This window comes from Giraffa tippelskirchi, chromosome 3 (genome assembly GCF_054371585.1).
Source record: "Giraffa tippelskirchi isolate mGirTip1 chromosome 3, T2T-mGirTip1v1.2.pri, whole genome shotgun sequence".
Lineage (NCBI taxonomy): Eukaryota > Metazoa > Chordata > Mammalia > Artiodactyla > Giraffidae > Giraffa > Giraffa tippelskirchi.
Window position 1 is genome coordinate 184,083,244 of NC_137277.1, and position 144,179 is coordinate 184,227,422.

A 144,179-nucleotide genomic window follows, 5' to 3' on the forward strand; every position below is an offset into this window, starting at 1 on the left:
CCAGTATTCTTGCTTGGAAAATCCCATGGACAGAGGAGCCTGGTGGGCTACAGTCCATGGGGTCGCAAAGAGTCGGACACGATTGAGCATGCACGCACTCTGGGTTCAAAGGGAGGTTAGTGGAGGTCAGAAAAGTGTTAAAGACGGACAGCAGCCACCCGAGACTCTCGTTCCTCCTCAGAAATGGAATCACTTTCTCCCTCCGTGAGTCCATATTTCGTGTGCCCACACACCCCATCTCATGCATGTGTCCTCTCCTTGTGATAAACTGTTCCCAGGGGTCCTGAACATAAGATGGCAAGAGTGACCTCTCCTAGTTGGGGTCAGGGGAGCTGAGGTCCCTGGCTCTGGGGACAGGCTGGACAGTGAGCTGCACCCCTAGTCTCAGCCAGGCTACTACTGTCTCAAGTGAGTCTTGGACAAGCTAGTGTTGATGCCCTTTAACCTCAGCATGTGGTATGGGAGCTGGCACACAGTAGGTGCTCAATAAATGCATGAGTACAGAGCCCTTGGAAGAGAGGATGGGTCCAACCTCAGTGAACCTGTGGGCCCAACTGCAGCAATGGATCCCTGTGGGCTGGTTTGTCTCAGGGTCCAGTCTCATCCCTGCCATGGCGGCCCACTTCTGTGGGCCTGAAGGGAGACGCAGTCCCAGAGAGAGGTCGCTGGGATGGGAGGGCACAGGCGGAGGGAAGCCAGTGGGTTTGGTGCTGTGGTTTTGTGGCGGCAACTGTCTCTTATGACTAGAGTAATAATAAAAACAGGAAGTACTGAGCGACCAGGACCTTCTCCGCCTGACTTCAGCCTTCCCTGATCCCACCAGCCCGCTGGCCCCTCCATATCCTTGTACAACAGGCTGGTCACTTGTCCGGTGGGAGGGGCTCCGAGAAGCCCAGGATCTCTCAGCACTTGCCCGGCCCCACGGCCCGCCCTCTGACCCGCCACCATCGCCAGGGGTCAGGGTCGGGGGACACTGGGCTGGCTGTGGGGTGCCTGGAGGCTTGGTCCAGCTTTGCTGCCACGTCACCCTGTGACACTGGGCAAGGCTTCCTTTCATGGACCAGCTTCCTTATGACCAAATAGAAGGGGCTGGAAGGCTGACTAACAGCTCTTCCCTCCCAGGCAGGCACCCCTCCAGGATGCTGGTGGCAGCAGGAGAAGGGCGCGGGAAGCAGCCCCTGCCACAGGAGCTGGTGTACGAACAGCTCTAAGGACCAAGCTGTGTGTGCACATGTGCACACACACACATGCACACACACGCGCACACATGCGTGCACAAGCTATGTGCACACATGTGCACACACAGGGAATGAGCACAGCTTTGTGAGTGAGCAAACAGTTTCTACACCTGATCCTACCTTCCTGGAGCAGGGGCCACTGCCGAGAGGAACAAAAATAGCCAGGCTCCACCACCGCTGTGAAGGATTCCTGGGCTAGGGGAGACTGGCCAGTCCACAGACATGACAGCATAAAGATAAGGATTACAAGGGTGGGGCTCACAGTTCGGCGTGGGGGTGAACAACGCAACTCTGTAGAGGGAGGGGAGTATTTCTTATCCTTCACTTATTAATTATTATTAGTACTTATTTTCATGTTTTATACTATTAATATTTTACATTATCTAATATTATTTATATCGTTCATGTTTTATATTATTTCATTTTATATTTCATTCTTTATGTATAATTCACATGGCATAAACTTCATTTTCAAGTGGGTTGCAGTATAGTCACATTGTTGTGCGACCACCCCCACTGTCTAATTCTAGAACATTCCCAACAGCCCAAAGTGAAACCTTGCACCCATTGGCAGTTGCTCCTAATTCCTTCCTACCCCCAGCCCCTGGCAACCACTAGGCTACTTTCAGTCTCTATGAATCTGCCTATTCTGGACACTTCATATCAATAGAATCATATACTATAAGACCTTTCATGACTGTCTTTTTCACTTGGCCTAAGTGTTTTTTGTTTGTTGTCAGGGTTTTTTTTTGGGGGGGGGCATGCCACACAGCATGTGGGATCTTAGTTCCTGACCAGGGATTGAACCTGTGCCCCTTGCAGTGGGAGTATGGAGTATTCCCCAGACCGCCAGGGAAGTTCCTAGCTTAAGTGGATTTTTTTTTTAGCCTAAGTGTTTTTAAGGTTCATCTGTGTTGTAACCTGTATTAAGACTTCATTCCTTTTTATGACTGAATAGCATCCCATTGCAAATGTTTGCTTATCCATTCATCTGTTGATGGACAGGTGGGCTGTTTCCACTATTTGGCCATTATAACCCATCATTTACGGAGTTCTGTCTCCATCCTATGCCAACAATTCCGCAGTATCATGTCAGGTAGCCCCTCTCACCAATTATCTAAGTACTGTTATTCTCTTTATGCAAATGGGGAAAGATATAGGTTGATGGGTTTGCCTCAGCGAGGAGCACTTTATTGTATTGCCTGAATAAAACTTTGCAGAGTCCTCTGCTCTCTGGGCACAGGGAACAGCAGCAGTTGGGTTGGCAGCTGCTCCTTTAGCCACGTGCCTCAGTGCCTACCAGGAGGAGAGTCCCAGCCGAGCCATGATGCACACACAGAATGACCGAAAGCAGGCTCCGTAGTTCTAAGCTGCGGGGTGTTTGTTACTGCCCTGACTGACACGGCCCTCCCGTGGCCTGAGACCACGTAGCCTCAGGGCACAGAATCAAAGCCCAGGCTCGCACAGGCGCACACACAACTTGGGTATGTTTTTGAAGCAAATAGTTGTGCACCCAGTTGGATAAAAACCAAGATCAAGTTGTGCTGCTTGAGTTCCCGAGGGCTCTGCAGGTGCACTTTGGGAGCTGATTTTCATGAAAGAGCCACACAGTGACGGAAACTTAAGCTGGTGGAGGCTCTCTTCTGGATTAGCCTCAGCCTGGAGGTTGTTTATAGATGCCCCTCATGCTCCTTGAGAACAACCACTCACCTCGGCAGATAACCAGAGCCAACAACAAGTATTTATTGAGAATTTATCAGATGCTGAGCTGAGCATTTTTGATACATTTTCTCCCCCTAACCTAGGGGATGGATACTTTTATCATCCCCATTTTCCAGGTGAGGAGACCAAAGCTCAGAAAGGTAGAAAGACTTGTCCAAGATCCTCAAACAAGCAGGTGGAAGAGGTAGAATTTGAACCGAGGTCTGCTTACCTCTAGAGTTCACGTTCAACTCGAAGGTCATCTTGATAACCCATGACAGATTCAGCATCAACCAGTGTCTTATGCTGGAGTTTATGGTCATGCTTTCTTGATGAGTAACAGCATGGTGTGTAGACAGCCCAGGATTAAAAGTCAGGAGCTCTGGATCTGAGTTGCAGATCCAGCTCTAACTTATTCCAAGGCTTAGGGCAAATTCCCACCCCCACGTTCTGGGCCTCAGTGTCCACATCCATGAAATGGGGCCTTTGGACAGTGGTATCAATGTTAGTTGCACCTCTGGACTACCTAACGGTCTGGTTAAAAATACTGATTGCTAGGCTCTTCCCCAGACCTATAATATCAAGCCTGGGAACCATAAATCTATAGGTGATTCATACCTGAAGCAAGCATTGGGAAACCTGCTTCTAGGGACCTTCCACAGCTCGGCCTCTGTGAGTCTATGGAGTCAGAGAAGACCAACCCAGTAACCATGCCTGCCAGTCTGAGTCAAAGACCAAAGAAAACAATTTCTGGACAGTATGTTCTGGGAGAATCTAGAAAAGAAAGCAGTTGGTTGGACTGTGGAAGTTGGGGAAGTAGAAGCAGAAGCTGGCTGGATTTTGTTTTTGTGGTTTCCTTTTCTCCTTGTAAGAAAATCACATTTCCAGTTAAGCCATGCTTCTTGGGCCCTTGCAGTCCAGAGGGAGAGTTCTGGCCAACAAAATGTGTAGAAGTGACGAGCACCAGTTCCACGGCTGGCCATAAAACTCTTGTGGGATCCTTTCTGCTCTCTCCCTGTTCTGTGGCGAATTTGGACACAAAGTGTTGATGGTGGTAGCATTTTAAAATGGAAGTAATCTGGGTTCCAGGCTGAGAAGAACCTCTCCTGGCCTACAGGACAAAGGGACAATATATTCAGATTGTGTAAAATTGGTGATTTTACACACTAAGATTATGGGGCTGTTTGTTACAGCAGCTAATGGTACTTATCCTGACTAATACAAACTAGAGGAGGTGGGACCAGAGCAGGCTCTTAAAAGAGCAATAAGATTTTGAAACATGGAGAGAAAGAACAAGGCATTCCAGAGGGAAGGAAGAGTAGGAACAGAGAGGTGGGAGCTAGAACAAGTGTGATGTGTTTGTACCCTTGAGAGAAATTCAGTTTGCTCAGTACTGAGAGCTATGCTGGTTGGAGACGAGACCAAAAATATTCCAACAGTGATGTGCTGGAGCTAGTTCATACCAGCTTTTAAGAGCCAATTGTTAGCATCTTTTCCCAACTCTGTATTCAGTGACAGACATCACTTTGGTAGCTTGAAATTGGGCATGGTGGGTGTATTTATACCATGGCAACCAGTAAACACTATAAGCCAGGGCTTTTTTTCTCCCGTGTTTAAACATTTAGCAGCACACTGCTGACTGCAACCCACATACAAAAGAGTCCTGCCAATTTGAGAGGCAGTGGAAAGACCAAAGACCTTGCAGCCCATTCTAATCCTTACTTCTTTACTTCTGAGCTGTGTGGTCTTGGGCAACTGAAAGTTACCTCTCTGAGCCTCATATTCCTCACCTGCAAAATGGGGCTAATAAATAGAATCTCTCTTATAGGGTTGAGGGGTAAATAAATGAGGTGGTTCATGTGGAGCCCTGTGTACATCTCGTCAGCATCACCATTCCTAGGCATACGACAGCCTCCTACGTAAGTACCTGCAACTCTCCCAGGACTCTCTCTGCCCAGAGGGCCTGCTTGGCCCCCTCACAGGCTGGTCTAGAAGTGCTTGGAAGCAATGAAGTGTCTTAGGGAGCAATCCTCAACCAAAGGTGGATGAGAGCTGGTGTATAATAACCCAGCTGCTCACCTCTTGATTAGGACAAATCTGAGGCCCATGCTGCCCTATCTTGCAGAAGTCTCTAGAAGGGCTAATCCCCTATAGCCGGTTCCCCTGTAGCCTGCCAACTAGCATAACCTGAACTGGATTCTCCCTTCCCCACCTCCCTTCCCCGCTTCCCCACCAGGGCATCACTGCCCAAGAAATTCCAAGGGACTTCTCTCATCCTTGACTCAGGGACTACTTCCAGGGAGACCCAACCCAGAGAGCAGCCAAAGATATCAATAACCAGAATCACATTTTATGTGTGCATGGAGATTCACAAAGCAAGAATACATCTGCTACTGGCTCAGCCCCACGGCAACCCCGGGGATTATCCACTGCATTTTGTAGATGGAGAAAGTAAGGGTCTGAGAATAGCAATGATTTGCTCCAAGTCATCCCACCAATAGGAAGAAGGGCTAAAACTGGGGGATCCAAATCCCGGGTTTTCAGCTTTGAGCTGCTCTGGACTCCTGAAGAGCCCTGAGCAGGCTGGAAGGGTGATCTCCACCTCTCTGACTTCTCTCCCTGACGGATGAGGCTGACTCAGGCCCCTGTTGTGGGCCTGGGACAGTGGAGGGCAAATGGGCTGGAGGTAGGAATAGCTGGTTATTAAATCTATCTATCACCCAGCAGGTCTGACCCCATTCTGTCCTGGGAAAGCCGGGCTTTGCCTGGGGGTGGCTGGGAGGGGAGGGTGGGGTGAGAGGCTGACCCAGCAGGAAGGGGTAGGTGGGGGCTGTGAAGGCCAGAGAGTAACCAGGGCAGGGTGAGGTCAGAGGCAGCTCCTGGCTGTCTGTGTCCCCACAGCATGAGGACAGCCAGGGCCCCGGGGACAGGTAGGGCCACTGTGGTGCAGTGACCTAAAGAGGGGCCTGCTCATTCGCCCATCCCTGCCTGAGCCGTGTTCGTTCTAAACCCACCAGACCTGGTACCCAAGCTCCAGAAGACAGCGGTCAGGGGCAGTACAGTGGCTATGACATGAAACCTGGATGTGCCCATGACTGCCCACTATCTAATGAGTACTAACCATGTGCCACACACTAATAAGCTTGGGTACTCAATCCATGTTTCATTTCACCATCCTCAGGCTGTATAGGGAGGGAGTGGTTAGACGCAAAGACTGACAGACCTGGCTCACAATCCAGGCCCCACTCCATGGGTGCTCTGTGTGCCTCAGTGAGTTGTTTCACCTTGCTAACCTCAGTTTCCAGATCTGCAAAATGGGCTTAACGATAGCAACCATCTCATGGGAGGAACATAGTGAAGATCCACTGCAAGATCACATGTAACTTGCTCAACTCAGGGTCGGTCCACAGGGCACAGCACAGCAGGATGTCAGACCTATCATGTGCAGGTGCCATGCTAAGCACTTGCCATGGGTTATCTTGTTTAAACTTCACAACCACCCCGAAGGGAAGGGACTACTGGCAGCCCCCTCTCTTATAGGTAGGGAAGCCAAAGCTCAGAGGGGTGAAGACCCAGGCCCAAGGTCACCATAGCTACTGGCAGTGGAGGGGGAATCTGAATCCAGGTGTTCTCTCTGCCTTGGAGGCCTGATCAGCCAAAAACTCCCTGGCCTTCCCCACCACCCTCCACCCCAAACTTGAGGTTAACAACCCACAGGCTCATCTATCTGTTTGATCTTTTTTTTTTTTTAAGCTGGATTTTAAATTATATTTATTTATTTATTATTTTTGGTCTTTGTTGCTGCCCATTTGCTTAAAGTGGGGGCTACTTGCAGCAAATGGGGGTTCCTCTCTAGTTGCAGCGTGCGGGCTTCTCCCTGCAGTGCCTTCTCATGCTGTGGAACATGGGCTCTAGAGTACACAGGTCTCAGTTGTGACGCTCGGGCTTAGTCGTCCCGCAGCATGTGGGATCTTCCTGGACCAGGGGTCGAACCTGTGTCCCCTGCATTGGCAAGTGGACTCTCCACCACTGGACCACCAAGGAAGTCCCATCTAGTTGCTCTTGGAAGAGATACTGCTGAGTGAAGGGTGACTGGAGGCCCAGGGCGGGCAAGGCACCGACCAGGAGCCACAGACAAGATGGTGTTAGAGCCGGGACTAAATCCAGGGCATCTGGCTCGGGGCCAGGCCTCCTGCGGGACCCGGATGTCATTGCCCACTCGGGCCTCTCCTCTGCTCTGCCCTGCCCCCTGCTCACCCTCTCTTGGTGAAGGAGAGCTCCTGGGTTCCCCAGGCCACCAGGGTGTGCCACTGACACCTCAATCTTTTCTCTTCCACTGAGAGGTGATTTGCCCGGAACATGTTGAACACTTTAAAAATTTGGTCACATTGTAACCATTTGGGTTACCATGGTGACCTCATTTTGAATTCGCTTCCCAAGGGGGAGTTGGTAATATTTAATACAGCTCTTAGTGCTGGCTGCCTGCCCACAGTGAGCGTGGGGAAGATCACAGAGTCCCCTGGGACCAACTTCCCCAGGGGAAGCAGGGCTTCCTCCCTCCTCTGAGCAGGGTCCTGGGGTTCCCCAAGAAGGCAGGGGAAGGGAGAGGACGCCTCCACTCTGCCCCCACTTTTGCAACCCCAGCAGCCATGTTGCTGGGGCTGAACCAAATTGGGGAGTTCCCTTTTATGGATGGGGAATATGAGGTTCAAATGAGTAAGTGACTTATACAGGGCCACATGACAAGATCCAGGCAGCATCACTATTGGGCCAGAAGATGGGTTTCCTGTGCTTCAGTACAGGGCTCTGGGGGTTGCCAAGTTTGGGGGAAGCCCCGTTCTGAAACTTCTCCCCTTCTTAAGTGCCTGCGAGAGATAGGGAGGAGGAGCTGGTTGGCTTGTCTGCTGGGAAACTGGAGTAGATGTGGCTCAGCCAAAAAGCTGGGAACTTGGGAACATCAACTATAGAAGCTGGGTTTTAGTAAAGGGGTGGGGAGAAGGAGAGTTGGGGGGAATGGCTTTGATATCTCTGGTCATACCCCTGAAATGGCAATCCACTCCAGTATTCTTGCCTGGAGAATCCCATGGACAGAGGCGCCTGGCAGGCTACAGTCCATGGGGTTGCAAGAGTCGGACACGACTTAGCGACTAAACCACCATCACCCCTCCCCAAAATTGAGCTTGTAGTCTTGTTCATCTCAAACAAAATAAAACAAACCCGTGACTTTAGTATGCTGCCACCAGGTGGCGGTATAATGGGGCTGTTCCTATCAGATATGAAACCCCTAAAATAAAAGATTTCACTCATTTTTCAAAACAGACAAAAGTCTAAAGAATTAGATTTATACATTATTTCACATAATTTTAAAAAACTGAGATAGTATTTTAGAAGAAAGATGCTTGCGATATAAGTTGGCTAGCTCTTCCCTGACTGTTAATTATATTTATCTTCCAGGTCTAAACTTTGGGTTCTCTGGTAGTCTAACCTCATTTTCTGTCTCGTTCATGACTGGAGCCTATCCCAAATGTTTTCAAGCCAACTCAACATCCTGGAAAGAGCAGGGGATACGGATTCAGTCCCATCTCTCACCTCAATTAGTCCAGTTTTGGAGGCAGCTTCTTATTACCCCAGGTCACCCCACATCTGTACAGCAGACTTTCGAAATGCCCTGACATTTCCCCCACTGGGTTTTAACTCTGACTGCCTGCCACACCAGAAGGTTAATTCCTTCAGACATAGACTTTGGCCCATTCATCTCTGTAACTGCCCCAGATCTTAACAACAATGCCTGGCACATGGATGATGATCAGTAGTTTGCTGAAGGAACAGATGAATTCCCATTTCACAGATGAGAAAACTGAGACTCCTAGAGGGAAATGATAATGCTAATCTTAACAAAAATAACTGACAGTTGTAATGTACCTACTAGCGCTTCCCAGGTGGCGCTAGTGACAAAGAATCTGCCTGCCAAGACAAGAGATGTAAGAAACACAGGTTCAATCCCTGGGTTGGGAAGATCCCTTGGAGTAGGAAATGGCAACCCACTCCAGTATTCTTGCCTGGAAAATCCCATGGACAGAGGAGTCTAGTGGGCTGCAGTGCATGGGGCCACAAAGGGTCAGACAGGACAGAGTGACGGAGCACACCCACATGTATCTACTGTGTGCCGTATGTATTAAACTCATTTAGTTCCCACAATAACTCTAGGAAGTAGATACTATTATTACACTCACTATACAGATTAGGGAGCTGAGACTAGAGACATTTGGGATGGGAGAACAACTGAAGGAGAGAGAAAAAAAAGTCCAGTTCAGCAGTTCGTGTGGGGATAGGGAGCTGAGGGCAGGCATCATCCATCCATCCGTTCATTTATTCAGGAAAAGTTTATTATTGCCAGTTGCCTGGTATCTAAGGGGATCCCTAGGGCATGGTGGGCCCTATGGTCTGCCTGTTCTCCCTTCTTCACCCAAATTAGCCTGTGAATGAGGCTCTTTACCCAGCACCTCATGGACAACCCACGACAGGCCACCTTGAAGGCCACATCCTCATACTGCCTGGCAGTTTGTGTGGGAGAGGAGGGAAGCCCTCTTGAGGAAGGCAAGTGAGGTCTCCTCGCATCTCATTGGTCCTCATGGGGTTACATTCCTGAGCCAATCAGAGTGTCCGACTCCACCCCCAAAAGAGAGTGTCATCAATTCCAGCCAAGTCCAAGTTAGGATGGTGAGAGAACTGAACCTGCTAAAGAAAAAGGCAGGGTTGGGGTGGAAAAAGGTGAAGTGCCCTAAAGTGGCCACACTTGCTGCTGTCGCCTGAAGCTGAGAGGGCACAGACAAACCCTCACCTCACTGGAGGAGCTGCTGGCCACCATGCCGCCCCAAATCAAGGAGGCCAGCCTCCTTGCCCACCCTTGGTCTGGTTGACTGTGTGGGCTTGGACAGGGCCTGTCTGCTCACCCACATAGAGCCCTGGTCCTGACCTGGGCAGGGCCCATGAAAGCACTTGCCCACTAGACCTTGTTTGATTCTGTGTGATGTCCTGACTGGGCTGAATTCCTGTCTCTCTCTCTCTGCAAACCCCAGCCACAAAGCCCCTCCCTCAAAGCCTCGCACACTGTTGGTGGAAATGTAAGGTGGTCCAGCCCCTATGGAGAACATCATGGAGGTTCCTCAAAAAACTAAAAATAGAGTTGTCTATGATCCAGCAATCCCACTCCTGGGCATATATCCCAAGAATACTGTCATTTGAAATGATTCATGCAGCCCTAGGTTCATAGCAGCACTATTGACAATAGCCAAGGCATGGAAGCCACCTAAATGTCCATGGGTAGACGAATGGATAAAGACGATGTGAACATACATACAATGGACTACTACTCAGCCGTAAAAAGAATGAAATAATGCCATTTGCAGCAACATGGGTAGACCTGCAGATTATCACGCTAAGAGCAGTAAGGACGAGAAAGACAAATATCGTATAACTTACGTGTAGAATCTAAAATATGACACAAATGAACTTATCTACAAAACAGAAAAAGGCTCACAGGCATAGAGAACAGACTTGCGGTTGTCAAGGGGGAGGGGGGAGGGGAGGGATAGATCCGGGGTTTGGGATTAGCAGATGCAATCTTCTTATCCATTATATATAGAACGGATAAACAGCAAAGTCCTCCTGTACAGCACAGGGAACTATATTCAGTATCCCACGATAAGCCATCACGGAGAAGAGAGCCCTCCCTCTAACTGCTAGAGGAATCCCAGGCTGCAGGAGACATGTGTCTCAGGCAGACTGGTCTTGGGCAGGCCAAAAATTTCGTTCGGTTTCCAGTAAAACCAGAAGGCACATTTTTTTTCATTTTCACCAAGAACTTTATTGAACACCTTATTCATTAACCAGATGAAACTTTTGGCCAACCCAACAGACTAAAGGAGGCCAGAGGCTTCATTCCCCGCCTGTGTGACGCTGCCTTTCTGAGCCTCAGTTTCCTCACCTGTGAGGACAAGACAACAACCAGCCCCTTGGGGTTGGAATACATGAGTGTAGGTGGACCCAGGGCCCATAGGAGGGAAGCGCTCAGAGAGATTTTTCTCTTGTTTCCTGGCGGCAAGGGAGTGCAGAATATGGATAGCAAGGGGACCCAGTGGCTTACAGTCGGATTCCAGGGCTCCTTCTCTCATCCAGCAGACATTTACGGAGCATCTTTTACTATGTGCCAGGCATGCTACTGAGTGCCAGGGATACAGCAGTGAGCCAAACAGACAAAAATCCCTGGCTTAATGGAACCGACATTTTCCATCAGGGGAGACAGACAAACAGATAAATAAAAACTTTTAAATGTGATAGATAGTAATTAATACTGAGAAGAAGAAAGCCGCGAAGAGGGATAGAGACTGTTCGGTTTTAGCGGGTCAGCATGAACCAGACATCTGAAAAAGAAGGAACAGAACTGTCACAGCCAAGAGGAGCCTAAGAGATATGATGGCTAAATGTGATGCGATGTCCTGATGGGATCCTCAAACAGAAAAGGGACATTAGGGAAAAAGTGAGGAAATCTGAATGAAGTGTGGAGTCTAGTAAATAACAGTGTATCCATATTGGTTCATTAATTATAACAAAGGTACCAAGTTAACATAAGATGCTAATAATATGGGGAAGTTGGGTGATGAGTACAGGAATTTCTGTACTATCTTATCATTTCTTTCTAAAATTAATTTACACCTAAAACTGTTCTAAAATAAAATGCTTATCAACAATGAGGGAGACAGCAAGTGCAAAGGTCCTGAGGCAGGAGCATTCTTGGCAGGCTTAGCAATACCTGGCACTGCTTGATGGAGATTGGGAGGAGAAGCGATCAGAGAGCTACGGGGAAGATGAATTCTGTACAGGCTGGCAGGACATTATAAGGACTCTTTTCTTTGCTCCAAGGAGTATGTAGATTCACTGGAAGTCTGACATCACCTGATTTGTGATCTAACAGCATCTCTCTGGTTGCTTTGTTGGAACCAGACCATGTGGGGCAAGGGCTAAAGTAGGAAGGCCAGTGAGGAGGTTCCTGCAGATGTCCAGGTGAGAGAGGATGGTCGGTCAGACCAGAATGATAGCCGTGGAGGAGGGGAGAACGGGTCAAGTTCTGGAAATATGTTGTATTTCCAGGGGTAGAGCTCACTGGATCTGCAGATGGATGAGATGTGCAGCGTGAGAGAAGGGGAGGATCCAGGGGCCGCCTGAGCCGCTGGAAGGATGGAGGAAGACAGGTTTGGGAGGAAATTAGGTACTCAGTTTAAAAAGACTGAGTCAGAGGGCCCGTGAGACACCCCAGAGGAGTTGCCAAGTGGCATCTGGAAATACAAGTCTGGAGTTGAGGAGCGAGACCTAAACCGAAGACTATGAAAAGACTATGAACGTGGGAGTCAGCAGCAAAGAAAATTGCAAATTCTCAAAGCTGGGGAGGCAAGATCCCCTCGGGGGAGGGAGGGTGAATGCTGAGGTGTGGATACACACACACACACACACACACACGATTTATGAGCACAGCTGTTTAAATGAGCTTATGTAAAGCAATTATACTTCAGTAAAAAAATAAATTAAAAAAAAAAGAGCTTAGAGGGATTTCCCTAGTGGTCCAGAGGTTAAGATTCTGTGCTCCCAATGCAGGGGGCACAGGTTGGATTCCTGGTCAGGGGACTACATCCCACATGCCGCAACTCAGACCTGGTGCAGCCAAGTAAAAATTTTTAAAAAATACTTACAATAAGTTAAATAAATGAGTTTAGAGGCTTCCATGCTTTAGCTCATATCATCCTGGCAACAAACTCTCCAGCCCACTTCTTGTATGTTCCTCCTAAAACAGCCGAGAGGATTAGTGACCTGATACGTGAAGTGAAGTGCAAATAAGCCCAGTGCCTGGGAGGTGCTGATTCACTGAATTCTCACAGCAACAGTGTGACCTGGGGACCATTTTCATCATCCCCATTGACAGATGTCCTAAGTGAGGCACAGAGAGTTTAGGGGACTTGGTGCAAGCTCTGTCTGACAGTGAAAACCATCCTGGGATGTGGGGGTCCTATCGCTCTCTGCCTTCCCAAGGGGTTCAGTTGATTCCGAGTCAGGGCTGATCAGTGGGCAGACAGACAGGGCCTCCCCGACAAAGGCCCAGGGTATCTGGTATCTGCTACAGCTCATGAGGGTCGCGAACAGATTGAGCACAGCACAGCGTAACTGCTGCACCACCTGCCACGAGTGCCGCCTGCTGGGCGAATTCCTCTGGTTCTCAGGACATTTTTGGCTTCTGGTGCAGCTGCTGGAATGACAATGTTCTCAGGACAATGAGCACGTTAAGTTGTCAGTTCCCCCCAGGGGCCCAGCTTTATAGAGGCCTGGGAAGCTGTTAAACGTGTGCTCTCAAAGCTACTTTTGATGTTTCAGAGAGGCTGCACAGGTGACTTGAAAGGTAGAATTCTCTGGCTTTTCAGCTCCACTGGCCGCTGCGGTGGATCAGAAGTTCTCTGAGCAGTTACCTCCTGGACTGATACAATATTGGTGCCGTGCCAAGTCACTTCAGTTGTGTTCGACTCTGTGCAACCCCATGGACTGTAGCCCCCACCAGGCTCCTGTGTCCATGGGATTCTCCAGGCAAGAATACTGGAGTGGGTTGCCATGCCCTCCTCCAGGGCATCTTCCCGACCCAGGGATTGGACCCGAGTCTCCTTCATCTCTTGCATTGGCAAACGGACTCTTTACCACTGAGCCACCTGGGACGCCCCGGACAGCTGTTTGGCCAGCTAAAAGCCCCTTCGGTCCTGGCCCAAACCCAGACACACAAATGCCCATAAAACCTGTCTGAGGCCCCAGGCCCCAGCCATTACCCTCTAGTTCTCAGCCCTGGTTGTACATTAGAAACCACTGTGGAGTTAAAACAAAACAAAGCCCAGGTTCCTCCCAGCCTGGTGAGATCCTGCTCTTCGGGGGTGGGCCCTGGGGATGAGCATTTTTAAGAGCTCCCCCTGGTGGTTCTAACGAGTGAGGGACGGACTCCTGAGGCCTGCCTCCCACTCCCTCCCCAACCCCCTGCCGCCAGACTCTGCAGTGCCTAGAGAGGAACGCCAGCACCACCCCCCCGCCCCCCGGGACGCCAGATCTGCAGATTTTCGAAAAAAACAAACAAAAATCTGGATAGTGTGAAATCTCTCAATTCTCAAATGTTGAGCTGTTGTTTTGGCTTTTAATTCCCTTGAAAGTGTGTTTTAAAAAACATTTTATTATAAAAGTAATATTAGATTTATTGTGGAAAATTGGGAATATATATATATAGTGAGATACAAAGAAGAAAGGGCTTCCCAGGCAGGACCATGGTAAAGACAACCCCCCTCGCCCCCTCGGCCAATGCAGGAGACATAAGAGACAAGGGTTTGATCCCTGGGTCAGGAAGATTCCCCTGGAGAAAAGAATGGCAACCCACTCCAGTATTCTTGCCTGGGAAATCCCATGGACAGAGGAGCTGGGGGGCTATGGTCCATGGGTTGCAAAGAGTCAGACACGACTGAAGCAACTTAACACACACACATAAGGACGAAAATGAAAGTCACTTACAATCTTAAGCGCCTCTTAGGTTCTGAATAGGGAGTGATTCAGAACATTCTGAAAGAGAGTCCCTATGTCAGCGTGTTGGGGGCCCCCAGAAGGCTTTTCCTGTGGAAACGGAGTTCCATTTCTTGAAAGCCTGGGGGTTCAACACCTTCAAAAGTTCCCTCAGACCTTTGCAGCTTGTCAGAGACAGACTTGGAGAACCTTTAGATCCATATTTCTTCTTCTTGATACATAATAACAAAAAATACATTTAGAAAGAAAGAAATTTTTAGGGCGGAACTGCTGTCCAGTGGAGCTGGCTCTGGAGGGGAAAGAAGCCCTCTCGCTAGGCTCGCATGTGCCCTCTGGTGGCAGCTGGAGGGATGGCGTCACAGGGCTGGGTTCCAGGGCCAGCCCTCGCTGCTCTCAAGTCAGTGGTTCTCCAAGTCGGGTCCCGGGACCCAGGGTCACCTGGGAACTTGTTAGAAACACAAATTTTCAGGCCCTAAACCTCAGTTCTTCTGCATAGAAACTCTTGGGGGTGGGGCACAGCAATCTGTTTTAACAAGCCATTTAGGCACTTCTGATGAAACTTCAAGTTTGAGAACTACGGTTCTACATAAGTTCAGGCCTGGTACCAGGTACTGCGTCGAAACAGCCCAGATTCTGAGAACAAAAGACAATGACTGTGCCGAAGGTGCTGGTGCTGGGTCAACACACCTCCTCAGCCCCACCTCCCTCTCAGGTGTCTGGAGGCTGCAGAGCTGGGGAACAGGGGCAGAATGGCCCACTGCCCAGAGTAAACCCATCCTGGCTTCTTGAACATGGCTCAAAAGACCACACCATGTTGTGTGACGCTAAGCCTGGGATTCTTAGGACAGAGATCAGAGGTATAAGGGCAGGATGATTCCAGAACCCTAGCAAGCCCTTCCTGAGGGGATGGAAGGTTTAAACTTCAGGCAGAGGAGTGAAAAGATACATTGAGGTAGGAATAAAGCAGAGACGAGCTAAGCCCAAGAGAGGAGGAGACCAAGACAAGGGTGGTCCCCTTGGGCAGATGGATCAGTCTGTAACCAGATACCTTCCAGAAGAAATGCTTCATAATTCGATTACTGTCAAAATGAAAAAGCCCCACATTGACTCAAGATGCAGCTGAACCGGCACTTGGGGAAATTTGATCTAGGTGAAAAACACCCAGGCCCCCAGCAGGTTCCCTGCAGCAAGGCCTTCCTGACAGAGAAGTGACTGTTTGCAGGGCATCCAGCAGTTTAGGAAATCTTGGCACCTGGCAAATTCAAGCAGGAGTTTGTAGAGAAAATCTGACAAGGAAAACAAGGTTTCAGCAAAAACCAGAGACAGGCAGATGGAAGAAGTCAAGGTAAATATGCCACTTCCAATCTTCCCCTCTCCTAGAAACAGTTGTTTATACTATCATTCTAATAGTAAATACTATTACAGAGATGTTCTGATTCAGTTAAGACATCATATTTCAGGTTACATGTCTCATCTAATAGTTAGCTTTATTCAGTAAGTATTCACTGAGCACCTGCTGCGTGGTAGTCATTGTTCTAGGTGCTGGGGTTAGAGGGGTAAACAGACAAAAATCCTTGCCCTCAGAGTTTGCATTCTAATGAAGAGCGGGGAAAGGCAACACAAGAAATAAGCGAAATGTGTAACACTTTGGGTCCTTCCTCTCCAGCTTGCCCCTCATCGATTAAGCTCTCATTCTGAATCTTCAAAGATGAAACAGAAGAGTGACGGGTGTTGAGGCTTCGGGTTGAAAGCCGGCTCAGGCAGGGCTTCTTAACAATTCATAAGCAACGGAATCACCCGGAGATGTTGTTCAAATGCAGGTTTAACTGGAGGCCTGGAGAAGAGCTGCCGGGTGCTGACGCTGCAGGGCCGCAGGGCCGGGGTGCAGACCATGTGCTAAGGAGCTCCCTTGGAAGTCAGGCTGTGGGGACAGAGTCCCCAGCATGCCCAGTCGGCCCAGTATGCCGACTCCCCGCCAGGCCAGCCTCACGGCCACTCCCTGCAGCAGCTCCAGCTCCGGACCTCGTCGCAGGCCCTGGCTAGTTTACGAAGCGCTCTTCTTCCTGATTCCCACAGCGTCTCCTTCTGGGCAGCTGGGCGGTCAGGAATAACGCCGCTGCTGCTGTTTAGTCAATCTTCTTAAAGGTGAGGGAACAGCACCTCCCCCAGAGAGATTGTGCTGGTGGCAAAGCTGAGAGCAGACTGCCCTCCCCATCTAGAGGGCTCTGCCCAGCCCAGAGCAGACGAGGGCCTTCAGAGAGGGAGATGTTGCAGGCCTGTGAAGAAGCCAGCTCAGCGCGAAAACACCACTGAGTCACAGAAAACCAGGTGTTTATGGGGCTCCAGGGCCTTTAACCTAAACAATTCTAGCTGCTGCGGGCCACAGTTGACTAGTTTTGGCCTTCATTGAATTGGCTCTGGGGTGGGTTTCCAGTTTCCTGGTTTTGTCTTCCTCTGGGATGATGTGAATTTTGCAGGAAGCAGTCTGAGAGCAGCTGTTAGAAATGTTCAGCCTTCCAGGTGGCTTGCAACAGCCCCGTGGATACAGCCATGTGAACCTGGGCAACTGGGATGGCAGGAGAAAGGACTATCCCCTTCCTTTTAGCCTGGGAGGCACGAGGAACTGTTCATTCTCATTTTGTAGGGTGTCTTGGAAAGATGATCGGAGAGGGAATGGGCACACTACAGCTGTTTCCTGATGTCAAGTTGGGAGACATCAGTAAAGAGAGGTTATCCAGCCAGTCAAAAGGCATGCAGGCCACTTTTTCTGTAAATAATCATCCAGAATGGCAAATGTTGTTCTGTGGCCTATGATAAATGATAAATGATAAGACGGAACCATTTCATGATGGCCCTAGAATAACGAAAACAACAACTGGAGATCTCCTTGGTGGGAAAGAACACGATAATGAGAGGCTCTGGGCAGACACATTCCTTCAGGGAGGGTGAAGGCAAAAGCCAAGCGGAGGGGTCTCCCCTGGGGAACCCGGCTTGCGGTGTTAAGTGTGGTATGTTTGCAGGAGCCTAAGTGGCCGAGACTCAGGAAGGCTGTCCAGCCATAGGGACAGGGCTGAGGTGCCAAGAGCAGAATTTTCCAAAACTGGAGCCAAGGTCAATTGTAACAATGGCCGAGAGAGGAAAAGAGCAGCCCAGAGGGGCAGGCAGCTGGCTTCTCAGAGGATGAAAACAGGCAAAGCCTCTAGAAACAAGGCAGCACTACAGACGTGGTTACCCTGGAGATCAGTTCAGGATGCACAGCAGAAAGGAAACCCGATAGGGTATTGGTCACAAAGTGGCCCAGCAAGACTCTGGAAAATGGAAAGGGAATTTGCTCTTAAAAATTTCTCACCAGCTACCTTCCGACTCCACCCCTAACTTGTTTTTTTAGGAAAGGAGGGTTGTACCAGAAAACAAGTCAACTTTGTTTCTAATGCCACAGAGAAAGGAAAAGGCAGGGAGGGAGAAGGAGGGCAGGAAGAGGGAGGGTGAGGAGATAAGAATGGATACATCCTAAGTAAGGCTAGAAGGAAAACCACCTGAGAGCTGGGATGGATTCCTCCCAAATCCTGTACCTGAGCCCCGCTACATGGGACACGTGCCACTGTCAAGGCGCAGAATCGAGGACAGAAGGAGAGTGAAAATCTAAGGTCCATTCAGAACAATCTACCTTGTGTGCCCTCCTGAAAAGTTAAAAAGGCAGAAAACTAGTTTTTATCTGTAAGAAAATGTTTATTCTTTTGAACCCCACAGGAAAAAAAAATAAAAATGCAGCCAAGACCAAGTATTTAACCAAAGTAGTGTCCCAAAAGGCAGCAAAATGGGGGAAACCTCAACACAAAGTCAGTAACAATTTTCCATGTTTTTGCACAAAGATGAAAAAAATCTATGACAATTCCAAGTAACACTTTCATGGTGACAATTACACAAGATGATTCAAAAATGCAAAATGGCAGCAACATGCACACCTGGCTAAAGCTAGAAGTTTTTAATCCCAAAATAAGACCTGTGATTAAAAGGATGATTCTTTTTAATACTTCTATTTTGCTGACTTGCTTGTCTTACTTAATTTGCTTTAAATGAGATGTACATGCCAATTAACAGGAAATTGTAGAACTATGTCCTTCCAGAATCCATGGCAAAGAAGCCAAGCCAATCTGTTTGGTTTCTGAATTTTCCTAGTTTCCAAATACAGTTTTGCTTTGCCCCTCCCTCTCCCAGACCCCCCCTCCACCCCCACCCTGATTCTTAAAACACTTCCAAAGGTTGCCAGTGCAAACACTTTTCTACCAATGTATAATACACACTTGAAACCGAAATCTTTGTGCAGAATTTTGAGTTTTAAACTCTTAAAAAAAATTTAAATAAAACCCTCCTTGGCACAAGAGCTGAGGAATTGTCAAGTTTCTTTTAAATCGTCAAACACAAGATGACGAAGACTGGAAAGCACAGTTAAAGGAAATTAAAACAAAAACAAAACCTAGAACTGCAGCTTTTATTAGCCGGCGTTGCAGTCTCTCGAACACAACCACCACCCAGCTCCCCCTCCCAGGGTGCCTGCCTCGAGACCAGTTCCGAACACTGCGGTGCTTTCCACGAAAGGGAACAGAAGGTGTGGCTGTGGTGGTAACAAACAGCCCAGCTTCCCACCAGTTTTACAGCAGGATCCGTAGTGAGCTTGATAGAGAGAGAAGATAGATGATGGTAAAAGGGGAAATTGTTTAAAATCAAGTTTCCTCTTGAATGTCTTTTCCCAAGGCACTGTGAACAAGACTGCTGCTAGCTATTTTCCAGGACTGAACATGCCGATGGGGATATACACATTTGAGACACAACCCCTGTGACATTCTCACAGCTGGTCTCATCACCTGAGTCTCTCCCCTCGGCTGAAATGACACTCCTTGAATTTGTTTGGTCCTTGGAGGGGTCATCAATTTTTGTTTTCTGTAATATCTTCAATGCAGCTATAGGATCAAAGCTGTGTTAGGTTATTGAAACTTTCCACACTAAAAACTAAAATTTTTCATTATCATCCCATGTGAAGCCAATGTGCAGGTTTTGCTTGCTGATTTAAGAACAAAATAAAAATAAAGGGTTGAGAAGCAAAAACTCTGCTTTTTTTTTTTCTTCAAGAGGAAACTGTAAGAATACATAAAAGGCAAAATTGGCTACTTGAAATCCAAGAATGGTTTTAATGTGTTGGCCGAGAAAAATAAACTGCAAAGTTCTGTGAGGTCTTCTAAAAATTTACAAGAAAAACTGATGGGCAGTTCTAATCAGACTTGGATGTTATCTTCCCCCCCTTTTCAAAAACGACAACATATACAGTCCCACAAAATACAATATCAACTTTTTTTTTTTTTATCTTGACTGCCAGAGACGCTCCTTTGTGATGCCTTTTGATAACCAAATGGCTGAACAAAACACACTGCTGGCCTTCATTTCTTCAGGGGCTGGTAAACAGACGCATTGGGATCGAGTCCAGAGGGGCTGGTCTCCACAAATTTGGAAGAGTAGTGGGGGGAAACGGGGCTCAGGGGGCTGGTGGCAGCACTGTATGTTATGCTGGGCATGACGGCCATGACTTCAGCTATCTTCTGTTTTAGGTCCTTGATTTCCTGGTCTTTCTGAAGAATTTGTCCTGGAAGATCAAAGACCCGCCATTAGTGAGAAGGAAGGGCTCACCCAACACAGTGCCCTTTTGGGCCCATCAATCCCAAGTGGGTTCAACTCCAGCTTTGATGGTTTGCAAGGGGAGACACTTTTCCCGTGATGGGCCAGTAAATATTTTAAACACTGTGAGCCACATACTGTTCTTGTCATTTTTTTCAAGACCACAGTAAAATGTAAAAACTTTTCGCAGCCCACCGGTGGTACAAGAAAAGCTGGCAGGCCAGATGTGGCCATGGGCCGTGGTGTGTGAGTGGAAGCAGCTGTGTTGAGGCAGGTGTGATGGAGCCGCGTGTTGAGCTCAGCAGCAGCGGGGCGGCCTGAGAGGGTGCTGCTCCCCCTGCGCTTCTCGTGTGCTCTGTGTTGTTAACTCGGGAGGTTTCTCTCTCTACTTCCTCACAAAGCCGTCCCTGCGCCTTCCATCCAAATCAGACCCTACCCCAGCCCCCAACTCCTCGATTTTCAACACACCCTGAACTTCCCTTTCTGTCACTTTCTTCTTTGTAACAATGCTAATAATCACTATAGCTAACGCATATGTGCCAGGCACTGTTCTAAGTGCTTACACAGACGAATTCATTTACTTATCAAAACAACCCTCTAAGGTGGGAATTATTATCTTCATCCATTTTACAGATGAGGAAACCGGAGCACAGATAGGTGGAGTGACAGAGCTGGGACTGAACACGAGGCAGTCTGGCTCCAGAGTCTGCAATTCTGTCTCCCATGAGTGTTGAAACGGGTGATGGTTAGTGCCCCTCATCTCTCCCCTGGCCCACGAGCTCTTGAGTGCCAAGACTGTCTCCCCTTTTTCGTCTTTGCCAAAACCTTACTGCCTGGCCCAGTGGAAAGCTGAGGCCTTGCAAAGTACATATCCTACCAAAGTCATTCAGTTATCAATGGCTGAGCAGGATTTAAACCTAGGACTACTTGGTTCCAAAGCCCATGCAATCTCCATCATGCTTTGATGCTCCCTGGTTCACTAGGGGAAGAACACTTAGGAGGAGCCCTTTTGAAATTTAAATGCTGAAAAAAGTAAGAGGTTGCATTTGAGTTGCACTCACTTTGAGTCCTACAGAAGACGGTAATGGTAATGTATTTGAAATGTAAGAGAGCGTGGTGGCAGATTTTAAAAAATGATATAGTACAGATGAAAGCCATTTTGGAACCAGGATGAATCAAATGATCGAGAAAGCAGAAGGAGAAAGGCAACAAGGGGTTTGATTTAAATTACAAAGTTGGGATCCTATTAGAATATTCCGAGCCTGACAGAAGAGAGAAGTAGCTGGGAAGGCAGAGCCAAAGAGCCGCAGAAAGGAACTGCTCCCTCCGGCTTCCCTCACCTCCCCTCAGCTTCAAGTGAGCATCAAATACCCTTCTTCTCTTTGAACAAAGAAAGCCTCAGACAAATAAAATACCTAATGGCATCTGATATATGAGCCACTGTATCTTCTTTTCCATGCAGATTTAAGTTTGGTTTCTTTAATCAGTAACGTACAAACATTCTTAGAGCTTTGGAAAAGACAGTTCTCTTTGCTTCTCTGTGGCTTTACACGAATTTCTGGGCCAACAAGAAGTACAATCCGTGCTGAGAAGCCAAGCTCCCCTCGCTACTCTGAGACCAGGTGCTGCTTCCCTCCAGGAGGCAACCTCTTTGGAATCTGCAAATCCAAGCAAACGGGAGGAGGCAGAGAGAGGGTGGCCACTTCTCAGGGAGCTGAGCCAGGCAGGCAGAAAAATACAGTGTGTGCTCAGAAGTCTGGCTCTAAAGCAGGATTCCCAGGAAGCTTCTTTTTAAATGTCTTTCCTTGAGTCTGCAGATTTATAAGCTTGATTCTCAACCCCCTTCTCTTCCTGCTCTGTCTCTGCCACCCAAGCCACTCCTATGGCTTCACTGACTTTTCACAACCTCTGTATTCCACCAAACGCCAAGGGTTCTGGCCTTCTCTCTGGGCATAGGCCCCAAATTCCCCCTGACTGATGAAGATCTTCAGCTCAGTGTCTGGGAGGCAACTCCAGATCAAAGCATCCCAAACCAAACTCACTTTCTCTTCTCATCCCTTAAAGCTGTTCCGCTTTTCTTCCAAGGTTTTAGCAGCCCTGTTGGAATATGTCACACTCTTCCCTCCTGAAAATCCAGGAGTTACATCCTCTAGTATTGTTCCATTCATGGTCCCCCTAATCCAATCTCTTCTTCCACATTCCCCAGCTAGAGGCCACAGGACTGCTCCCCTGGACATTCTCAGCACTTTCTTCCTTTGCTTACGCTGTTCCCTCAGGTAACAATGGTCTTCCCTGCCATTCTCTGCTTTCTGAATTCACCCTTCAAGGTCATGTACCCACTGCTATATTCAAAATGGATAACCAACAAGGACTCACTGTATAGCATGTGGAACTCTACTCAATGTTATGTGTCAGCCTGGATGGGAGGAGGGTTTGGGGGAGAATGGATATATATATATGTATGACTGAGTCCCTTCACTGTTCACCTGAAACTACCACAACATTATTAATTGGCTATATCCCAATACAAGATAAAAAATTTAAAGTATAAAAAAAAAAGAATTCACCCTTCAAAGTCCATTCACCAGCCCCTCCCTTAGGAAGCCACCTTGAGCGCTCCTCTGGTCTTTCAAGCCGCCTGCCTCTACCGTGTGGTGGCAGGCCTTACGTGTGGCTTTCCCTGCTGTGGCCCTTCTCACCGCGTCCACGCTATCCTCACCCTAGTACTAAGACATTATCTGCCTTCTTCACGCGCAGTCCCTCATGAAACTGAGTGAAGTCTTCCAGAAGCAACATGGCAAATGAAAGCACAACAGACTGAATGTAGAAACACACACTTGAAAACACCTCCCTGGAACACTCAGTTTTAACACTTTATTGACTGGAGACATAGTAACACCACAGGCGTTAGCTCCTGCAAAAATCCCCTGGTCAATAATGTGTCAAGAGTGTAAAGAGGTCCCTAAGACCAAACAGTCTGAGTGCCACTACCCTAGTGGAAACTCAACCAGAGCGTGTCTTACTTATCTCGCCTCCTTCTCCCGTCTGGTAAAATGGTTCACGGAGACCAAGTGTGAACGCTCTGCAAGCACCTGCTGAGATATTCTTTCCCTTCTACTAAGGCAGCTGCTTGAAAAAATGCTTCTTCAGTCATCTATTTGTGGCTTATCAACTTCTTGAACAAAATCTAAATTTCTTTTCATTAGGTCATGTTAGGTCTCTATTTCGAAGCCTTCCAACACTTCCCATGTCATTCAGAGTAGAGTTCTTTCCACAGGCGGCAAAGCTTGGCAGAACGTGGCTCCTGCTACTTTTGATCCTAAAAACTCTCCCCGTCACTCAGGCTGCAGCCCCACTGGCCATGACGCAAGTTCCCTCGAGACACTTACCGGCTCCCTCACTCTCTTCCACCCCATCTCTGCCCACACGCTACCTATTCAAAGGCTCTTCATGTCCTCCACATCAAATCGGCAGCACCCTCTCCCCCTCCCCAGCACAGGCTCCCTTGCCATTGCTTTATTTTCTTCACTGCACCCATCCATGTTACACATTTGCCTGTTACCGTCTGTCCCCTCAGGGATGCTCACAGTGTTTGGTACATAATCAGTCTGCGTAACATCTGCTGAGGAACAGCCTGCCCTCCAGACCCTCCTACTCTCTCCCCTCCCTCATCTGCAACCTTTGCTCCAGTCAAACAGAGCCAGCAGCCGCCTTGCTCAAGCTGTTTCTTCTGTTTAGACGCCTTTTCCCCTCCCTCTCACTACCCCATTTCTTTGCTGGGCTAACCCCTTGTCATCACTCAAGACCCAGGTCAGACATCAGGTCCCCTGAGAAACGGCCCTAACTCTCCAGACTGGCTGAGTACCTGGTATGTTCCCAGGGAACCCATACATCCTGTTCCATTGGTACCTTTTGGTGACTCTGCAGTTCTCTACTTACTTCTACAACACTCTGAGCCCCTTGAGCACAGAAACTCACACTCTTCCCTGTGTGCCCTGCACTGGATATGTTCTCATCTCAAAATACGTCTGCAGAATGAATTAATGTGAAGATTCCCAGATGTTCACGGTGGGCACTTATCAAACCACTTGAAGTGGAAGTGCAAATGCCTCTGGTTAGAGCTCTAAGGAAGCTCTGCTGTGTCCCCAGGCAGAGCTGTGCCCGCTGCTCGCCTACCTTGGGCAATCTCGAGCTGTCGCTTTGCGTCCCCCAGGGCGGAAAACAGGTCCAGCTTGACTCTCGTCTCTGCACTCAGGCTGTTCTCCAGGTGCTGCGTTTTATCTTGCATGGCCGAGAGGGCTGACATTAACACCTCAGTATCCTTCTCATTTTCCTTATACTTCCGAAGCTCCTATCAATATCATCAAAGCAGCAATGTTACAAGACAGTTTTGGCATCGATGTCTACAAATTAGCCTGAAATCACAAATAAAATCCCACCATTACTGACCTGGCCCCTAGAACACAGAATCCTGCCGCTTCATTGGTTTACACCTTACCCCTTAGAGGGAGTGCAAAATGTATTTATACAGTGATGTGCACATACAAAAACACTGACTGTGTTGGGTTATTTCGAGGTTAACAGTGGACTCTGTCTCCAAATAAAACACTTTCTTAAAATCCTAACTCAGAACCACGAAGACCCTGCTGCCAGTTGCAAATGGTGCTATAACGCTCCAGTCACATTAGCCAAAACTCTGCTCTCAACTTCAACTAAAAACTGTAAAAATCTTAAATTATTTTGACAGGGCATACTCCAACATAAACCCACTTAAAACATCTGATGCGCACACACACACACATACACACTGATATTTTAATATTTTCATTTTAAGAGAAATAGAAACTTATTATAGTGAATTAAAAAATACTTAAAAGTTCAAAGAAGAAAATAAAAATCACCCAAAATCCCAATGCTGCAAAAAATTTGATATATCTTCTTCTAGTCTTTTTTAAGCCTATGTATCTTTTAGCATAACTGAAACCACACTAAATGTACAATTTTTTAAAACCTTATATAATTACAGTTTTTTTAAATATAATTTTTATTCACTATATAATATTCCTAAATGTATCAGTTCAGTTCAGCCACTCAGTTGTGTCTGACTCTTTGCAACTCCATGGACTGTAGCACATCAGGCTTCCCTGTCCATCACCAACTCCCAGAACTTGCTCAAATTCATGTCCATTGAGTTGGTGATGCCATCCAACCATCTCATCCTCTGTCATCCCTTTCTCCTGCCTTCAATCTTTCCCAGCATCAGGGTCTTTTACAATGAGCTAGTTCTTCGTATCAGGTGGCCAAAGTACTGGAGCTTCAGCTTCGCATCAGTCCTTCCAATGAGTATTCAGGACTGATGTCCTTTAGGATGGACTGGTTGGATCTCCTCGCAGTCCAAAGGACTCTCAAGAGTCTTCTCCAACACCACATTTCACAAGCATCAATTCTTTGGCACTCAGCTCTCTTTATGGTCCAACTCTCATATCCATATATGATTACTGGAATAAACCATAGCTTTGACTAGACAGACCTTTATCAGCAAAGTAATGTCTGCACTTTTTTATATGCTGTCTAGGTTGGTCATAGCTTTTCTTCCAAGGAGCAAGCATCTTTTAATTTCATGGCTGCAGTCACCATCTGCAGTGATTTTGGTGCCCCCCAAAATAAAGTCTGTCACTGTTTCCACTGTATTCCCATCAATTTGCCATGAGGTGATGGGACTGGATGCCATAACCTTCGTTTTTTGAATGTTGAGTTTTAAGGCAGCTTTTTCACTCTCCTCTTTCACTTTTATCAAAAAGCTCTTCAGTTCCTCTATGCTTTCTGCCATAAGGGTGGTGTCATCTGCATATCTGAGATTATTGATATTTCTCCCAGCAATCTTGATTCCAGCTTATGCTTCATCCAGCCTGGCATTTCACAAGATGTACTCTGCATATAAGTTAAATAAACAGGGTGACAATATACAGCCTTGACATACTTCTTTCCCAATTTGGAACCAGTCTGTTGTTCAATGTCCAGTTCTAACTGTTGCTTCTTGACCTGCATACAGATTTCTCAGGAGACAGATAAGGTGATCTGGTATTCTCATCTCTTTAAGAATTTTCCACAGTTTGTTGTGATCCACAAACAACTGAGACTTGCCTGTGAGTGTCCACAAGTCTCTGGCGGAGGTGTGGGTCGACAGTGGCCTGCTGCAGGGTCAGGGGCACTGAATACAACACTGCCTGCACAAGTCCTTTTGAAGGCCAAACAACAGGGAGGGAACACAGCCCTGCCCATTGATAGAAAATTGGATTAAAGATTTACTGAGCATGGTCCCACCCTTCAGAACAAACCCAGTGTCCTTCCCCAACCAGTCAGTCTCTTCAGTCAGGAGGCTTCCATAAGCCTCTTATCCTTCTCCATCAGAGGGCAGACAGAATGGAAACCATAATCACAGAAAACTAACCAAACTGATCACATGGACCACAGCCTTGTCTAATTCAATGAAACTATGAGCCATGCCGTGTAGGGCCACCCAAGATGGACGGGTCATGGTGGAGAGTTCTGATAAAAAGTGGTCCCCTGGAGAAGGGAATGGCAAACCACTTCAGTATTCTTGCCTTGAGAACCCCATGAACAGTATGAAAAGGCAAAAAGATAAGACACTGAAAGATGAACTCCCCAGGTAGGTAGGTGCCCAATATGCTACTGGAGAAATAACTCCAGAAAGAATGAAGAGACAGAGCCAAAGCAAAAACAATGTCCAGTTGTGGATGTGACTGGTGATAGAAGTAAAGTCTGATGCTGTAAAGAACAACATTGCATAGGAACCTGGAAATGTTAGGTCTATGAATCAAGGCAAGTGGACAAAGAGGAGATGGCAAGAGTGAACATTGACATTTTAGGAATCGGTGAACCAAAATGGACTGGAATAGGCGAATTTAATTCAGGTGACCATTATATCTACTACTGTGGGCAAGAATCCCTTAGAAGAAATGGAGCAGCCCTCAGAGTCAACAAAAGAGTCTGAAATGCAGTATTTAGGTGCAATCTCAAAAATGACAGAATGATCTCTGTTCATTTCCAAGGCAAACCATTCAATATCATAGTAATTCAAGTCTATGCCCCAACCACTAATGCCGAAGAAGTTGAATAGTTCTATGAAGACCTACAAGACCTTCTAGAACTAACACCAAAAAATGATGTCCTTTTCATCACAGGGAACTGGAATACAAAAAGTAGGAAGTCACGAAATACCTGGAGTAACAGGCAAGTTTGGCCATTGAGTACAAAATGAAGCAGGGCAAAGACTAACAGAGTTTTGCCTAGAGAACACACTGGTCATAGCAAACATACTCTTTCAATAATACAAGAGACGACTCTGCACATGGATATCACCAGATGGTCAATACCAAAATCAGACTGATTATATTCTTTGCAGGTGAAGATGAAGAAGCTCTATACAGTCAGCAAAAACAAAATCAGGAGCTGACTACAGCTCAGATCATGAACTCCTTATTGCAAAATTCAGACTTAACGATTATACAGTAGAAGTGACAAACAGATTCAAGGGATTACATCTGATAGAGTGCCTGAAGAACTATGGATGGAGGTTCATGACATTGTATAGGAGGCAGTGATCAAGACCATCCCCAAGAAAAAGAAATGCAAAAAGGCAAAACGGCTGTCTGAGGAGGCCTTACAAAGAGCTGAGAAACGAAGCAAAGTGAAAAGCAAAGGAGAAAAGGAAAGATATACCCACCTGAATGCAGAGTTTCAAAGAACAGCAAGGAAAGATAAGAAAGCCTTCCTTACTGATCAATGCAAAGAAATAGAGGAAAACAATAGAATGGGAAAGACTAGAGATCTCTTCAAGAAAATCAGAGATACCAAGGGAATGTTTCATGCAAAGATGAGCACAATAAAGGACAGAAACGGTATGGACCTAAATGTATATGTACCATAATTTATTAAATCTCCACTGTTGAGATTATTTTCAATTTTTTTGCATTTATTAATATATACCACTGTGATGTACATCTTTGTGTATCAATCATTGGTGAGACTTTAAAATGTTTACCTTAGGCTGGAGTCTGAGGAAAATATTTTTAGAAAATACGTGGTCTTTCCAGAATGTTATCCTTCCACCAGCAACATACAAGGCCTATTTCACTGCACCCTTACCCAGGCTGCTATCACTTTTTAAAAATTGTTTGCTAATTTCACAGAAGATACATGATACCTAATTTTAATCTGTCTTTGGTGACAGATAAGCACATATTCTTACATTGTTATCAGTCATTTGTATTTTTTTCGTGAATTATTCATTCATATCCTTTGCCTATCATTTGTATATTTGAGCTTTTTTTAGCAATATTTATGAGATATTTACATATTGAGAATATTAATCCCTTATTTATAATATTTGTTGCAATATCTGTATCTGCCCCAGTTGATTTTTTTCATTTTTTTTTTTTTAATTTTTTAAATAAATTTATTTATTTTAGTTGGGGGCTAATTACTTTACAATATTGTAATAGTTTTTGCCATACATTGACATGAATCAGCCATGGGTTTACATGTGTTCCCCTTCCTGGACCCCCCACCCACCTCCCTCCCCATCCCATCCCTCTGGGTCATCCCATTGCCCCGGCCCTGAGCCCTTGTCTCATGCATCGAACATGGAATGGTGTTCTGTTTCACATAGGATAATATACATGTTTCAATGCTATTCTCCCAGAACATCCCACCCTCACCTTCTCCCTCAGAGTCCATAAAATTGTTCCATGCATCTGTGTCTCTTATTCTGACTCGCATATAGGGTTATCGTTACCATCTTTCAAATTCCATATATATGCATTAGTATACTGTATTGTTGTTTTTCTTTCTGGCTTACTTCACTCTGTATAATGGGCTCCAGTTTCATCCATCTCAGTAGAACCGATTCAAATGTATTTTTTTTAATGGCTGAGTAATATTCCATTGTGTATATGTACCACAGCTTCCTTATCCATTCGTCTGCTGATGGACATCTTGGTTGCTTCCATGTCCTGGCTATTGTAAACAGTGCTGCGATGAACATTGGGGTACACGTGTCTCTTTCAATTCTGGTTTCCTCGGTGTATATGCCCAGCAGTGGGATTGCTGGGTCATATGGCAGTTCTATTCCCAGTTTTTTAAGGAATCTCCACACTGTTCTCCATAGTGGCTGTACTAGTTTGCATTCCCACCAACAGTGTAAGAGGGTTCCCTTTTCTCCACACCCTCTCCAGCATTTATTGCTTGTAGACTTTTGGATAGCAGCCATTCTGACTGGTGTGAAATGATACCTCATTGAGGTATCATTTTTTTCTACTTTATGATGTAAAACAAGACACGCTTTTTTTCCTGTGGAATTTCGATTCTTCCTCTGGAATTTCTTTTTTTGTGGTATCAGATGAGCGTCTAATTTTCTTTTTTCCCATTGTCTAGTTGTTCCGCAGCTTTCACTGACTAACCCTTGCTGTTTTATCCATTTCTGATGCCATCTTCACTGTACACTTTAGGCTTTGTCTCTGGGTCATCTATTCTATCTGCCACTGATTTTTTTATGGGTCCCCTATAACTCAAATTACTGTAACTTTACAACTTAAGACATTAGTTTTAAATGTCCCTTTAAAGACCCAACATCAAAGACTTCATCAAGGTATACACAATCCCAAAACTGGCACTGTCCAAAGAACCGGCAGTTTTCCTCCACTCCACGCCTCGAGTGGCCATCTGTGAGGCTCAGAGCCATCCAGAATGGTCAATTCCCTGGCAATAGATACAGAGTTAGGGCTAAGAAGAGGTATATCAGTTCCAAAGTACACTAATTTGGCCTGTAACCTGAAAAAGTGAAATAAATCTCCATAAACCAAATTCTGGTATAAAACATGTCAGGGATCAATATTTCTGGCTTGTCTTAGAACCCAGTTAAATTAAATATAGCTTGAATGAGCTGAATAAGACGAGAGCTTCTTTTGGTCATATAGAAAGTTTCAAATGCAATGGGGTTTGGCTTGTATTAGCAGGGATCATTTCCTCATGGCAGCACAGAGCACAAATCTAACACAGCAGAGGAATTCAAGTGCAGTGAAGTTGGCTGTTCCTCCCTTACCTGAACTTTCAGCTCTAATTCTCTGATCTGGTCTTCTTTAACCTTCATGTCCATTGTGAGCTTCTTGCCCTCTGCTTCTAATTCTCTGATCCGATTCCGTAAGGTTTCGGTGCACTCTCCCCTTTTAAAAAAGAAGAGAAAGGAAACAGAATTTAAACAAGTATAAGTTTAATCATATTTCAGGGTTGATATTTTTCCTCTACTCATAGAGTCAGATTTCAGCCTTTGGCTCAGTCTGCTTCTTCTTTCTGTACTTTTTTATAATTTCAAAAATGATCTAAAATGATTACTAACTGGTTGTCTTAGATGAGCCAGATCCCAAACTAGTACTTTTACCCATACCGCCTTCTCTACTGGAGTTGGGTTTATTATTCCATTTTCCAGAGAAGAAAACTGAAGCTATTTAGATATAATATAATACTGAAAAAGTGAATATAGTCCCAAGGTTGTAGGTCACAGAATGGGATAAGAACTGAGGTTTATCCACTTTGCAAATCCACCAAGCTTGCCATCAGGCAACGTGACCTGAGACAATGCACACAAACTGAACAAGACAGAACCAGATGTGTTCTGTCTCCAGCAGAGGGCAGTGAGCTAATAACATTTTCACTTTTGAGGGTCTATGTACTGCAAACGTCACCTTTCTTTAGGCATGACATTTTGACAAGCCTGAAGTAAACAGATGGCACCCCACTCCAGTACTCTTTCCTGGAAAATCCCATGGACAGAGAAGCCTGGTGGGCTACAGTCCATGGGGTCGCTAAGAGTCGGACATGACTGAGCGACTTCACTTTCACTTTTCCCTTTCATGCACTGGAGAAGGAAATGGCAACCCACTCCAGTATTCTTGCCTGGAGAATCCCAGGGACAGTGGAGCCTGATGGACTGCTGTCTATGGGGTTGCACAGAGTCAGACATGACTGAAGCGACTTGGCAGAAGTAAACAGAAAGAGAAGGGAGCAGCATTCGAGTTGCTTCTCAGGGCTATAATAAGGACAAACTTAAAAAGATGATGGTAATAGCCAGTTCAAAGCTGATGAACCGTTTAGGTTTCAGAAATAGCCTGGTGGAGAAAGTAGGTACCCTTTGCCCACAAAAAGGAAGGTCCAGAGAGACACTTAAGCTTTGAGATTTATTTAAGAATAAAAACAGCCTCTACATGAATGAGGGCTTCCCTGTTGGCTCAGCTGGTAAAGAATCCGCCTGCAATGTGGGAGACCTGGGTTTGACTCCTGGGTTGGGAAGATGCCCTGGAGAAGGGAAAGGTTACCCACTCCAGTATTCTGGCCTGGAGAATTCCACGGACTGTATAGTCCATGGGGTTGCAAAGAGTCGGACATGACTGAGCTACTTTCACTTCACTGTATGAATGATGGCAAACAAGAACCATTCAAGGGTAAGAGACCAAAGGCAATAAGCTTAACTGAAAGCAGAAGAGATTAAGGGTAGAGATTGAAACCGATGTACTGATTCTCAGGCATAAGAGACACTAAACAATATGGTTAAGAAACAGTTATATCCACCTCAAGGATTTTTTTAAAAAAGAGTAATTGCTAGATGAATTAAGGAGAGCACAAGCCACACCAGATGACTGTTCAGGAAAATCTCCTGCAATGTAAGTGCTTCAGAAATGCTTACAAATCTTTAAATGATGGACAAACAAAACTCGTCACATCCTAGGCAAGTCAGTAAAGGATCTTATGAATTTGTAAAGATGCTGATAGGCCAAGTACAGTCCAGAGTCTGCTGGGGGAAGGCAGGATCACATAGGAGAAAGACTTCTCCATCCCACTGATACTTCTTAGAAGAGGAAATGATGGTTTACCAAGTATTCTACAAATGCCAGAACTGAAGAGAAGGCTATTAACGTGCCAAATACAAAAGAGCAAAAAGCAGAACTATGTCACATAGACACAAATTTGGGGATAGACATTTAAATGAAATAAATAATAATTTATCCTCATGCTGCATCTGTAAACCCCTAACTGACCCTCGCCATGCAGAAGAGCTTCACCATTCGAAAAAATGAAGAAAAAGTGAAGTAGAAGCTAAAGAGAAAGAGGGAGAAAAAGAGGCTTAACTCTTTCCCCATCTTTTTTAAGGTCATTTGACAGTTTGCTGACGTCCAACAAAGACATGAGCAGTCAGGACACAGTGCCTGGGGAACCAGAGATTTTATCTTTCTTGCATTTTAAGATAAAAACTCCAGAAACACACAACTAAGAGTAGAGAGTAATGACAGTTCTGCAAGGGAACCAAAGTCCAGATCGGCTCTCTCAAAGTATGTAGTAATTATCAGTCTTACAGAAAGTGACTGGAACCCCTTTCTGAGCAGCATTTTGCCTTCCAGGTGTGGAAGGCACAGTGATTCCTTCATCCTGCTTTATAGAGGAGGTCACTGAGGGATGAAGTGGTCATGAGAGCTTGAGCTTGCACAGACGGAGTTTAAACCAGTTAACATAATGGTACTTAAAAGCAATTCATCCGTGCATGATTGTGTATTTCCAGACCTGCCCAAGGCATCAAATTCCCATTCTCAGTCCAAGGAAAGCCACACAGGTGGCATGGACCTACCTTGATGCAGCAGCAAATGCGACAGCCCGGGCAGCAGTAGCTTCTTCTAACTTCTTCCTTTTTTTCTCCTCCATTAACTGCTTTTCTACAAAACTTCGGGCTTCCTGCTCAGCTTTTAGTTTTTTCTCCAACTGGCTGATATTCTGCTTATCTTTCTGCTTCATTTGCACAGCATTATGTAATCTGTATGGAAATGATTGTCATACAGTTTTACAATTAGAAGTGCTCACCATAAACCCTGGAAAAACATGGCTCCTCTTTATCATTTTAAGGCCAAACAGGGGATTTGAATAGCAAATCATAGATGTCAATTCCCAGAGGGCCCAGGGAAAATACACTGTCATTATTATTTAACAATTCCTAAAAACAAATAAACAAGCTACTTTACAAGATACAGAATTGGACCTAGCCTCTGCTTTATTGGGCTTCCCTGGTGGCTCAGATGGTCAAGAATTCACCTGCAATGCAGGAGACCTGCATTTGATCCCTGAGTTGGGAAGATCCCCTGGAGGAAGGAATGGCTACCCACTTCAGTATTTTGGCCTGGAGAATTCCATGGATACAGTCCATGGGGTCACAACTAGCTGGACACGACTGAGTGACTTTCACTTCACTTCTGCTTTATTAATGTAAGTGATCCACAGAAGGTAATCCAAAAAACAGGACAAGTTTCTAAGAGAGGCAAAGATAACTGGAGAACTAATTCTACTGCCCCATAGAACTTCAGTCTGAGACCAAGGAAGAGCAGATGGAACCAGCCCCACTGAAACGGAGGGAAAGGGTGGGAGGGGAAGGTCTTTCTTTGCTTGAATACAATATGCTACAGCCTACTGCAGCCTTTCCTTTCCAGCTGGGAGATGTTTTCTCCGAGTATCCCAAAATAGAAATTGTAGTTAGAATCACAGGATGCTTAATTTCAGATAGAAATTTCAGCCACATTCTCTGCCTTGCTGCTACTACTAGCTTTATATATCAATATAAGGTGAGTTTTTCTCACTATATCAATATATTAACAATGCTAGAGCCATCACACACATACATGGGTCAGAAACAATGGAAAGGCTATTGGTCTATAATGCTCTAGCCTTTGAGCTACATTCCCTGAAAATGAAGGAATCCTCTTTCAAGGGAAGGCCAGACAGCTCAGCACCTACAGTAGCAATCACTACCCCAGACACCCACTGCTTAGAGATTAAAAAAAAAAAAAAGATAGACCCACATCGAGTCAAGAAGTTTTAATTCCAGAATGAATTAATGGAAAGCATAAAAGAAGAGCAGGCTTTTGGTCTGCCTCTTCAAATAAAATCAAAGTTCAATGCCACTTTTAGTTCCACAAATCAAAGTACAGAGAGTCTAATCCTCTGGAAACTTTCACTCAAAGGAGTAAGAGTTCCAAATTGTGGCAGAAATACTTCTGGTTAATTTTACTCAGATTGTCACAAAAGCTCAATGACTATTTTAAACTAAGAGCAGAAGTTATTAAATGAGAGAAGACAAATAGTATTATTAAACTGTTTTGTTGCCACAAAATGTTTTTATAGATATTACAACATATTGAATATCTCATCCTAAATACTTTAAACATCTTATTTTTAAAAACCCCTCTGCTAGATTCTTTTGTCATCATGAACCTTGTACTCCAGTCCCCGAAAACAAAGGTGATACGAGGCTGCTTGGCTCAGCGCAAAAGGCCCACAGGGTACACGTACTTGTTCTGCAGCAGCTCATTCTCCTGCCGGAGCTGGCCCATTTCTGAGCGGATTCCTCGCTCGGTGCTTGAGAGAGAGCTGATCTGACTGCGGAGCTCCTGTTCCACTTGCCTGCTGGCCTGCAGGTCGGCCTTTAACTTTTTAATGTCTTGTTCCAGCCTAGGAGAAGGAAAAGAGCAGCATCTTCATCACTGAAGGGGCACCCCTGGGGCTCTGTGGGAGACCCTAGCTGAAGTCCTTGAGGGCTGGCTGGACGGCGGAGCACCCCACCATCACTGCAACTTCCGTCTGCAATCAGCCTTTGAATGAGCGCTTCGGCCTGGGTCCCCACGCCTTCCCACCAGAAGGTAACTTCTGTTTCTCCTCAAACATTTGTGAACACCAACAGGTGAAGATGGTGACTTGTATCTGAGCTGCTAATAAAGGAAGAGTGGAAGGCAGAGGGAGGGTGACTGAAGGGGAAGGTCCCCTCCCCACCGGTGAATTCCCCATGCTCCTCAGCACGGGAGATATGCTCGTAACAACCAGCTCAGGACCCACCTGCTTTGAGACATCCTGACAGGTCAGAATCTCCTCTCTTGAGGTTCCCTCCCACTGAGGTTCCCTCCCACCGTGGGCCAAGAAGACAAGTGTCTGAGACAACCTCCTGAAACTGCTGTCAACCTTGCTAAATGATGCTCACACTTGTGGTGACTGTGACAGAAGAGCTCATTAGACTCAACAATGAAAAAAGGAACAAAGTACATGATCTACGAATCATAAGAAAACTCCACCTGCGAAATGAAGCTTATCTTTTTGATTCCTCGCTCCTGTTTGTCTACTTTCTCTCACACAGCCACAGTTCCATTCTAAGTGCTGTGCACTGGGGAACCATTGTGTGCACATGCAGGACTGAAAAGGGTCAACAAGAAATACAACGTCAAGCCCCTTTCTTCATGAGAGGACTTTATAATTTCACTAGAGGCCAATAAATAGACATCTGAAATGATTAAACCATAATACAGGGAGGCCACGGTTAAATACATGCTAAAAGGAATAACTAATATTTAATGAGAACTTATGTGTCAGGCGCTGTTCTGTAGATTTTAATTGCACAAATTCATTTAATCTGTACAACTATCAGCTAAGTTGAATTACCTTGGCAATTATTAGTCCATTTTTAAAGATGAAGAAACCTAGATTCAGAAAAGTCTTCAGCCTAAGGCCCCACAGGCAACCTGGCTCCACAGTCCACTCTCTCCTCCCACTGGCCAGCTGTGGCTCTATCAGCCATAGCATGGTGTGGGGAGAGCTGCCACATGAGTTCCGAGCAGAGAAGATGGGAAATGAGCTGGGCCTCGAAGGTTGGGCAGGATTTGGAGAAGCAGAAGGTGAGGACAAGGCATTCTAAATAAGGTGAAACATGCTCAAAAGCACCAACAGCCACAGATATCTGGGGACAGAGCAATCAGTCTAGCCTCTGAGGAAGGGATATACTCTGGGAATAGAGGGAGAAAGGATAGAAGGGGTTTGGAAATTGGACTGTGGAGACCAGCACTGAAGGTCAGGCCAAGGATGACTGCCAGGAGAGACTCAGAAGACACTTGTTCCTATAAACCTACAGGTAGGCAGATGTCAGTTTGCTCTGACAAGACTCGTGTGCATTTCACTAATCCAACATAGCAACAGAACCAAGATTTTTGGAGGGCAATGGTGATTGCTCCTTAGAACTGCCAGCTCCACAGGGTAGGTCCTTACAGATATGTTTCCTGAAACACTAAATCCCCAGGGCCCATCAATCACTGTGATCAACACTTACTAAATACATATATCTGTTGCCAGGTATTCCTTAGAAAACCAAAGAGCAGCTTTATTTACTTGTCTCCCTTCAGCCACCTGAAACAAAACCTCAAAACCAAAAAGTCATGCAACATCTACTGTTATCTCCAGGCGCTGGAGCCCGGAGAGCACAGACTAGAGACCCTGTGTTCCAGAGGCACTGCCCAGTCTCCTGACACAGCTTGGTCCCCAGGGAAGGGTCACAAACGGACATCATGCCACACTTTCCCTATTGCCAAGGTTATTCCAGTTGAATGTACTCCTGAAACGGCTCTAAACAATCACCAACTGGCATTCATACCATCCCCACACCATCCCTTGTTCACCCAAAGTAACCCAAGGGATATTTTCCAAAACACATCGATGCTGTCAGGTTATCCCCATTAAGAAGTCTGGGTGAAAAACGTGTTAGGTAATTTATCTTTTTGAAAAGTCAGTTTCACTGCCTGAGGAGTACATTTTTAGTCAAGAAAGGATGAGCTTTATTTAAGAAGAGACTAGGGACTTAGCATGGTTTAGAAATGGGATAGAGGATCAGGATTCTAGACTCAGCCATGGTGCCAACTCTGTGACCCTGAGCAAGGCGTGTAACCTTTCAGGACTCAGTTTCTCCATTTGAGGCAAAATGATCTCTAAAGCTCCTCTCAACTTGGTCTAGGATTTCTAGGCCTGACACACTTACCACTGGCTGCTGATCTGCTCCTTCAGATTAACAACCTAAGCTGTATCATATGTAGGGCCCAGGAACCAAGTTCCACACAACCTGTTACTGGGGCAAAGCACGTGCCGCAGTTGGGAACGAGAGAAAGATTAAATACACAAAGGCTCTGGGTGTGTGTGTGCGCGTGCACTCTCAGTCCTGTCTGACTCTTCGCGACCCCACAGACTGTAGACTGCCAGGCTCATCTATTCATGGAGTTTTCCAGACAAGAACACTGGAGTGGGTTGCCATTTCCTCCTGCACAGGATCTTCCCGACCCAGGGATCAAACCCATGTCTCTTGTGTCTCCTGCACTGGCAGGCATATTCCTTGCCACTGCGCCACCTGGGAAGCCCCCAAAGTAAATGTCAGATGTCGATAATTTTGAAGTTATTACTTTTTTGCAGTTTTTATCTACAAAAGCCAAACTTTCCTACCATCAACTAAGAATAACAATATTTTGAATGAAACTTTCAGAGTTCCTTGAAAAATGTAAAAAAAAACAAGTGAGTTAGTGAAGTTATGAGAGCAAATCATGCAGAAATATCAAGAGTGTAACTTCTGGAGATCACAGAACGCTAAACAATATCTTCTGTGTGGAGAGCTGCAAAAATTTTGTCCAAGACATATAGCAGTACAACACAAGCAATAAAGTGACATGGTTACAGGGGTATGTTTACTTCGTGAAAATTCATAAGCTGTACAATTAAGATTTGTGCATTTCTGTGGATGTGTGTTATACTTCAATAAAAGACTTATTTTCAAAAATTAGATAACTTAAGTTCACAAGGTATAGAATTAAAATGTTTCAGGATTTTCATAACTGCTGCCATTAGTTCTGTAAAACTATGAATGACTGTTTTCCAAATCTGTTATTTAACACCAGCATTCCCCAGTTTAAGAAACACTGGTCTATAGGAAACTATAACAACATGTAAGATAACTTAATGTGCTAAATGGTAAATTCTCAGTAATTTTTTAAATTTATGAGGGGAAATTTTTCATTGTCTCTCTGCAGAAAGCATTAATTTAATGGTGAACATTCACTATATTTTAAATCTTTACTGAGATAGGGGGTAAAATGATTTATAATCCCTTACTGGATTTACTGGAAAAGTGATACTCAGTCAAAATAAAAAACTGCCTACAACAGAAAAGAATAAAAATGTAAATAACTCATAATTCTTTCATTCAGACAGAACCACTATTTGGTTTACTTCATTTCTGTATGTCTTTCTTTACTTTCTCTTTCTTAACATACATAAATATTAATATTGCTGAGAGAGTACCACATATATAGTTTATTTATCTTAAGTACCTTTCCACACTATTAGAAACTTTTCACAAACAATTGCTGCATAATATTACATTGCACAGATGTACTGTACAATCCTGTTTTTAAAAATATACCTCAGTCCCTGCATATGCTCGATAAAAAATGTAAACATGAGTTTTTAAAGAATTACGTGCATCAGTAAATTGAACTGGATTGAGCCAGTCAAATGCCAGGGGCGTTTATTAGAAAGATAACTACCTGTTGTAATGGTATATTTAACCCTTTTGTGTTGAAGATCAGTACTTACCAGGTAAAATGCAGATATACAATTTATTGGTGTGAAGCATAATTAAATGGTGTTAAGAGGTTAATGCAAAATCTTCAAATGTATTCATGGGACTGTATTAAAATGTCAATAGCTGCAACGTAAATTTTAAGCAAGTAGTCAGGAAGAAAATGAGACAGAAGTAACAGTTTATAAACCTTAAAACTAATTTCAGTAAATAGGAATCAAAAGAAAGGAGGGTGCATGCTCTGCAGCCCATGAGCCACAGCTGCAGAAGCCCATGCTAGAGGCTGAGCTCAGCAGAAGAAGCCACCGCGGTGAGTACGCCACGACTAGAGAGCAGCCCCCACTTGCCACAACTAGAGAAAGCCCGCGCGCAGTGACGAAGACCCGGCGCGGCCAAAGATAAACACATGTGTGAACAAAAAAAAAGGAGGAAAAAACATCCATCTCCAAGCTTAAACCCATTTACCAGAGCTAAATCTTATTCTCCTCCCTACACAGCAGAAGATTAAGGGATAAAAGAGAACCTTCCTCCAGCAGAGCTACAAACTCATCCAAAAAAGAGAAATAAAGGATCATACAGATCTTAACCACACTTTGGAAAGGCTTAGGCAGTGAATAAATGCACTCCCTCCTTGCCCAATTCCTGTGGCACTAGTCACCCTTACAAAGGCTGCCACTTGGGACAGAGACAGGGCACAGGGCAGAGCTGGAGTCGGCGTGTCCAGTAAAGACATCCACTTGTGCCCCGTCGGACAAGCCAGGGGTCTAACCAACTCAAAACACTTCTTATTAGGTCCAGGCGCCTTTCCGAGCCAGTTTATTCGTAAATTTAAACTCAACTTCTAAACTTGTGAAGCTACCTCTGAACTTCAGCACACCACCTAACTCACAAACAAGAGATGGGGTCCCTGGGGCAGCCCTTCCACTTACTGGCCCAGCTGACTTAAGGGCAAAACTGACACTCCAAACCTCAACTCTAGCTCCTCTTCTCCCTTAGCCCACTCAACTGAGGTAAGTTATAATGTAAATGGTTAACAATTATTTAATTTTAAGGGGAGATTTTACACTTTAATAAGGGGTAATTTCCTAGCTGACCAATAAGTATGAAGCTCAAACCTGAGTCTTTCAAGGCAAGCTAGGTAGGAAAAATATCTGTGAGTATCTTGAAGCAACCTGCTGGTAAAACAAAGTACAGTATTCAGGTGTCAGCCTTCAGTTGAAAGAAGTATTGTTTTTAAGTATCTGAAAAGGTAGGGAGATATCTATGTCTAAATGTTTGTAACCCTCATCGTTTGTGAATCACTCGAATTACAGCCACAGTACTGACTTCACTGAAAGTATAAAAGTCACCAATGTGTACAGCCAGTACCTTCACATTTTAATAAAGCCTGAGGCGTTATGAGGCCTCATTGGGAATACACAAGAACTTTAACACTCTGGGGTGGTAAATTTCTCCAGGAAGTGTGCGTGTGTGCTAAGTCACTTCAGTCGTGTCCAATTCTTTGCAACCCCGTGAACTGTAGCCCACCAGGCTCCTCTGTCCATGGGATTCTCCAGGCAAGAATACTGGAGTGGGTTGCCATGCCCTCCTCCAGGGAATCTTCCTGACTTAGGGATCGAAGCTGAGTCTCATGTCTCCTGCATTGGCAGGCAGGTTCTTTACCACTAGCACCACCTAGGAAGCAAGTCCTGCAAAAAAGAGGGAGACCTTTTCTTAGCCAGGACTTCACTTGGGGAGGACAAGGTTCCCCAATTACTCTGAGTCACACTCCATACCCACTCCAGAAAACAACCTAAGTGTTTATTTCTATATACATGCTGGAATGACCCCATGAGGCCATTAGGAAGATAAGGAGCCTTGGCTCTGATGGTTATCTCTGAATTCTAAGAAGCTCTGACAGAGATGCTGTAGGCCCTGCAAGAAAACACAGAATTTACAATGCTGCTTGCTCTGTAAGAAAAGGGGCTTCAAATCTCATATCCAAATTACACAGCCAAATGACCAAAAGATGAGTTTTTTACACACACCCACCATACCAGCCAAAACGACCCACTCATTTCCAGACATATCTTGTCTTTAATTATACCATCCCTCCTGGAGGAAAGGCCTCTAATTTTCAAGCCTCACTCATTTAAGGCCCAGTTAAAAAATAAAAACAAAAATGGCAATAGGAAAATATATATCAAAAATTACTTTAAATGTAAATGGATTAAATGCTCCAACCAAAAGACACAGACTGGCTGAATGGATACAAAAACAAGGCCCATATATATGCTGTCTACAAGAAACCCACTTCAGACCTCAAGACACATATAGACTGAAAGTGAGAGGATGGAAAAATATATTCCATGCAAATGGGAAGCAAAAGAAAGCTGGAGTAGCAGTCCTCATATCAGACAAAATAGACCTTAAAATAAAGAAGATTACGAGAGCTAACGAAGGGCACTACATAATGATCAAGGGATCAATCCAAGAGGAAGCCGTAACAATTGTAAATATCTGTGCACCTAACACAGGAGCCCCTCAATACATCCGACAAACACCAGCAGACACAACAGGAGACATTGACAGTAACCCAGTAACAGTAGGAGGCTTTAACATCCCACTCACACCAAGGGACAGATCATCAAACAGAAAATTAATAAGGAAACACAAGTCTTAAATGATACATTGGATGAGATGGATCTCATTGACACCTTCAGGACATTCCACCCAAATGCAGAGGAATACACCCTCTTCTCAAGTGCACATGGAACATTCTCTAGTATAGACCACATCTTGGGTCACAAATCAAATCTCAGTAAATTTAAGAAAACTGAAATCACTTCATGGCAAATAGATGGGGAAACAGTAGAAACAGTGGCTGACTACTTTTCTGGGCTCCAAAATCACTGCAGATGGTGACTGCAGCCATGAAATTAAAAGACTCTTACTCCTTGGAAGGAAAGTTATGACCAACCTAGACAGCATATTAAAAAGTAGAGACATTACTTTGCCAACAAAGGTCCGTCTAGTCAAGGCTATGGTTTTTCCAGTAGTCATGTACGGATGTGCGAGTTGGACTCTAAAGAAAGCTGAGCACCAAAGAATTGATGCTTTTGAACTGTGGTGTTGGAGAAGACTCTTGAGAGTCCCTTGGACTGCAAGGAGATCCAACCAGTCCATCCTAAGGGAGATCAGTCCTGAGTGTTTATTGGAAGGACTGATGTTGAAGCTGAAACTCCCAATACTTTGGCCACCTCATGCGAAGAGCTGACTCACTGGAAAAGACCCTGATGCTGGGAAAGATTGAAGGCGGGAGAAGGGGACGACAGAGGATGAAGTGGTTGGATGGTATCATCGACTCAATGGACACTGAGTTCGGGTAAACTCTGAGAGCTGGTGATGGACAGGAAGGCCTGGCGTGCTGCAGTCCATGGGGTTGCAAAGAGTCAGACATGACTGAGCAACTGAATTGAACTGAAGGAAACAAAAGAACTGTACATAGAAAATTATAAGACACTAATGAAAGAAATCAAGGATGACATAAACAGATGGAGAGATATTCCATGTTCCTGGGTAGGAAGAGTCAATATTGTGAAAATACCAAACACAATCTATAGATTCAATGCGATCCCTATCAAATTACCAAGGTAATTTGCGATCGCAAGGTAATTTGATTGGCATTTTTCACAAAACTAGAACAAAAAATTTCACAGTTCATATGGAAACACAAAGGACCCCAAATAGCCAAAGCAGTCTTGAGAAAGAAGAATGGAGCTGGAGGAATTAACCTTCCTGACTTCAGATTACACTACAAAGCTACAGTCATCAAGACAGTATGGTACTGGCACAAAAACAGAAATACAGACCAATGGAACAAGATAGAAAGCCCAGAAATAAACCCATGCACCCACGGGTGCCTTATTTTTGACAAAGGAGGCAAGAATATACTATGGTCAAAGACAGCCTCTTCAATAAATGGTGCTGGGAATACTGGACAGCTAAATGTAAAAGAAAGAAATTAGAACACTTCCTAACACCATACACAAAGATAAACTCAAAATGGATTAAGAACCTAAATGTAAGACCATAAACTATAAAACTCTTAGAGGAAAACACGTGCAGAACACTCAATGACATAAATCAAAACAAGATGCTCTATGACCCACCTCCAGGAGTAATAGAAATAAAAACAAAAGTAAGCTAGGTGAAAAGACAGACCTCAGAATGGGAGAAAAATCACAGTAAATGAAACAACTGACAAAGGATTAATTTCCAAAATATACAAGCAGCTCATACAACTCGGTAACAGAAAAACAAACATCCCAATCAAAAAGTGGGAAAAAGACCTAAACAGACATTTCTCCAAAGAAGACATACAGATGGCTAACAAACACATGAAAAGATGCTCAATATTACTCATTATTAGAGAAATGCAAATCAAAACTACAATGGGATATCACCTCACACCGGTCAGAATGGCCATCATCAAAAAGCCTATAAACAATAAATGCTGGAGAAGGTGTGGAGAAAAGGGAACGCTTTTGCACTGTTGCTGCTGCTGCTAAGTTGTTTCAGTTGTGCCTGACTCTGTGCAACCCCATAGACAGCAGCCCACCAGGCTCTGCCATCCCTGGGATTCTCCAGGCAAGAACACTGGAGTGGGTTGCCATTTCCTTCTCCAATGCATGAAAGTGAAAAGTGAAAGTGAAGTCGCTCAGTCATGTCCGACTCTTTGCGACCCCATGGACTGCAGCCCACCAGGCTCCTCCGTCCATGGGACTTTCCAGGCAAGAGTACTGGAGTGGGGTGCCATTGCCTTCTCCTTTGCACTGTTGGTGGGAATGTAAATTGATACAGCCACTATGGAAGATGATATAGAGATTCCTGAAAAAAACTAGGAATAAAACCACCATACGACCCAACAATCCTACTCCTAGGCATATACCCTGAGGAAACCAAAACTGAAAGAAACACACGGATTCCATTGTTCATTGCAGCACTATTTACAATAGCTAGAACATGGAAGCAACCTAGATGTCCACTGACAAATGAATGGATAAAGAAGTTGTGATACATGTACACAATAGAATATTACTCAGCCATAAAAACAAACACACTTGAGTCAGTTGTAATGAGGTGGATGAACCTAGAACCTATTATACAGAGTGAAGTAAGTCAGAAAGAAAAAGATAAATATTGTATTCTAACACATATATACGGAATCTAGAAAAATGGTACTGAAGAATTTATTCACAGGGCAGCAGTGGAGAAACAGACAGAGAATAGACTTATGGACATGGGGATAGGGGAGGTGGGGGCGAGATGTATGGAAAGAGTAACATGGAAACTTACATTACCATATGTGAAATAGATAGCCAACGGGAATTTGCTGTATGGCTCAGGAAACTCAAATAGGGGTTCTGTATCAACCTAGAGGGGTGGGATGGGGAGGGAGATGGGAGGGAGGTTCCAAAGGGAGGGGATATATGTATACCTATGGCTGATTCATGTTGAGGTTTGACAGAGAAACAACAAAATTCTGAAAAACAGTTATCCTTCAATAAAAAAAAAAAATTTTTAATTAAAAAAAAAAACAACCCAAAAGCCAACTCTCCAGTATGAGGTGCTGACTTCTAAGTGCCCAATGTTTTCCATCCTTCTGAAATCTGAAAACCCTTACTGTTGGTGTTTCTCACTTGGCACTAAACCCCTGCTCTGTGCTGTGTTTAAATTTGTTTTGGTTTTTAATCTTTTCCTGTGCATGTTATCTTATTTCTAAAAAGCACATAAATTCTCTGAAGCCAGGCACTGACGGTACTCTAAAATTAGAGGCTGGAAGTGTGTTTCCAAAGTTTTTTTCAATCTTTCCAAGACCATGTCTCAAACCCTCCCTCTGTGTCTACCTCCTCAGTGCTTAGACTAGAACAGGGTCAGTGTTATGATATATGAGGCTATGGAAACAACCTATCTGGATCAGGCTGTCAGATTTTTAGTTTAAACAGTGGCTGATGGAGACAGGGGTAAAGGGGCGTTTGCTTATCAGGAAGGCAGGTGCACATGAAAAGAATGAGTGAAGAGCAACTGCTTCATCTCGGGAAATACCTAATTCCATTAGGAGATCCCCAGCATACATTAATCATACAAGACAAGACTTGTTTAGGGACCACACAGCTGTCTCTGCAGGAAACTGAGCTCATAAATCAAAGCTCTGTCCCCAGAAGAAATACTGTTTGCCCTCTTCACCAACTCCTTCCTTTCCCCCCTTTTCAGGTCATTCACCCTGATAGGATAGGGAATGTGGGCCATTCACATTAAGACACGAATGTCTCTCAACTTAAATGAGGCCTACACTGAACAAGTGACGCTGTTTCAGTGCATCCAGTTAACAACTTTGGAAATCAGGAAATGAAGCTGCCTCAGGTTTCACTGTGATTACTACAATTGCTTACCAGGCACAAGTATCAAAAATAAGTAATAACCTGATCACCTGACTGCTAGGTAAAATCGTATTACAGAGTACCTTAGGTCTCTGCTCCCTAAGCTGTCCTTTTCATTAAGGAACAAAAAGAGACAGGAAAGGAAATCGAGAGGATTCCACTGGCCACTCAAGAAAACAGGAAACTGACTTCTTGAAGCCCCTCAAGCATAACGCTAGGGGTGCCATGGACTAGTATTTTTAATAAGGTCCTTAAAGGATGTGGTCAGATATGACAGTTTGCATCAAAAGTCTTCAAAATGTTCATATCTGCTGATACAGCATCCCATTCCCAGGTTGGAGATACACACAAACATTTGTGTGAAAGTGTGTTTGTTGCAATAGTATTTATACTAAGAAAAAAATCAGTATTCAACAGAAAATTGACTAAATAAATTGGCTAAATAAATATTCAACAGATAATTGGCTAAATAAATTGTACATTCATGTGTCTGACTGACACGCAACTATTAAAAAACCGCTGAGGAAGAATATTCAATGACATGGGAGAATACTCATGACAGCACCAGTGGGAAAACATAATTATAAAACACTATACATAGTATATGAGCTCCATTTTGTGAAAAGAGTTAAGTATGTATGCAAAAGAAAAAAGACTGAGAGGATGTATATGTAAAATAGTGGCCATCTCTATTTTCAAAGCTGGAAGTAATCAACATCTGTAACTTATTTTTAATATTTTAATTATTATTTTACGATTGGGAGAAAAGTTGGGGTTTTTTTTTTAAAGGATGCTGTTTATTTGCTCTGCATGGTTTTTCAACATGCAGTTACTCTCAGATTTGCCCACATCACAGGCCAGTTTCAGAATAATCTGAAAGCCTTAGGGAAAACCCAACTGTTTTACGTCTTAAACTTTTCAGGTCACTCCAAAAAAGGGGAACTTAACTTTTTGAAGTAGAAAATGCCTCAGTTCCTAAATCTGCATCAACTATTACTTCCCATCCATCAGTCCCTATCAAAGAAATAGTCTGTCCAAGTCCAGATTCAAACCCAGCTAGTCTGTGAAATCTGTGAATAACCAGTCTCATGTCCCCTGTTTTTGTGTCTGCTCCAAAAATATGGCAGAAAAACACCCTGATGTGGAAGAAGTCACCATCCTTAGGCACAGGAGGCCTCTATACTGTATCATTTGAGGAACGCCTCTGCTAGCTCAGTTGGTAAAGGATCCGCCTGCAATGCAGGAGACCCTGGTTCAATTCCTAGGTCAGGAAGATCCCCTGGAGAAGGGATAGGCTACCCACTCCTGTATTCTTGGGCTTCCCTTGTGGCTCAGCTGGTAAAGAATCCACCTGCAATGCGGGAGACCTGGGTTCGATCCCTGGGTTGGGAAGGTCCCCTGGAGAAGGGCAAGGCTACCCACTCCAGTATTCTGGCCTAGAGAATTCCACGGACTCTATAGTCCATGGGGTCACAAAGAATCAGACATGACTGAGCGACTAGCACAGAGACTCAAAGCACCCTTCTTATCACAACATTGCTCCCTCTCCTGCTGCTGCTGCTAAGTCGCGTCAGTTGTGTCCGACTCTGTGTGACCAAATAGACGGCAGCCCACCCGTCCCTGGAATTCTCCAGGCAAGAACACTGGAGTGGGCTGCCATTTCCTCCTCCAGTGCATGAAAGGGAAAAGTGAAAGTGAAGTCGCTCAGTTGTGTCCGACTCTTCGCGACCCCACGGGCTGCAGCCCACCAGGCTCCCCCGTCCCTGGGTTTCCCAGGCGAGAGCGCTGGAGTGGGGTACCATGGCCTTCTCTGCCTCTCCTGCTAAGTGCTCCTGGCCTCACGGCCGGGTGTTGAAGCCGCAACAGAAAAGCAATCAGCCTGTTGATTCTGGAGTGGGCTGCCTTCGCCTTCTCCGCCTCTCCTGTTAAGCGGTCTGAAAGCCACATGGCCAGGTGTTGAGGTCTCAACAGAAAAGCCATCAGCCTGTCGATTCTGGAGTGGGCTGCCATCGCCTTCTCCGCCTCTTCTGCTAAGTGTTCCTGCTCCTGGCCACACGGCCGGGTGTGGAGGATCCCAACAGAAAAGCCATCAGCCTGTCGATTCTGGAGTGGGGTGCCATCGCCCTCTCCGCCTCTCCTGCTAAGCGGTCTGCAAGCCTCACGGCCAGGTATGGAGGATCCCAACAGAAAAGCCATCAGTCTGCTGATTCTGGAGTGGGCTGCCATCGCCTTCTCCGCCTCTCCCGCTCAGCGCTCCTGCTCCTGGCCACACGGCCGGGTGTGGAGGCCCCAACAGAAAAGCCTCAGCTGCCGATTCTGGAGGGGCGCTGTCAGCAGGTGTGCTTGTCCCAGGAGCACGAGGAGCCTCAGGGCAGGATGAGGCAAAAAGCCCCATTAATACACGGCAGGTCAGCCCATGGGACTGCCAGACAGTCCCTGATTACAAGCCCTTTCTGCAGAAGTCCGGTCTTGATTAATGCGCTCAGTGGGGGATGAAACAAAATACAAGAATAACAGGAAGGGTCAGGTGCAGAGGTTATAAACCGGTGAACCAATCTGGCCCATAAACATGTTTTGTTTGACCTCTTCTACGTGAAGTAAAAAAAAAAAATTTAACTGTGACATTTCACATAAAGGTATCTATTTTTGGCATCTCTTCTAAATATCAGAAGATTTAGCAACACTGGGCCTACAATCCCCCAGAGCAACAACTGGCTGTCCTGTCTGGAAGGGCATGTACTTTCAAACTCCCGGGTGCCAGGTACAGTACTGACTGTGAATGATGCCAGCCCTGGACCCCAGCTCATGCCTATGCCCTGCCTCGTTCCTATACGTGTCTGAGTCTGCTATACCCTCCCTAGAGCCAGGGGAGAGGAAGGACAAGGGCCCTTCTCAGTTCGCTGTACTGTATTTCTGTTTCAAACCTGTTTCAACACTCTACCAAGAAAGGAGAAATGCGCCTGAGAGTAAGGAGCTGTCATTCTTCTCACAAAAAAGAAACTAAAACTTGTTTTAGTTCTGAGAGTCCCAGCTGGCTAGCAAAAAGGTTTCAGAGATCCCCGAGAGATTTGCACAGACTGAAGTATACTCACACTGGCTGTCAAAGTATTCAAATAGCTAGTTTCTAAATGAGAGCGTGAGTAACATTTAAAGACCACAGTTCCTTTTCATTGGAGTTCCTCCCCTTCAGGGAATCCACCCCTAATCCTTAGCTGGTAATCTCAATTCATTATGTGCCAATGGGGCATACTGACTCAGAATTGAACACAAAATTTTAGAGCAGTTCCTTCTGAATTCTAGGGAGGAAACTTTCTAATTGTCTAATCAGAAATTCCTGTTGTTGGAATAAAATCTCAGTACTCAACATAAAAGTGTTTCTAATGTGGACTCACCCTGTCAAATAATTTATGTGTTATTTCATAATTTATCCATGTAACACCGATAATTATTTCCTTTGATCACCTGGATATGGAGACACTAAGTAAACCACTGACTTAAATTCATTAACGCCTAGCTTCTAAAGTGCTGAGTGGTTTTCAAGCTGTAAAATAGGCCTGCTTAAGTCTAAAATTATCACGCTTCTATAACTACATTTATGTCCCAGAATATTAGTTTTAAATCACTGCGATGATTAAAACAAATTCAAACTATATTATGAATTAATATAATAAACAAAGCTAACCGAGTAAAACCTACAGGTGCCTTAAATACTATGAGCATGGCAGAAGATGAAAACAATCAGGTCTGACAACACGTCGGCTCAGAAACAATGTTAGACTAATATAAATCAGAAACATGTTTCCACAGAGACACTAAACTTACTAAATATTAATAGAAAGATATTCTACTACTTATTTTTTCCACTTAATCATTTCCAAATAATTTAGTAATAGCTACATACAAGATATTTAATCGAATAACTAGAACCTCTAAGTATCTAGTTAAAATCTTCTTTCTGAAATGTCACCTATTTTACTGTTACCTCTAGGCTGGAAATGATACTGTTACGAATAAATCATCAAATGCACCTGTGGAAATGGAAAGGCCTACTTTGGCAGCCGTCACTCACGGGGACAGTGTCAGGCACGTCACTGCAGCATAGGTTGTCAGCGCAGGCAACAGGTAGCACACGGAGGGAAAGTAGCCAGGATAAAGTCCAAAGCCCCAGTCACTGTCTCCCAAGGTCAGATTTTCTTTCACAAACTATTCCTGACACAGAGCAAAATGTATTCAAATGAAATGTATTCAGAAGAAAACAAGCCAATGTACCACTTTCTCCCTGGCACCTGAGATGACATACAGGGCAGGCAACACATTTTCTAACCAAGGGGATTTCCTTGGAGGGAGGGTTCTGGAACAGAAACGTGGGATCTGAGTTCTCTCTCTCTAGCTACCACAAAGACAAAGAGAATGGCTAGGACTAAGCGGGGAAGAGAGAACGCAAGAGCCACCAGGAAAGAGGAATAAGACAAGGCAAACAGATTTTCTCTGCGTTCTTGGCTGACTGTGGCTTGTGCCTAGATTCCCTGGCCCTGCAGCATAACCAACCCACTGCCAGAAAAAATGGCTTTTTCAACAGCAGTCCCTTGGAGTTTTCTCCCCTTGCCCTTGTAACTTCCAGAAATTCCTGAACCTCTTGCACAGCAAGGAAGGGGGCTTAAGAGTGAAAACTCTTTTTCTTTTTTAGAAATAAAGTCAGTAACAACTTACTCAAGAACAACAAACAGTTTGACACTGGATAGCAGGTCCTTGGCTTGGTCTAATGTAACACTGAGGTTTTTCCAACTTCAAAAGCCTTTGAATTACATGGCACTGGCACCGCACGGCAATTACTGAGGCCTGTCTTTCCTCCCTTGGCTGCCTATCTATTATTTTCCCTGGACAAAGGTAACATTTGTTCAGTAAGTACTTACTGAGCATCTACCGTGTGCCAATCACCATATACTGTGGCAAAAGAAAAAAAGGGAGACGAGCAAATGTGGTCCCTGGCCTCACTAAGCTTCACTTCAGTTCAGTCACTCAGTCGTGTCTGACTCTTTGCGACCCCATGAACTGCAGCACGCCAGGCCTCCCTATCTATCACCAACTCCTGCAGTTTACCCAAATTCATGTCCATTGAGTCAGTGATGCCATCCAGCCATCTCATCCTCTGTTGTCCCCTTCTCCTCCTGCCCTCAATCTTACCCAGCATCAGGGTCTTTTCAAATGAGTCAGCTCTTTGCATCAGGTGGCCAAAGTATTGGAGTTTCAGCTTCAACATCAGTCCTTCCAATGAACACCCAGGACTGATCTCCTTTAGAATGGACTGGTTGGATCTTCTTGCAGTCCAAGGGACTCTCAAGAGTCTTCTCCAACACCACAGTTCAAAAGCATCAATTCTTCGGTGCTCAGCTTTCTCTATAGTCCAACTCTCACATCCATACACGACTACTGGAAAAACCATAGCCTTGACTAGACGGACCTTTGTTGGCAAAGTAATGTCTCTGCTTTTTAATATGCTGTCTAGGTTGGTCATAACTTTCCTTCCAAGGAGTAAGCGTCTTTTAATCTCATTGAGCTTACATTCTATTATGGGCATAATAAGCCTGTGTAAAAATTCAAAGTATGTAGAAACAGACAATGTAGAAAGTAAACATCTACTATAATCAACTATAATTGACCATTTGGTATAAACTATTTCAAATTATCTTCTGCGTATGTAAAGAACAATACTTACCCATATTTTGTAATGAGGTCATACTATCTGAGCAGTTTTGCTACTTCCTCCCCTTTAACAATCCATCTTGAGGTCTTTCCATTACATTCTTTTTAAGATACGTTTCCACCTTTCAGGGCTTCCCTTGTGGCTCAGCTGGTAAAGAATCCGCCTGCAATGCAGGAGACCTGGTTCGATCCCTGGGTTGGGAAGATCCCCTGGAGAAGGGAAAGGCTACCCACTCCTGTATTCTGGGCTGGAGAATTCCATGGACTGTATAGTCCATGGGATTGCAAAGAGCTGGACACAACTGAGCGACTTTCACTTTCACTTTTCCACCTTTCAAGAGAATCCTCTGTAACATTCCCCACTTAAACTATTGTGATCTCCCATGTAGGACTCTTTAGGGACTTGAGAGAAGGCTGAAAAAGTCCATAGAAGGCCAACTTCCCCCGGGTACCTCCCCAGTGAATGCACAAAGGCTCTACCTCTGGAATTGACTGCACTGTCTCGTTGCTTTCCCAGAGTCGGGTCTCAGCTTTGGATTCTATCCTTGCTTTGTGCCTACAATCTCTCAGATGACAAAACAGAGGCTTCTTGGATTCTCTCTTTATTATGCTCTTTCTTCACAGCTATTCACACCAAAATCATACTGAATCCACTGATAATTAAAAATCAGTATCTAAAAATATGGCCCTTTCCTTTCAGCGGATATCTAACTTTAAATTGTCTGTAGATGTCTTAAAATGGGGCTTCCCAGGTGGCCTAGCACTAAAGAATCACCTGCCAATGCAGGAGACTCAGGAGATATGTATTCCATCCCTGGGTCAGAAGATCCCCCGGAGAAGGAAATGGCAACCTGCTCCAGTATTCTTGCTTGGCGGGCTGCATCCCATGGACTTGCAAAGTCGGACACAATTGCGTGCGCATGCACATCTTACAATGTGGGGAAATGAAAAATTGGAAGTAGTGTAAATTGTCTGTTGTTTGTCCCCAAACCAAGACCACACTAAGGAGTCTTCTGTAAGGCAGAGGTTACACAATAATTTAAAACACTGGTATCTGGAGACAAGATTAAATTCAGAAGTACAAAGATTGAGAACTGTTTAGTCAAACCACCTGGGCCATCTGTGCCACCTGCCAAGTCCCATCAAAGAAGAAAGTTGGCTGTTCTTAGCTTTTGCTATCTTTGTCCCTCATAAGAAAAACATAAAATCATAAAACATAAACACAAGATTTATAATAACTATTACAATATTGTAAAGTAATTAGCCCCCAACTAAAATAAATAAATTTATTTAAAAAAAAAAAATAGCTAGAAAGTGGAATGAAGGCCAGTGACATTCTGCTCACCCACCACCTTAAACTAGAAAGAGATGAGTCACAAAAAAAAAAAAAGAGAGAGAGATGAGTCACAAATATTCATATCACAGCCTACTAAAACACAATACTAATCAATATATTCAATGATGGACCAGAACATTATAAAGCCTATTTATCAACTATGTTGTCATCAATATATATGCTCCCAAAATATTTCCCTAAGACCCAGAAGTGGTAATATAAGTTAGTTCCTGGGTATGAATGTAAGTTAAACACTCCTCTGTGTAAGTGAATGGGTTAGAATTTCTTAGCGAGCTTTGCTACCCCTTCAAAACCCCTACCCCCCCACCCCCACCCCGACCTTTGCTGAGGCAGGGCCACAATACTTGCTTAGTGATTACTGGAAAAATCCTAATAAACATTCTCTACTTTTCCCCCAAGGCTCTTAAGTCTCCAACTATGCAGAACTGTATGAACAAACTAAGTTATAAGTAATAACATTTTGGTGTGCCTGAAATCGCCAAATGAATTTAGAGAAGAAAAAAAAAGAGTGACTATTCAATAAATTACAGCATTCCCTAGATTTCCATTTTCCCCTGAAGAAAAGCTACCCCCACCTCTGCCCTCAGAACTTACCACCATGGCCATGCCCATGCCTCAGACCTTTCAAGCAGTCACTGGTGGCCTTTCCCCAGGATAAGTTGATGTTTACATCCCCTATCTTAAGTTCCCCAATTTGAGGCTCTTGGGTCTGCTGCTGTCAACACAGGCCTATTCCAGGTTTATTCCTAAAGAGTAAATTCCCTGCTAGGGGGCTCTAGGGTGTCTGAACCAGACTAACTCCCATGGAGTCCTAACGAGGGTTGCATTCTTAGGAGATCCTATAAACTTTCAAGGGTACCAGCAGATGGCCACCTTCTGTTCAGAAATAAATACACTCCTGTGTCTTTGGTAAAAGCAAGAATTTTTAAAACTCTTAAAACAGCATCTCTCTAGAAGAAAGGAAAATTAAATTCTGAAATTATAAGCATTTATTCTATAGATTTTAGCCAAAAGAGCACAAAATTTAGCTCCGGTGCCAATCCTTGTGCCAACTTTAAATGTATATATATTTGAAACAAACAAAAACACAAGAATATGTAAAAAAATTAAAAAACCAGAACAATAAAGCAGGTTGATATAACTTTTTTTTAAGCAGCACACTATTAACAGCAAAGGCAGAAGTCAAGAAACTTTGGTTCTGGTCCTTGTAACTGTCCCTCCAGCTGGTTACCAGGACTAGTGATTGAGTCTTCCACGGCTTGGTTACTCACTGATGAAATGACAGGGCTGGAAGGCTGGTCTAAGTATCTCTGCATCGTTCTAAACTTGACTCAGTTTCGTTAAATGCATCTCTACTCAGCAAAGTGTGGGTACATTTCCTTTATGACTCTTCACACCAAACATTCAACTACGTTAAGGAGCTGATCTCTTACTAAGAGTAAGCATGAGAAACAACAAAGACTAATCTGTCTTGAACACAAAAACAAAGAAGAAAAAGTGGGATGGAAATAAAACAAAGAAGAGACTTCTGCTTCAACATTTCTGCAAAATATGGATCACTCTACAGTTTGTACTCAGTTTTAAATTCTCTCCCTTAACCAGGAAACTGAAACAAGTAACAAATCCCAAATAAGAAACCCCACAGTCTTGGGTTGTGTTTGAAAGGGAGCACTGTGCCAAGTACAAACAAAAGTGCTGGCTCTTCTGCTTGCAGGCCCTGAAACTACAGGAAGGCAGCTCAGGTGTTCACCCTGACCTACTGGATCTCAGACAGATCAATGACTGATCACACAGAACTGCCATGGAATATTCCACATCAAGTGAAAACCAGGGTTAGGCTAAGTTAGGAAAATGGTATCAATATAATTTAGGTGAAAAATCAGGACACAAAAACTACACAAACACTTATGGCCACATCTATATAAATTCAGTTGATGAAAATACAACAAAAATTTAAGTGATTTGTGTCATGCATCTCCTTTTTTCCCACACTTAAAATATTTAAAAACTGACCACTGGAGAAAAAAATTGAGCAAACCTCATTCTAATTTACACGATTCCTTTCTAACTCAGCACTTAGTTAAAATAACTGATCTTCTTCATTGCTCTTTTGTTTATATATAGAATTTTTTCCATGTCAAAATTAAAAATATTTTGACTACCAACATTATAAGTCTGTTTCTAAATAACTTGGGTAAAGAATTCAGATATCAAGCTGGCAGAAATTGGATCATTTTGTAAGATACTTATTTCTCAAACCAAAAGATGCTTTAGCAAGTTTCCAAACTTTTCCTGGAAAGTGGCCTACAGGCAATGCTTACTGCCAAGTTCCCCACCTTCCCCAACCTTAGCAATCCACCAGCATACTTTTTAGTTTCTGGCTAGGAACATCTTTGGCTTTGTAGGCAAAAGAGTTTCTGTCACAACTACTCAACTCTGCCACCATAAACCAGCCACAGACACTACACAAATGGATGAGTGTGGCTACGTTTCAGTAAAACTTATTTTACAGGCAGTGGGCCAGCTTTGGCCTGTGTGCAGTCATTTGTTAGTCTGTGGTATACAGCACACTAGAGAACATCCTTGTAGCATGGAGAGACAATGAAAAGACCCAAAGGACTGACTGCTCCTTCACAGGGAACGACCATCAGCCCTTACTTTGACAGCCATACCAATCTTCAAGACTTCTCTTTGAAAGTGGAATATTAATGAATTCCCCCCCACCAAAGTCAATGAATTGGTTCCTCAAATAAAGCAGTTTTCAACCATGATATTGAGACACAACATAGCTATGTGGAACGTGCTGCATTTACTACTAATGATACAACACTGGTTTTAAAGTGATTTTTAAAAAACTTATAAAAGGGACAATCAGTCTTATCTCTCTAGCCAGCCTGGACCTGTACACCGCCCTGGATGTACTTCCAAGAGCGAAGAACTCATGTACAGACTGTTGAAGAGACTTCAAGCCCAGCCTTTTCCATCTGAAGATAACAAATCCACTCTCTCACTAACAGCTCAAACATGTCAGGTTTGGATCCGTTAGAATCTTAATATTCATCAAAACATATATGAAGTCAAGGAAGATATATTTTCCTTTCATGAGCTTTCACTGTTATCACAGAAAAACTTGAAACTGCATGAAAGATGAAAGAAAGAGAACTATCAAGGAGAAATAACTACTGTTATCATTTTGGCTCCTTTCCCGTCAAATCCTTTCTCTGTGTATATCAGAAAAACAAAATGCTTTCAGTAAGATTCCTCTCTACTTTCTTCATGAAATATTATATTATAAGCACTATCCTATATTATTAACTGTCTCAAAATATGATTTTTAGTGTCTGTATTAAAAATCCATCAAACAGATGGACTATAAGTATTTCAGTTTCTCCCCTATTGTTGGATATTTATATCATCTATTTTTTATAATATTACATGAAAAGTTGAAAATAATCCCATGGAAGCTTATGAAACTATTTAATACTTTATATTTATGTATTTGACAGCAGGTGTTCCCTAAAACAGAGCAATATTCTGGAGCCCTTAAGATCAAGGCACATCAGAATACACATCAGTGACCACAGGAAGAGGTATACACCCCAGGAGCACCGGACCCATGACTAGAAAACAGGCCATCTGAGTCCCTGAAATTCTTTACTAAAGGCAGATGAGGTAGTCGAGTTAACCAACATGACAAGTGGGGCCCAAGTGAGATGGTATCACAGAACTGAGCCTTGATTGCTCTCTCTGTAACACCCAACAGAGGAAAACTGTTTTGACTTGACTGCTATTATTAAAATTGTGCAGGAGAGAGGATGTTAAAAAGCTTGTGGCAGATGTTTCATTTATAGCATATAATAAATTTGTGAGATATTCACTTTGACATAGAAGGTCAACTAATTGGTCTTTTTCCCCTGGGCAAATGAAAGACAGCTGTCTGCTGAGTGTTTTGTCTGCAGGGCACGATGGGGCAGAATGTCCAAAAAAACACATGTGAATGTCAGCCTGGTAGCAGCAGCAGCACTGTATGTTTCCAATAGTGGCCAAGGGCTATGAAACCTCTAGAGCCTTAACGAGTAGAATCCACCTGTTTTTCCTTTTATCTAGCTGCCAATCAGAAAACTGAAACAAATTATTAATCTAATTAATATAATTTATAATACTAGAAACTTTCCCTCATAAATTGTCTGCTCTGAAGCAAGCCAAACAGGAACACAAGATAACTTAGTGGAGAAAGGGAGTCACAGAGGCCCTCTTGAGCTATGTATTTTTTAAAAGTTCCATGAAATAATGCCATTTACAACAATATGGATGGATACAGAGATTATTATACTAAGTGAAGTAAGTCAGAGAAAGACAAATACCATATGATTTCAATTATAAGTGGAATCTAAAATATGGCAAAATGAATTTATTTGCAAAACAGAAAGAGACACAGACACAGAAAATAAACTTATGGTAATCAAAGAGGAAAGGGGGTAGGGGGATAAATTAGAAGTTTGGGATTAGCAGATACCAACTACTACATATAAAATAGATAAACAACAAAGTTTTATGGTATAGCACAGAGGACTATATTCAATATCCTATAATAAACCACAATGGAAAAGAATATGAAAAAGAATGTAGAGATATATGTATAACTAAATCACTTTGTTGTACACCAGAACCTAACACAACACTGTAAATCAATTACACTCCAATTTTAAAAAATAATAAACAGAGAAAAAAAATTTAAAAGCTCCAGTTCAGATCTCAGTTTCCAAATTGAAAGATATGAAGTAAAAGACCCTTGAGAGTCCCTTGGACTGCAAGGGGATCAAACCAGTCCATCCTAAAGGAATCAGTCTTGAATATTCATTGGAAGGACTGATGCTGAAGCTTTAATACTCTGGCCACCTGATGTGAAAAACTGACTCATTAGAAAAGACCCTGATGCTGGTAAAGATTGAAGGCGGGAGGAGAAGGGGACAACAGAGGATGAGATGGTTGGATGGCATCACCGACTCAATGGATATGAGTCTAAGCAAGCTCTGGGAGTTGGTGATGGGACAGGGAAGCCTGGTGTGCTGCAGTCTATGTAGTTGCAAAGAGTAGGACATGACTGAGTGACTGAACTGACTGACTGATGAAGTAAAAGGAGTGTATGTGTATTTTATAAAATACATAAACACAGCAAAATTAAGTCTGAGCCAATCAAGGTAATGCAACAATATTAATTTTTAACTTAAACATGGGAAAAGGAACATTTCTAGTTAAAATCTGTATCTGATACTGTACAGTTGACCCTTGAACAATATACAGATTAACCCCAGTGTAATTTATAGTGGAAAAGGTCAGTTTTCGTTCCAATCCCAAAGAAAGGCAACGCCAAAGAATGCTCAAACTACCGCACAATTGCACTCATCTCACGTGCTAGTAAAGTAATGCTCAAAATTCTCCAAGCCAGGCTTCAGCAATACGTGAACCGTGAACTTCCAGATGTTCAAGCTGGTTTTAGAAAAGGCAGAGGAACCACAGATCAAATTGCCAATATCCAATGGATCATCGAAAAAGTAAGAGAGTTCCAGAAAAACATCTATTTCTGCTTTATTGACTATGCCAAAGCCTTTGACTGTGTGGATCACAATAAACTGTGGAAAATTCTGAAAGAGATGGGAATACCAGACCATCTGACCTGTCTCTTGAGAAACCTGTATGCCAGTCAGGAAGCAACAGTTAGAACTGGACATGGAAGAACAGACTGGTTCCAAATAGGAAAAGGAGTACGTCAAGGCTGTATATTGTCACCCTGCTTATTTAACTTCTATGCAGAGTACATCATGAGAAACGCTGGGCTGGAAGAAACACAAGCTGGAATCAAGAGTGCCGGGAGAAATATCAATAACCTCAGATATGCAGATGACACCACCCTTATGGCAGAAAGTGAAGAAGAACTAAAGAGCCTCTTGATGAAAGTGAAAGAGGAGAGTGAAAAAGTTGGCTTAAAGCTCAACGTTCAGAAAACTAAGATCATGGCATCTGGCCCCATCACTTCATGGGAAATAGATGGGGAAACAGTGGAAACAGTGTCAGACTTTATTTTTTTGGGCTCCAGAATCACTGCTGATGGTGACTGCAGCCATGAAATTAAAAGACGCTTACTCCTTGGAAGGAAGGTTATGGCCAACCTAGATAGCATATTTAAAAGCAGAGACATTACTTTGCCAACAAAAGTCCGTCTAGTCAAGGCTATGGTTTTTCCAGTGGTCATGTATGGATGTGAGAGCTGGACGGTGAAGAAAGCTGAGCGCCGAAGAATTGATGCTTTTGAGCTGTGGTGTTGGAGAAGACTCTTGAGAGTCCCTTGGACTGAAAGGAGATTCAATCAATCCATCCTAAAAGAGATCAATCCTGGGTGTTCACTGAAAGGTCTGATGTTGAAGCTGAAACTCCAATACTTTGGCCATCTCATGCGAGGGGTTGACTCATTGGAAAAGACCCTAATGCTGGGTAGGATTGGGGGGCGGGAGGAGAAGGGGACGACAGAGGATGAGATGGTTGGATGGCATCACCGACTCGATGGACATGGGTTTGAGTAGACTCTGGGAGTTGGTGATGGACAGAGAGGCCTGGCGTGCTGCAATCATGGGGTCGCAGAGTCGGACATGACTGAGCGACTGAACTGAACTGAATTTATAGTTGGCCCTCCATATCCATGGTTCCTCCACAAACTCAACCAACTAGAGGCTATGTAGTACTGCCGTATTTCCTACTGAAAAACACGTATAAGTGGTCTCACGCAGTTCAAACCCGTGTTGTTCAAGGATTAACTGCATTTACCTATGGAATTTTTAGAAAGATTATTTTTTGTACCTGTCTGACAAAGATTTGCATGAACAGGCCACAAACTCTTCTTTTCGTGTCTATGCCACGTGATCTTTGGATCTGCAAATACAAAAAAACCTAAAGATATGCCTCTCAAAACCACGAGAAGAATCAAGTTATTTGTAAAATCTGTCAAATGTGGGAAGTAACCACTATCACCTCACACTGAGAACGCTGGAAAGAGCTGGAGTCAGTGCTTCTGGACAATGGCACGGGCGACCAACAGACCCGTGGGAAAGGAGCACTAAACTCCCAACACCACAGAGTTAACTGTCACAGTATCTGACCACAAACAATCCTTACAGGCCTACACAGAAATATGTTTCTCAAGACGCAAGTCAAGTTTATGGGAAGCGCTGGTAAGGACAAAGCACACACACTTACCTTACCAGTGCATCTGGTTTGCTTAGCTGGTTATTAGGAATACAGTTCTCCATTAAGTCCTTGTGTGCACTTGGGCTCTTGCTAGTGCATTTCTGCTTCTTCTCATTTTTACTAGACGAGGAAGGAATGCTCCCATTTGTGGCGCTGTGACTTCGAGGTGAGGAGTTCACAACCCCACTGGCATTTTTGTAGTTTTTTGAGGAAGCAGTGCATGAGTCCTCTTTCAAGAGATTTTCTGTACTTCCCACAAGATCATTATTTAATCTTTTACTATTGATATGGTTTTCCATATACTCAATTTCTTGTATTTTAGAGTCTACAGGTTGTAGAATATTGTTGTTATTTATTCCAAGGTTGTGTTTTTTGGCATCTTTGTCTTTTTCTTTCCCTTTTTCTCGGTATTCTATCTCTGGCAAAGTTGTAGAGAGTTTTTTGTTGGCTGGGATACCTCCATTGTGGTGTATGAGGATTGAGGAATCCATATCAGGTAATCCTTTGGCTGCTACAATACCAAAAACAAACCAACAAGCAAAAAAAAACCCACACTGGAATATTTAGTTGTAAAAAAACAAAATGGATTGATTCAACAAACTGTGTAATCTATACACTTAGAAATGCACTACATTAAGTTGCAAACTCATTCAGAAGCAATAACCACACCACATTACGCTAACTTCAAGAAGCAAGGCCAAATAAATTTGAGAAGCTGCACATTTAGAAAATCACCATCATTTCTAAACACCAAGTTATTAAAGTTGTGACCTTGAAAAGAATATGAGGATTTTACAATTAAGTCATACCTCATTTATCAGTCAAATCAAACTTGTCTATCACTGGGGTGATAGGACATAGGCAGATCATAATCTTAAAGGCCACATTTAAAAAGATGCTTGGATTAAGCAAATTTAATAACTTTACTGAAAAGAAAGACTAAATGAAACAAACAAGTGTGACGTTAGCATACAGGGCATCTATCCTTTGTCTTGCCTCTGTTGTTAAACTAATAAGAAGTCTATCATTTACTAGGCCGCTTTACAATGAATTTTCTGTATAGGTCTACATATTCAAACTCGACAAAGTGTACTTGAAGAGATAATTTTGTACCACACCAGAGAACAAGATTTTGTCACGTGTCAACTAAAAACAAAAACCAAAGAAAACTGGTATTGCTGTCTGTTCACTTATTGAATTGGTTACATATTCATTAGAGAGGTTGTATTAGAAAAAGGTCTTTCTAAGATCCATGTTGCATTATACAAACGGTTTAAAATAAGACCTAGCCATGTTTGCTCTATTCAGAAGAATTCTGATTTGTGAAACAATTCTGTGTTTACATCTCTATCTGGCTTTTACTTGGCTTGCTTCAATTACAAATGCACATAGTTACATATACTACTATCACTGAGAATAAATATTTTAAAATCTTCATAACAAATAAAATATTAAAATAGAAAATAAACTGTAAAAGGAAACGAAATAAATTAAAAAAAAAAAAAACATTTAAAAGCACATGGCCTTAAGACACTAGGCAGAAAACATCATACATATTCTGTTATTTCATGACCAAATAAAGCAACAGTCCTAAAGAGGAACACCAGAAAACACAAAAAGCCATGATAATTTTCCAAAGCCCTAGCAACTTTTCTGAAAAAAATACTACTGACAAACAAACTAATAACTAATCTATTGAGCCAATAGCTTTAGAGTAAAGACCTACCTTCCTCGGCTTCTTTCTCTTGCTTCTGGAGCATCTGTTGCTCTGGAGGGAGGGCTTGTTGAAGAAGCTGCATGTAAAATTCATTCTCTTTTTGCACTTCTTTTTGCTTCCTCAACCGCATTTTGTAGCTTACGTAACTTTTGAAGCCAAAGCCCAAAGTTACCACAGGGTATCCAATACTAGAAAGAAGACAATTCTGCTAGTAAATGTAAGTTAAACAAACAAGCAACACATACATCAAGCACATGAGGGCCCTATGACTGATTCATCATTATAGATGATGATAATAGCTGAGCATTCAGTAAACACAAATAAATATGTCTGTTGTGGAAATCAGGCAGCTAGCATGCAGAACAACCCCCTGTGGAATACCAGGACCATTGTACCCTAAGAAGCTGCCCATTAGGCCCTGGCATTCTTCAAATACACTCAAGAAGTTACCACAGGGACTGTTGGATACAGTGGCTAAAGTCTTTGATGAACATGGAACCTGCCTCATGCATGGTTAGGATTTACGGATCTGTATGTTTTTAAGAACTAAAAAGGTAGAGATTTTACGAGTGGTCATAAGTAAACATTGCTAGCGTTAAAATCAAACAGACATCATTTGGTTTTTAATACTAGAAGGCAGGGTCAAATTCAGGTGACTCATCTTCTTGCTGCCTGAGAAATGCCTGTCACCAGCTATTTCTGGAAAATTAGTTCATAAACACTCTATCAAACATAAATTAAGAATCGTTTAACCAAGTATCTGATATTATCAGAGCCAACATTTGGTCTGCACTAACAAATTAAACCAGCTGTACTTGCAACTCTAATCTCTGGGATAAAAAATTGAAATATCTTCATTCAAGCCATCAGTCTAATATTGTTTCAAAGCCTCTGAAAACATTGTCAAAACTTTTCTTAAGCTTCATTAATGCTGTTGTTTAGTCACTAAGTCGTGTCTGATTCTCTTGCGACCCCACAGACTATATAGCCTGCCAGGCTTCTCTGTCCGTGGGATTTTCCAAGCAAGAATACTGGAGTGGGTTGCCATTTTCTTCTCCAGCGGATCTTCCCAACCCAGGGATCGAATCTGTCTTCTGCATCTCCTGCATTGCAAGAGGATTCTTTACAGCCACCAGGGAAGTCTCATTAACATTAAAACTTATAATTTATCAATTGTAATTAGTCTAAATGTGATCACACCACAAATTTATAGTGATAAGTTTACTGACCAAGTCTATTTAATTCGCTCGTTTGTGAAGATTTTAAACATATTGGTTAACTATTTTTTGGTTGTTGATTCCTATTTGTTTTGGTTTCTGCCATAAATATTGGCAAAAATTGGTGTATTTAAAAGAAACATACATTAAGTGGTGACTTCTACAATAGATATAAACAAAAATCAAGCTCATTTTAAAAAATGTTTCATGGTTTAAGGTTAAAAATAATAGTCCTTAAAAATTATTAATAACATTCTCTTGCTTTTGTAAACATGCAAAGGAAATTTTAAAATCATTTAAGCTCCATGAAATAGTCGTATATTTCATCAAGACTTTTTGGAATCATTATCTGATTACAATAAAAACAGATAACAAGTATCAGACACCTATGTACATGGACCTAATTAAACACTTTACCTATGTCACCTCATTTCATCTTTCCCATGACACCCCATGAGACAGCTTCCCAATATACAGGTAAGAGAACTAAGGCTTAGAGAGGGTGACATGTCCAAAGCACAAAGCTGTTAGGGGGCAGAGCTGGGATTCAAACAGTCATCTCCTTGACTAGAGGGCTCATGTTCTTTACCACACCATGTTATGTTGTATTCTGAGTTCATATAATATCTCTAAGAAAAAATTTACAATTAAATTTACCATTCTACAGTGAAAACACTGAACTGAATTACAGATTAAAAATATACATAATACTCACCAGTGAGCAGCAAATGGGCGACAAAGGTCTACATGAAAATTTTTGAGATCTTTAAATCTAATTGCTGCTTCAATATAAACAAAGAGTATCCAGAGGGATACTGTGGGCAAACACACTCCCCTTTCTGTGGGAAAGCAGCAGAGAGACAAGCATCAATGAAACATTAACTAATATAACAGATGGGTTGTTTGGGAGACTGGTTCAACTACAGTAACTTTTATTTAAGACTTTGAAACTAATTAAAAGCTATTTGATCCAAATGGAAAGCTTTCATATGAAAAAACATGCTATGGAATCACAGACAAAAATAAAAACTAGTATTCTGGCAGAAAATATTTACAACATATGCAAAACAAAGAAATCATAGCCCTAGCATACAAAAAGACCTCCTACAAATCAATAAAAAAGGCAACTGAAGAAAAAAATTTGGAAGTTATAAAAGAAAAAAAAGTGTATGTGTGTGTGCGCGCACGTGAGCTCAGTGACTCAGTTATAGACAGTTAAAAAACATGTGAAAAGATGTCAACTTACCTACTGATTAGGGAGATAAAAATTTTTAAATGAGACTCGATTATTTTAACCTATCAGATAAAGCCAAAATTTTAAAGATGGGTAATAGTACAGGGAAGATGTGTGAATGGCTTCCCTCTCATTCTTAGCAAGAATATAAACTGGGGTAACTTTCTTATAAGGCAATTTGGCAGTATAATTAAAAATACTTATACCTTTGACCCAGAAATTCCAATTCCAGGAATCTACCCTATAGACATATAAAAGAGTCCTGGGATAAATGTATAAGAATGTTAAATGTATTATTTGCAATAGCAAAAACTAGAATTTAGAATTAAGTTAAATGTCTATCAATAGGAACTGCTAAATTATAATAAATCTATGTAATGAAATATGATGCAACTTTTCAAAAGGATGAAGATCTGTATTACCATAGAGTATGTAAAAAAAAAAAACAGTTTTTTAAGAATGAATTACAGCACTAAGATATGTTTCTGACATTCAAGTATTAGTCAAAAAAATTTTTTTCTTAACTACAAGCTCATATTCCTTTTGTAATTAAAAACAATTTTCAACAACAAAAGCAATTTGCAATAGAATAAACAAGACTCAAATAATCAGATAATTTTCACTGGATTTTAGAATCACAGTCTGTAGGCTAGGTCCATCCATGTCAGGACACGACTAATAATGGGATATTTTATGAAGATGGAACACAAAGACATGAGATCTATAACTCTGGAAAGATCTCCTTTGAGAGTGTATAAAGCAAGCAAGTTACAGAAGAGACAAACGGAGGGTAAACTCAGTGACCTGAAGGACCAGATGGCTTTTTTCTAAGACTCTTTGGAATGGATGAAACAGAAGAAAAATTATAGAATCTTGGGACTAGAAAAATTAGTCCCAAAGACTAGTCCCATTTAGTCCAACTTCCTCATTTTATGGAAGAGTAAAGTAAGGCCCAGAGTTTATATAAATTGTGTCCAAATTCACAGAAACAATGCTGAATCTGCTTTTAAGGAGAATTCAAGTCCCCATAGACCTAGTCCATAAGATATGAAGATAGGCAAAGTCCTGTGAAAACAGCTAATGGTTTCAACCATTCTTATAGATTTAATAAACCAAAAAAAGGCTATTTTTGCAAGGTAGGAAGACAAAAGGCAATCCTTAGGATTATGCATTTTCAAATTCATTTCAAAATAATTTTTAAAAATTTATATTCTGTAAATATCTAATTTCTATATTAATTTCAAAATTATCATAAACAAAATAAGCATATTACAGGAAAAAATAGAAAAATCTGGACAAATTACTCATATTTCTATGTCTACATAAATAAAATAAAACCACATTGAAAATGTTTTTGAACTAGTTTAATAGTTATGTTGTACATACAGTTTTATATCCTGTTTTCTCCCTCTTAACAATAAGGAAAATATTAATGATGTAATATTTTCATGCTCTTGTGGCAATATATATAGTTTCATCAAACATTCCTAACATTCTTTTTAAAAATCTTAAATTTTAACAACAAAAGAGAAATTAATCCCAACCTATAAAAATTGCACTCATATTTATTGGGCCTAATAAGAACACAGGGTTTGTTCTGTTTGTTCACTAACCACTCTGAATTAAAACACACTTCATAACTTAGATATTCCAACATGCATTTCTGAGCCTAGAGCTAAAGAGAGACCAATATCATTTATAACATTAGCTTCATTGCTGCCTTGCGGGTCACCCACTGAATTCCAATAGGTTCTATTAATAGTTACATGAGTAGCTTTTTCTCAACTAATAAGACATTATTAAAGCAACTTAGAAAATCATTATAGTTCATCAGAGTCACAGATTATGAGCTGGAAGGTTCCTTTAATTATTATCTAGATCACTCCACCCTCATATGACAGAAAACAAGCTGAGACCTAGAGAGTAAGTGTAAATGGCAACTCCCTCGAAACTGAGGCCCAGGACAAGAAAATACAAGTGAAACCTGGTACATAGAAAAATCACTTTAACTAGAGGAAGGCAAACCAAGGAAAAAGCATGCTAGCTTATGAATTCAGTCAGATACGAGAGAGTGCTAAAGATGGAGAAAACCATGCTCACAGCAGATACTTTAAAATACAGCTGAATTGTGTCTCCTAACATGGGACAACATCATCCTTCTAGCATTTAGAGAAGAGGATGAATGTTGCTCCAGAGAGCTTTTATTAGTTGGTGCTCTTTCAGTGGTCAAAATGCTACAGGTTACAGCTGGGCCTAGGAATCAAGTTTCATGCAGCTTTTGCAGACAAGTGCAACATCCCCACGTCTATGACCCAGTCCTCACATCCCCATGTGTCCTATGTGCGGGCTTCGTAGTGGACAGGAGTTATTAAAACATCTCATCTCACCTTAGATTGGAATAGCGTAAGAACAGCTCTAAGAAGAAGGGAGGTGACTATGTAGTTCCACTCAAGCCAGAACACACTTGAAATGTACGTTGTGGTTGAGAGAGCCACTAAGAACCAGGGAGACCCAAACGGTGAAAGTGCTTAAAATAGCATACAAGGAAAAGCTGATGAAATCAGAGATGCTTCGTCAACAGAAAAGAACACGAGAGGATATGACAGTGTGTTTTAGTCTAAAGAAATGTTAACATGGATGGAAGAAGAGCACACCTATTTAGTGTGGCTCTAACACAGGGGTCCAATGTTTGGATTAGAGGGATGATCTGTAAGCCTGCTGAAATTGAAAAAATATATATATTCTGTATATTCCCGTATTTTTTTCTGGAGAAAGCACTTTATCAACTTGAAGTGATCAGTGCACTCCAAGACAGTCAAGATATCCTGGGTCAAAAGCGTAAGGAGGAAAATTCTGGCTCAGTATGAGGAAGAATTTTCTATTCCAGTTGCCCCAAAACAACACCAGTAAGTTCTTGTCACTGCAGATTTTCAATCAGAGATTAAAACACTATGTGCCAGCAATGCTGTGGGGATACTTATACTAAGTAAAGGTTCAACTAAATGACTTCTGACATTCCTCTCAATGCTGAAGCTGCAGGAACATTTTTCTTATTTGGCACATGGCTGTCTTCAAGTCTACCTAAATAATAATTGCTTCAATTTTTTAAAAAATATGGATACTTCATAATGAGAGTTGGTAATTGAAATGCCTACAATCAAAATATCAAATCACTAAGGCTTAAACTTTTGATTTAATAAAAAAGAAATACACTTTAAAGGTATACTATAATTTACTATGAAAAGGGATCTTTAAAATGTCCACATTAAACTCAATTCTAAATAATTTATTCAAGAAAATCACATTTTAGAAGTTTGAATCTAAGATTTCAATCCATCTAAGAAACCATCAAGACTTACCTGTGTGCCATACGTATTGAACCCACACATATGTACTAGCAGCAAAAAAAAGCCATTGAATGGGGATAAATAGCAGACATATTATATTTGACGTGAATGCTACACAAACAAAAAATACTGAGAAGGCCTAAAGGGAAAGACAAAATAAAAAGCACATATTAGAACCTGTTCATTTCAAACAGAGATTATTAACAGCACGTTGAACAAAATCTCTGAAGCTGCTATGCAATAACTACAGAGCAAGTTACAACAGGAAATTTTAAATATTTAAAATCACCCATATAAAAAGATGTGGTTAATTCAGGATTGAAGAGTAATCCTATTTATGGCCTCAAATCATGAAGAATTGGACCAGAACAAATTGAGGTTGATTCACAGTGAGTTTATTTGGACTCCACAGGTGGGTTACCTAAAAGAAACAGAATTTAACACAGAAAATTCTCCTCTCTCCTCACAAAACATTACTAAATAGCTTCATTCTTAAAGGATAGGCTGCTGGAGCACAGATGAAACACAACTGTGGTTAAGAATAGCACAGATGTCCAACAATGCAGCTTCCTCTGGATACATCATTATTTATTGCTAACAGGACATGAGCCCGAAACCACCTTTTCAAGGCATGGATTTGCTCTGACCAGAGTACCAGGCCTGGGTAGAAGAGTTACAGGTTTAAGATGTGACTCTGGAACACAACAGAACTACAGGTCAATCAAGGGACCAAGTCCAGGTCTGTGCCCTTGCTCTAATGCAGTAGTTCTCAAAACACAGTCTGGGGTTCCCTGGGGATTTCTGAGATCCTTTCAGAAGTCTTCCAAGTAAAATAATTTCATAATAATACTACGGCATTATCTCTTTCATACTCATTTACTCAGGAGTATGGTGGTGTCTTCTAGAATACATGATATTGATATTTATTAATTAAAACCATTGATTACATGATACATGATATTGGTAATAACTGAGTTTAGAAGTAGATATGAAAATCAGCTGTCTTCTATTAAGCCAAACATTAGAGAGATTTTCAAAAATGCAGTCAATCTTTTAATTTCTTTTTTGTTTTGGAAAATACAGTTAGGTTTTCATTTTAAAATTTAATATGTATTAACACGTAAAGTGATTTAAGTATTAAATTTTTTTTAATTTAAATGTTATTTTAAATAAAATTTTAAATTTTTATTTAAATTAAATAAGCATCAAAAATTTCCCTAGGTTTAATTTCTAATATAGTAAATATGGATAAATATAACCCACACAAATGAAAGCCTTCTGGAGTCCTCAACAGCTGTTAAGAGTGCAAAGGGTCTTGAACACAAAAAGTTTGAGAACCACTGTTCTAACTCTAACCCAAACACTAAGCCAGAGACTCCAGAGGTACTTCAGAGTAGGGCTGGGTAGGTAATTACTGCTTCCCCCGCTACTCTGCCTCTCCTCCTGAACTCCTCCCTCCCTCCCCTTCTTTTCACTGGAATGGGAGAGGAGGAGGCAGTGTAATGATTTGATCAGTGGATTTAGACAAAGTGGCCTGAAAGGGCAGTTTCAGCCCACAGACCCTATTAGCTCAATACAGTCACCTAAGTATTGGTAATAAAATCTACTTTAAACAGTTTCACTAGCAGTTATTGAAGACTTTCTTAGAAGGGTAATTAAATCCTTTATACTTGAAAAACATGTATTAATAAACATACCAGTCCCTGGTATCTGAAGGAATCATAGACACTTCTGATGAAAAGCCAAAATGGCCATAGGTACTCAAATCTGAATTCCAGGACAAAATCTGCCAGGAGGACAAGTGCCCACACCACCAGGAACTTCAGGTATAAAAATGTACTGCAAAATATAAAAATAAAGAATTCAAGGTCATTGGTGGAGAACTAGAAAATGAAAATGCACTACTTTATTTAAAAGAGAAAAAATATCTTCCTATACTATGAAAACAATGGAGATACAAGACAAAAAGAGATGCTGCCATGGCCCATGTACATTTTAAAAGCTCTGGTGTTCATTCTGAGACCCACAACTATCAAAATAAGATGATGATCCAAAATGCTTAATTCCATTTAAGATGGGAAAAGCCAATTTAAATTTCACCACTATTTTAAAATGTGCTAAGTGTCTGACTTCAAAATACTGCAACACTCTCAAAATTACAGCTTTCAAGCTGTTTGTCATTAGAAGAAATGTCATGGCCGAGCAGCTTCAAATTTGCCGTCTCCCCACCCTCTACATCTGTTTGAAGTCTTTGCAATTCCTGATGCGCATCCCTACATGCTTGAAGAATTCTGTCTTTTCCCTCCTCTTTCTCCTCTTACCTCTCTCTATAGTATTCATCTGCATTAACCAAACAAAAACCAAACAACTTCCCCAAATAGACAGACATTAACTTAAGGAGCAGAGGCCAATCACTTCTAAGGGCTATGAGGTTATCAAAATGTACATTGAAGGAAAAACCTTGAAGGATCCCAGCATTGCCCTAGCTGAGATGTTAAGGTGTCCTCCCACTTCCCTTTGGACTTTTGTGAAGTAGGAACACACTTTGATAAGCCAGTTAGAACACGTATCTAACCACTGTAGAATCTCAAAGCAAAGTAAGGGCCTGGATTAAAAAAAAAAAAAAAATCTTTTCATATAATCTAAAAACCCATTCTTTGAATGCATTAGTTATATTAAAGATAATGAAGCTTTCAAACTCTGCCTATTAATAAGTCTCTAAGGTCTTTAAGTCTAAGGTCTTTAGTCTGGTCAGTTCTAGAGCAGGTTAAATATAGGTATTTAAAAAAAAGATTTTCCAAGATATTCAGGTCAGAAATGCCTAAATTCGCTTTGACTTGGGCTATAGCTTTGTATGGTGTTCTGCAACAGAAACATTCCAATATTGCTGTGATCAAATCAGCTGTTTGAATATATACCACAAACAATAAATCAAGACTTCTAATAAACAATTTTAAAATATATTAAAATAAAGTACAAAAAGACTTATATTCTTGGGGTTAAAATTAATAAAGCAGGATCCAGCATAGAGGATTCTTTCGATGCCCTATAAAGCCACACAGGTAAAGAATGTCAGAAACAGACACAAATGACCCTTAATGTTATATAGTGGGGTTCCCTGGTGGCTAAGACAGTAAAGAGTCTGCCTGCAATCTGGGAGACGTGGGTTCGATCCCTGGGTTATAGTATCATGAGGATACATAATTTGCAACTAGAGTCAACTTCTAATACTGATTCTTGGTAGAACTTCTTTGGGCATGACAGTAAGTTCTGATGAAGAGGTCTGCTGTAGAATCAAGGAACCCAAGGCAAACTAGAACACAGGTTTGAATCTTAAGTCCCACTTTTACTTTCATTTCACTGGAGTCCCGTTAGCCAGAAAAGAACAGAGCTCTCATTCTCACTCATTAAACCCACTGCTGATCCAGTGAAGGGCAAGGCATAGTTTGTTAGAAGGAATAACTGAGTCATGCAGGCATTTGGGAGCACAGATCTAGTCTGAATCTAGATTTCCAAGTTTGGCTTTAAAACTAAGTGGCTTTTTCCTTGTAGCTGAATAAGACTTGGCGGGCACTTCCTTAGGCTAGTTGTCACTATTCCCCAAGTGGAGAACATAAGAGTTCTACCAACCGCTCTCTCCCCCAAATGCTCCCAAGCACGGCAAGAGCCTAGTCTAGCTGGCAACATTCCATTTCACTGTTTAGACAGCGTTACGGAGAAGTAAATGGCTACCACTCCAGTATTCTTGCCTGGAAAATTCCATGGACAGGAGAGCCTGGTGGGTTATATAGTCCACAGGGTTACAAAGAGTCACACACCACTTAGCAACTAAACAACAACAAATCTTAAGAATGGCAACCTGTTGAATACTTTTTAATAACTCAGTCATTTAAACCTATAAGGCATTATGAAAATTATCTTTGTTATAGTGACTACTCATTTTCAATTCTGTAACTCAAAGGGGTTCCTTTTGATCTATTTCATTTCTTTTCAAACAACTGGTTTTGTAACTCTGATGTTCCCTGATACTCAGATCTTATGGAGTCATGTTTAGAAGTACACATATTGAAGGAAACTTGATCTTTCACAAACATGTGCTATATACCCTCAGCTTTCCTCAGGCTCTTCCTTCTAGGTGGGCCTACCTCTAAAATCAAGAGGCAATCTTAACAGTTGATTTTACTCTAGGAGTAGTTTCAAACTTTATAGATTCACTTCACTCTAATAGAGTTTTAGAATGTTTAAGACAGTTGCCTGATTCAGTATTCACTGAGCCTTCTATATCAGTAAATTATGCCTATTAACCTTCTATAGGTACAGATACAAAAGTTAAAAGAAATTTAAAATGACTGCTCATCAGTGTAGAAAATCTGACTAATTCCTTTCCTTCCATATTCTGAAGGTCATAAGATCTTGATAAATCCAAAGAAATGGCATTCTAGAGGGGGAGAAAATTTTAGACAGAGTTTTAAACCATTATTATAACATACCAAAATATTGCTATTAAATCATGAAAAAATATGCTATACTTAATCATATTTTTTCATGATTTAATAGTTCATAATATGACTTATGGCTAACTTGTTGTTACTTTAATTCTCCAATACAAACAAATTTACTAATTACTGTAAACTATCTTGAACAAAAATTTAAAGCATAATTGCAACAAAAAGATATTTTCCATAATAATATCCTGAAATAAGGGCAGACCAATAATATCTTTTGATAGTGTGATAACTTCTACTCTGGATACCAGTGAAATACAGAAGATATGCAAATATTAGGGTTACTGTTGGTGACCTTTTCACAGTGGATATTAATCATAAGATTCGTTTTTCTCCCCATTCTAGTCCTACCCTTGCCACTTACAACCATTTTTAAAAATTGAATCTATTTAGAAATATGTCCATCTATGGATTCATCACCTATGATTAATGAGAGGTAGTACTGAACATTCTTTTTTTTTTCCCAACTAAAAGTGCACTTTCTCTCTAGCATCTCTTGCAGCTTGTCACTTAGATCATTTTCTGGAGTCACATAATTAATTACCATAGGGTGGCCATAAATCCTCAGTACCTGACCTTTTCCCTAGGCAGACTAATGGCCATTTAGTTCACTTGGTCCTCACCACAGAAATTAGTCTGTGAAATATTTCTCTGGCTGTGCTAAAAGTGAAAAGTGAAATGAAAGTCACTCAGTTGTGTCCAATTCTGCAACCCCATGGACTATATAGCCTGCCAGGCTCCTCTGTTCATGGAATTCTCCAGGCCAGAATACAGGGGTAGGTAGCCGTTCCCTTCTCCAGTGGATCTTACCAACCCAGGGATCGAACCCAGGTCTCCTGCATTGCAGGCGGATTCTTTACCGTCTGAGCCACCAGGGAAGCCCCTCTGGTTGTGCTAGTAATCATCTATTGCAATGCCAAGCTTTCCTGTCCTCTCCATAATAGCAACTGTGAATCCCTTTTGCCTTTCACTATGTAGCATGGTACTTCTTGAACCAAACTGCTTTGTCTTCTACTGTTATCAAATACTTCCTCCTCCTGGACATCACCTCTAGAATATTCGCCCAGCCTCTTACTCAGCTGGTGTCCTGCTAAAAGTATTATATGTAATTGTAGTCTTGCTACTCAGAGTGTGGTCCGCAGACCAGCAGCATCAGCATCACGTATGAACTTTTCAGAAAAAGAGTACTTCTGGGCCCACCCCTTATTCAGTCTAAGCTTATGTTTTAACCAGATCCCTAGACTCTTTGTGCATACATTAAAATTTGCAAAGAGTACTATCTTCTGTATAAACGTGTCATCGTCAAAGAACTTCCACTGAATTCCATAATGTCTCAGAAAGAAGATAACAATCTACTCAGATAATCAGCACTTATCTCCAAACTGTTAGCTGTCCATCCCTCCACTGGGAACATTCAAACTGTTCCGGGTCAATTTTTCGACATTTCTTTCTCAGTCACAGATAAGATCTTTAAAGAAATGCAACTTAAACTAAATGAAGCACTTCCACTACTACTTATCCTTTAGCATGCAGCATGAACATTTCTTCAAAAAAGGCCTCCTTGACCCCACAGTAAAGACTGGTACCCCATTATATGCTCAGAGTATCCTGTACCATAAGAATCATATTATAGTTAAATAGCATTTTGTATGACTGTTTAAATGAAAAGTCCATGAGAACAAAGGAGCTGTCCATTTTGTTCCCTGCTTTATTCTCAATGCCCAGCACAGAACCTTGCACACCAGAGAAACTTAAATATTTGTTGAATGAATGACCTGCCATGCCTAAGAGTGTTTAGGACCAACAGCAGGGCTTTTATCAAAGTACACACTTACAATAAAGGGAGAGGGAGAGATGATGCACAGATGACTAGGAAGGGGGTCTGAACAAAGTAACAACAATGAAGATGACAAATACAGCTTCTTCCTGAAGGAATACCATGCACCTGCTCTGAGTCTGTTCTCACCAGTTTTTCCGCAAGGAAAAGAGGCATCTTATCAGGTTTGCTCTGGATGCCAGATCATCACTCCATCTAGCCTACCTGACACTGGCTATGACTACTGTGGGGGTCCTCAAAGTTACCGTCTATTAAGCCTAATATTAAAGAAACTTGTAAAAATGTAAAAGCATACCACTCTTCTCATGGATTTATTATTGTTATTTTTATATCAACTAGTATTTCAAAATTCTTGTCTTAATTTCTAATCCAGCAAAAATTTTAGATATAACCCATACAAACAAAAGCTCTCTGGACTCTAAATCACTTTAAGAGTGTAAAGAAGTCCTGAGAGAAACTATTTGAGGAGTGGTGGTCTCCAGAGAGTGCGTGAGCCTCACGACGAGAACCACTGCTATGTTCTGCAACCAGTCCTTGCAGTAAACCCAGAAAAGGGGAGCAGCCTGAGAAGGCTTCAAAGAAAACCATGCTGAAGTCAATCACACTCTCTCTCTCTCACACACACACACACACACACACACACACACACACACACACACACAGTGGCATGACAAATCTTAACAGGATGAAATACATCCAATTTAAAAAGAAAAAACTCTAGAATGTAAGTCACAGAAAAAAAGCTTTCAAGGATTGTTTGCATAGCATTTTTCTAAAGTACTTTATGACTCAAGATATCAAAGACAGGTTTGTTGTAGTTCAGTCACTAAGTTGTGTCCGACTCGTTGCCACCCCCTGGTAACACGCCAGGCTCCACCATACTCCACTATCTCTCCGAGTTTGCATAAAATCATGTCCATTGAGTCAGTGATGCTATCCAACCATCTCATCCTCTGCTACTCCCTTCTTTAATGACAGGTACTCTAACCTAATGCAACTGTAAAGTTTAAAGTTTTAGAATTTCTGCTTCAGAAACACTTTCAATAGTGTGGATGCTAGGGGTTTGGGATGAAAATGGGTGAAGACATTAGGAGAAAGAAGACAAGCCAGAGGCCCTAAAACCTATGCTAACAGTGTATAAACATTACAGATTTATTTCATAAGTCAATCAAGTATTATGCTTCGTATCTTCAACAGTAAAGATCATCTGCCTAATCACACTTCACATTTACACTGCACTTGTGCTCAGTTGGTAAAGAATCCACCTGCAATGCCGGAGACCCTGGTTCGATTCTTGGGTCGGGAAGATCCGCTGGAGAAGGGATAGGCTACCCACTCCAGTATTTCTGGGCTTCCCTGGTGGCTCAGCTGGTAAAGAATCCACCTGCAATGCAGGAGACCCTGGTTCGATTCTTGGGTCGGGAAGATCCGCTGGAGAAGGGATAGGCTACCCACTCCAGTATTTCTGGGCTTCCCTGGTGGCTCAGCTGGTAAAGAATCCACCTGCAATGCAGGAGACCTGGGTTCGATCCCTGGGTTGGGAAGATCCCCTGGAGAAGGGAAAGGCTACCCACTCCAGTATTCTGGCCTAGAGAATTCCATGGACTGTATAGAACATGGGGCGCAGAGTCGGACGTGACTGAGTGACTTTCATTTTCACTGTGTAACTCTTCCAAAAGCTTTCATATGAATTATCTCATTTTTATCCCTACAACGATCACATAAGCAGGGCAGTTATTGCCATTCAATAGAAAAGAAACCTGAGAACACAGACTAGGCTGCAGGGCACTGTTGAAAGAGCACAGGAATGGAAGTTAGGAGACCAGAGAAAACAAAGTGAATTCCACATGCATTGTTGTGTTGCTACTCAAAGATAAATAATTTCTATGTATAAAGAAATGGTTAAGTAACTGTGGAGAAAAACCAAGAAACTTGTATATCAAACAGAACTCTATTTCTGTTAAGAAATACATGTTTATCTATATGGATCAAAGAAGAAACCATACTTCTAAATTATATCACAGTGCTCATTCCAGAACAGGAGGACTACGGTTTTTTACATTATACTTACACACTGTCATACTGCTTTAGTTTTTCTAACAAGCATGTGTTACTTTTCTTTTCTTAACTCTTCACTTTGAAATACTTTTAGATTTACAGAAAAGTTGCCTAAATACTACAAAGAATTCCCTTATATCTTTCCACCCAGATTTCACAAATGATAAAACATTTTATCAAGTTTCTGTCATCACTCTCTCCCTATATACGTGTACATTTTCCCTCGAACCCTCTGAAAATATTTGTAGACATAATGTCCCCTTACTCAATTTTTTAAAAACAAGAATATTTTCTTATAAACCACAGCACAATTATCAACATCAGGAAATCAACACTGATATAGTACTATTACCTGATCTATAGACATTATTCTAATTTCAGTAATTATCTCACTAATGTCCTTTATAGCAACAGACAGACCCATGGATCCACTCCAGGATCCAGGCCAGGATTCAGTCCAGGATCACATTTTGCATTGTTGTCACATCTATACTGGATTATTTAATAGAAAAGAGAGTCTCATTTTGAGAAGGAAGAAAGATTGACGTCCTTGCACAGGACTCTCCTGGTAGCTGCCGCTTCACCTGAAGCGTGAAGGTAACGACGCCTGTCCTACATGTAGCCGAGTTCGAGAGGACCACGCTCCACTGTACGTTACTGCGTGTGAACACCACCCAGAAAGGATGAGGTAGCACAGTAAGTAAAAGAGAGGACGGACTTCAGGGTCAGACCGATAGAGGCCTCTATCAGGTAGTGAAACCTGCAATCTCAGTTTTCCCATCTGTGAAACTAGTATCTTTCCTGGAACTAAAGAACAGAATGAAAATAAAATCATAGTAACAACAGTACAAAAGAAATCAACTTTTCAAGCAACCATGCCTGTGTCAGATACTATGTTAAGTATTTTATGTAACTTAGGTCAATTATCCTTATAACAATCCTAAGTAGATAATATTATTTACTATCTTCATTTTACAGATGAGAAAACTGAGGGTTAAAGCAGGTAAATGACTTGTTCAAGATCACATAACTAGTGTCGGGGGCATTACTTGAACCCAAGTTCATATGATGTTAAAGCCCATATGCTTAACTATCACATTGGACTTTCCCAACTCGTTAAATGCACAATAAATATTATTGCCCTTCTTTATATCCCTTTGTGTGTATAGATTCAAGTTACATAATTCTTCAATTTTTCTAGGAGAACCAAGTTTTTTAAAAAATAAGCAAAAACACTTTACAAAAGAATAAACCCTCAGTACTTTAATTCACAAACTATGAATCAATAAACTTAATTTGTAAACACTATGAAGCTTCAAAAGCAGAAAAAGATGCTAAAGTCAAATGCTCTTTACAGAAATAGCCATGGCACAAAGGTTGGGACAATTCAAGACTGCTCTCCAATAATAGTCATACTCACAGACTGGTCACTGTAATAGAGAAAGATGTAGTTTAAAAATAAAAAGACAACTCATTTTTTTAAAAAGCCAGAAACACAATGAACCATGAGGTATAGTTTGTCAAGCCTAGAAAAAGACAAGAAAATAATACTTATTACATCTGTGAAAGAAGACTCCAACCTTAGTATTTCTATCATCTGAGACAGGGGTTTTTGTTTGACCAAGAAAACGGTCCCCATTCTCTCCAGAGCTCAAGTGACCTCACTATAAGATAGGCAGAGTACTGACTTTAGTACAGAGCAGCTTATTTGGGTTTTAAAAGTGTTCTGAAGATGAGCAAAGTAATAATATAATTTTAAAACAAGAGTGTGATTACTTCTAACCACCTCCCCTGCTCTGGGTAGGAAGCAGATCCTGAACAGCCTTAATGAATCAGTGATTCCTATGGATACACCTGAAGTGGACTGGGCACACCATTTCAAGCCAATAAATGCAAAACCTCCAAAACAGAAATGGCAACAGAGGAGATGGGGTGAGGGATAAATGACTTTGGACGTTATAACCCTATGAGTCAATGTGAGCACATGGCTCTTAAGGGTAAAAATACTCTTAAGGTAAAAATACAAAGGAAGGAAAGCCAATGCTATGAAGGGGCTTCAAAGTCTGGGGATGACAGGCAACTTAAGAAGGCTGATGAGCTGAGGCCAATTTGATGTCAGTTAAACTAAATGTCAAAGTAAAGACAGAAAGCCTCAAAGAATATACTCTCTAATAGTTGATTACATTTTTTTAAGAAGTTTCCATTACCAGAATGCATTGCCTGAAGGTGAGAGACCTTGAGGAAATAGTCACTCCTCAGGTATTTGAAGAAATCCATGATGGGGAAAAAAAAAAAGGGCAGCAGAGAGTATGTGTTTCTCCTGTTGGTATGTACCATTTCACTTATGCAGCTTATTGAGAAGAAATTTATTTTTCTTCTGGACCTATTTCTTGAAAATGATCCAAGTAAAATAATTACACCCAAATCTGGGAAGCCTAGAGAATAAAGTAATAGCTATATTTGAAGGGCACACTAAATTTCATCAAGAAAAGTAACCCAAATTATAGTATTTCACTTTGAGGTTTCAACTAAGTTTATAAAATTTCTATCTGATCCTCCAGACTCCACAAGATATATGTTCTATCTTGTTATAGCCCCTTAAGTATATCATCTGGATGGTAGCCTAGAAAATGACAAAACAAAACACACATATAGCCACATAAAACCCCAAAGGGTTAGTATCTAGGAAACCTGGGAGAAATGGCCAAAGAGAAAGACTCTGGAAATGAAAGTGCTTACAGAACATGCATTGGGTCCACAGTATATAGGTATATAACAAGAAAGTGAAAATAATAAGCTATTAAGACTACTATTAAAATCAATCTCCAAATCTAGTGAGGTTCAAGAAAAGCCATGAGGAACCAATGTGAAGAAAAAGGAAAGTATCATTAATAAAACAGAATGCTTCTAAGCAAATAATCTGACATAGATCATGTTCACTCCCTTCCCCACCTCAACTGATAGTAGCAACTTAAAGTAATTTTCAAAACATCTAATGAAACTAAACTGTCAAGAACACTCAGACAAGAAGAATCATAAATGAAAGCTGGAGGAAGGTACTTTTTTTTTTTAAGGTAGTACACTACTAGCAAAAATGAAGTACAGAATTCCAGGGTGGAAGATTTGTTTAAATGTATTTCACAGACACTACAAATATAAGAGTTAAGCTAAACACCTCACTAGAAAGGTCAGTGAAAACATTTCAATTTCTAATTTTTCCATTGTATTTACCCTTCTCCAATATCCCTTTAAAACAATACTGCGTTTATCACTTTTTTGTCAAGTCCAGCACCACTGAAGTTAAGACCTACAAGATGATCAAAATGCTTTTAGGCTGTGAGGTTGCAACACTGGTATCTGGGGTTTCAGTTGCAGAACACATGTACAATTAAGGCAGCCAAGGGTCAGGCCAGCCTCAAGTGGCTTTAATAAGCATGGCCCAAAGAAGTCTAAAACTAGGCTTAGGAAACATCATTAAGATAGCAGGAAAAGCAGTGAAGTGAAATCTCTGGAGATGAGATTACTCAGACAAGGGTCTGAAAAAGGAAATTAGGAAGCTGAGAAGCATATAAACTTTGACCATTTACAGAAAGTCAAAGGCCAGAAAATTCTCCTCTGAAATAAAGATGGGAAAAGTTATGGTACATACCAGGGAAGTCCCCAGTCCTAAAATGTAAAAGTCAGGTACAGTATTACACTGTTTAACCTTCAGGCAACATATTACAAGCAGAACTCAGCGCACCATGACAGGAAGTATCCATAAATCCACAAGTGAAGGGGTGCTTCCTTCAACTACCAGTTTGAGATATAAAATAATTTCCGGAAGCTTAAAATACACGCATGCCTTACTTAAAATTCTTATTATACTTACCTGGGTAAGCAACGATTGTAACTGCAGAGACTTTAAACATAAATGTTTCTGCCTCCCTCTCCTACTCACCAAAGCTTGTCTTCTCATCTTCTTATTATAAAGTCAGTAATTCTCAGAACGGGTGAGGAACCCAGTAAGATGAAAGGTGTGGAACCACACAGAATTCCCTTAAGGCTTTTAAAAACTACATAGCACTCCAACTCCGTCTCACCTGGAGAATCACTGCATGGAGTAATTAGATATTACTTTGGGGAGTGTCTGGTGCATGTGTGAAGGCAGACAAAGGGAGAGAGTCACTGCCCTAAAAGCCAAGGGCTTCTGAAATGTTATAGTTAAGTAGAGTTATTCATTTTACTTTCTCTTATTAAAAACTTTTTTCATAATTTCCAAAGTACTTTCACATCAGTTTCATTTGAGTATATATATTTCCTCACTTAGTGGTGACTGCCTACTTCATCATAAAATAGCACAGGGCAAAGTAAATCTGTTAATGCATCACGTAAACCAGCAAGCAAAAATTCAATTCAACTAAAATATTTTTACTTGGACAGAACTCAAAGTTCTCTGGAACCTCAAAACCACTATACAAATTTAAGAGAGAATTATTATGGTCTCCTAGACTGTAAACTCCTTGAAGACAAGGAATCATATCTTATTCTGTATCCTCCATAATTGCCTAAACAATGCAGGTTCTTAAATGAATAGAACGGATTGGCTTATATTCATTTATTTACTAATTCATTTGCTCAACATTGAGCACTGAATTCCTATTCTCTGTCAGGTTCTGTGCAGGCTCAGATTTTTTCAAAATGGCATTGAAGTTTTAGCCCATAATAATGTAAAAGAAAATGATCACCATTCCTATTTCCTTTCTCTTATTTTTGATTATTAGCTTGACTGGAATAACATATTTCTAATACATACCAGTTTTCAAATGATGGGTATATACATAAATGCAGGTAGCATTAATATAATGTTAAAAATTCATTTTCCATCTACCTTGTCCCTGAAACAGAATTCTACCACAGCCATACTGATAATAATGGTATCATCTGACAATCACCTCAGTCACAGTTGCTGGATTGGAGCCCATGATTAAAAGTGTCTCAGCAACAGGGATTTTTTTTTTCCTCAGCAAGACCAAGCAGCAACTGATCCCTTGTTTTGACTACTCAACTTTTGTTGATAGTTGTAACAAATTTTACGGTCTTTCCTGACTCCTTTAAAAAATAAACCAAATATGGTAAACTGTGATAACAACAACATGCTAAATAAATAATGTTTGTATTAAGATCCTAGAATTTATACAGACTTTCACAAACTGGACCTTATCTCCTTTTAGTCCTCAAAACTCACTTGACAGGTGAGAGAATGGGGGATCAAAGCTGTGGTTGCCCTGTCTGTCCCACACGGCAGAGCTGGGACACTTGAGTCTGAACCTAGGTCTCCTGACACTCTCAGCCAGTGGTCTCTTCACCACAGCTCCCTCCTTGTTAGCCTATGCTCAGAGCTGTGCAGACTGAGAACATGCAAATATTAAGTCCATGAAAGGTTATGCTGTGAAACAGCAGATAGTGGTTATCAGAACCGTCAACAGAGCCTCAGAAAAAAACAAAGCTCTCTATTTCATGAGACCAAAATTGGCCAGACGTTGAGAAACAAAATGGGCAATAGATGGTGTTACAGACAATTTAGTGTAGACTTAAATGTGATGATGAACAGAAATCTGATACTCACAAATCCTCAAACACAATTCATAACTAGCTCACTCATTCTGTCTGCTTTAGAAATAACGAAATTTTCTAAATCTCTTTTTGAAAACAAAACTGCAAAAAACCCCGAACGCCATGATCTTCTTCTTCAGATCATTATATTCCATAATATAATAATATAAACTAAGAAACAGATAAGTAAATTGAAATGCTCACTTGATATATGGTGCTCCAAGAAAAAAGAAAGATAGAAATAGATGTAGGTCTTTTATTAACATTTAACTTAAAGAGTATCAAAGAGAAGCATACACAGATTTGACAGCTGAAATACTACTGGTTTTTCACAATCTTACAGACGAAACTCTGAATAAATGCATAGGGTATTTACTATTAACCTTTAGGGTAAGAAAATTCAAATTTCAAAAGTTCATTAGTAAAATAATAGAACTTCATTAGACAATAAATTCACTTCTTAACACGGATGCACGCTAAGTGGTAACTATGGGGCATGTACTAAACCGCGCATGTATGTTCAAATACAAGAGAAGTTGAAATACAACAGAAAACATGGAAACAATATGGGATTCTCAATCTTCTGACTATAAACAGGTACATCATCATATGTTACTGTAAATAGCAGCCATTCAAACAGCACCGTTGTCCTTGGTTTACCAACTCTGTTTCATATGCTTTTTCTATTGTGTCACCATTAATATTAAATTGTTCAGATTATTTTCAATAGGCAAGAGGAAAACCCTTCCCTTATTCAAAAATCATAGTGTGTGTAACTTGAAGAGAACTTTCCCCATCCATTAAATTTGTAGGAAAAATGTTTTTTGCTTTTACAGCTTTTGTTTAATTGGTCAGGTTTGATTGGTTCAGCATGGATTTCTGGCCTGCTTTGCTTACTGCTGTACCCCTACTAGCTACAACAGGGCCTGGCACACACTGCAGGTATTTGTTGAATGAATGAACTCTTTCTATGGCTCGTTATATAAGAATATATCCAAGAACTTCTTACTTTGACTGACTTAACTGCTTTTAAGCTTGATATAAAGAAAACACCCAATGTTTGCAACAGTCAGCTGCTTGTGAAAACGAATCTTTCTAAATGTGTAAACAGTAGCAGGAGCAAGGTGTCAAGTTATGCCCAGGCAATCTGGGTGTCATCAGTTACCTCACATATTTCTCTAAGTTCCACAGCTAGAAGAGCTAAATTGTAAACCACCACCAGGACTCAATTAAGCGTATATGCACATCCTGAGAATTCTCCTTTGTAAACTAACCACTTCTCCTCCAAAATCATTTCTTTATCAAGGCAAGTGCCATTTAGAATTAACACAGTGAGAACCAGAAAATAACAGTCGAACACAAACGCTGCTGAGGGAAGCTGGGATGGTCACTCAGTTGCCCCGTGAACCTGTTGTCCTACCCCTCGGTATTGAATTCAATCTCTCTTTAAAGGGACACGGCTTTGCTTTGGGGAGGATTAAAAACAAACCAAACAAACAAAAAACACGTGAGTTTGGAGAAAAATCCCTTTTAACGGGTTCGAAGAAAACCGTCTGCTTGGAATTGTCAAAATAATGCGGCTGAGAAAAGGGTCATCTCGCCTGAGTCTGGAGCGGGGCCACAGCGCATGATTTGGGGGTGGGTATGAGCTTCTGCAGTCGGTGTCAAGTTTGAGATCCCGTAAGAGAAGTAAAAGGCGAGAGGGGGCAACGTGACCACCTGCCCGGTCCGGCGAGGGACCGCGGGGAGGGGCAACTGTCTGCTCCCAACTTTGTCAGCCTTCCCCGTCACCGGGACATACGGTCCACGCGCCTCCCAGCTCGGGCCGGCGACTCCCGGGCCAGAGGGGCGGGGGGGACAGAGGAGGCCCGTGGGCCCCGGGAGCGGCCCCGAGGGCCCGGCGGGCGCGGGCGGGGAAGGGGTCGCTGCCCCTCCCCCCCGGCGGGGCCCGGACGCTCCCAACGGCGGCGCGGCGGCTCCCTCAGCCCGCGCCCGCCGCGCCCTCGAAGCCGGGCCGGCGGCCCTCGCCACGCCCCGCGCTCCCCGGGGCGGACCCCGGGGGCCCCCTCCCTCCTGGGCAGCGCTCCTCCGAGGAGCCCACGGCGCGGGCGTGCGGCCTAGTCGGGGTTACATAACGGGGCCAGGTCCCTCCGGAGCCGGCTGGGGGGCCCGCGGGGCCCGTGCCGGCGAAGGCGGGGGACTCCGCCGCTCACCTGCCGTAGATGCCCTCGGTGATCCGGTTCCGCTTTAGGGGGCGGCGGAGCTTACTGCAGTCGGCGTTCCGCCGCTTCATCCTCCCGCTGGGGGGCCGGGTGCCCGCGCCGCCGCCGCCGCCGCCGCCGCCGCCGTCTCTCACCTCAGCCGCCGCCGCAGCCGCCGCCGGCCCGCCCCGCGTCGGGCCTGGACTCTACCCCTGGGGCCGGTCACACAGACATGGAGCCAGCACCCGGGGGGGAGGGGGTGGGACGGGGAGGAGGGAGGGGGGCGCTCAGAGCTTCCTCCGCCTTCGGAAACAAAGAAATGACAATTCCGGGGCCCGCCCGCCCCAGCACCAGCCAGCCGCCTGCCCCGCCTCCTCCGCTCCGACGGACGGCCTCCCGGACCAATCGCAGACGCCGCTACGCTGCTGCCGGCCAATCCCGGAGCCCGCTGAGGCAAAACGGACTCTAGAACCCACCTCTTTGAAGGACAGAAGAGTGCACCAATCATGAAGGTGTCTGGGCCTGAGTCCGAGCCTATCAGAAACGATTTAAATAGAGGCTTATAAATAGGCCCTATAAATATAACATCCTATATTCTGCCTTGTTACGAAGGTGCGTTTCTTTATTGTTGGGTTGCATTTCACTGTATGAGAATTCACATTAGAGCATGTGGTGCTTTTTTTCATTGTTAAGCTATCCCTAGCGCCCTATGAAATCGCGAGGCCTGGGTTTGCGGCATGTGCGTTTCTGCGCTGAACTGAAACTCCAGTCCGCCGCATCCTTATGTAAGGGGTTCGCCGCGTTCTCCTCGTCCGGGAGGCGCCTGGGACAGCGCCGGGGGCCCTTCCTGAGGATCCTGGAGTGCTTGGCCAAGCCGGCCGCGTCTGCGAGCGACGGGGATACGAATGACAAAGCAAACCGCACGCGCACACACACACAGACACACACAGGCACACGCACACACTCTGCCAGCTTCCCGCGACGTGGTGGTGACAGCGCGGCAGCCAATCGGAGAAGGGGTGAGGCGGGGCCTCCGTGGTCCCGCCTCCTGGAGGCGCGTCACAGGGGGCGGGGCCGTCGCGCGAGGTTGCTGAGGTGGGTGTGTTGGGGGCGGTGCGGCCAGGGCTCCACGTCCGCAGGGCTGACTTTGGCGGCGGTGGCGGCGGCTTCTTTGGGCACTGCGCCTGCTGGACCTGGCGAGCGTGGACGTCGGAAGCGTCTCTGCCCCTGGGCAGGGTTCTGGTGCCGCGGGGAAGCCGGGTCAGCGACCCTTCTCACCTAACATTCCTATAGCGCCCAATTCTGTGCGAAGCGCCGCGCTGGGTGCTCTGCATGTATTTGTTCTTTTACTGCTTATTGCTTCCCTGCAGCACAGGTATGGCAAAATAGCAATTAGAAAAGACAAACGTTGGTGGGTTTTTTTTTTTTTAAGAGAAAGGCAAAGAAGAATAGATGTCAAAAAGGAATGCATGTCAGTAAACAAAAACTGGGGAAACGTAGAGAAGTTGCTGAGGGTGAGGGTGGGAAAGACACCCATGGATCTCATCACCTTAACAGAACTACTGTTGGCATTCTGTATTTTTCCCTTTCTTTTCAGTTTCCTCCCCGTGGATGATATATTACTACTATTACTGTTGTTTTTGCTATTAAGCGGAATATGCTTATATTAGACATTCAATTTTGTAGTTCTGTTCTTTATCTGACATAAGCGTTTTTACATGTTATAATTAATGCATCCTTCTTAAATATTTCTGATGGTTGCAGAATCTCCTATCAAGTGACTGTACCAACGTAACCATGCAGCAACTGAGGGACTGTTAGATGGTCTTACAACACATTTAAGAAACTTACAGGAAAGCAGGTGCCGTCTTGTTTTGTCCTGAGATGCGTGGACGTTTCCCAGCCCTGTGATCATTCCCTTAAATAAAAACCTACCCCAAAAAGGAACTTGTAATTTATCCCAAATGCATCATCCTCAACTGCTGTTCTTACTTTATACTGTCACAGATCTTCACAAAGATTACCTAGTGCTTGGAAGAGAAGACCCATTCTGTTTATTATGGCATCCAAAGCTGGTCACAAGGGGGACCCACCCCTCATTTCCAGGCCTCCCCAGGCCAGCAAGCCTTAATCTATTCACTGTCCTCAAACCCACTAAGACAACTATATCTTCCCTCTTTCATGCCTTTGCTTCTACAGAGAGCGTCTCCAGCAGTACTGTTCCTAATTTGTGGTTTCTTGGATGAGGCTTGTCCATTCACCTGGATGAAAAGCTTCTTGGGGACTGGATTCATACCCTGTAGAGATGCATTTAGAAAAATTGCAAGAGTATCTGCTTTTTCAGACCAGGATTGAAATTCCAGCTTGGCCACTTACTAGCTTGGGCAAGTTACTGAATGTCTTAGAGCCTCTGTTTTCACTCAGGTTTGGTTGAAGGGTATTACAAGATGATGAACTCTCAGGGCCAGACATGCAGTAGGTTACTGCAAGTCATTTCTGTTAACAGTATATGTGTTTTTCATCCTTAGCCTCTACTCCAGTCTGTTGATAAAGTGTCACTGGGCAGCCAAGGGTAACAAACTCTGTGAGCTCAAAGTTTCACAAAGGCTACCTATCATTGTGAAAGCATCTGGACCTAATGCTCTGCTTGGAGCAACAGAAAAAGACTTATGTTGCCAAGTTTGGTTGCCAAGGCAAGTTGATTCATGGAAAAGGATACAGGTTGGATTCGTGGAGAAGGATACCTAAATCAATATTACTGGAGGTTTGAAGACATAGGTACATGGTGAGATCATGGCTTCAGATTCCACGGGGTCTGCCAACTGGAATAGCCCTCTTCTCCATGACTGCAAGTTTCCAGATTACCTGGGCCAGCAACTAAGACAGTCAACTCTGCAAGGTTAGAGGCCATATCTTTGGTCTTTCCCACTCCCCACTCGGTCCCTGTTGTCTAGGACAGTGCCATGGCACACTGTGGAATGGACGGGTGAATAGTCCAGAAAAAAGATGAGAGAGGCACTGGGGTCACTTACCAGCTTTCTGAAGCTCTCTGTCTAGCCTCCCATCAAACAGGTTCCTGACAAGGGCATCCCATGCTGTAGAGAAGTATAGAGTGGCTGGGAGTTACTGTTAGTTGTTGAGCTTCATGGGAGCAGAGGAAGAGCAGAGAGAATCCCAGGGTGATGGCCCAAGAAGAAGCAATCTGGAGGTCTGGGTTCCAGCCCCACTTGAGATGTCAACTTGTTGGTGTCCTGAGTTGAGTGACCTGTCCACTCTGTGCCAAGATTACCTCTTAGAATCACTTCAAGCCCTATGTTTAGAAGCAGAACATATTAGCTCCATTTTGCAGATGAGAAAACTGAGGCTCAGAGAAAACAAGGTCATGCAGTTGCTATGGTAAACGAATTTGGCTTGAGTCACAAACTAAGCTCTATAGAGCCTTGATGCTCTAGGTACCTCCTCTGGTGCCTGTAAATACCTCTTGATGTTAAGGGTGGTTGATCTAATGATTGGCTTGAGTGGAATGATGGGAAAGGCCTTCTTGCCAAGAGTCCAAGGACATACCATTGTAAGTCTTCCCTTCTCCATTCCCTTCCTCTCACTCCTCCTGCCCCAGCTGGATTCTGTATTTTCCTGACCCACCTTTCTTCAAAACCCTTTGGCTTTGCCTAAGTTCCAGCCTTTCAAACTGAAAGGATCTTTTAGGATCCTCAGCACACAAAACTGGCCTGAGATGAGGCAGGCCTCCTGCCTAATACAGAGCTCCCCAGCTCCCCACACTTCCTCCACCAATCAGGAAGCAGGGGAGATCAGCAGTGGCCATTTAACAGATGAGTAAGACAGGGAAGAGAAATCATTTGCTCTCATTCCAAAGACCAAGTGCCAGACAGGAATTCAGGGCCGTTCCTCTTCTTCTCTTGGGACTTTCAGGCGGCCAAGGGGCTGGGATTGGCACGTAAGTTTCAACTGAGCTCAGAATAGCCTGGAGGAGATCATCACGTGCTGTTTTACATCCAAGGAAATTGCATGCCCACCTTTTCAGCAGCTTTTATCCCCTCAAGCCCACCAGGCAAGGCTGGCCCACCTGCCTTAAGCTTTGTTCCTGTCTCATGGGAGTCACAGGGAAATCCAGACTTTGGATGGCCACCTCTTATACATGTGTCTGCATCCCCCAGAGAACCCTGTTAATGAGGGATATTTATAGTAGTGTTTAGAACAGAAACAGTTTTATGAATAACACAGATATCCCACAGAGGGGGCTAGTCAAATAAATGATCACATAGCCTTACCATGGAAGTCAGTGTGCCCTGGAGAATGATGACCTATAACACTTCTTTTGTGTGGATACTCTAAGTATCCTATGCGTTTTGATCTAATCCTCACAGCAACCCTATAAGGAAGAGATTACTGTGCATGCATGCTAAGTCACTTCAGTCATGTCTGACTCTCTGCAACCCTATGGACTGCCTGCCGTGCGCCAGGCTCCTCATTCCATGGGATTTTCCAGGCAAGAATACTGGAGTGGGTTGCCATGCCCGCCTTCAGGGGATCTTCTCAGCCCAGGAATTGAACCCATGTCTCCTGCATTGGCAGGTGAGTTCTTTACCACTAGCACCACCTGGCGGAGAAGGCAATGGCACCCCACTCCAGTACTCTTGCCTGGAAAATCCCGTGGACGGCGGGGCCTGGTAGGCTGCAGTCTATGGGGTCGCTAAAAGTCGGACACGACTGAGTGACTTCACTTTCACTTTTCACTTTCATGCATTGGAGAAGGAAATGGCAACCCACTCCAGTGTTCTTGCCTGGAGAATCACAGGGACGGGGGAGCCTAGTGGGCTGCCGTCTATGGGGTCGCACAGAGTCGGACACGACTGAAGCAACTTAGCAGCAGCAGCAGCAGCAGCACCACCTGGGGAGCCCAAGAGATTACTACTGGTGCTATATTACAGATGAGAAAACTGTGGCACAGAGAAGTTAAATCATTTGCCTAAGGTCACACAGTAAGTAATAGAGCTAAGATTCAAATCCAGGTAGTCTAGTGTCTGAGCCTGGACCTTTATCCACCATAATAGTGTTGTAGAAAGATTTTTCCTGGTTTGGAAACTGCTTATGATATACTGCTCATGAAAAAAAGCAAATTACTAAACATGTAGTATATAATCTCATTTTTTGTAGGGGAAAAAACAAGGCATAAATCTACATGAATAGAAAAAAATTCTGAAAGATTATATACAAAAATAATCTCAAAAATATACAAGCAACTTCTGCAGCTGAATTCCCGAAAAATAAACGACCCAATCAAAAAATGGGCCAAAGAACTAAACAGACATTTCTCCAAAGAAGACATACAGATGGCTAACAAACACATGAAAAGATGCTCAACATCACTCATTATTAGAGAAATGCAAATCAAAACCACAATGAGGTATCATTTCACACCAGTCAGAATGGCTGCTATCCAAAAGTCTACAAGCAATAAATGCTGGAGAGGGTGTGGAGAAAAGGGAACCCTCTTACACTGTTGGTGGGAATGCAAACTAGTACAGCCACTATGGAGAACAGTGTGGAGATTCCTTAAAAAACTGGGAATAGAACTGCCATATGACCCAGCAATCCCACTGCTGGGCATATACACCGAGGAAACCAGAATTGAAAGAGACGCGTGTACCCCAATGTTCATCGCAGCACTGTTTACAATAGCCAGGACATGGAAGCAACCTAGATGTCCATCAGCAGACAAATGGATAAGGAAGCTGTGGTACATATACACAATGGAATATTACTCAGCCATTAAAAAAATACATTTGAATCGGTTCTACTGAGATGGATGAAACTGGAGCCCATTATACAGAGTGAAGCAAGCCAGAAAGAAAAACAACAATACAGTATACTAATGCATATATATGGAATTTGAAAGATGGTAACGATAACCCTATATGCGAGACAGAATAAGAGACACAGATGCATGGAACAATTTTATGGACTCTGAGGGAGAAGGTGAGGGTGGGACGTTCTTGGAGAATAGCATTGAAGCATGTATATTATCATATGTGAAACAGAACACCATTCCATGTTCGATGCATGTGACAAGGGCTCAGGGCCGGGGCAATGGGATGATCCAGAAGGATGGGATGGGGAGGGAGGTGGGTGGGGGGTCCAGGAAGGGGAACACATGTAAACCCATGGCTGATTCATGTCAATGTATGGCAAAAACTATTACAATATTGTAAAGTAATTAGCCCCCAACTAAAATAAATAAGTTTATTAAAAAAAAAAAAAAAAGAAGTAGAGCTGGTTTGGAGAGATGATGAAATCATGAGTGCTTTATGTAAGTTTTACACACCTCTGCATTTTTGAGGTTTTCTAAGGTAAACATGTCAAGCTTATGCAATAATAATAATTTCTAACATTTATGGTAAGTTTTCTACATATGTGACACTTTATGTGTACTACCTGATTTAATCTTTACAACCAACTTATGAGATGGATATTGATTTTCTCCACTTTACAGATAAGGAAACAGACTCAGAGATATTGATCATCTTACCCAAGGTCACACAGCTAGTAATTTGCAGAGCTAGGATTTGAACCCAGGTCACCTGACTCCAAAGCTCATGTTTGTTAAATAGATAAATGATTGACTTAGCCACACTTGAACTAAGCATGCCCAGAACAGAATCACACCTTTGGTGTGGACAGGATTCCAGAGAGAAGATAGGGGGTGCTTACATACCTCCTTGGTCTCTGTCCATGACTGAGTTTTCCAATATTTAACTCAGATGAGGAGGGGATAGTAGTAGAGTCCTGATTCTACAGAAAATGGATGATTACACATGAAAGCTACAGTTCATTTCAGTCGCTCAGTCACGTCTGACTCTTTGCGACCCCATGGACTATAGCACGCCAGGCTTCCCTGTCCATCACTAACTCCTGGAGCCTACTCAAACTCATGTCCATTGCCTCAGTGATGCCACCCAACCATCTCATCCTCTGTCATCTCCTTCTCCTCCTGCCTTCAATCTTTCCCAGCATCAGGGTCTTTTAAATGAGTCAGTTCTTCTCATCAGGTGGCCAAAGAATTGGAGTTTCAGCTTCAGCATCAGTCCTTCCAATGAACACTCAGGACTGATTTCCTTTAGGATGGACTGGTTGGATCTCCTTGTAGTCCAAGGGACTCTCAAGAGTCTTCTCCACCACAGTTCAAAAGCATCAATTCTTCAGCACTCAGCTTTCTTTATAGTCCAAATCTCACATCCATACATGACTACTGGAAAAACCACAGCTTTGACTAGATGGACCTTTGTTGGTAAAGTAATGTCTTTGCTTTTTAATATGCTGTCTAGGTTGGTCATAGTTTTTCTTCCAAGGAGCAAGCATAGTCTCTCTGATTTGATTCATCATACCCATAGGAAGTCTGGTCACTCAGACCCGGAGGACACAGTCATGGCACCACTTGCCCACCTTCATTCCCAATACACAGGTTGCCAAGCATGCTTATGTAGTCTCACATTTATAATAACTCTGTGAGGAAAGCAAACAGCTCATCTTATTTGACTCATAAGGAAATTGAGACTTAAGTGGTTTAGTTAATGGAAGACAGAATTGCAAAGCAGTTAAGAGCACAAGCCGTGGCATCAGATGGATGTGGGTTGGGTTCCGACTCTGCTTTTTACTAGCTGTGTGATTTCGGGTGCTTGCATCGCTTCTCTGAGCAGCAGTTTTCTCATCTGTCAAATGGGAGTGGTGATGCCTGTACTCAAAGGTTTGTGGGAAAGAGTAAATGAAATAATGTCTGCAAAATGCTGGGTCCCATGCTTGGCATTCTAGAATTGGCAGCTGTTATTCAGTCAACAGGTATTTCTTGAGCACCTGCTATGGACTAAGCACCAGGTGTTGAGGATACAACAGTCAAAAGTCCCTGGTCTCATGTCATTTGGATCTGAGTCATTGAGGGCAGGAGCATGTAGATATCTGAGGGAAGGGGTGCTTTCGGCATGGAGAACAGCAGGTACACACAGAACATTTCCCCCAAACATTTTGTTATGAAAAACTTCAAACATAAACCTAAAAAGTTGAAAGAAAGGTACAATGAAAAGCCATTCACCTCCCAACTAGAGTTGACAGTTAACATTTGATTTATGACATTTCTGCTCTAGATCCCATGTGCTTTCCCAGGGACCCTGCCTTGAAGATTTGGAGTCAGACTATCTGGAACTGTCATCAGAAAACAGGGGTCTTTTGCAAGAGTCAGAGAGGAAGAGAGAAAAGTCCTCTTTTGACCAATCTTCTGGGAGAGGCCACCTGTGGGGTCAGCTCCCTTTTATTAAAGAAAGCCTTTCTGTTCATTCAGGAGCTTGGCTCTCTGTCAAGTGGTTTGTCTCTTACTGGGCAGGATCAGGACACACAGGGCTTTAGGATGCCCCTGTGGGAACTAGCTGCCGTCACCACTGAGTTTGCCAGCATGTAAACACAACTGTCAGGGGCTCCAAACCCAGGGGCTGGCAGTGACTGGAAATCTCTAGTGTTGGCCTGACATTTGGTGCCCCTGGGTAGGTAGGTACAGCTGCCTGGTTCATAAACTGCTGGTACAGGACCCAGGCCAACAAGGATCACATTCACTTATCCCCCTCACAGGGGAGTCCCCTGTTAAGGAAACTTCCATGACCAAAGACATGGAAGCAACCTAAATGTCCATCGACAGAGGAATGGATAAAGAAGGTATGATACGTATATATGATGGAATATTACTCAGCCATTAAAAATGAAATGATGACATTTGCAGCAACATGGATGGACCTAGAGATTGTCATCCTGAGTGAAGTAAGTCAGACAAAGAAGGAGAAATATCGTATGACATCCCTTATATGTGGAATATAGAAAGAAATGATATGAATGAACTTACAAAACAGAAAGAGACTCACAGACTTAGAAACCATCTTATGGTTGTTGGGGTTGGAGGGGAGGATCGGGGAAAGGGATAGTTAGGGAGTCTTGGATAGACATGTACACCCTGCTATATTTAAAATAGATAACCAACAAGGACCTACTGTATAGCACATGGAACTCTGCTCAATGTTATGTGGCAGCCTGGATAGGAGGGAAGTTTTGGGGAGAATGGATACATGTATATATATGGCTGAATCCCTTGCTGTTCACCCGAAACTACCACAACATCATTAATCAGCTATACCCCAAAACAAAATTTAAAGTTTTTTTAAAAAAAAGACTGATGGGCAGAAAAAGGCCAGAAATCAAAACCAGGGCTGACCATGAGGGCTGAGCTCTAGAAACCGGTACTTACTGCCTTATTTACTGATGAGATAGCAGAAGGCTTGGAATTCTACATTGCTAGTCTTTCAGAAGTAGAAGACGACTTAGGAGCTATCTGGGCTAAAGTTAGGTGGTTAAACACCCAGGTGCCCAAGATAGACTGCCCAGGTTGAAATCCTAGCTCTAATACTTACTAACCCCATAACCTTGGGCAGGTCACCTGGTAACGCTGTACCTCAGCTTGTTGTAGAAAGGCTAACAGTCCCATCTCATGGGCTCATTAACTGAGTTCATGCATGTAAAGTGTCTAGAACACTGCCTAGCGTGCTAAAATGCTTAGTAAATTTTAGCTCCCCAAGATACCTAAAGTAAAAGTAACCAGGAGTAGTTTGCAGCCAATTTTTTTCCCGATGTGTGTATTAGCATACTGTGTTATTATTTCACAAAAGCGGGGACATGCGCACTGTTCTGTAACTTCCTTCAAATAATACATCCCCTTTGCCATTTTTGATAAACATTAAAAGCATTTTCTTCTGGATTTCTCTAAGTGTTCAGAACAATTATATTGGTGGCAGATTATGTGTCCTGTAGTTTACTTAACCAGTCCCCTACTATTGTACATTTAGGTTATTCTCAATTTTTTCTTTTTTGTAAATAAAGCTGCGCTGAGCAAGAAATGACTAATGTCAATGACTATATGACCTTGGGTGTGATCTTCTGGGCTTAGTTTCATCTAAAAACAAAAAAGGCAAGATTCTACCAGGTGATTAACATCTCCCATAATCCACATATGAATCACTCACAAGACATCTTTGACAACTAACCATCATCTTCTGCTTGCATTCCCCTAGCGACAGAATGCTCACTACCCCCATGAATGATCAATAAAATATCCACTCATGTTGGTCTACAATCTGCCTCCCTGCTACTCCTAGCCAGGTTTTAGTCTCTGAGCCCTCATAAATTCAGTCTGCACACAGCGGCCAGTGACTGAGGCTAGTGTAGAAAATAAAAAATGTTGATTCCTCCTTCCCTCCCTTTCTAGATCTTCTGCTAAGCAAATGGATGTGGCCATAGGAAAAGTTAGCTGCAGGGGCAGAACTAGATCCCAGGTGCTTTAAATCCTATTCCAGGGGACAGTCCTCCATTGTGGGGTGCGGGCACTGAGGCTGGTGACCATTGTCAAATGCACTGCAGTGCTCATGCCCTAGGCAAGTCCTGGGCTGCTCTGGGAGCAGGTGACCAGACTAGGGGACAACTTTAGCCTCGGGCTAGAGCGGGACCTCCACCAGGGCTTTCCTAGAGCTGGATCGCCTCCTCCTTTCATTTGTCACACCTGCCCTTGAAAGATTGAGAAACAGGTCAGATTCTGTATTTAAATACAGATTCAGATAAAACTAATTTCAATGGTGTGGCTCTGAGGAGTTAGTTCTCTGTGGATCCTAGGTCCTTCCCAGGACTTAGTATTGTTCTTTGCTTCCATTCATTCATTCATTTGCTATATCGTTTTTAAGAGCCCACTTGGTGCCCTCTCTGACCTGTGGTAAGGTTTTAAAGAGAAATTTTGCCAATCCAAAGCTCCATCTAAGCATCCGTTTCCCCATTTGTGAAATAAGGGTGTTGATCTATTCTCTGTCTTTCTTGCAAGATGCGGTGAAGGTAAGCAAAAAAAAGGGGTGAAGGAGGATTCTCGTGTTTGAGGGTCGAATGAATGAATGCCCTCTTTTCAACTGGACACAGTGTCTGCCCTGTGGTAGGAATGTAGCAACTACTTGTCAAATCAATAAATGATTGAATGAATCAATTAATGTTGGAATAAATGCATTTTTTCCCTCCTCCCTGTCACTGTCCCTCTGCTCCTGTGTTAACTCCATAGATATGTCGGCAGGACCAGCCTTGCAGCCTGAGATAAGGCTTTCCCCGGGTGTCTCTCCTATCCCTCCCCTTAATGGGTGTGGGGCCAAAGGGTAATGCCTGGTACCGGTGGAAACGCCCCACAGAGACAGACACAGGATGGGCTTTAAGTACCGAAAGTCTGTGCGGGTCTGGCTGCCCCTGGGGGCCTTAATGCTGGAGGTGATTTTCGTTGTCATCTTCTTCTTTTTCACCTCCTATCCAGCTTCTGTAGGTGAACAGAAGAAGCTCTTGAGGGACTACCGAGGTGAGTGTCCAGAGGGGAGGTGATCACAGAGGCAAACAGCAGGCGCAGGGAAGAGGAGGTCCTCCAGGGGCATAGGGCCTCCTTTCCACAAAGTCTCTGAGGAAAGGGGTTCCCTCATCCTTTTCCATCTGTTGCACAAAGACCCAGCCAACCATGCAGTCTCTTCTTTAGGACCAGTGTGGCCGTCACCTCTTCCATGAAGCCTTCCTTGATTTGTCAGGGCAGAGGGAGGGGCCTCCTTTTCTCTGTTCCTAGATTTCCCTTTGCCAAAGGGTCTTCACAATTCTCTGCCTCCCCTGCCACCTCTTCTCTTTCCTTAACAGCAAGGGATTTCATGGTGTTGTTGGGTTTGAGGGATTTTGTTTCCTTTTTTTGGCCTCTTTTTCTCATTCTGTACTACCTTTCTTTTGGAAGCTTCCTTCTCACTTAGGGGCTGGGAAGTCTGCTTTCTGCCTGAAAATCCTGAGACACAAGCTCTGGCTGAAGGGAATGTAGGATGGTTGTTATTTTATATATATGCAGCTAAAAATACTCATAGACTGTGATGAGAATGACTCTCAACAAGATAGACATCCACAGTGGTGTGGCTTCTGTTTTTTTTTAAAAAGTTGAGAGGAGTTTTCAAGTGCCTCAGAGGGTCAAGATGTTGTTTATGATAACGGAAGGGCCTCCTTGAGTGCGGTCCCTGAGACAAAGCAGAAACGTGAGCCTGGCTGTGCTTGCTTGCTTCTAAGTGATGTTAGCTAGTTAACCAGAAGCAAAGGGAAGGCATCCTGGGCCCTCGGCGGTAGAAAGAAGGACAAAGAGATGACTTGGGGAGGGAAGTCCCTACACTGCTTTATGAGCTAGCCCAGAGAGGGTGCTCAGTGCTGAACAAACAAGACCTGGGCACAATTTTCATTCATTTCAACTTACTGTAATTCTTTTCAATCGGGCACAATGTAATTCAATCCATTCATTCATTCATTTGCTCAATCTATTACAAACCATGTGGGATCCAGACGCGTGCTAATCAGAGCTGATATTTATTGATTACTTACTATGTACCAGGCACTCCACTATTCTCGCCTGGAGAATCCCATGGACAGAGGAGCCTGGTGGGTTACAGTCCATGGGGTCGCAGAGTCAGACAGGCCTGAGCGACTAAGCATCCGTGCACACACCAGACACAATTTTAAATGCTTTACACTGAATCCTCACTGTCACCCTATGAGATAGGTACTATTTTTAAAAAATAATAATTTTATTTATTTATTTTTGGCTGTGCTGGGTCTTTGCTGCTGCGAAGACTTTTCTCTAGGCGCGGCAAGTGGGGGCTACGCTCTAGTTTCGGTGCTTGGGTTTCTCATTGCAGTGGCTTCTCTGGTGGAGCGCGGGCTCTAGGGTGCTCTGGCTTCAGTAGTTGAGGTTCCCAGGCTCTAGAGCACAGGCTCAGTAGTTGTGGCGCAGGGGTTCCAAGGCATGTGGGATCTTCTCAGATCAGGAATCGAACCACGTCTCCTGCATTGGCAGGCAGATTCTTTAGAGACAGGTACTATTATGATCTCCATTTTTCATAGGAGGAGACTAGAAAGTTGGATATGGAGTGATTTGCCCAAGACTGTTCGGCTAGCAATAACACAGCAGATTTAAATTTTGCTGTTGTTGTTTAGTTGCTAAGTCCTGTCTCACTCTTTTGCAACCCCTTGGACTGTAGCCCGCCAAGCTCCTCTGTCCATGAGATTTCCCAGGCAAGAATACTGACTAGGTTGCCATTTCCTTCTCCAAGGGAACTTCCCAGCCCAGGGATCGAACTTGAGTCTCCTGCATTGAAAAGCAGATTCTTTACCACTGAGCCATCAGGGAACTCCTTGGTTTAAAGTTAAGTAGCCTTATATTGGGGCTTCTCTGGTGCTTAGATGGAAAAGAATCCGACTGCAAGGTGGGAGACCTGGGTTCAATCCCTGGGTTGGGAAGATCTCCTGGAAGAGGGCATAGCAACCCACTCCAGTATTCTTGCCTGGAGAATTCCCATGGACAGAGGAGCTTGGCAGGCTACAGTCCATGGGGTCGCAAAGAGTCAGACACGACTGAGCAACTAAGCACAGCACAGCCTTATATTTAAAATAGAAAACCAGCAAAGACCTACACAGGGAATTCTGCTCAGTTTTCTACAGTAACCTAAATGGGAAAAGAATTTTAAAAGGAATGGACACATGTATATGTATATTTGAATTGCTTTGCTGTACCTCTGAAATGAACACAACATTGTTAATCAACTATGCTCCAGTATAAAATAAAAATTGAAAAATAAAATAGATTAAATAAAACTAAAGTAAGGGGAAAAAATAAACTTAAGCAGCCTAGTTTGAATTTCCACGCACTTAACCATGATGCTTCACAGCCCCATTTTACAGTGAGGTTGAGTTTCTTGTCATATAATCAGTAGGCATAGGAGCCAATATTTCAACTTTGTAGTTTGGATCCAGTTTTCTTTACCCCTAGGCTGCTAACATAGACATACGTGTCCTCAGATGCTCATGCTCTATGGCAGTACAGAGGAGGGCCCACAACCCAGGCAGGGAGATGCTGATGTCAGGAAAGGCCCCTGGAGGGAAGCGACTGCCCAGCCGGGCCTCAGAGGCTCAGGTAGAGTAGCCATATGAAAATGGAGGGTCGAGAGCCAGCAGGAGCCATTGTGTTCATCAGACTGGACGAGGCTGGAGTTTAACTCTACAGTGCATAAAGACGGAAGCTGTGGGTGGACCCATCCCCTTGAGTAAGAAGGCTGCCCTTCATTCTCTTGATCTAATAGGATGCAGGAGTGTGATCAGTTTGGGTTTGGTTATGGAGAAAGCCATTCCAGGACTGGCATGGGGGTGGGGAAAGGGCCTGACTTGAGGTGGAAGCCAGTGTGGAGGCTGTAGTGTAGTAGGGACTGGGGGGCTTCAAATTTTTCAAGCATGCCCCGCATTTCTATGTTCTACTTAAATCCTGCTGCAGTAATACATTTTGCACATTATCATAGATGTACGTAAATTAGAAAATTGGAAAGAAATCAAAAGGAAATATAAAATAGTTTCAAATGACTGATTGTGATGGTGTCAGTCACTCCAGGCAAGGTCCATTGTTACCGTGAATGATAATGGATAGCAATTCATTCCTCAGGGTCTTCAAGATAATTTCAAATTATCTTGCTTGACTTCTTGTCAGATGTGATTAGATTGGGTTTTTTTCTCTAACTCTGAATGTGACTGATGGAGAGCGTGCACAAGAAGTATCCTTCCACCCTTTGTTTCTGCACTTGCCTGACATTATTCTTTTGCCTTCAGTCTGTGGTTTTGGGCAGTTGTTTGAGCCATTGGTCCATTTTGTGAAGGTTAGTTGAGTTAAAACTAGGTAGCAATCTGTCAATCTACTTAATCTAATCCAGTCCACATAAACTATAATAAGTCATTTAAACGAGCCAATTCTAAAAAAAAAGACGTTTTTGAGACAACCTGGAAATCTGAATAAAATGTGAGTATTATGTAACACACAGGCATTATTGTGAATTTCGTTAGGTGTGATAATAGCATAGTGGGTGGTTTTAAACCTGTTTAGAAGTAGGTTTAACAATTTAACAAATAGTGATCCCTATTTGTTAGAGAAGCATACTGGAATAGAACAATGTCTGGGACCTGTTTCATGCCAAAAAGAAGAAGAAAAAGGAGGAGGAGGTAGGAAAGGAGGAGGGGGAAGCAGAAGGGGGAGGGGGAAGGAGGAGATGGAGAAGGAGAAAGAGAAGGAGGGGAAGAAAAAGGCTAAGGACGAAGACAGGTGGACAAGGATAATAAAAATAAGATTGAATGGGATTAACATAAACACACAACTACATATAAAATAGATAATCCACAAGCCCTACTGGTTTAGCACAGGGAACCCTACTCAATAGTCTGTGTTAATCTCTATGGGAAAAGAATCTGAAAAAAGAATGGATATATGTATATGTGCAGCTGAATCACTTTGCTGCACACCTGAAACTAACACAACAAAAGAAGAAGAAAGAAAGAAAACAAGGGAAGAAGGATAATTAAAAACAAGGCTGACCCCATGTGACAGTCATCGAAGCTGGCAACGGGTACATGATGTTCACCATGCTACTCACTCTGTTTTTGTGTGTGCTTAAAATTTTCCATAATAAAGCTGTCAGTTAAGCAAAACAAAACCCTGTCATTAGTTGCAACAAGATGAATATGGAGAAATACATGTCACCCCCTTTTCAGGGGCCTAATATTTCATCAGGAAACCTTCCAGAGCTAGAGGACTAAGCTGACATCCTAAGAAAGTCAGAGGAGGCTCCCTGATTCATCTGAATATTAAATACTTGCACAGTTGCAAACTTGACCAAGTGCCTTTAGGGGTAGAAGAGCCTAGATCAGTGGTTCTCAAATGTGGTCCCCAGACCAGCCACCTCAGCATCCCCTGGAAACTTGTTAGAAATACCTGGGCCCCCATCCATACCTACTGATCTAAAACTCAAGGGTGGGGCCCAGCAATCTGTGTTTTACCAAGCCCTCTAAGTGACTCGAATACACGGAAGTTTGAAGACTGCTGGAGCTAGACTGATTCATGTCTTTGCTCTGCCTTTTAGCTGTGAGACCTTGGGCAAATCACTCAACCTCTCTCTGCCTCTGTCACATGACGATAGTACTTACTAAGTTGTTGAAACGCTTGAAAGAATGAACACATATGTAGACTGAAGAGTATTAGCTTTGAACTTCCCTTGCAGTCCAGTGGTTAAGACTCCATGTTTCCAATGCAGGGGGCTCAGGTTGGATACCTGGTCAGGAAACTAAGATCCCACGTGCCACAATAAAGCACCGCAAAAAAAGAAAAAAAAAGCATTAGCTTTTTGTTATGAATAAACTTTAATTTCTTAAATGTTTTAGAAAAAATGAGTAGAAATAGCAGTGCTAATATCTCTTCTGGCAGCCCCTATGGATTGTCTGGGGTATCTTCTGAGGGGTGTGAGGCCTACTCTGACAACCTCTGGCCTGGATGACCTGTGAAGAGGTCAAATGGGCAGGGCAGTAAAGGAGAAGCGAAGAGTCGGATTCAAGAGTTATTTAGGAGATAAAATTGGCTGTTCTTGGAGAAAACAAGAGAGGAGTCAAGGATGGCTTTGGATGTGTGATTTGGCAGATGGAGGTGCCCATTTCTGAGATGAGAGGCACCAGGGGAAGGGTAGATTATGGGGTAAATGAACAATGATATGTTCATTCTGGGCTTGGGATTGAGGTGCCAGTGAGATGCTTCGGGAAAGCAATTGTATCCATTATCTATTGCTGCATAACTAACCACCCCCAACCTTAGTGGCTCAAAATAGCAATCATCTAATTTGCTCCGGATCATGATTCTGTGGTTCAGCAATTCCAGCTGTACTGTGGCCATGCAGTTCTGTCAATTTCACCTAGGGTCACTATGCATCTCTGGGGCTTCCCTGGTAGCTCAGCCAATGAAAGACTCCACCTGCAATGCGGGAGACTGGGGTTCAATCCCTGGGTCAGGAAGATCCCTAGAGAAGGGAATGGCAATCCACTCCAGTATTCTTGCCTGGAGAATTCCATGGACAGAGGAGCCTGGCAGGCCCATGGGGTCACATAGAGTAAGACACTACTGAGCAACTAAGCATCCATGCACATACCATACATCTCCAGCCTGGAGCTTTGACTGGGGCTGAACAGTCTCTGATAACCTCATTTGCATGTTTCTCGGTTGATGCTGGCTGGACGCTTAGCCCATGTGATCCCAGCAGACTAGCCCAGATTTTCACATGGCAGCAAAGGAATTACAGCAGTAAGAGAGGGCAAGCCCCAGTGCACAGGTGCTTTTCAACCCTCTGCTTGTGTTGTGTTTGGTGATGTCCCATTAGCCAAAGCCAGTCACAAAGCTTAGCTCAGGCGGGAGGGGTCTACACTGGAAGGCATGATTCACTGGGGCCCATTACTGTGACAATTTGTCACACAGAGCCTGCTTGAACACTGCCAGACTGGGGGACCATCCTGGGCCCTGCACTGTACTGCTGCTGCTGCTGCTAAGTCGCTTCAGTCGTGTCCAACTCTGTGAGACCCCACAGGTGGCAGCCCACCAGGCTCCCCCGTCCCTGTGGCTACCACCCAATTACCCGATACTCCTTAGAAGCAGGAAGGAGAGCTATTAAAAGACAAGAAGGGCTTTGCCAGTGACAGGTACTGACGTCATTGGCACTCATTGTACACTGTACACTCTTCAGTCGTGTCTGACTCTTCGAGACTCCATGAACTGTAGCCTGCCAAGCTCCTCTGTCCATGGGATTTTTCAGGCAAGAATACTGGAATGGGTTGCCATTTCCTCCTCCAAGGGATCTTCCTGACCCAGGGATGGAACCTGCATCTCTTGTGTCTCCTGCATTGGCAGGCAGATTCTTTACCACTGCGCCACCTGGGAAGCCCACATCTTAGCCTTCACAGCCCTGTTGATTGGGAAACCTCTTTTTCTTTTCCCAGACTGCTGTAGGGGTGAGGGTGGGTGGGAGGTTGTGGGGGAGGGGAAGGGAGCATGAGGCTCCATGGATGGTTCCAGACCAAGGCTGCAGAGGTACTGTGGGAAGTCAGAGTGTGGAGGTCCAGCCCAGGGCCCAAGGGAGAGAAGCCAGGACTGGTTTCCGAGTTGATGAACTGTCTGCAGGTCGGAGGGAGGTGGAAGGGTGTGTGGGAAAAGGTGGAGACTCTCAGGGGCAGCCAGGCTGAAGGAGTTGGGAACAGTCTTGTCTAAAGGCACAGCTAACAAGTGGCAGGCCTGAGATAATTTATAGTCCCTAATATTTACCATGCACCAGTGCTGGGCTAAGCGATTCACAGGAGCCAAGGAACTCACTACTAACAGCAAACCTCTGAGCAGGTGCCACTTTCAGACCTCTTTACAGTCTAGGAAGCGGGGACATGGAGGTAGAACCAGGCTCTGAACTCTGACAGCCAGACTCAGAGGCCCACACTCACATTTGACACTATGGAGAGTGAAGGATGGAGGGGGAAGCAGGATGGTATAGTGGTTAAACCCAGAGCCAGGATTCAGATCTGCCACCACCATTTGCTAGCTGTGTGACCTGAGCTAATTCCAGCACCTCTCTGTGCCTCCCTTTCCCCATCTGTAAAATGGGCATAATCAAAGATATCTCCTGTGTGGGCTTGTCTCAGTCTAAGGCTGGCAGGCACTTGGAAGAGTGCCTAGTTTGTGGAGGGCACCGTATATGTGCCTGCTGTTACTATGATGTTGATTATTGCCCTACAGGACTCCCAGGTTAGACAGGCTCCAAGTCGCAGGACTTGCATAAACTTCTCCAGAAGGCCCACCTTAGATGGTGTGTAAAACTCCCCTCTGAGGCCCGAGTATGGGGCCCCTGGAGTGATCCTCTCCTTATCAGCCCTGGACACCTTAGGTCCATTATCTTATCAGACCAGCAGCTGATGCCAGGCACAACAGAGGCCCTGAGAGGCGGAGGCTGATACCAGTGGGGATGATGCCCTGAGCTGGGACCCAGCATTGAAGTTGGGATCCAGTTGTGAGACATGGGAGGAGTGGGGGTGGGCCAGAGCCCCGTGAGGCTGGGAGAGGAAGTGGGAGGATGCAGAGGGTGGGAGTAGAGGGACCCTGAACTCAAGCGTGATTTACTGACCAGTTTGTGGTGAGTGAGCTCTGTCAACAGCTCCAAGAAACTGCCACCCTAATTTCATCCCCCTGGCTGAAACACAAGCCCAATCCCACACCACCACCACCTGTCCCCCCCCACCCAGGGACAGTGTGGGGTCATAGGAGGAGGGTTCTGAGCTCTGTACCCGCATCAGGCGTGCCAGCTGTGCCTGATAAAGCCCCCAACCAAGAGCCTCTGACTTTCTGTCTTCAGAGCCCTGCCTCTGATCTGATCCTGGTTCCCTGCCCTTCCCACACGCTGCCCCCTCCTCTGAATACACCAGAGCAGTGAGGTCCTTAGAGAGTATCAAGTCCAACTCCCATGAGCTACAGATAGGGAAACTGAGGCTCAAAGAAGGCAAGGGACTTGCCTTAGGTCCCTTAGTGAGGTGTGGGCAAACAAGAGCAAGAGAGCCCAGCACTGAGGGGCAGGCACTGCCCCAGGAGTACAGAGCTTGGCTCTGCTGCAGACATGCCGTGTGTTCTTGAGGAAGTCACAGGCTGTCTCTGGATCCCTTCAGTAAAATGAGAAGAAAATGGAAGGGTTCCCCTACTCATGGAATCTTCAGTAAGTCTAGACCCTTTACATATAGCATTGCTGCCAAATGGGGGAACTTTTTTTTTTTAACAGAAGTTTTTAAGAAAAGATTGAATTTGCATATCTAGAAACAGGGCACTCCAAGCTGGTGCACTGGGACAACCCAGAAGGATGGGATGGGATGGGGAAGGAGGTGGGAGGGGGTTCGGGATGGAGGACACATGTACACCCGTGTCTGATTCATGTCAATGTATGGCAAAAACCACCACGATATTGTAAAGTAATTAGCCTCCAACTAAAATAAATAAATTAATTTGTTAAAAAGAATTTGCATATCTAAAGTGGAGTGTGAAGTCTCCAATTGGCCACAGGCCTCACCACTCCCCAATATACACTATGACCTTCATTACATAGTTTCCTGCTCAGCTCCTGGAGGAATTCGAGCAGTCCCAAGTGGAGCCCCTATACAAAATGTGCCCATTCCACCCCCATTCCTAAGGGGATGCAAGCAGGAGACTGAAACATTGCTTCCCCTCCCCCTCCCTTACGTCAGAGAACAAAGTGCAAGAGGTTGAACCCTCCTGATGGTCCATTTCTCACCCACTCCACAAGTCCCCAGATCCCATGGAGATGCCTGGGTGCCCTGTAATCCGGTTGACCTGGGATTATCATCCACCCAAGTCCTGTGTGCAAGACCCTAACTACCTGTATTTTTCAATGAAAGTAAATTTCAATGTAAGTTGAAGAGGCTTTGGAGAGCTCTGGAAAGAAGAATTTCCTTGTTGCTATCAGACCCAAGGCTGGAGACCAGGTGACTTCTTACTGCTGTGAAGGTGATGATGGTGCTGGTGGTGAATAGCCACTATTTCCTGAGCTTTCTCCATGTGCCAGGGACAGTGCCAAGCTCTTGAACAAAACATTACTTCCTTTGGATTTCCCAGTACCCTCTGAGCGGGGATAATTGGCCTTATTTAGCTGATGAGGGGAGTAAGCAACCCAAAGGCCATGCAGCTAAGAAGCTGAAACATACAAACTGCCATTGTTATAGGTCAAATGGTCAGACATTGGCAATTTAATATGATCTAACCTAATAGAGAATGATAGAGTTGGGGTCAGACAGAACTGTCTGACCTCAAAGCACAGGCTTTTTTTCTTTAAGAAAAAATTACTTACTCTCTTCATAACAGTTGTAGAAAATTTTAACACTACAATTTAAAAAAAAAATAGAACCTTCCTAAACCCAGAGATAATCTCTGTAGGGGCGGGGAGGGGGGCAGAATTCCTTTAAGACTTCTCTCCCGGGATTTGCACACAGGTGAACCTAGTTGGTGTTTGTTGATAAAATAGGCTTTACTATTTTGGAGCAATTACGCGTATTATACCATTTGATTCTGGCAACCTGATGAGGGAGGTAAAATTATTTTTCCCACTTAACAGAAGAGAAAACCAAGAGGGCAGATAGTGTGGTAACTCAAGGCAGAGGCTCTGGAGCAGACCCTCTAGGTTGAAATCCCAACTCTACCGGCCGGAGCAAATGATAACTCCTCTATGCCTCGGTTTCCTCATCTGCAAAATGGTGATAATAACAGCACCTGCTGTGAAGGACACTTGTGAGAACTAAATGAGATAGTTTACGTGAAGTTTACGTGATAGTTTACATAAACAGCGTTGGCATTTGGCAAATGCCACATGTAGGCGGTTATTAAAGCTCAGAGACGTTAAATAGCTAGATTAAACCACACAGCTGGACAGTGCCCGAGCCCTGATAGAACCCCAAGCTTATCTAGTTCCAGAGCCCAAACCGTTACCCATTTTGCAAAGTTGGAGCCGATTCAAAGCCTCCGCCCTTTCCTCTTCCTGGTCCCCTCCGGAACATCAGCTAAGTCCCTCTCACTCATCTGCCATGGCAGCCACCGCACAAAGTCTGAGACTGGGAAAAGGAAGGGTCTCCCAGGTGGCCCTGGTGCTTTCCCATGGCCCCCCAGGTCCCCCTCAGCAGGAGCCAAAGGAGAAAGCTGTTTTCTGCAGAGATAATTTGGTTCTTGCCTGTGAACCTCTAGACCCATTACTGCCCCCTCTTTTCTGAATGACCTGAGCTAAGTCACCAAATTATGTGGCCTTATTTTCTCTCACACATGATCAGGAGGTTAAACCTGATTCTCAAAAAGCAAGAGGTCAGTATCTTTATTGAGTGTCAGCTATGTGCCAAGGACGGGTCCTGACTCCCTACGTGCGTTCATGTTATTGTGTTTAATAATAACAATAATTGCTGACTTTGTTGAACACTCACTGTGGGCCAGGTTCTGTGTTAGCTCAGTCATTCCTTCCCTCAACCCTGTATGTGTTATCCCCATTATTCAGATAAGAAAACTGAGGCTTAAAGAGGGGAGGTAACTTGACCAAGCTCTCTTCAATGATCCTTAATGCCCCTTCCAGCTGCCATTCCGTAAAACTCTAACACAACCATCCACCTTGTCTGCTTCTCTTCCTCCTTCTTGGCCTCTTTTCCCTGAGCAGCCTTCCAGGATGTGTTCATCATGGCAATCCTCGGCCTGGGCTTCCTCAATACTTCTTTGCGGAGACATTGCTGGAGCAGTGTGGCCTTCAGTCTCTTCCTGCTGGCCCTCGGGGTGCAGCTGGCAGTCCTGCTGGAGGGCTTCCTGATCCAACTCTCCCTTAGGAAGATGGTCATCGATATGTCCAGGTAACTAGATGGCTGCTGGATCACTTTTGGGTTCTTGGGGGTCTGGGGTCCAAGAGAGCAGATTCTAGAGGTGCTGGGATGTCTCTTTCTAGTGCCAGCGCCATGCAATATTCAGGACTTACTTAAACTAACAAGTTATACATTGTCTAAAATTCATGTTTAACTGGCATCCTCTGTTTAATCTGACAACCCTCCTCAGTGGCATCACAAGAGACCCAGATCTACAGCCCTCCTTGTGTCCTTTCTCTTTTTCTTTATTGATTTTGAAGACTTATACAGTGACTATCAGTTCAAAGAAAAAAAATAATAGAGATTAGACAAAAAGAAAGAAATCTCACACTCAGAAAGATAGTCTCTTGAAAAGAAGGAAGTACCTTCAATCTTCAAATGCTGGTAGGCAAGAAATAGCCATGCCTTTAGTTTCTTTAAATTAACTTTGATCTATTCAGATGCCTTTAGAAGAACTAGCAAAATTAACCTGTGTTGCTAGATGTCAGAATAATGCTTACCTGAGGTGTTTATTGGTTAGAAAAAGGCTCAAAAGAAGCTTATGGGATGCAATAAACATTCTCTTGGGCTTCCCTGGTAGCTCAGTGGTAAAGAATCTGCCTGCCAATGCAGGAGAAGCAGTTTAAATCCCTGGGTCAGAAAGAGCCCCTGGAGAAGGAAGTGGCAGCCCACTCTAGTATTTTTGCCTGGAAAATACCGTGGACAGAGGAGCCTGCCTGGCTATAGTCTATGGGGTCACAAAGGAGTCAGACACGACTTAGCGACTAAATAACAAAAACATTCTCTATGTTATCCTGGGTGATGGTTACACAAAATTAACATATGTGCATATACATATGGTGGTACATGCTCAGTTATGACTTCTTTGTGACCCCACAGACTATAGCCAGCCAGGCTCCTATGTCCATGGAATTTTCCAGGCAAGAATACTGGAATGGTTTGCCATTTCCTCTTCCAGGGTATCTTCCCTGACCCAGGGACTGAACCTGCATCTTGTGTGTCTCCTGCATTGGCAGGTGGATTCTTTACTACTGAGCCACCTGGAAAGCCCATATATACACATATACACATCCATAAAGTTGTACATATCTGCAGAAATAAGTCATTCACACTCAATAGGAACAAGGTAAAAAAAAAAGTTTTTAATTGTTTTTTGGTGTTATCCAGTTCTGAAACGTTTTCTTGCCCATATGATGGTAAATCCCATCTCAGGTATCTGGGGACCCCATCACCTCTCAAGGCCATTCTACCCTCCCCTCTAAAACCCTGCTAAAACCCTGGGCACCACTGGTAAACACCTCTCTATGAGCCAGGCTCTGTGCTGGGCACTTCACAAACATTATTTGTTTAACTCTCTCATGGAGGGGTCTGACATGGTGGACTGTCAAGGAATGAGATGCTCAGAGCTCACAAGACACTTGCCTAGGGTCACACAGCTAAGTGGTAGAAGTGGCTTCAGTTTTCATTCCGTAGCCTTTCCCACACAATGCAAAGTGGCCATGACAAGAAACACAGTCTAGCCAGCTCCCCATTGGCCCTGAAAATAACTCTCCACCTTTTTTCTTTTTTAATTTGGGCTTCTTTTATTTTTAAATTAAAAAAAAAAAATTGTTTTTCATTTTTTGGCCTTGATGTGCACCCTGCAGGATCCTAGTTCCCCAGCCAGGGATCCAGCCCTCACCGCCTTCACTGCAAGTGTGGAGTCTTAACCCTTGGACTGCCAGGGAAGTCCCCTCCACATTTTTTCTTTTAAACCATTTTAGAGCTGATCCCCAGGGGGATTCTATGACATCCCCCCACCCCCCACCCCCCACCCCTCACCCCGGTAACCACCTGGGAAGTGACAAAGGGCATGCTGGGGGAACCCTGACAGGGTGGTCCTGGTCTGGGGTTTCTGCAGCCTTGGCTTAAGTCACACAAGCCTTTGGCCTCCTGCACCTGGGTCTACAGGCATCTCCAGGCTGCCCCTTTCTTCTGACATCCTGCCTACAGGAATCTGTTTGCTCTTGATTCAATCTGGAAAGACAAGAAGAGGCCGTTTACCGCCTGAGTGAACGCCCCTGCCCCACCCTGACCACTTGGGTCCTCCTGGCTGTGACCCCCAATGGGACCGGCTTCACAGATTTGAACAATGGGCTCCTTTCTGACCTTTCCTGCTCTGACTGGGTTGGTGGGCGGTGCCCAGGCCTGCCTCCCAGCCGGGCCCTCTCCCTCTCCCTGTCCTGAGGCCTCACCCACCGGTGCAGATTGACTTGGCTCTAAATCGGTTCTGCCTTGAGTCATCAATGACCTTCAGGGCAGGGGCCTGTCTTATTCAGTCTTCTCCTCCTTTGTTTTCCTCACATAGTAAGGACTTAGTAATTGGTTACTGGAACAAAGATGAAAATAAAAAAGAACCCTAAAATATGTGATATTTTTAATGGTGTACATTGAGGGCCTATCATAGCAATAACTACCCCCCTGACTGTGTTTGACTCACTTTGCTCCCCGCCAACAGCTCCAAAGGCCTTGCCTCTACATTTACAGATGAGGAAATGGAAACATAGTGTGGTTAAGTCATTTGCCCAAGGCCACACAGCCAGGAAGTGGCTGAGTCAGGACTCCAACCTTGGCAGCCTGGACAGAGGTTGTCCTAAGCACCGCACTTCACTGTCTCAACACCTCCCCCACCCCTGGGGTCTGAAATCCTGCCACTGGCACAGAATCTCTTGAATTAGCCCTTTGCCAGTGAAATCACTGACTCGATGGACATGAGTTTGAGCAAGCTCTGGGAGTTGGTGATGGACAGGGAAGCCTGGCGTGCTGTAGTCCATGGGGTTGCAAAGAGCTGGACATGACCGAGTGACTGAACTGAACTGAATGAAATGAGTGCTCACCCCAAAAGTAACATGGCCAGCCATAGTGAAACACTGAGTGACCCATTATTTCAAATAATTCCTGGTCCCTCTGAGACTTTTTGCCCATACCCTTGGCCCTCCTCTGGCCTTTCTTCCAAAATCCTTGAGCCTTCGGCAGGACACTACTTTGGCAGCAAACAGTGGGAAGGCTGTGTCCAAACTTTAGAGCCCAGGGTTTGGATCCAGGCCAGCTGGGTGGGTTTGAACCTCGTGTTTGTCATTAACTAGCTGTGTGGCCATTACCAAAAAAGTCACCTTGTCAGTCTCAATGTCCTGTCCTGTAAAATGGATGTACCGGATGGTACCTAGTACCATCGCTTTATAGAGGATTACCTGGAGGATTTAAATTTAAATGAGATGATGTACTTGCAAGACTGTTACCCATAGTGCTCAACAGATGATGATGGTGATGATGGCGGCAGTGGTGGTAGCATCATCATCAACTCCTGGGGGGAGGGGTGGTCTCAGCAAGGTGCCCAGAGGTAGGTGGGTTGGTTTAACCACCATGGATTGTCCAGTTCAGTGCCACCTCCCCCAGGAAGCCCTCCCTGATGAGTCCAGTTCACAGTGGTCTCTTCCTCCAATGAACCCCTCTTGCCTCGTGGTATCACACGCCGTGTCTGACTCTTTGCGACCCCATGGACTGTAGCCTGCCAAGCTCCTCTGTCCATGGGATTCTCCAGGCAAGAATACTGGAAGTGGGTTGCCATGCCCTTCTACAGGGGATCTTCCCAACCCTGGGATCAAAGCTGAGAGTCTCCTGCAGCTCCTACATTGCAGACATATTCTTTACTCACTGAGCCACTTGGGAAGCTCCATGGTATCACAGATTGTCTTAATTGACAGGGTCGTGATGTCCGCTTTGTCTCCCCAGGCCAGTCGTAAGTTCCTTGAAAACAAAAGCTGTTTTCTCCTTCCAAATCCCCACACTAAGCTTGCTCACTTGTCAAGGGAAGGAAAGAGTCAGTAATAGCCCTGAGTTAGTCCTTCGTGCCATTCCTGGTGTGCTCCACACACAGGCACGACCATTCCTTCTAACCCTTCACCCCGCTTTCATGAGGTAAGTATTACCATCATTCTTATTTTACAGATGAAGAAACACACTCAGTGAGATTAAATAGCTGCTCAAGTGGAAAAGCTGGAACTGGAAGCCAGATTTGTCCTACTTCCAAACCCAGTCTTTTTTCCACTTCAAGGAGAGGGAGAGACAAGGATTCAGTTCAGTTCAGTCGCTCAGTCGTGTCTGACTCTCTAGGACCCCATGGACTGCAGCACAGCCAGGCTTCCCTGTCCTGAGCAGTGCCTGCATCTCCGGAGGGATGGCAGGTGAAGAGCGCCCTCTATTGAGCATCTGTGGGTGATGACAGCCGAAGAGAAGCCCAGGGCAGAATCCTAGCAGTCAGATGTTCCTATGAGAACCTCAGCGCATCTTTAGTTGGGATGAGTGTGTCCAGATCAGTCTCTCAGTGTGTAGCTGCCACCACGATGGGGGAAGGGAATGAAGGAGATCCCAGACTGGGCAGCATCCATTCCCATGAGAGTAGAAATGTTGTGTACTTGCTCTCCTGTCCTGTCCCCAGTTTCTTGAAAAGTGTCAGGCAGAGAGTAGGTCCTCAACAAATGTTAATTGAATGAATGAGTGAATGAATGAGAGGCATTGTTCCTTCTCTGTCATCCCTGTCTTGCCCACTCTCCTCAGTATTCAGAGAGCCACCATGAGCGCTACGTCTGTGCTGATCTCCGCGGGTGTTGTCCTGGGGAAGGTCAACCTGCTGCAGCTGGTGTTTATGACGCTGATAGAGGTGACAGCCTTTAGTGCCACGAGGCTGGTCAGCATGGACTACCTCAGTGTGAGTCCTGGTGATGTGAGGAGGGACCTCTGGGATAAGGGATGAGCAGGTGGAAGGGGAGGGCTCCATCTCCGTTTGCTAAAGCTTCTGTGATGAAAAAAAAATTAGAGACAGGCCAAAATGGGGTTGCAAAAGTGTGATGTCTGCTCAACATTTAAACACACGGAGCAAATGCTATGGAAGGGGGTTCCCACAATAAAAACACGGCTGTCAAGGAAAGAGGTCAGTCAGTTCCTCACCACAGGCGGCGCATTATAAGCCTTCTCCTGCTTTGTTATGGTTCTCATAGTGGTTGTTTTAGAAAGCTGCCTTAAGTAAAAGCCATCTCCTCTCTTCTCTGCAATGTGTTAGTTTAGCTGGTCCAGGGAAGGGTTTAGCATTGATGTTGAGAGTTCACGTCTTCTCCTTAAAAACTTCATTTCAGCCTGGGCTTCTTTCATGGAAGGGCTCAGGGGAAACCAGAGCCAGAAACCAGAGCTGTTTCCACAGATGGAACTCAAGAAATGAGGATTCCAAGTTGACAATTGCCAAATGTGGTTTTTAGATTCCCAGGGGACCTCAAAGAGATTAAAAATGCAAGATCTCTTCCATTCTTACAAGAGAATTCCACAGACTTGCATTTTTATGTGTGACTAAGGGTTCCTTACTTTTCATTCATTCATTTCACAAATATTTGTTCTGAGCCTGTTCTGTACCAGGCACTCTTCTAGGCAGTGGGAAAATGTAACTGTCATGGAACTTCCTTGTCTATTGGCAGAGGGAAAGACTGCCAGTAATCAATAAAATAGGCAAAAAGAGATAGCATGTTGAAAATGAAAGTATTAGTCGCTGTCACGTCCAGTTCTTTTGACCCCATGGACTGTAGCCTGCCAGGCTCCTCTGTCCATGGAAGTCTCCAGGCAAGAATAATGGAGTGGGTTGCAAGTTCCCTGGGTCAGGGGAACTTCCTGACCCAAGGATTGAACCTACATCTCTTATGTCTCCTGTATTGCACGTAGATTCTTTGCTGTCCGCTCTATAGCATGGCTCTATAACATGTTAGATAGTGATAAGTACTATCGAGGAAAAAATACAATGAAGGAAGAAGATATGAATAGTTGAGAGAGGGGATAAGGTGTTAGAGAGAGTGGCCAGGGAAGGCTTCATCAGGCAAATAATTTTTGAGTAAAGAGCAGATGGCAGCAGGTTTGCAAGTCACATGAGTATCTGAGGACAGGGGGAGATCAAGGGCAGAGCTGTGGGAGTGGTCTGCATCTTTCAAGAGTAGGATCTTATTACTGACACTATTCCTTTTAATTTTTTATTTTATTGCTATTCTTTTTTGGCTGCATCATGCCATGTGGAACTTCCCTAGCAAGGGGGACTAGGAATCTAACCTGTGTTCCCTGCAGTGAAAGTATGGAGTCTTAACCACTAAACGATCAGAGAAGTCCACTGATACACTGTTTAGAATTGTTGGTATATAATAATAAGCCTGCAATGCAGGAGACCCAGGTTCCATCCCTGGGTCAGGAAGTTCCCCTGGAGAAGAGAATGGCAACCCATTCCAGTATTCTTGCCTGGAGAATTCCACGGACAGAGGAACCTGGTGGGCTACTGTCCATGGGGTTGCAAAGAGCTGGACTTGACTGAGCAACTAACACTTTCACTTTCAGGGGTAATAAAAAGGAGATGGACTTTTAGTTGCTTTTATTATTGTTTTAAATTCTCAACAGGCAATGCATCCCGTTATTGCCTGTACCCAGAATGGACCACAGGTGGTTCAAAGCGGTGCTGACATGAGAGCATGGCTGTGGGTTTGAGGAAGAGCAAGGGAATGAGCAGGAAGGGAAGTCAGAGGGGTTATGGGAGAGCAGGTCACGCAGGATCCTGTTGGTCATAGTAAGAATTCCAACTTTGACACTGGGGGAGACAGGTGCCATTGGGGGATTCAGAGCAGAAATGTGCCATGAGCTGACTTAGATTTTAACAGGATTGCTCTGGCTGCTACATGGAGAAGAGTCAGTTGGGGGACAAGGGTGGAAATAGGGAGACCAGTTAGAAGGTTATCACAACAATTTGGGCAAGTATTGAAGTTGGTTTAAACCAAGGTCATTGGGGCATGGTAGTAAAAATTCTGCCAAATCTGGATATTTTTTTGAAGGCACAGTGGACAGGACTTAACAGGAGCCCACTGTTATGAAGGATTACTAAATTTGGTATTTGTATCGGGGGAGTGTGTAATTTCCTCGGTTCAGTCTTGCCACAGCAAAAATTTGAAGTGACGGACAGACCAGTGTTACAGCTCCATGTTACAGCATAGTTTTATTTAGAAAGCAAAGGAAAATACATCCTTGAGGGCGGGTCGACCCAAAAGTCAGGAGAAGAAGAGAAGCCCCCTCCCTCCTCTTTATAGTGAATCTGCCCTATGTAAATTGGGCTAAGCCGGAGGGCTGTTTGTTTTACCTGAGGTCCTCACTCCTTCGTTCTATTTTTGAGGGGTTTTCCCTTCTTTGTCTTTTAGCCACCACCATTCTGGATTCTTTTTTTCCTATTCTATCTACCTAACATTTGTAAAGCAAAATTAGCACATAGCTTGAATTTTCTGAAGACTTTTAGCTTGGTATTATAAAATCTCTGGCAGCTTCATGTTGCAAAGTTTATGTCACTCATACTCCATGCAAAGAGTTGAAGGTCTGCCAAAATGCAAGAAGCAGTGGGGTACACATCCATGTGGCTTTTTTCCCAGGTAAGCGAACTTCGGCCCAAAGCGCTCAAAGTCAACCAGAGGGGAGTTCCCTGGCAGTCCAGTGGTTACGACTCAGCGCTTTCACTACTGTGGCCTGGGTTCAGTCCCTGGTCAGGGAACTAAGATCCTGCAAGCCGAGAGGTACAGCCAATTAAATAAATAAAGCCAACCAGAAAACTGCCAGGAATAAATAAATACACAGCAACTCATGGGGCTCTTCTGAAAGGAGGACTGCTGGGTGGGGTCAGTCTCCTGACTTCAAGTCATGCCTCTTGCATGAAGGCAGAACTTCCTCAAAGGAACATAGGGATTTCCCTGGGAGCAGAGGCTGCTGACGCTCACTGCTCCCACTGGGTTTTGTTGCAGATGGACAAACATGTAAGCATGATGTACATCCACATGTTTGCAGCCTGTTTTGGGCTGACTGTGGTCTGCTGCCTCCAGAAGCCTCTGCCCAGCGCAGTGGAAGACAAAGATCAGACAGCAACGAGCCCCACTTTGTTCACCATGCTGGGTGAGGACAAGATGATGTGGGTGGGCTCAGATCTGGGGTGAGCAGGAGGCTCCAAAAGGGCTCTGCAGAAAAATCTCTCTGCTTTTCCAACCTTCCCCAGGTGTCTGAAGCCCCTTTGTAATGACTCATTCCCTCAAGTAGTGTTTGATGAATTCACATCTTTGAAGGAAGCATTCCCCTCTAGGGAACCTCTCTTCATTGATACCCAAAGGAGAGGAGAGATGTGTTACATCTCAGTTTAAATGAGGTTATCTGGGAACTTCCCCAGCGATCCAGTGGTTAAGAATCCGCCTTACAATGCAAGGGGGTGAGGGTTCAATTGCTGGTTGGGCAACTAAGATCCCACATGCCCCAACTGAGACCTGATGCAGCCAAAAATAAATTTAAAAATAAATAAATAAGATTAGATTATCCAATCCTTTGGTCCTTAACTTAAAGAAGGGAATTGGATGGATGAAGAAAGCCAGTGGGAGTGGAGGAAAGAATGGGAGCGGGAAGAGAGAAGTTAATAATGTCTAATTTGAAGAGTTTCAGTAAAAGCGATGAACTTAAAGGCTGGGAGAGGCTTAGAGGAAGGAAATCAGGCAGTGAGACTCCCAGCAGGCAACTGAATACCAGGCCATGGAGCCAAGTGGGAAGAGCTCCATTAATTTTTAAAAAAATAAGCGTGTGGCCATCATAGGCTAGGGTCAGGAGGCTTGGGTTTTGGTGATTTCAACTCTCTGGGCCTTATTTTTCCTTGCCCATAAAGTATGTTAGCTGGGCCCTGCCATCTTAATAATTCAGAGAGGAGACCTGATTTGCCCAAAGTCGGTGAGCAAGAAAGTGACAGAGATGAGACTGGCCAGGTCTGGGACCCTCCTGTCTGAAGTCCCCTGAGACTGAGGCTTTGGAGCAGGAATACTGGTTCTGGCTACTGACCCTTTCTGGTCCACAGGCACCCTCTTCTTGTGGATATTCTGGCCGAGTTTCAACTCTGCTCTGCTGGACATTGCAGAAGAAAGAAAGAAGGCCATGCTCAACACCTACTACGCCCTGGCGGTTAGCACGGTGACTGCCTTCTTAATGTCAGCCCTGGCTCACCCTAAAGGGAAGATCAATATGGTGAGGAGAGGGGCTGTCCCTTGGGCAACACTTGGGTCTTCTAGGCCTGACACACATATTCATCCATTGGCTTCTATTTTGGGGGGCATTTACTCATGTTCATTGGGCTCAGAGTTTTACATATGGTAATTCACTTAATTCTTACAACAGCCGTAACAATAGGTACAATCAAAGGGCTTCCCTGGCGTCTCAGTGGTAAAGAATCTGCCTGCCAATGCCGGAGATGTAGGTTCGATCCCTGAGTTGGGAAGATCCCCTAGAGGAGGAAACGGCAACCCACTCCAGTATTTCTTGCCTGGAAAATCACATGGACAGAGGATCCTGGTGGGTTACAGTCGATGTAGAGTCAGACATGACTTGGCAACTAGACAACAACAACAACAGTTACAATCAAAGCCCCCTGACAAAGTTAAAGCCCTGAATGCCTACGCACCCAAGGACACATCACAACTAAGTGTGAGCATGGTTAGGATACTGAATAACTGCACTTTCAAGCTAAATGACTCCTAATCAGGGTGACTGCTCCCTGAGCCTGAGACGTGGGGTGAAATAAGACCATTGATGAAGTCTCAGCAGAGGGGAGGGGCTGGTTTCAGGATCAGAGATGCAGGGAGGATGTTATAGTGTTGTCTTGCTATCAGCTCACCAAGTAACTTAGAGACATGCTGTCCTCTAGCTTACTTCATTCACCTGCAAGCTATTCCTTTGCAGACTCACATCCACAATGCAGTGCTGGCAGGGGGTGTGGCTGTGGGGGCCCCCTCTCACCTGATCCATTCTCCTGGGCTTGCCATGATCCTGGGATTTGTGGCTGGGGTGATCTCCATCGGGGGAGCCAAATACCTGCAGGTAAGGAGCTGGGCAAAAAACACCTGCTTCTTTGCCCCTACCAGGCCCCTAGACAATGGTAGGCCATCATGTACTACCGTGGGCTGCATTAGGCACTGGTTGGCAACTTCTCAATTTAGCTTCAGAGCTTGGATAAGGGACCCTTCAAAGTTTGACAGTGCTTTTGTTAAGATCTGGGGAGCAAGTAACAGAACCTATTCAAGCTTGCTCAGAAATTAGTGGGGTTTGTTATAAGGCTACTGGGATACCACTGAACCCAAGGAGAGGAATGCTGCTGGGAGCCAGGGGATGACTGGCACCAGGGTGGGAGTGTCGTGGGGAGCCCCAGAAGTTCCTGCCTTTCCTTTTTTGCTTTTCCTGAACACCTGTTTTCTTTTCACTCTGAAGTCTTCCTTCCTCTTCTGCTCCACATGGTGGAATATCATCTTTCTCTTCAGGAAGGCAGCCAGGTGAAATTTCTTGGTACCAATTGCAAGTTCTTTGGAGAAGGGATTCATTGGTCTAACTTGGATAATGTGCCCATCTTTGGCAGGAGTGGGAGATAGGGCACATGATACATATATGGCTTTTGTCCATAAACCATGTGAAGGGGGGTGGGAAAGGCAGCACCTAAAAGAGGGATGCTGGGCTGATTATCCAGGTCATCTTCACTTCTGACTGTTTAGTTCTTCTTCTAAGTGGATGGATTTATCCTCCTTCAATATTCAACAGATAAAATCACAATGCTCCATCATAGCCCATTTGTTACAACACACTTCTAAGGGAAATATTTAAGAGCAACAAATCTTCATAGGTTTGAAGCCTTGATGGAGGAAGAAGAATAGATTCCTGGTTGACACAAGAAGCTGAATTTGAATGAACCATGGATATTCAGGGAGGCAGTTTCAATCCCAAATAGGGAAGAATTTACCAACAGCTCAATCTGACCACAGATGGGGCAGTCTGCTTTTCATCTTTGAAGTGGAAAGACACATCTTTTATCTCCCCTGACTTTGAGGCTCTCTGATGAAAGTAAGACGTGCACAGCCAAACATGTATCACAGGAATTTCCTAGAAGTCCAGTGGTTCGGACTCTGAATTTTCACTGCCAAGGGCCCGGTTCAATCCCTGGTTGGGGAACTAAGATCCCACAAGCTATAAGGTGTGGCCAAAAATCATGTATCATGAGTTATCATCAGGCTCAGTGTCCGTCATTTTCTCTGTGCCTCAGTTTGCTTGATTCCATCACCAGGGGAAGGATTCAAAGATGATTCACTGATTCTTTTTCATTCATTTGCTCAACACATTTAACAGTCATCCTGCATCCCAAGCTATAGTATGTGAAGAAAATGGATAAATAAACACAGCACAGTTTAAGAACTGCTACGAGAGCACATCTGAGCTGGCCTGAGATGGGTCAGGAAATGCTTCCCAGGGCAGAGGATGTCTCAGCTAAGCATTGACAGGGAACTAATATTCACCAGGGAAAGAAGTGGGAAATGTCCTCCAGGTAGAAGGAACAGTGTGTTCAAAGGCTCAGTGGTGAGAAGAGCATGTGACCCAACCAAGAAACAGAAAGATGTTATTTTGGCTGAAGCATGAAGTTCATTAGGGAGTGTGTCTCTCACCAGAGCCTTGAGAGATGGCTGGTGCTCAGGAACACCTCCTGGGGGAGCTGAAGAGTCTGAATTGTTAATCTGAACACAATGAGGATTCTGAGGAGGGAACTAGCCTGATAAAATTTGCATTGGAGGACTTTCCTGGTGGTCCAGTGGTTAAGATTCCACCTTACAATGCACGGGTCAGGGGTTCAATCTCTGGTCCGGGAACTAAGTTCCCATATGCTGCAGGGCAACTAAGCCTGTGTGTGTCACAACTACTGAGCCTGCACACCACTAGTGTCTGTGTGGCACAATGGAAAATCTTGTGTGCTGGAACTAAAACCCAACGCAGCCAAATAAATAGATATATTTTTTAATTTGCATTGGCATCCACATCTGTTGGCTCACAGCCATCTGGGAGGCCAAGTGATGAAATGGAAGGAGTGCTGACTGGGACTCTAGTGGAGTGGTCGGCTTCTCACCTTTCAATCAGCCATGTAGTCTCTTGGATGGAGTTAAGTTTGGGCTGGAACAGTGGGTTTCAATCAACCCCTGGGGACATGGGCAATGTCTGGAGACAGTTTTGGTGGATATACCTGGGAGAGGGCTGCTTCTGGCATCTAGAGGGTACAAGCCAGGGATGCTGCTGAACCTCCTATAATGCACAGGAGGGCCCCCCCAGTGAAAGAAAGTGAAAGTGAAAGTCGCTCAGTTGTGATCGACTCTTTGCGACCCCATGGACTATACAGTCTATGGAATTCCTCAGGCCAGAACACTGGGGTGGGTAGCCATTCCCTTCTCCAGGGGATCTTTCCAACCCAGGGATCAAACCTAGGTCTCTGGCATTGCAGGTGATTCTCTACCAGCTGAGCCACAAGGGAAGCCCAAGAATACTGGAGTGGGTAGCCTATGCCTTCTCCAGGGGATCTTCCTGACCCAGGAATCGAGCTGGGGTCTCGTGCATTACAGGTGGATTCTTTACCAACTGAGCTCCCCCAATACAGCCCCAAATGTGAGCAGTGTGGACCATACCCAGCAGCACTGGTATCACCCGGGACTTTGTTAGAAATGTAGAATCACAGGCCCCAGACCTACTAAATCCAACTCTGCATTTGGATGAGCTGCCCAGATGCTGTGAGTACACACGCAAATCTGAGAAGCACTTATTTAGTTGAGCCCTAATGCCCATCCCCCTGGATGCCCTGGATGCCAAGGGTCTGGGAAAGGGTGGGGAAGGTGTAGCAGTCCCACATGTAGCTCTGCTGATAATGGTGTTTTCCCCAGGTGTATCTTCAGCGAACGCTGGCACTCCACGACACCTACGGCGTGCACTACACCTTCGGCTTGCCGGGTCTGCTCGGAGGGATCGTCAACATCGTGCTGATGGCACTTCAGGCCCAGGGGACCGATAAGTCCACGTGAGTCACTTGGCTCAGCCCCCTATCACCCCATCCATCTCTCAGGAAGTAGTGTGCCCAGAGTCCTTGGCTGGGGGTGAGGAGCATACATTCAGGGTCAGGCAGTCAGAAGACCTCAGTGATATCTGTTGGCCAATTTATTCCAAAATTCCAGATAAGTCCCCACCTTGTATGGACTTATCACCTGTCCAGGTCACTTCTTTCTAAAGCAGTTAGCTTATGTGAGAGAAAAAGGTGATAGTCCTGAGGCCTCCCCAAATATAGACAGAGGAGGCAATCAGGCCCAAACCAATTTTTCGGCCCCTGGTGGTTTAGGTGGTGGTGAAATAACCATGAGGTCTTGACCTGGGCCATACTATCTAACCTCTCTGAGCCTCTGTCGCCCCCATGGCAAATGAAGATAATGACAGTACTTCCCTGAATAGGGGTGTTGGAAGCTAGGCAGTGTGTGGTTGAGAGGATTTGATATGTGATATCTTCATGTAGGAAAATGCTGAATACTGCTCATCCCTGAGACCCAGAGAGGGAAAGGGTGTGGTTAATGTCTCAATTGTGAGGTGGGAATGTGGGTCCCTGGACCAGAGTCAGGTCCCATGGCCCCAAGGCAATAGACAACAATGATCAGAACTCTGACCATAACCTTCTGAAAGTTGTTTATCTTCTTGTTCTCACTTTCTGGGTTTTTTTTTTGAAGTTGTTTATCTTCTGAATGTGGCTCACACGTAATGAAAGAGTGACTTGGGCATGATACAGGAATAGATTTTTCCAGATGAACCCATATAGTGATAACAACAATAAAATTACTGATGACAATCAGTACTATTTATTGACTGCTTTCTAAGTACTAGGCATTAAGCTAAAATCATTAGGTGCATCATCTTATTTAATCCTCACAGCTACCTGGTGAGGTGTTATTAGCTTTCCCTAAGAAATGATACTTTGGGGGAGTTAGCTGTCTGAAGTCACGTGGCTGGAAGCTGGCTGTAGAGGTGGTGAGCACCAGCAGTGGGTGATGAGAAATTGTGTTTGGAAGCATCTCAGAGAAATCACGGAGAGCTGGGTCCCTTATAATTCCAACAACAGAGACAACCATAGCCCCAAATTATAGGAATCATCTATGAGCATATCATCTATGAGACATACATCCTTGAGTGCTTAGGGTTGAGGAGGATCCCATTTGAGGGTGAGGAGAGGATGGCATATGTGAAAAAAAGGCATCTCAGTAACGGACTCCAAAGATGTTCCTGCCGCTGTTTTAATAACTGTGTGACTGTCAGCAATCTCTTTCCTCTCTCCGGGGCCCTGAGTCCCCCTCTGTAAAATGACCAGTTGATCTAGCAGGGTCCTACACTCAGATGCCTGTAGGGGCCAGACAGGTAAGGTTAAAAATGAGACCAGCAGGGGGAGGAAACCATGGGCATTTGTTCTTCAGTGCCAGGCAGCTGAAACCATCCAGAGACTCGGGATCAGTATTGCCAGATCTAATGAGTTTTTAAGAGAAGGCAGAAATCCAGAGTTATGCACATATTCCCCCCAAGTATTGGCAAAAGATTCAAAATCATTAGAAACACGTGCGTGCTAAGTCACTTCAGTCGTGTCTAACTCTTTGCGACCCCATGGACTGTAGACTGCCAGGCTCCTCTGTCCATGAAATTCTCCAGGCAAAGATGCTGAAGTGGGTTGCCATTTCCTTCTCCAGGGGATCTTCCTGACCCAGGGATCCAACTTGGGTCTCCTGCATTGCAGGCAGATTCTTTACCATCTGAGCTACAGGGAAATCCCCCATTAGAAACAATATGTGGACCAAATTCTGTTTGTGGGCTACTGACCTGGAACTTCTGGATCACTTGCCCTTCCCTCCCCCGAATTCTGTAATTCTGTGGCTCTCCCAGAACTGTGGTTCTCAATAGCATCAGTATCTCCTGGGACTTGTTAAAAATGCAAATCCTCCCTTACCCCAGACCCACACGATTAGAAACCTAGCGGTGGGACCCAGCAGTCTGTTTTCTCAAGTCCTATATGTGCTTCTCCTGCAAGTTCAGGTTTGAGAACTACTGGCCTATAGCAAAAAATAGAAACAAAGCAAAGCAAGCAACCAATGATCTGCTGCTAAAGGATTAACAACTGGCTTTCTGGTGAAATAAAGCCCTGACTTAGAGCATTTACTGATTTCTCTGGTGCCAATACTCTCACTGTGGCCAATTTCAAGCCATCAAAGTGACACTCCCAAACATGGAGTTGAGAAGAAATGAGAGCTGTCGTCCTGTGTGTCTGTCTGCGTGAGCCTGACTCCAGCACTGTCTGCAAGTCAAGTCTCATCAGGATGAGACAGCTGAGGACCAAGTGTTAGTCTTCTCTCCTCTGCAGGAACTTGACAAAGGGAAGGGCACAGTGACAGCAATGACCCCTCTTGGGGTGGCTTCTGGTCTGCTGGAAGTAAAGGGCATAGGCTTTCGGGACAAATAGAGCAAGGTCACATTTAACAATTGTGTGACTTTGGGCATGGTATTCAAACTCTCTCTAAAGGCTCAGTTTTCTATCTGTAAAATAGGATGATAAGATGCACATCCCAGGGCTGCTGTGAAGATTCAGCAATATATAAGAAAGGGCTCAAGCCTTCCCTGGTGGCTCAGACAGTAAACAATCTGCCTATAATGTAGAAGACTTGGGTTCAATCCCAGGAGGAAATGGCAACTCACTCCAGTATTCTTGCCTGGAGAGTCCTGTGGACAGAGGAGCCTGGTGGGCTATAGTCCATGGGGTCACAAACAGTCGGACACCACTGAGCAACTGACACTTTCACTTTCTTACAAGAAAGGGCTCAGGACAGTGCTTGGCATGTAGTAAACACTCAACACACGGCCCGTTTCTTTAGGATAGTTACTAATGCTGCTGCCTCCGTAAGAGGGGCAACTGGACGTAATGGAAAGATGGCGAGAGGACTGAGCTGGTCATCAGAGCACTTCCCAGGAAGTGTGGATCAGCTGTTTTAGTAGCTCTGTGTCATCAGACATGTCATTCCAAAGAATGACTTTTCATTCATTCCACGAACAGTATTTGCCAATTTCCCTATTCGGGTGAGTGAATGTAAATGAGTCAGATGCTGTGCTTGGAGCCTGGATGGAGCGTTTTTCACAAATTGTGGGATTTTAAGTGATGTGAAGACACACTTAAAGAGCACCAGATCACACAGTGCAGGCGCCCTTTTCCAGTTCTCATGCAATTCATTGACTACATCAGGGATGAGTGTCTCTGCACTCTTCCCACCCTCGCTGACCTCCAACTTGAACAGCAGAGGAAACCTCAGTGTGAGATTTGCCCTGGCTGCTGCATCTAAAGGAGCTTAAAGCAATGTTTTTTTTATTTTCATTATATCTTGGTATCTTGGTTACCTCCTATTTCTCTTCCATTTAAGCTAGTGCCACAAAGTTCCTTTTAAATAGATTTATTAAAAAAAAAATTTTTTTTTAAGTTTACTTAAAGAAAAATATATGGGCTTCCCTGGTGGCTCAGATGGTAAAGCATCTGCCTGCAACGCGGAAGACCTAGGTTCGATCCCTGGGTCAGGAAGATCCCCTGGAGAAGGAAATGGCAACCCATCCCAGTACCCTTGCCTGGAAAATCCTATGGACGGAGGAGCCTGGTAGGCTACAGTCTATGGGGTTGCAAAGAGTCGGACACGACTGAGTGACTTCACTTTAAAGAAAAATATTAAAAACAAAATAGTATCCCTGGGACTTCCCTGGTGGTCCAGGGGTAAAGAATCCGCCTGCCAAGGCAGGAGGTAAAATGCACATGCTGCATGGCAGCTAAGCCCGAGTGCCACAACCATGGAGCCTGTGCTCTAGAGCCCAGGAGCTGCAATTACTGAGGCCGGTGCACTCAGAGCCTGTGCTCGGCCACAGGAGAAGCCACTGCAATGAGAAGCCTGAGCACCGCAGCTAGAGAGAGGACCCCCGCTCGCCACAACTAGAGAAAGCCCGCACTCAGCAATGAAGACCCAGCGCAGCCATAAACAAACAAACAATAGTATCCCTGGAATGCAGATCTGGCCAAATCTGAGAAGGGAGCCCACCAATGCTGAACTTTGGCCTCTTGTGGGTAGACAGGACTGCCTGGTTTGAATCCCTAGAAACACCGATTCCAAGCCACGTGGCATTGGGACCCTTGGTTCACTTTCCTCACCTGCACCTCCCATTTGTGAAAGAGGGACTTTCTCACAGGCCTGCTCTGAGGGTCACCTAAAGTCAGATGGTAAACCGTAGAGGCTGAGGCCCTGGCACAAGGAGCCCACCCTCTGTGGGGAACGTTAACGCAGCCATTTCTGCCTCATCCATTTCTACTCTCAGATGGCAGCAGGGTAGAGGGAATTTGTGTTGAAAGTAGCAGATTTGGGTTTAGCCTTTATTCTATGTGCAATGCAGGAGACCCCGGTTCAATTCTTGGGTCAGGAAGATCCCCCAGAGAAGGGAATGGCTGCTCACTCCAGTATTCTGGCCTGAAGTATTCCATGGACTATTCCATGGGGACGCAAAGAGTCGACACGACTGAGTGACTTTTGCTTTTCACTTTTATTCTACCACTTACTACTTTTTTAAGAAACTTTTTTCTTGTAATACAATCTACATCCAGAATAGTCAAGTATCATAAGGGTGGGCTTCCCTGATGGTCCAGTAGTAAAGGATCCACCTGCCAATGCAGGAGACACGGGCTCCATCCCTGGTCCGGGAAGATCCCACATGGCACGGAACGACTCAGCCTGTGCTCCACAGCTATTAAGCCAGCGCTCTAAAGCCTGTGCTTCGCAAAAAGAGAAGCCACTGCTATGAGAAGCCCACATATGGCAACTGGAGAGTAGCCCCCACTCGCCGCAACTAGAGAAAAGCCCATGTAGCAACAAAGCCCCAGCACAGCCAAAATAAACAAACAAAAAGTTAAAAAAAATATATCGTAAGAATACCACTCGGTGACTTCTGACACAGCTGATGACCAGCACACAGAACTCTGTGTCCTGTCCCAGGGCAACCACTAACCTGACTTCTAAGAGCAGCAATCAGTCTTGCCTGTTTTTCTCCTTTAAATGCATACAATCATACAGGAGGTCTGCTCTTGTGTTCTTCTTGGCTTCTTTTACTCAACTTTGAAGTTGTGAGATCCGTCCACGTCATTGAGTATCCCTGTAGATTGTTCATTTTCATTGGAGTACAGCATTGATTTGTGCTTGGGCTTGATTGATAAAGGCAACTGAGTGACAACATGGAGAGGTCAATGTCACTGAACGGAAATGTCAACGTTCCAGTTGCCCTGGAAACGACATGCCATGCAGGGACACATGAAAGCTTACCACATGCAGGGACCAGGCAGTAGGGAGAGACGGGAGCAGAGACTATGTCTCTAGGACCAGAGTGGCAGGGGAGGGACATAGGGATGTCCCCTACAGGCCGAAAGTGAAAACACAAACGTTAGAGCTTGCAGTTGGGGGCTGGTAATGAAAGTTGACTTATGAGAGATAGAGGTAAACAATGTTGACACTTGGTTTGGCCCTGCAATAAATGAGTGGCAAATACAAAATTCAAGAAAACGTAGAACAGAGTCCCATTATATGAACACAGCACAATTTACCCATTATCGATGAGCATTTGGGTAGTTTCTAGTTTGGAGCTAGTATTGTTGATATGAATGTTCTAGCACTATTTTTGAACCTACAAATGCACTTCTGTTGAGTATATGCCTAGAAGTTGAGCTGTCGGATCATACAGTTTTCATAGAATCTGCTTCAGTGGATACTTTCAGTTTTCTATTGTGGTTTATACAGTAGAAACTGAGAACTTCCTTTACCTAATATATACTTTAGACATCAAACTTACTGTTTTAATTTCATTTCCTTGATGACTAGTTAAGTGTAGTACTGTTTTGGACATTTGAATACCTCCTCTTTTGAAATGTCTGTTCAGTTTCTTTTGCCTATTTTTCTGTTGTGTGTTCTGACTTTTTCTTATTGATTTCTAGGAATTCTTTAAATATTCTGGATATAGGTCTTCTGTCAGATATATGTACTGTAAATAGCTTCTCCAATTTTGTGGGTTATTTTTCACTTTCTTAATGATGTCTGTCTTTTGATGAACAGAAGTTCTTAATTTTATCATACTTCAATGTATCATTGTTCACTCTATGTTGAGTTCTTATGTGTCCTGTTTAAGAAATTTTTGCCTACTACCGGGTCATATAGATGTCCTCCAAGGCCGTGTAATAGTTTATTTATTTATTAATTTATTTATTTAAATTGGAGGCTAATTACTTCACAATATTGCCGTGGTTTTTGCCATACATTGGCATGAATCAGCCATGGGTGTACATGTGTCCCACCATCCTGAACCCCCCTCCCACCTCCCTCCCCACCCCCCACCACTTAAGAGTTTAAAGTGAAGCCTTGGGGTTACTTTGAAGGAGAGAAGACAGGAAAGTATGTTCAAGGGGGGTGGGCAGGGGAGATGTGTCTGTTGGCCAAGTTGTACCCTATCTTGCCCCTTTAGACATAAAACCTTTTTTTTCTTGCCCTGAGAGACATAAAGCTTTTATCTTTAATCACCTAATGAGGAAACTCAGGACTCCAAAGTTAAGTGCCTAGGGTCACACAGCTAGTGACAGAACTGGGACTTGAACTTGGGTTTTCTGACTTCTAGTCTAGTTCATTATCCATGAACTAAAGTAAGCCAAAGAGGATCTTGAAATCCCTTCTTCCCCTTCCGCATGTCCGAGCAGCTTTGCAGGAGAATGATGGGCAGGTACTGCCCGGGGAGGGGACATTTGTTCTCCTGGTGGCCCTTCCTGACAGCGTCACTGCTGAGGCACATAGTCCTTTTGGTCCCCAGTGACCTCTGCAGCCTGATGCCCAAATGTGACCACCTCTGCTTTGTCATTTCTAGGCTCGCCTACCAGGTACTCATCGACATCGGGGCGTTGGCCTTCACCATCATCATGGGTGTGACCTCTGGTTTCTTGACAGGTCAGTGTGAGACCACCCTTCTTCCACCATTGTCCAGGGCACAGGGTCTGGGCCGAGATTGCACCTGCCCCATGGTTGGACATGTATGTGCCCATCTCCTTCCCCATGAACCCACACCCCTCAGCTCTAGCCAAATGAGGCGAAGGGCTCAGATCTTGATTTAAAAAAACAAATGGACACAGAGTCACAAAATTTCAGAATTGGGAAGACCCTCAGAGGTCACCTGGACACTGTAGCCTCTTGAGCCCTGGGCTGGTGATTTCACTGAATTTTGTACGGAAGACTAAAGAAACCCTGATGCTTACAGAGCTTATCTTTTATTCCCTGATAACACCTATACTGCTATTTTGTTCAGCAAATAAACCAGGTACTAGGGACACAGCAGTGAACAAACCAAATTCCTTGGTGACACCGAGTTGATATTCTAGGTGGGGAGGGAGCTTTCACCATATACAGAAAAATATATGGTACATCAGCTGGTGATAAGCACTATGAAGAGAAATAAATCAGGGTAGGGAAATGCAGTCATGGTGAGAGTGGGGTGCTCTTTAGGAAGGGTGGTAAGGAAGGCCTATCTTAGACGTTGACCTTTAAGGAAGAACTTGACTGCAAAGAAGAATGGAGACATACCATGTATTTACTTGGGAGAAGAACTTTCCATGAAAAGCGACAGCAAGGCCAGAGGTACTGAGGCAGGAGCATCCTTTGCCTGTTCGGGGAATAGCAAGGATATCAGTGTAGCTGATGTGGCCAGAGAGCTGGGGAGAGGGGAAGGGGTTGGAGACAGAGTGGTGGCAAGGAGCCGGATCATTCTGAAGATGGGAGGCCGTCAGAGATCTGTAGGCAGAGGACTGAAGTATGTGTTTACTTCTGCAAAGTGACAGAAGAGCAAAGAATCTTGTGAATGTGAGTGTGAAAGTCGCTCAGTCATGTCCAAATCTTTGTGACCCCATGGACTGTAGCTCACCAGGCTCCTCTGTCCATGGAATTCTCCAGGCAAGAACACTGGAGTAGGTTGCCATTCCCTTCTCCAGGGGATCTTCCTGACCCTGGGGTCAAACCCGGGTTTCCTACATTGCAGGCAGATTCTTTATCATCTGAGCCACCAGGGAAGCACCCCCAAAACATGTGGCATGTGGGATCTAGTTCCCTGACCGTGGGATCAAACTGGAAGTGCAGAGTCCTAGCCACTGGACCACCAGGGAAGTCCCAAAAGAATCTTGCGGAGACATCAATTTGCCTGTCTTACTTATACGCAAGATGAAAACATGCATTCTGTCCACAATTGTTCATTGTTATTCTATAGGTAAATACCTTTTATTGGTTAGACTCTCACATATTGTGTCTCTAAGCAGGGAGTGAATGCCAAATAAGAGACAAAATAGCCAAAGCAGACACTAAAGAATGTTGTGACCTTGGGTGAATGGTGTGACCATGTCACTTTACTCTTTCTGGGCATTGGCTGGCTTTCTGTAAAGTGGATGGATTATAGTAACTAATCACTTGGGATCCTTTCAGCCCTAAAACATGTATGATAGCAGTTTTTTGGGCCGCATGGCATGGTTGGATGGCATCACCGACTCAGTGGACATGAGTTTGGGCAAACTTCAGGAAATAGTGAAGGACAGGAAAGCCTGGCATACTGCAGTCCATGGGGTCACAAAGAGTCAGACACGACTTAGTGACTGAACAACAATGGCATGGGGAATCTTAGTTCCCTGACCAGGGATTGAAGCCACATCCCCTGCATTGGAAGCACAGAGTCTTAACCATTGGACTACCAGGAAAGTCCTGAAAGTACTTTCTGGAGTTTTCGAGAATGAGATCGGCTAGAATTGCTTTAATGTACCAACTGGCCTCAGCTTTCAACAGAGTCTGAGATGACTGATTAAATGCAGATGAGAACAAGGCCTCCCGCCATAAGTTTACATTCTATTGGTGGCGGCAGTCCAACCCTGAAGAGAGTTGCCAGATTTAACAAGGGAAAACACAAGACACCCAATTCTGAATTCAGAATTAACTGAGCACCCTGCATTTTATTTGGCAACCCTACACCTGGGCTCTCAAGCCATTTACCACTGTCACCGGTGTAGACAAAATGACACTGAGTTGTGCTGTCTTGTAAAGCAGCTGGGAGGGCTTCCCATGCTTCACTGAGGTCAAGAGAAAGAATAAAGACAGTCCTATTATTCCTTTAAGAGTTAAGAACAATGAGCTTTCATCTTTACATGTTGCTTTCTACTTGAGGAAACTGGTGATTAAAAAGTACTTGGACCGGATTTCCCTGATGGTCCAGTGGTTAGGACTCAGCACTTCCACTTCAGCGTTGCAGGTTCAATCCCTGGTCAGGGAACTAAGATCCTGCGTGCCACTTGGCCAGAAAAAAAAAAAAGAAAGACAGCCTTCCATGTGTTGTGCACCACAAAGACATTCCCTAATATTTTCCCAAATTAAAAAAAAATTTACTTGGACAATGTAAGGGGAACAAGGCCTCCAAGAAGCCAAGATGGCACCAAGTTGACCCCCTAAAATCAAGCATTTTACCCATGAAGAGACCGCTTTCTGTGAAGCCCTCCTGAAGGCACTTATGTAGGAAACAATCTTGGCGACTTCCCTGGTGGTCCAATGGTTAAGACTCTGTGCCTCCACCAGGGGGCACAGGTTCCATCCCTGGTCAGGGAAGTAGGCTCTCAAATGCTGTGTGGTACAGCCAAAAGAGAGCGCGAGAGAAAGAAAAAACACAATCTTATCAAGAGTGGTTAAGGGTTTTCCCAGTTCAGGCAGATTAAAAATAGCAGATTAGAGGTAGGTTTTCAGAGGTAAGACACACTGGTAGAAGTTAGCAGGAAAGCAAAGAGCCTAACAGGAGAGAAAGTAAAATCTCAAAACCAGACACAAGAACATGAGACGCTTGGGCTGCCAGAGAACAGGCCAGTAACTTTCAGCAGCTGTGGCCCTTCTCCATGTTTTTACAGCACCTTTGATAAATGGATATTCCTATCAACAGCTCTAATTTTTTTTTAAAGTCTAAATGTGTTCAGTGTTGTCTCACAAGACAAGAAAATATATTTTAGATGGATTTTCATCAGTGATGAGTAAGCCTCAACTATCTGAAAAATATAGGTAGGCAACAGAGGTTCATTTATGAGTAATTCTAGCTAAATGAGGTGTGTCGATTACACTCTCCACGCCAATATCAGTTAAAGGCACACACTGTAAGAGGCAAGTGTGAATGAGCACATGCCTACTCCTGTTAATCTTACTATTTAATACACTGGGATGGATCATCATTAAAAATACACAGGTAAGTCTATCAGTGGCATTTCCCTGCTTCACATGAAAGGTAAGCACAACTTTATATACTGGAAATTCCACTTTGAGCAACTGGGGGAATGCACAGGGCCCTAGCTCTCTGGGCAGAGGTGGGATGGTTGACAAGAACAAACACAGAAGCACATGTTATTACCTGCTTTCTAACCAGCGGGATCTGGAGCTGAGGTCACTGGGACTTTATTGGAACCAGGGAGGAGGAACCTGCAAGGGTGGCTGTTTGAGTCGCTCTCCATGGTATCTCTTGCGTTTAAATGAATCTGCTTTTAAGTGGGGCTTTGTCCAACAGGGTCCTTCTTCTCTGTCTTGGGAAGCGTGTTAGATCCATGACTATCATATACCTCTCAGTGTAATCTAAATCCTTTGGAAATAATTGTTCTTACCAGTTCCTTTTAAAAGATCTCTGTAGAATTAATTAAACTGGTCCAGGAAGGACAGTGCTTCAGTGTGTCTATCTCCTGGTCGTGGAAGATAAAAGGATTTCTGCTGAGTTATCATAGGTGAGACATGATAGTCTGATTAATTTTGAGATAAATGCAATCCTCTAAATGTGTAACATTTATTCATGAACTTAAACAGGTTTGGTCTTAAACCTCAACATATGGAGATCAACTCATATGATTCACTATTTTGACGACCAATCTTTCTGGGAGGTAAGATTTTTAACTTATTAATGTCATAGGTTTGGAGTGAATGGACTTAAAAAGATACCTGAGGTATGTATGTTAACTTGGTGTTTATGGAGAGTAAAGTAAAAAACAAATGAAAATGAAGTAAGGAGCACTGGAAGAGAAGCAAATCCATGATACGTGTGTGTGTGTGTGTGTTGGTGGGTGGTGGGGAGGTAGTAGATGTTCCCATTTCCCTGATGCCTCAAAATCACTGAGGGTCAGGGATGTGAGAACTGACACTGGCCACGTCTCCTCCTCATCTGGAATCACCGAAGTGGGCTAATAGTTCGACATGAAGGTGATAGAATCCTGCAGTGCAAAAGCCAGAAGGCCCACAGGGGTCAGCAAGTCCAGTCCCCTCATTTGCTAGACTTCTGAGCGGAGTCATGACTGTCTGAGTTCTGAGAGGAAGAACAGGGTAAATTACAGCTAGTGGACATGAGAAAACTTGCAGTATAGGGACCTGGGGTCACTGAGTCAAGAGACATAAAGCTCAAATAATTCAGCGGCCACTGACAGTCTAGGTGACATTGTAGGGTTTGTTGTCATGACTGGGCTAGGAAGAAGGTCAGGGCTCATTTTCTGAGACCCCACTGCCTTCCACCCTTTGACCTGCACTCACGGTTCACAAAGTACTATGATGTGTGTCGCCTTAGGTAATCTTCCAACTGATGCTGAGGTTGGCTGGGCAAGCAGGGACCCATAATATGGCCAAGTTATAAATGGGAAGCAGGGGCCAACAGAGGGAAGATTAATGCGCAACTGATGCCTTTGTGAATGAAAGTGGGCCTTCGAAGTCCCAGACCAATCTTTTCTCCACCCAGCAGGCCCAGATACTAACCACTAGGGGGACACAGAACCAGCCTTATTATGGACCTTGGTATTCAGGTCTGTAGGGGCAAAACTGAGAGAACCTAGAGAAAACCCACCTCCTCTCCTTTTCCTTTATCTCTGTGTTCCTCTTCCTCTTGAAACAGCTTTCTGCAGGTATACTTGACAATGAACTGCAGATATTAAGTATATAATCTGATATTCTTAAACATATTTATCCACCCCTGAAACCATGACCACATCAAGGTAAGAACATGTGTATTGGGACTTCCCTGGTGATCCAATGGATAAGAATCTACCTTCCAATGCAGGGGGGTGCAGATTCAATCTCTGGTCAGAGAACTAAGATCCCACATGTCCCAGGGCAACTAAGCCCATGTGCTGCGACTACTGAGCCCTCCTGCCACAACTAGAGAGGCTGCGTGCCACAATGAAGAGCTGTGCGCCGCATATACAATGGTCTTGCATGCCACAATTAAGACGACGCAGCCAAATAAATATGTTTTGAAGGAAAAGAACATATCTATCACCACCAAAGATTTCCTCCTGCCTCTTAGAAACTGCTCCCTCCCAACTCCATCCTGTTCCATCCCCAGGCAACTACCGAACTGCTTTCTGTCCTATGGATTAGCTTACCTTTTCTATAACTCTATGTAGATAGAACCACATGGCATGTACTCTTGTCTGGCTTCTTTTACAGTGTAATTATCCTGGGACCAACCACGTGGTCGTGTATAATCTACGTCACCTTGAACCAGCTTCTCTCTATAGCCACTGGCTTCTCCCAACAGCCAGTCTCTTCCAGTCCCCTGCAAGTCACTTTAGCAGAAGCAGGGTAATCCAGTGAAAGGACTCAGGAAACTGGTTAAATCCATCCATCCATTCCACAAGTATTTATTGAGCAACTATTATATATGAAGCACTCTGCTCATGAAGATACCACAAACGGGACCAATATCCACCTCAATTATTTGAGCTGCAGTAAATACTTGCTGAACAAATAACGGGAAGCTGGGGAACCCCATCTAACACTAGCCCTGCAGGAGCAGGTGAAATAGAGTGTGTCCCTGGTACAGTAAGACCTGGATTCTGTCACCATTCCGCAAGGTCTGATGTAGGCAAGATATTTGACTTCTCTCACTGGTTAAAAAAAGAACAGTAACCTTTGTTCTACCTCAGGGGGTTGTTCTGAAAGTCCAATGAGGCCATGATATCTGTGACTACATTCTGTATTAATGCAAACCACCACGTGAATGTGAAAGTCTATGACTAGGGGTTTAGACAACCACAAAGGAATGTGTTGTCTCACAGCTATCTCCTATTGCAAGCCTACTGTTTCCGAGTCTGTGCTGGATGCTTTTCAACATTATCTGATTTTATCCTCACAAAAGCCCTGTGTAAGAATAAGTCTCCCCATCTAAAGATGAGTCACTTGTCCAAAATGACAGAGCTAGTAAATGGTACAGGAGGAAGCTGAATAGGTGTCTGTCTGGCTCCAGAGACACATATGTGTGTGTATGTGTGTGTGTTATAGTCAGCTACTAGAAAATGGCTATTTCTCCCCAAATCTTCTGATTTTTTTTTTACAGCTGAGTAGAACCATTTTTTCAGCAGGCTAATACTTACAGCTTGCATTTGAAATGCAAGAATATCAACTTCCCAAGCTGATAAATCCAGGAATGATTTTTTTTTGTAAACCATCCAAAAGGACATCTTAAACATTACAAAATACCCTTATTGTATGTCATAGAAGCAGACTACTAGAGGTTAGAAAGGACATTCCTTCCCTGATTGCCCAGACCATGCTCAGCACTTCCTAGGGTGGGACACTCACCAACCCCAAGGATACCCATCTCATCCTTGGATGACAGATGACACTATTGGGTTGGCCAAAAAGTTCATTCAGGTTTTTCCATAAGATCTTATGGAAAGAACTACTTCACATGGTAATGAGTTTCCTTTCACTGGAGGTGTTCAAACAAAAGCCAGGTGACCATGAATGATCCATGTAAAGAGCTGTATGAAATGAGGTTTACCTGTCTAAGAGGTCTTCCAATTCAGATTTTATGAAAGAACTTTTAAGGCCTTTGTGATAAAGTAACATTTTTGGCAGCCTAAGTTTCAAAAGATCAAATCAGAATCAGTATGTGTACAATACTGAGTGTGTAAGGGTTCATCTGTAATAAAAAACGTTTGCTTTCCTTTTACAGTTTCCACGTTTGGCTGTTGGATATTAAGGGAAAGCATCCAAGAGAAACAAGTCCTGTTTGAAAACAAGATACTTTTCACCAATGCCCATCTGTGTGTGTGTGTGTGTGCAACCATCACTCATTACAGCAGTCTCCTTATGTACAATGAAACAGGTCAGAGATAGATTTGGTACTAAAAGACTAAAAACTTAATAATCATAATGATTTTAAATAATTATGTTTGGTTTCACGTAAGATGATGCTATAAATATTCTCTTGGATGCAGACATGTGGTGGTGGTTTAGTTGCTCAGTCGTGTCCGACTCTTGCGATCCCGTGGACCATAGCCCGCCAGGCTCCTCTGTCCATGGGATTCTCCAGGCAAGAATACTGGAGTGGGTTGCCATTTCTTTCTCCAGAGGATCTTCCCGACCCAGGAATCGAACCTGGGTCTCCTGCACTGCAGGCAGATTCTTTACTGACTGAGCTGAGGGAAGAAATTAAGGTTTTGGTTCACCTACATCTGCGGAGCAGCTGATATAAAACAGGAAAAACTGAAGACTCAGATTTAATCCTTGCCGACATTACGCTTTTATTCCAGTGGTTTTATAAGTTCTTATTCCCTGAGCACATCCTGAATTTGACTGTAGGGAAGACATCTGTGATCCAACGTGGAGACAGACTGCCTCAAGATTTAAAAACTAGTCCTATGACCTTGAGGAAATCATTTAGAACACCATGGTCTGGGTTCCCTTATCTGTAAAAAGAGAAGGTGAACTTCAACCCCCAAGATCGCCTCCAATTCTCACACCTGTGGATCTAAAAAACAGTGATTTGATGGTGAAATGACAGCGATACAGTCATTTCCTTGAGTAGCTGATGACCAGGCAACATTCAAAACATACACAGTAGGGACTTCCCTGGAGGTCCAGTGGTTAAGACTCTGTGCTTCCAATGCAGGGGGGTGTGGGTTTGATCCCTGGTCAGGGAACTAAGATCCCACATGCCACACAGTGCAACCAAAAACTAAAAATTAAAAACAAACAAAACAAAACACACACACGGGGAGAAAACTGTGGCTGACATCGAAAGGGTACCACAATCTAAACCATCTGAGTGGTATTTGGTGGTTAATGAACAGCTAATTGTTGCAAGGTTTATTAATATGACAGAACATTTCAAGCTTTAGTTCTGAAGAACATGTACCCACATAGTTAGCTAGCTCATTACAGAAAAAAAATTCCCATTATGTCAAAGTGGGGAGCCTGGGGGATAAAAGAATTCCAAAGAGGAACAGACTGAGTTCTCAGTAGCTGAACACTTGTCATTATAACTGACCTCACTTGGTCTATTTTGAGCGTAGTGGTTCAGTAGAGATACAACGAAATGGAATTCAATTTATTATCAAACCAAAAACAAGAAAGTCAGTCGCCGGAGTAAAGACCAAGTCGCTATCCGCTTCCTCTTTCCTTCCATGGTGGCTGAGGAGTGACTGTCAGCGTCCCACCAGGCCCAGGGTCACAGCTGAGTCATTACCGCTGCCCTTCCCCGCGGCGGCACTGAAGGGACCCTTCTGAGGAAACTGGTGGCTAGATTATGGGGCGTCTCCCTTTCAACACATTCACTCACCCCTTGGGAGACCCTCAATAACTACTTATACTGAACTATTCACAGAATTTTTGGCAAAACCATACATTAATAAACCAAACACAAAGGACAGTGAGAAAGAATTCTGACCACTGAATAGTTTTTAAAAACAAGAACATGTTTATATTTCATCTAATATTTGACACAGAACAGGCCACATTTAAATAAACACATTAAATCTTCAGAGCATTTTAACTGCAGTTTTAGACCCTGGATATGACAAATACTCATATAAGATGATTCCATGATTTCTTTTGTGATTTATTTTCACAAACATGATAAAATGTAATAAAAATTTCTCACGTGAAATACTTTTCTTCAACATTTTACAAGTTAATCATATGTAATCAAATGTATATCACAATAGATTTTGCTGTGGTTGTTGTTTAAAGAGAGAGTTCTCATGATTTTAGTATTATACAAATTTAATTGAGACTATACTCAGAAAGTTTAGAAAATGGCATTACAAAAGACTGGGAGTGAGTAGTAAAAAAAAACAAAACCAAACCAAAACCCACGCAGGGCTGCTGGGCAGCAACGAATCAGAAGCTTCACTGCCATAAGTCCTCAGTGCGGCCAAACTTAAAAACGAGTCCTCTGTGAAAAGAACAAGAAATATCACACGACTGGCTGAGTTTGGGGAAAAAAGACTACGAGAGATTTAGAACTGGGAGAAACTAGCGACAAAGAATAACTGATGAGCTGTATGGAAAAAGCCAAGGGATATATCCGAACAGAAACTGATCATCCTGTGGTAGTAAGCTCTACCAATATACTCGACTGTGCTGTTTACCACAAGCTGTCCTGCAACCTGAACTTCTGAATTTGGAGACATATATCCCTCTTAAGAAGTTAACCAGTATTTAGCGTGTGACCATTATATGTCTGATATTATCTAATTCCTTTAACAAGCCTTTTCTGAGTCAAGGTGGCAGGGCTAGAAGCTAGGGTTATAAAGGTAAAGATACAGTCCCTGCCTTCAAATTGCTTATGCTCTTGATGACACAACGTGGTAAGTACAGGGGGTCGGGGGTGGGGAGAGGCATATACACCACATGTTAAGGGAGCCGAGAACATATGGGGATTTTTTTTTTTTTTTAATATTTATTTATTTGGCTGTGCCAGGTCTTAGTTGTGATGTGGGATCTGGGATCTGGTTCTCAGACCAGGGATCGAACCCAGGTCGAACATTGCATCGCAAGCGCAGAGTCTTAGCCACTGGACCACCAGGAAGTCCTGTATGGGATTTATTTTGCCTGAATGTGTCAGGACAGGACTTACAGAGGTGGTGATACTAGAAGAACGTGGAAGGATAAGCAGGAGTTTAAATGGCAAGGTGGGAGAAGCGGGAGCTGGTGGGATGATGAAGATGTTTCAGGGGAGGAAACAGCAGATCAAAAGGCAAACGGGAAAAATTAAAAAGGCAAAGAGGAATAAAAGATCACGGGTCAAAAAAAAAGACCATGGGTCCTCAGGCAAAGCCCCGGAGACGGACGTGTCAGGAAATGCCCTCACAGAGCCTAAATTCTAGGTTTTATTTGGGGAAATGTCTATAGCTATTTTTTAAGGCTTCAATTTAAGAGGGCAGATGCATAAGAACACACACACACACACGTTTATTCAGGTTTTCCTGTATGATCTTATGGAAAAACCTGAACAAAGTTTCTGGCTAATTCATATATACCCCAATATAAATAGCTGTGGTGTAGTAGAGCAGGGGAGAGTCCAATATGGCTGGAGTACAGTTTAAGAGACAAGGAGGATGAGAAATGGCAGTGGGCAGGATCTGTCAAGCCAATCAACCAGAGTGCCAAATTGCCCACAAAGGCCTTTGGAGCCTCAGATGAGTGAAGCGGGCGGGCACCAGCCTGTGTGATCTGCTAAAGGCAGCTTGGGCTCAGGCAGTGCAGGAGCTGGGACTACACAGAGATGCATCTCTGGGTAAAAGAAACAACTTCAGCTCCAGATGACTGTTGCTGAGCCAGGGCGCCAGGGTTGGCAGATCCTCTAGTCTTTCAAGAATTCAGATTTTTAGGTAAAATACCTTCATTTTTAAATGCCAGCTCAATAAAACAAAACAATACTGTTTTGAATTTTGCTGGATGGCCCCTAGTGGCAATCTCGTCTATGAAAGTGTTAGTCCCTCAGCGGTGTCAGACTTGTTTGTGACCCCATGGACTGCAACCCATCAGGCTCCTCTGACCATGGAATTTCCCAGGCGAGAATACTGGAGCGGGCTGCCATTTCCTAGTGTTTTAGAAGGAACACTGATATAGGAAAACTGGACCCAAGAGAGATATCAGTCAAGAGTGTGAAGTGCTCAGGAAAGGATGAGAATGACCGAACCTAACAAAGGAAATGGACACAGAAAGAAGACGGTTAAGACAGTTCAGAAGCAAACTCATCAGGGCGTGGATGTTGGGGGGCTAAGGCAAGGGTGAAATGAAAAGTAGACACTACAATGGCATCTGCTGGTTTTCATTTGTCTTCTCATCTGTTTTCCCATTTCCAGTATATACTCAAAGTTAAACCCTCAATCAGAATGGTCAATTTTAAAAGGTTTCACAGGAAATTCCCTAGCGGTCCAGTGGTTAGGACTCCGCACTTCCAGTACAGGGGGCCTTGGTTTGCTCCCTGGTTGGGGAACTAGTATCCTGTGAGCCACTCAGCACAGCCAAAACAAAATAGGTTTCACAGGCCCTTAGGAAGGTAAGCACTTGAGTGTTTTTTGATGGAAAAAAAAAATGCAACCAGGAAGTCGTCTATACCCTCTCATGGAATTTTCCTTTATAAAGGATTTCATAAACCTCCAAAAAGCGATTGATCTCTGCTCTTCCAGGTGATTTCAAAACTACTGCTACAAAAAAGAAAAACCAGATTTGGGTATGAGGGGTCCCTACTCCACAGACAGCTTAAAAGAGGCATGGCTTAACTTTACACCATAGTCACCAGATGCAAACTGCAACCTCAAGAGTTTCTTAGGCAAGAGCCAGTCCCTCCTGTGTTGTCAGATGGTTACCTTTGGTACTGATTTCTGTTTCTGATTTCTGAAATAACAGTTTCTAAGTTTGTTGCTAAGAGCTGTTCTGTTATAAATCAAAAATGGCAGGCAATGTGCTACAACTATTCTGACAATGGTGGCTTAGAAGTTGGATTTAACTTCAATTTGCTTACAGTATTTTCACAAAACCAAATTAGTTTTTGGATTTAATGAGTACAATAGCAATACATGAGAAATTAACCAAACCTGTTGCATAGAAAAATAACGTATTATAACTAACTTGAGACAAGTCAACAACTGGTTTTTAAGGTTTTGTGAAATGTGGTAATTACTGTATGAACTTATGTGTTTCTTCCCACAAATCTCTCAATCCTCTGGCTCCTCCTCCCTACTCTGACAGAGGAACTTCTCTGCCGGAAACAGCATCTCAATGTGGAACTTACTTTACCCTCCACCTCTGCTAGAGTAAATAATGATTAAAACACAGAAGGCTGCTATTTGCCCTTCCCCGGCTGGTTCTTGGTAAATCCCCTCCCCACCACTCCATCCTGAAGCTTTTCTGACCCCTGCCTCTGACCCTGTTATGCTACCTTCCACTGGCTAAAGTTGTGGGACACTGAATTCCCATGAGCACCTCTAACCCTGTGGAGATTCTGGAGTAGTGAGCTCAGATGCCTGGTCCTTCTTTAAAGACGCTCAAGCCTCAGCATTACAGTTTGAAAGGAAAATTCTAAACATCAACACTGTCCCTCTAATAAACACATGCTATAATATATCACCCTACAAAATAACAAATCTACCCATATTTACCAAATTTACATAACTTGGGGAGTGAGGTTGGTTCACTTCCTATTTTTCAAGTACATCGTTACATTCTTTAAAAAAAAGCGGGGGGCAGGAAGGAAACAGAACTAATATTAAGCAACTGGTTGAAGACTCAACAAAGGAGAAAATGTTAATTAAACTCATTCCAAATTCCACCCTCCTGGAGCCTGAACTTCAGAGTCAGATAGCCTGAATTTTAGCCACACGATCTGGAACATGATCTCTGTGCCTATTTCTCACATATAAAATGATGGTAACAACGGAGCCACCTTCAGAGTTTTGGGAATCAACTGGGAGCACACATGTAACACACTAAGAATGGTGCCTTGCACATAAAAAGTGCTCAAGAAACTTTGGTCATTATTATTTTCTGCACAAAAATCAATGGCTTAACATTAAGAAAAAAAAAAAAAAAACACTCTTGGGTTTTCTCCACTAGTTTCAAGATGCAAGGTATGACCCAAAGAGGCTGTATATTTTGCCACATGTAAACTCACATTTTTCTTATTTCTAAACTGATTTTATAAAACTGCAAAAATGCTTTGTGGTGGAATGGAAAAAGTGTGAACACCAACTGCTGGCTAACGTTAAAGGGCAACTATTAGCATTCCATGAGTGGTTCAAGTAGACAGGGGTTATCTATTTCCTTTCAGGAGGTGGGTGGGAAGGGACAAAGAAGGGAAGGGAAAGTCCTAGAATAGACTGTCCTAGAATATACAGCAGTTTTGTTTTGTTTTTTTAAAAAAAACCTTCTCTGGATTAACAACATCTTTGAAAATTTGATGAAAACCACAGGCTCTCTTCCCAGAAATAAGCAGAAAAACCAATGTCTTACATGCAGACATGTCTGGTGATTCCCAAGCTTCAGAAGCCTACCCATGGAATGGGAATTAAGAACTCCTGATACAAAGGATAAAGCCAAGTTTCTGTTGTTTTTTGGGAGGTGGGGTGAAGAAGGAGGCTAGGGAAAGGGGAAATGGCATGCCCTATACGTCCAGGAAAGACTGAACATTAGAAAAGATTAGTGATAAAAGTATTGAGGTTTTTAGGGTCTAAGTAATCTTTTGTCATTGCATCAGAAGGATAAAAAAAGGTCAAGGCTTTACACCTCAAATATCACACACAAATTCTAGTGACACCAAGAACAGAAAGAACCATAAAACACATCCAGAAACAAAATTTTAAGGAGAAATGGTTTTAAGCAGGCTTTCATTAAAAGCAACTGTTAAGAGATATAAATTTTAAATGAACAGTGCCAGTGCTAGATAACTAAATCTACATGAATCACAATTCCTCATTAAAGGGGCGGTGGTGGCATTTAAAAAAAATCAATGCATGTTTCCAGGGTTGGCAGTAAACCAACCCACGTATTAAAAATATCTGTCTCAGTCTCATTCTTCATATTTTATGACAATAACATGGGGGAGAGGCATTAGACAGGGGGATATTAAGCAATTAAATACAGTAAATGACATAAAATTAAGTATTATTTTAAAATAAGAAAAAAAAGATAGGATGAAGAATTTAAAACAAACTTACCCAAAAAAGATGAAGGCATTTTGGAAAAATACAGCAATCCCAGGGTATACTATAGCTTTTTCTATAAAAGTAATTGTAACAGTTAGAGGTGCATGATCTCAAAACATTCAGTTTCTGATAAACCGGTGAATATCCGTTTTCCTGCCTAACATGATCGATTTTTCTGGCAACTATGATTGGTGTGGGTATTAAATGACACAGTACATATGAGGGTGTAGTTCTAGCTTAATAAACGGTAGCTTCCTTGTTTATTTAATAAATACCGAGCACATACTGTGTACCAGCGCTGTTGAACGTGCTGAGGATAACGCAGTAAACAAAATAGGCAAAATGTTTGCCTTCGTGGAGCTAAACAATGTTGAGAATAAGTAAGAAGAAAAAGTAAAGCAGGAAAGGTACTGGAAGTGTACTGAATGATGATATATTATACAGGTGGCCAGAAAGACCTCATGGGAAGGTGTCGCATGGCAAGGTCTAAGGACACAAAGAGAGTGAGGGCAGGAGCCGTGCCCAAGCAGCAGAACAGCAAGTGCAAAAGCCCTGTGGTGGTGGCACGCTAGTGCACTAGAGGAACAGTCACATGGGCAAAAGAGAGGAGAGCAGGAGACAGATCAGAGAAGGACGAGGGGCAGGGGCGGGGGTGCAGATCCTTCACAGCTTCACCGTCGTGGTGAGGACTCTGGTTTTCAATCTGGGTGAGAGGAAAAAAAAACACTGGAAGGTTTTGAGCAGAAAAGTGACTTGAGCCGACATACTTCAACAGGATCTTCTGGCCGCTCTGCTGACAGTAGACTAAAGGCGGGTGAGGGTGGGGAGGGACACAAACAAGCTGTTTTAGGAAATCAGGCCAGAGACCGTCATGGATGGAATCAGGGTGGGAGCAACAGAGGAGATAGAAAGTGGTCATATTCAGGATATACTTGAATAGCAGAATCAACAGAATTTGGGGATGGATTAGGGTGTGGGATGTGAGAGAAAGAGGTGTCAACTTTGACAGGCCTTAACCACCCATGTTTTGGGCCTAAACACCTGCATGGAGAAAGCAGCCACTAAGATAGGAAAGACTGCCAAAGGACCATTTTGTCTCGATTTTATCCTGGACTGAAGTGGAAATTCTCATGAGTTTTTACTACTGGAGCTCTCAGTGGTCACTCACTGACAAACCGAGGCGTGATGAATACCAACTTTTCCTCCTCAGAGTTTTAAATTAATCTGTATAGGCCCTCTGTACTAGAAGGCCACATTAAATAACCATTACCACTAGAATGACTCATAAAGATTCTATGTAAAGGCACTTCATAAAATTAATTTGCTGCTAGTAATTCTCAAAGCATGACTTGGCTTCAGAAGCCTTTAGGAAAATAACTTCAAAGTCTATGAGATGAACACATTCCTACAAAAAGGGGCTCTGTATTAATAGTTGTTATCTAGGAAAGAATTATCAGTAATTTTACTTTCCTCTTTGAGCTCTTTTATATTCTCAATTTTCTATAATGAGTAAGAATTATGCAATTCACATGATAAAAAAGTAACATTTTTGTTTTTTAAAATATGATGGTGATAAATTTTGTAGCAGCAAGAGAATTTCGTATGATAGGCAAAAGGCTAGGTTCAAAACTATATTTATACTATGATTACAACTATTTAAGAAACAAAAGAAACCAAAGAAAATATACCAAAATATTTAAGAGCAGTAAGATTATTAGTTTTTCTTCTCTTTCTTTTCTATATTTTTAGCAACATGGTTTTATAATAAATTACATAAATAAAAGAACTATAAATATTTAAAACTGCCTGTCATTCCTATCTGCAAGATTTAAACAATTTGAATTAAAAAATCAGGAAACCAATTATTTTAATCCAAGAATTACATCTTATCCAACAAAGTGAAGTATTAAAATATGAGCTAGATTAGATTTCTGCTGGTCTGGTTTGGCAAATCATTAATATTTTATTTTTTACTATGATAAGCATAGTCAATTTTACCTATAACATTGATGAATTTTATATTTTTCTGGGGTCCCTCAAGGCAAAAATTCAACCAGGGACCTAAGACAGGTCTTTTCCCAGCTGGCCTCAAACTGGCCTCATATGGCAGATATGCATTAAGTGTTAGTTTGATTTTTTATCTAAAAGAAGATGATGATATATTATCAAGGAGGCTTAGGTCAATAAATTTCAATTCTAGGATGTTAGAGCTTTGCCTGCATATTATTCAGCAAGTCAAGACTTGCCAAATAGCTGGACAAGATATGTGTTCTGCTTTTGAAGTTTTTGGAAGCCAAAGAGAAACAAGGTATGGAGCTGTGTTCCATTCCTTCCAGGCTCTAGATTAGAAGAAAAAATACAGGAGAAAGGAATACTAAAAACATAGCAAACAAACAAATACAAATATTGATTAGGGAGGGGGGTTCCTGGGCACAAATGCATTGCTAGTAGTTGGCTGAACTATACAAAGAAAACTTATTCTAAAAAAAACAACTTTAATGCAAAACTTCAAAATTCCATTGAAGTAAAAGGTAAAAGGTAAACTGTGTTTTCTCTTACCTTTAGCAACATACCCTCCAAAAAGAATCCACATCGATGCAATCAGAGAGCCAAAGGCCAACATGAAACCAATGAACAGCCAAATGCGAGCACCTTAAGAGAAATAATATTTTACCAGAATTGTTTCTTATATGGCAGCACTCAGTTAAATTAGCTTTTCAAAAAGAAGACAAAAACCCAGAGAGAAGAACATGTGTGGTTGCCATCCGAGTCTAAGGCAAGAACAGTGGGAACTGTGCTAAGGACTGTCAGTGCGGAAGCTGGCCGTTTCCCTGTCGACTGGTCTTTACATTCTAAGTGCCTAGGCTGCATTAAAATTATGTTAACAGGGAAAGACAATCAACTTACAAATCACGTTTGTATAATATTTATGAAGATTTACTATAAAATAAACAGAGTCATGGAATCGGGTCCCATCACTTCATGGCAAATAGATGGGGAAATAATGGAAACAGTGACAGACTTTATATTCCTGGGCTCCAAAATCACTGTAGATGGTGACTGCAGCCCATGAAATTAAAAGACACTTGCTCCTTGGAACAAAAGCTATGACCAACCTAGACAGCATATTAAAAAGCAGAGATGTTGCTTTACCCACAAAGGTCCGTCTAGTCAAAGCTATGATTTTTCCAGTAGTCATGTATGGATGTGAGAGTTGGACTATAAAAAAAGCTGAGTGCTGAAGAACTGATGCTTTTGAACTGTGGTGTTGGAGAAGACTTATGAGTTCCTTGGACTGCAAGGAACTCAAACCAGTCAATCCTAAAGGAAATCAGTCCTAAATATTCATTGGAAGGACTGATACTGAAGCTGAAACTCCAATACTTTGGCCACCTGATGCGAAGAACTGAGTCACTAGAAAAGACCCTGATTCTGGGAAAGACTAAAGGCTGGAGGAGAAGGGGACAACAGAGGATGAGATGGTTGGGGCATCACTGACTCAATGGACATGAGTTTGAGTAAGTTGGGAGTTGGTGATGGACAGGAGGCTTGGTGTGCTGCAGTCCATGGGGTCGCAAAGAAGTCGGACACGATTGAGCGACCAAACTGACTGATTGAAACTGAGTCATTAGCTCACCTAAAGTGAATGCTGAGATGAATTTATTTAATTAGCACAAATGCATTTTAATAAAAACCCTGCCTTGCTCAATAAAGCACAGCAAATAATGTTACATGTAATTTTCTGATTTTATACCCAAGATAGAAAACAATAGTTCTGAAATAATAAGCTCTTACTTATAGATGTGATATGATACACAAATACAACCAGCTCTGGACCCCCAGAGCTGTGCTAACATTTATCTCTTCATTTAGATTTTACAAGGTCATAGTGTACCAGTATATCTGTATTGATTCTACTTAAGTTCATCTATTGATAACCAGAGGGAGTCTGAAAACACAGACCAGAATTGACCACTGCAGTTCCTTCTATTTCATTGGGGAGGGTGGGGGGGGAAGTCACCTGAAACTTGCCTATATTCAGGTTTATTTTTGTATGGATATAGTATTTTAAGTTTACCATTTAAAATGCTCAATAAGTATCTGTCTCCTCAAATCTTTGACTTAGTTGGACCCTACAGGAAGCTGCGCTACACGCATCCTGTACTCGGCCTACCTTGGGCACATGGCCGTGGGGGCCAGGGGACATGAGTTCCTTAGCGGAGACGGGCAGGCCTGGGTGAATCTAAGCACTACAACTCTATTACCCTATTCAGTTTTGCAAGATTAAATGAGTTCTGGAGACTGGTTGCACAATAAAAATGAATGTACCTACTACTGAACTGTACACTTAAAAATAGTTAAGATAGTAAATTTGATGTTGTGCATTTTGAAACATGCCAAAAACTATGAATCTAAGCTATATCAAAATGCTAATTCAATCAAGTAAGGTTGGCAAAAAAGGGAAGAAAATTATTTATATAGTACAGCTTCAAGTACTAGAAGTCTATTTTGCACTTTGCATAATGTATTCTTTATTATATACGGTTTGTTACTATACACTGTATACATTTATATCTACATAGTACTATTTATTGGACAGGGTTATATACTCAAAAACTTTGTATTCTGAACTATTTGGCAACCATTGACCAAATGCGACTTTTACCTTAGGCCTTGGAACCTACAACCTCTCCTTAGACACATCTCCG

At 43.5% G+C, this 144,179-nt stretch overlaps 3 protein-coding genes and 1 long non-coding RNA gene across 6 annotated transcripts in view; 1 reads left to right on the forward strand and 3 right to left on the reverse strand.

Moving 5' to 3' along the window:
- Window positions 1-18,242: 18,242 nt before the first annotated feature.
- MACO1 (macoilin 1) lies at window positions 18,243-83,445 on the reverse strand. 3 transcript variants are annotated; one of them, XM_081586662.1, is made up of 11 exons: window positions 83,145-83,445; window positions 68,634-68,775; window positions 66,949-67,075; window positions 63,071-63,194; window positions 61,148-61,326; window positions 59,431-59,932; window positions 34,611-34,769; window positions 32,902-33,084; window positions 30,328-30,448; window positions 24,381-24,555; window positions 18,243-20,172 (listed from the first exon to the last, which is right to left on the reverse strand). In XM_081586662.1, the coding sequence occupies exons 1-11, from the start codon at window positions 83,222-83,224 to the stop codon at window positions 19,970-19,972; spliced, it is 1,995 nt and encodes a 664-aa protein (XP_081442788.1). In that variant the 5' UTR covers window positions 83,225-83,445; the 3' UTR covers window positions 18,243-19,969. The 3 variants fall into 3 exon arrangements, with proteins under 3 accessions (XP_081442788.1, XP_081442790.1, XP_081442791.1); XM_081586664.1 differs by lacking the exons at window positions 59,431-59,932; window positions 61,148-61,326; XM_081586665.1 differs by lacking the exons at window positions 59,431-59,932; window positions 61,148-61,326; window positions 63,071-63,194; window positions 66,949-67,075; window positions 68,634-68,775.
- LOC145543821 (uncharacterized) lies at window positions 45,867-59,106 on the reverse strand. The gene is made up of 2 exons (XR_014081069.1): window positions 57,583-59,106; window positions 45,867-50,137 (listed from the first exon to the last, which is right to left on the reverse strand). It is a non-coding gene; the product is annotated as an uncharacterized LOC145543821 (long non-coding RNA).
- A 10,958-nt stretch (window positions 83,446-94,403) lies between the features above and the next one.
- LOC145543822 (RH-like protein) lies at window positions 94,404-132,689 on the forward strand. The gene is made up of 10 exons (XM_081586666.1): window positions 94,404-94,563; window positions 105,308-105,494; window positions 110,100-110,250; window positions 113,345-113,492; window positions 114,430-114,596; window positions 115,308-115,445; window positions 118,310-118,443; window positions 125,370-125,449; window positions 129,359-129,432; window positions 132,492-132,689. The coding sequence occupies exons 1-10, from the start codon at window positions 94,416-94,418 to the stop codon at window positions 132,516-132,518; spliced, it is 1,254 nt and encodes a 417-aa protein (XP_081442792.1). The 5' UTR covers window positions 94,404-94,415; the 3' UTR covers window positions 132,519-132,689.
- Window positions 132,690-134,214: 1,525 nt separating this feature from the next.
- Window positions 134,215-144,179, reverse strand: part of TMEM50A (transmembrane protein 50A) — a 15,668-nt gene continuing 5,703 nt past the window's right edge. Inside the window, exons 5-7 of the mRNA XM_081586667.1 lie at window positions 142,030-142,122; window positions 139,483-139,543; window positions 134,215-134,714 (exon numbers count right to left, since the gene is read on the reverse strand). Coding sequence (XP_081442793.1) covers window positions 134,669-134,714; window positions 139,483-139,543; window positions 142,030-142,122 — 200 coding nt within the window. The 3' untranslated portion in view covers window positions 134,215-134,668. The remainder of the gene's footprint in view (window positions 134,715-139,482; window positions 139,544-142,029; window positions 142,123-144,179) is intronic.

What these genes read in the sequence shown, in the direction of transcription:
- MACO1 (XM_081586662.1), bottom strand. Translation starts at nt 83,224, where the DNA reads ATGAAGCGGCGGAACGCCGACTGCAGTAAGCTCCGCCGCCCCCTAAAG. An exon ending in AGAGAAAGAAGCCGAGGAAG is followed by an intron (nt 59,933 to 61,147) that starts GTAGGTCTTTAC and finishes TTGGTATTGTAG; the next exon opens with CAGCCAAAGGATTACCTGAT. An exon ending in GCATTTGCTGCTGCATCAAG is followed by an intron (nt 30,449 to 32,901) that starts GTAGGTCCATGC and finishes CTTTTTTAAAAG; the next exon opens with GGGAGAGTGCACCGAAACCT.
- LOC145543822 (XM_081586666.1), top strand. Translation starts at nt 94,416, where the DNA reads ATGGGCTTTAAGTACCGAAAGTCTGTGCGGGTCTGGCTGCCCCTGGGG. An exon ending in GCTCTTGAGGGACTACCGAG is followed by an intron (nt 94,564 to 105,307) that starts GTGAGTGTCCAG and finishes TTCCCTGAGCAG; the next exon opens with CCTTCCAGGATGTGTTCATC. An exon ending in CAGGGGACCGATAAGTCCAC is followed by an intron (nt 118,444 to 125,369) that starts GTGAGTCACTTG and finishes TGTCATTTCTAG; the next exon opens with GCTCGCCTACCAGGTACTCA.